Source organism: Mesoplodon mirus, assembly GCF_964341445.2.
Source record: "Mesoplodon mirus genome assembly, chromosome: 8".
NCBI classification, from domain to species: domain Eukaryota; kingdom Metazoa; phylum Chordata; class Mammalia; order Artiodactyla; family Ziphiidae; genus Mesoplodon; species Mesoplodon mirus.
Window position 1 is genome coordinate 35,137,978 of NC_138984.1, and position 144,179 is coordinate 35,282,156.

At 37.1% G+C, this 144,179-nt stretch overlaps 3 protein-coding genes, 1 long non-coding RNA gene and 1 pseudogene across 12 annotated transcripts in view; 2 read left to right on the plus strand and 3 right to left on the minus strand.

The window, feature by feature from the left end:
* Positions 1–7,637: 7,637 nt before the first annotated feature.
* Positions 7,638–18,001, minus strand: NDUFB3 (NADH:ubiquinone oxidoreductase subunit B3). The gene is made up of 4 exons (XM_082630239.1): positions 17,870–18,001; positions 12,331–12,414; positions 11,581–11,722; positions 7,638–7,927 (listed from the first exon to the last, which is right to left on the minus strand). Exons 3-4 carry the CDS (start codon positions 11,718–11,720, stop codon positions 7,771–7,773), a joined length of 297 nt encoding a protein of 98 aa, XP_082486365.1. The 5' UTR covers positions 11,721–11,722; positions 12,331–12,414; positions 17,870–18,001; the 3' UTR covers positions 7,638–7,770.
* A 3-nt stretch (positions 18,002–18,004) lies between these two features.
* HYCC2 (hyccin PI4KA lipid kinase complex subunit 2) lies at positions 18,005–87,386 on the plus strand. 6 transcript variants are annotated; one of them, XM_082630234.1, is made up of 15 exons: positions 18,262–18,325; positions 19,130–19,163; positions 29,215–29,318; positions 32,225–32,324; positions 40,500–40,580; positions 41,705–41,806; positions 47,599–47,778; positions 51,946–52,026; positions 53,325–53,440; positions 60,373–60,468; positions 63,370–63,486; positions 72,824–72,911; positions 74,481–74,640; positions 75,368–75,535; positions 79,679–87,386. In XM_082630234.1, exons 5-15 carry the CDS (start codon positions 40,530–40,532, stop codon positions 80,278–80,280), a joined length of 1,761 nt encoding a protein of 586 aa, XP_082486360.1. In that variant the 5' UTR covers positions 18,262–18,325; positions 19,130–19,163; positions 29,215–29,318; positions 32,225–32,324; positions 40,500–40,529; the 3' UTR covers positions 80,281–87,386. The 6 variants fall into 6 exon arrangements, with proteins under 6 accessions (XP_082486361.1, XP_082486360.1, XP_082486359.1 ...); XM_082630235.1 differs by lacking the exons at positions 18,262–18,325; positions 29,215–29,318 and adding an exon at positions 18,005–18,092; XM_082630233.1 differs by lacking the exon at positions 29,215–29,318.
* Positions 63,830–65,490, minus strand: LOC309809250 (RING finger protein 122-like; annotated as a pseudogene). The gene has a single exon. The product of its transcript is annotated as an RING finger protein 122-like (transcript).
* A 4,407-nt stretch (positions 87,387–91,793) lies between the features above and the next one.
* LOC309809257 lies at positions 91,794–97,294 on the minus strand. Its single transcript, XR_014294834.1, has 3 exons — positions 96,963–97,294; positions 94,169–94,229; positions 91,794–93,795 (listed from the first exon to the last, which is right to left on the minus strand). It is a non-coding gene; the product is annotated as an uncharacterized lncRNA (long non-coding RNA).
* A 127-nt stretch (positions 97,295–97,421) lies between these two features.
* ORC2 (origin recognition complex subunit 2) overlaps positions 97,422–144,179 on the plus strand; it is a 51,183-nt gene continuing 4,425 nt past the window's right edge. The window contains exons 1-16 of one of the 3 annotated variants that reach the window (XM_082630245.1): positions 97,422–97,651; positions 100,720–100,768; positions 101,704–101,807; positions 102,278–102,421; positions 113,726–113,815; positions 118,069–118,161; positions 119,048–119,079; positions 121,709–121,772; positions 124,181–124,374; positions 125,352–125,450; positions 133,913–134,022; positions 137,113–137,245; positions 138,291–138,387; positions 140,539–140,685; positions 141,290–141,461; positions 143,789–143,850. In XM_082630245.1, the coding sequence (XP_082486371.1) occupies positions 101,711–101,807; positions 102,278–102,421; positions 113,726–113,815; positions 118,069–118,161; positions 119,048–119,079; positions 121,709–121,772; positions 124,181–124,374; positions 125,352–125,450; positions 133,913–134,022; positions 137,113–137,245; positions 138,291–138,387; positions 140,539–140,685; positions 141,290–141,461; positions 143,789–143,850 (1,534 nt within the window). In that variant the 5' untranslated portion in view covers positions 97,422–97,651; positions 100,720–100,768; positions 101,704–101,710. Of the gene's footprint in view, positions 97,652–99,135; positions 99,187–100,719; positions 100,769–101,703; positions 101,808–102,277; positions 102,422–113,725; positions 113,816–118,068; positions 118,162–119,047; positions 119,080–121,708; positions 121,773–124,180; positions 124,375–125,351; positions 125,451–133,912; positions 134,023–137,112; positions 137,246–138,290; positions 138,388–140,538; positions 140,686–141,289; positions 141,462–143,788; positions 143,851–144,179 lie in introns of those variants that run through there. The other 2 variants (XM_082630246.1, XM_082630247.1) reach the window with 2 other exon arrangements.

Here is a 144,179-nt window from a genome sequence, read left to right on the forward strand (position 1 = left end):
GAGAAAACAAAACAAAAAATGACCAATGTATTGAATGAGAAATATTTATTGCATGCAACAGCCATAGGGTAATTGGTTGGTTGCATTTAGCAGAAATTAGTCTTGACCTCCGATGGTTAGTATTTTTATTACTAACTCATCAGCAAGTAGGGGAAGGTTACATAGCATGTGTCAGAAAGCTTAGGCATAGCTCAGTTCTAACATCCTCGCCAAGGGATTGGGGAAATGCCTTCCAGTCCTGGAATATGTGCCCAGGTTACCATCACAGGCCTTTTGTAAATGATCTGTTTTCTTGTAGGCAATTGGAACCAATGAAGCCTCTTAGACATTGGAAAACATGTGACCCTCTCCAATCCTTCATTCCCACTAACCCTTTATTGATTCATAGATAAGGTGTTAATCTGTGACTAATCATTTCTATTACCTCACTTGTATATTTAGATCTCTAATTTTGTTTCTTTAATATAAACTTTTAAAAATACATTTATTTATTTTATTCATTTATTTTTTACTGCGTTGGGTCTTCGTTGCTTTCTCTAGTTGCAGCGAGTGGGGCCTACTCTTTGGTGCGATGCGCGGGCTTCTCATTGTGGTGGCTTCTCTTGTTGCAGAGCACAGGCTCTAGGCACATTGGCTTCAGTAGTTATGGCGCGCAGGCTCAGTAGCTGTGGCCCATGGGCTCTAGAGCACAGGCTCAGTAGCTGTGGCGCACGGGCTTAGTTGCTCCCCGGCATGTGGGATCTTCCCGGACCAGGGCTGGAACCTGTGTCCCCTGAATTGGCAGGTGGATTCTTAACGACTGTGCCACCAGGGAAGCCCTAGATCTTTAATTTTGAATTCATTCATTCAACAGACGCTGCCTAAACACCTATCACAAAGGTACAGTCCCTGTCTTCAAGGAGGCCATAATCTAATGAGGGAGTCAGACACTGAGTGAATAATTAAGACGCATTATGATTAGTGCTAAAATAGAAATATGTTTAGGGTTTAAGGCTGTAAAAAATTTCTTTCATTTACTTATAAATGTATAAATTGATTTATTAGAATTATAATTGCTGATAAACCCAGGCCAAATATAAGGGAGCATTTATAAGCCATGAATGAAGGAATTAATACCTTGAGTTTAATCTCTGTATTGTTTTTTTAAAAAATATTTATTTATTTATTTATTATATTTATTTTGGCTGTGCCAGGTCTTAGTTGCAGCATGCGGGATCATCGTTGCGGCATGTTTAGTTGTGGCATGCGAGATCTTTAATTGCGGCACGCATGTGGGATCTAGTTCCCTGACCAGGGATTGAACCCGGGCCCCCTGCATTGGGAGTGCGGAGTCTTACCCACTGGACCACCAGGGAAGTCTCCCTGTATTGTTAAATACATGAATTGTGACATGTTTCCTTGTTGGAACTTATTTAGCATCTACAGATACGGTTTTAATTTTTAATTATGTTTCACTAGAAATCCTGGTCTAAATATAAGATCTAATTTTAAACTTTTCTATCTGTATTAAACCCTCATGTTACTATCACATGGGATTCCCAGGTCCAGGTGATACCACTGCCTGTGAACCTGATTCTTCCTCAGTAAGATGATTCCATCTGCGCTGATACAGGGACTCTTTATTTTTAGGACAGCTATTGCCATGGTTACTGTGAACCACAGAGTTGGCCTTCAGTACTATGTCCCTGAACAGTATTTCCCACAAAATTTTGTAGCAAGAGAATAAACGAAATAAAATATATCATACGTATAACACAAGAAGAGCTATAATCACAAAACATTCACTTAACTGTGTCATTCATTCAAATGTGTAATGCAAAGATTTTTTGAAAATCCCTTTGCTCTTCTACAATAAGTAAAAATGTCTGACCAATGTATTTAAAATAAGTACATTTAGAAAGATGTTTGGTTAATTATCAAGTCAGCAGGAAAAGGCAAGTTAAATGCTATTATTATTTCCAAATTCAGTTTGGGAACTGAGCAATTAAAATTAAAGTAGGTGGAACATTTGCATGGGGTATTAAATGCTTTATTTATAATGAGATTTAATTAATAATTTACAAATACTCTGGTAAAAATCTAAACGTAAAAGATTTCTTTCTAGTCATAATTTGCTTTGCAGGGCACTCTTTGGAACATTATTAAGAATTATTCTTTCAGTTTTAAAACACAAAATGAAAATATATGACTTTTCCAAATGGCACAAAATCTTCTGATTTACATCTTAAATATACTTAATGTTCTTATTTTGCAATGGATTTCCAGAAATATAAGTCTTTAGCAATCCTTTTTAGGTAGTTTTGTAACTTGGGGCCACATTTCAAGAGTTTTTTTTTTTTTAATGTGAGATTCAACAGAAAAATATACAGACCTTGAGACAAGGAATTTTGTTGTTGTCGTTTTTAAATAGCTAAAGCCAGTTTTAAATTGTTCTATGTGTCAAAGTTAACTCAATCTAATACAATATATTGCATTTAATAATTTAATGAGTTAAGCATTTTGAATATTATATTTATAATATATGATAAATGTAATACTATATAAAAATAAAGTATATAATATATATTTTATATATAACATAATGTGTTAAAATAACACTCTGCAATAGATCCTTTTTAATATAATTATTGGCAGGCAATGTAATTTCCATTGTGTGGTCTAGTTTCTGAGTTCCTGAAGCTGATTTTCTGACCCAAAACAAAAATAAAAACAAAAGCAAAAAAACCACCCCATTTCTCTCTGCTAACTGATATTGAGGTAAATTAGGACTCAAGTGGACGATTCTACTCTCAATAGTATAGCTGTTTAATTTGAATACCTTGAAATTCTAGAGATTCTGAGGACCCATGAGGATTATATCAAATTTTGAAACTCATGTTGCCAACTGAGTGAGAGGCCATCATGAAATAACATTTAATTTTTGTTGCTAAACTACCCGGGTTTTATATAATTAACTATACATTAAAAAAATAAAAACTTTAAAAATCTGATGAGTCCTCTGAATGCTATTTTTTAATGACAGCTGAATACTCTGAGGAGAAAGTACATTAAATCTCCGTCTTTGTCTTAACATTTTATATGTAATATGTAAATATTATCATCGACATTAAGAATACACAAATATAGAAATTAAGGGTAACACAAAGATTAAACACAATTTTTTAAAGTGTTTAATTCAGGGGTTATTATTATATTCACAGATATGTGTACCATCACTACAGTCAATTTTAGTAATTTTTTTGGCCTTACCGCACGGCATGTGGGATCGTAGTTCTCAGACCAGGGACGGAACCCAGACCCCCTGCAGTGGAAGCACAGAGCCTTAACAAGTGGACCGACCACCAGGGAAGTCCCCAATTTTAGTAATTTTTGTCAAACATAATTTTAAATGTTTTCCTAATCATAAAGACTACATGGGGACTTCCCTGGTGGTCCAGAGGTTAAGACTCTGCACTCCCAATGCAGGGGGCCCGGGTTCGATTCCTGGTCAGGGAACTAGATCCCACATGCCACAACCAAGAGCCAGCATGCCAGCAACTAAAGATTCCACATGCCACAAGTAAAGATCCTGCATGCTGCAACAAACATCCCACACGTGATAACGAAGATCCCGCGTGCCTCAGCTAAGACCCGAGTAGCCAAATAAATAAATATTTTTTAAAAAGGACTACATGCCATCATTAGTTAATATATCAGATTTATATACTCTTAGGGCAAGGTTTATTGTACTAACAGAGGGTCCAATCCATATTTTGATCTTTTTTTTTTTTGGTTGACTTTTTTTTCATGGTTAGCTCATTGTAATTTACCTGGTAATGTTGCTGATGAAGAGTTCATAACTTATTTTCTTCTTGTTTGCTTGTTCATGTATGTATATCACTATTAGCAGCTTCTTTGTAAAAAATCTTTTTAAGGCACTTACCCACTTCACGAAGTTTAGTTTAGTAAAACTAGTAGATAATAAATTCCAAGAACCAAGTACGTATAAAGTACAATCTGTAGCAATCCACTGAATAGTCCCTTTGTTCTCCCCTTTGGAGGGCAGAACTCCCACTTTCCCCTCAGGATACCTTAGTTACCAACAATTCTATGTGATCACTTGGTAGCCACCAAATAAGGGAAAACCCCACTGTCTGTACCTTAAACATTAGCAAAATTGAATTAATTTTTATTAAACATGAAAATAAATATGTTTAAATTTATTCTCTTTCTCACATCAATGCATAGTCTCGCACATCCCATGAGTTGTGTGTATCCCATTTGGGGAAACACCATGTTAGAAAATGTCTGTCTAGTCTCTGATACCCAAATTTTTAAAAAGAAAAATGACAAATATGATCAGTGATAGGAAAGAGAAAGAGAAGAATGAAGGGTAAGACTCAATTTATTTCTACTGGAATAGTTTTATCTAGTCCCTAACCAAGCAAGCCTTGCCAATGTCCTCTCTCTCCAAACTTAAATCCATGTTAATATGTAGACGGACTGTGTTAAAACCCAATGTAAAGTACCTTCCTTTTCACAGTATCATTAAGGTCTATATTTGATTGAAGCAGCGAGTGGATGATTGTAAATACATCCTATTGTGCACGTTCTGCTTGTCTCTGCTGCTTCCATCAGGTCCATAATCCTACAACCCCTTCTTTCCCTTTTTTATTTTCTTCTAATTTGTTTCTTCCATCATATTAATTGCCCACTTGGATAAATTCTTATTCTTTCCATGGTTTTGTCTTTGTACAGATTTTCTGTGCCAACTTGTCCCTCCAAAATCCTCATGTTACTTTAAAAAAAAGTCTAAATCTGTTTCATTAGGTGTATCAAAACAGAGTTCCCTTCAAAGTACAAGTATACAGTAAAATGACTGTATTCATTATTTTCTTTTTCATAAAATATTACATGCCATATTTTAGATTTTTTAAAATCCCAACTGTTTACTTCAAGCGTAATTAGAAAGTAGCGCTGAGAAAAGATCCCAAATGATAATTTTATGGCATCTTATAGTAGTTATCAGATACAACATGATAGGTAACATAATTTAGTGGTAACTATGGGCTGTGGAGTCCGACCTGGATTCAAATCTAACTCTAGAACTTACTAGCTATGCCATCTTAGGTTTTGTTACTTTACTATGAACTTGGCCAACATACAGGAAAGGGCTAATAACCCTTTTAATAATCATCTACAGTGCTTATTCATGAGGCTAGCAGACACATAATTAGCATTACTCTCAAATGTACTTTGGTTATTTTAAGAACGAGTATCACACTTAATTGGTTCTAATTCAAGTAATGGCAACAGCTAAGATGACAGTCGTTTGTATGCTTTGCAACTCCTAAGGTATTCAGGCAATAATTTTCAAATTAAGATATAAGGAAAACTTTACTTCTTGTTTCCAGCAAACATTGATGGATAAGAAAAATCAATTCTAAGATTTGAGAACAAAACTACTGTTATTCTCTACTATTAATGTATGAAGCACTGCACTTTCCATCTTTTTGTTACTTAACCCAGCAAATGAATTTACAATTAACCAGAGATTCAATTTCTTTAATATATATATGGCTATTCAGGTTATTTACTTTTTTTTTTTTTTTTTTTTTTTTTGCGGTACGCGGGCCTCTCACTGTTGTGGCCTCTCCCGTTGCGGAGCACAGGCTCCGGACGCGCAGGCTCAGTGGCCATGGCTCACGGGCCCAGCCGCTCCGCGGCATGTGGGATCTTCCCGGACCGGGGCACGAACCCCTGTCCCCTGCATCGGCAGGCGGACTCTCAACCACTGCGCCACCAGGGAAGCCCCAGGTTATTTACTTCTTTAGTGAGCTTTGGTAGTTTGTCTCATAAGGATGTAGTCAATTTCATCAAAGTTTATTTGCATAAAGTTGCCAATAAATATTATTGTTTCATTGTTGTTTTAATGTCTCTAAGGGATCTGTAACGATCTCTTCTTTCATTACTAGTATTCCTAATTTGTGTCTTTTTTCTCATCAGTCTAGCTAGAGATCAATCTTATTAGCTGCATGTCACAAATTTTGCTATTTGTGTTTTCATTTTATTCAGTTAAAGATATTTTCTAATATACCTAGACTTTTTTGGGCAGGGGTATTTACAAGTGTGCTGCCCAATTTCCAAATACTTGTAGATTTTTCAGATGTTATTTTTAGTATAATTTCTTCATGGTCTAAGAATATACTTTGTGTTGTTTCAATCCTCTTAAACATAGTTTTATGGCCCAGAATATAGTCTGTTGTGGTAAATGTTCCATGTTCATTTGAAAAGAATGCTCTACTGAGCCTGTGCTCTAGAGCCCGTGAGCCACAACTACTGAAGCCTGCGTGGCCACAACTACTGAAGCCCACGCGACTACAGCCTGTGCTCTGCAACGAGAAGCCACCGCAATAAGAAGCCCGTGCACTGCAACGAAGAGTAGCCCCCGCTCTCTGCAACTACAGAAAGCCCATGCACAGCAATGAAGACCCCATGCAGCCAAAAATAAATAAATAAATATTTTTTAAAAATCTGGGGACTTCCTTGGTGGTCCAGCCTTCCAATGCAGGGGATGCAGTTTCGATCCCTGGTCAGGGAACTAAAGATCCCACATGCCACGGGGCAACTAAGTTCGTGCACTGCAACTACTGAGCCTGTGCACTCTAGAGCACATGCACCACAACTAGAGAGCCCATGTGCCACAACTACTGAGCCCACACGCTCTGGAGTCTGAACACCACAACTAGAGAGAAGCCCACACACCGCAAGGAAAGATTCCACATGCTGCAATGAAGATCTCACGTGCTGCAACTAAGACCTGATACAGCCAAATAAATAAATAAATATTGTTTAAAATATTTAAAAAATTAAAAATAAAAATCTGGGGACTTCTTTGGTGGTCCAGTTGTTAAGACTCCATGCTTCCATGGCAGGGGGCACAGGTTCAATCCCTGACTGGGAAACTAAGATCCCACATGCCACAAGGTGCAGCCAAAAAAAAAAAAAATCTGTTAGAGTACACCTGTGTTCATAGCAGTATTATTCACACAGCTAAAATGTGGAAGTAACCCAAGTGTCCATCAATGAATGAATGGATAAGCAAAATGTGGTATGTACATAAAATGGAATATTATTCAGACTTAAAAAGAAAGGAAATTCTGACCCACGCAACACAGATGAACCTTGAGGACATTATGTGAAGTGAAATGAAATAAGCCAGTCACAAAAAGACAGATTCTGAATGATTCTACTTATATGAGGTACTTAGTCAAAAATCACAGAGACAGAAAGTAGAATGATGGTTGCCAGAGGCTGAGGGGAAGGCAGAATGAGGGGTTACTAATTAATGGGCATAGACTTTCAGTTTTAAAAGATGAAAAGAGTTATGGAGACGGATGGTGGTGGTGATGGTAGCACAACATTATTAATATATTTAATGTCACTGACTGTTCACTTAAAAACAAGATGGCAAATTTTATCACAATTTTAAAAATTAGAAAAAAACTATTAGAACATACCCATTTGTTCAAATATATGCTGGCTGTCTGCTATTTGCAGAATGTACTGCTGCCAGTCCTCAACCCCCCAGGTATTCCAAACCAAATCTGATATGGCTGGAGACACTTTTTTTTTAAAAGAATGACAAAGCAGACTGGTACATGTTCTCTTTATTAAATCTTACTAGTATTCTTTAAGGAACAAACACACAGATGAGTAGGCTACAGTGAAGAAATCTTCTTTTTATAAGAGAGTTAAGAAGACATTAAAAGATAATTCCAGGTATTATCTTCAGTGATGCTTCTTATCTTTTTTCTGGGACTCCAGGTAATATTCAGCCCCTACAGCTACCACAAATGCAGCAAATCCCCATTTGAATCCTTTTAATAATGCACCAACAAAGGAAACATTATTTGCAAAGCCACCCGTGTATCTCCAAGCTTCATTGCTAGAGGGAAAAAAAGGGGAAAATTATATTCACATATGACTTACATACATTCATTGAGTAAAATATATTTGATTTCATCTTTCTAACAGACTTAAATGCAACCTTCTATAAGATAATCTAAGTGGATCACAATAGGAAACTTTCTTTGACATAAGATAATTAGATCTATATGCCCACATTTCGTACATGAAATACAAGAAAAAACACTTGATGATTTCATATTTCACAGTCATCGTACTCAGGATTTTACAGAATTCTCAAATCCAAGGCTCACCTTGGCCTATCCATCACAGGTCAGTTGTGTAGCTTTGCTCATACTAGCCATTACAGCTTCATGGAAAGAGGAAGTTAAGAGACCTGGGTATTAATCTTTGCTCTGCCATACTAGATACACAACTTAGGCTCGGCAAGTTACTTAACCTGTTGGGGCCTGTTTCTTCTACTCAATAATGATTAATGGTTACTATTTACCTTACAGCGTTATCATAAAGATTAAACAGAGTAATGTATGATGTATTTTGGCACAGAGAGTACGTAACACTCGATAATACTATTACTATTCAAGAGGATCATTGATTTTCCCTGTCATAGAAGCCGGAACTTTAGTAGACTAATTTCGTGCTCTGGCAATCATTCTTTTGAGTATCCTGAACAGAGAAGGAAACAAATCAGAGCGCTCTAGTGAAAAGAAGTCTTCTCTCACAGGTAAGGATAAATGAGTGGAAAAAAATCATGCTTTAAAGAACAAAACCCATTTAACTCTAAAAATCTGACTTACGAAAGCTAATCAAATCTAATTTAAGACACCAAAACCAGGCAAAGACATTAGAAGGAAACTACAGATTAATATTCTTCATCAACATAGATGCAAATATTCTTAACAAAATTTTAGAAAATTGAATGCAGTAATATTTAAAAGGATAATATATCACGATGAAGTAGGGTTTACCTCAAAAGAATGCAAGATTGGTATAACATCTGAAAATGAATAAAATTAACTCACCATATTAACAGAATAAAAAAAGAGGTGAGCGTCTTAATAGATGTAGAAAAAGCATTTAACAAAATTCAATACCTATTAGTAACAATAACAATAATAATAGTAACTCATAGTAACCCAGGAAGAGAAGAGAAATTCCTCAACTTGATGAAAGGCATCTCTGAACATCCTACAACTAACATTACACTTAATGATGAAAGACTGAATGCTTTCCCCAATTAGGAATAAAGCTAGGATGTTCAAATACACCACTTTTATTCAACATTATACTAGCAGTGTTAGCCCATGCAATAATGCAAGAAAAAGAAATTAAAAGGTTATAGATTGAAAAAAAAAAGTAACGTTGTCTTTGTAGACGAAATGATCTTCTATGAAGTAAATTCTAAGGAATCTGTAAGAAACGCCTGCTAGAACTAAAAAGTTAGCAAGGTAACAAGATACAAATTCAATATATAAAAAGCAATTATATTTTTATATATTAGCAATGAACAACTGGAAACTGAAGTTTAAAAATACTGTTTACAATAGCATAAAAAATACGGAATAAGTCAGGATAAATTGAACAAAATATGTACAAGACTGTATGAACACTGCTGAGAAAATTAAAGAGGATCTAAACTGTCCATGGACTGGAAGACAATATTGTTAAGACAGCAGTTATCCTCAACTGAGCTAAAGATTCAAGGTGATCCCAATTAAATTCCAAGCAGGCTTTTTATAGAAACTAAAAAGCTCATTCTAAAATTTAAATATAAATACAAGAACTTGGAATAGCTAAAACAATTTTTTTTAAAGTTGGACATCTTAGTTTATACTACCTGATTTGAAGACAGTGTGATATTGACATAAAATAGATATATTGATCAGGGTAACAGAAAAGAATCCAGAAATAGACTGTACAGATATTGTCAACTGACTTCTGACAATGGTGTCAAAGTCAATTAATGGGGAAAGACAGTCTTTTAATATATGGTGCTAGAACAAGTGGAGGTCCATATGCAAAAACATTAACCTTCATCCTTACCTCATATGCATAAAAATTAACTCAAATGGATCATATGCCTCAATGTAAGAAAGAACACTATAAAAGCTTCCAGAAGAAGATTAGGAGAAAATCTTAGGATGCAAAAAGCACAAACCATAAAAGAAAAAAATGCTAAATTGGGACTTCAGCAAAATTTAAAACTCTTTTAAAGACATCATTTAAAAAATGAAAAGAGGAACTTCCCTGGTGAAACAGCAGTGAGAATTTGCCTGCCAATGCAGGGGACATGGGTTTGATCCCTGGTCCAGGAAGATCCCACATGCTGCAGAGCAACTAAGCCTGTGCGCCACAACTACTGAGCCTGTGCTCTAGAGCCTGCAAGCCACAACTATTGAGGCTGCGTGCCACAACTACTGAAGCCTGCGCACCTAGAGCCTGTGCTGTGCAACAAGAGAAGCCACCGAAATGAGAAGCCTGCGCACCGCAATGAAGAGTAGCCCCTGCTCACCGCAATTAGAGGAAGCCTGTGTGCAGCCATGAAGACCCAATGCAGCCAAAAATAAACAAACAAACAAACAAACAAATAAATAAATTTATTTTAAAAAAAGAAAATGAAAAGATAAGCCACACTCTGGGAAAAACATTTGCAAAACTTTTATCTGATAAAGAACTTATATTAAAAATATATAGACAACTCATAATTCAATAAAAGACAAACACTCTGATAAATAGAATGGGCAAAAGATCTGAATAAACATTGCACCAAAGAAAATAGACAAATAAGCATATGAAAAGAGTCTCGTGATCTTCATTCTTCATGGAAATGCAAATTAAAACCCAAAGAGATATTACTATCACATTCACTAGAATGGCTAAAATTAAAAGGCTGATAATACTAAGTACTGATGAGGACATTGAGCAATTGAAATTCTCATGCATTGTTGGTGGGAATGCAAAATGGTACAGCCACTTTGTAAAACAGTTTGGCAGTTTTTTATTTAAAAAAATACACTTTTCAAATGATTCAGAAATCCCACTGTTAGGTATTTACCCAAGAGAAATGAAAGCATATGTTCACATACACTTGTACTTGAATGTTTAAAGCAACTTTGCTCATAGTAGCCAAAAACTGGAAACAAGCCAGATGGTCATCAACTGCTGAACAGTAAACAAAATGAGGTATATGCATACATTGGAGTAGTACTCAGCAATAAAAAAGGAAGGAACTATGGATATAAGTTAACAATGTACATAAGTCTCAAAAGCACTATGATAAGTGAAAGTGGCCAGAACAAAAGACTACAGACTGTATGATTCTAATTGAAAAAGCAGATCAAGGGTTGCCAGGAACCAGGGGCAGGATAGCACTGACTGCAAAGGATCATCAGGGAACTTTTTGGTATTCTAGAAATATTCTGCACCATGATTGTGGTGGTAGTCATGTAACTGCACACGTAACTGCACACATCTGTCAAAACTCATGGAATGATACACTTAAAGTGGAGTGAATTTTACTATATATAAGTGGTATTTTAATAAAGCTGATTTTAAAACTTAAATGTAAAAGGCCATTTTCAATGATTTTTTAAAAAAGAGAATACATTGAAAAGGAACATAGATACTGCTTCTCTAGGATAAGTTCTATTTAAATTATTTAATTATTCTTACCGGCACCACGGATCCCTTAGCCCTCGTGCAGCCAGCTTCTTCTGGACAGTTTCTAATGGTGTCCCTTCTATACTCCATTGTTTATAATCTGGAAGTTCCATTTTACTATGACCATGTTCATGTCCATGTCCATGGGCCATGTCTACAGGAAAAGATTAATTTAAGGGAGAAATACATATATTGTGGATATCAAATACCCAAGTTTACTATTTATGTTTTAAGGTAAAAATTTAATGTTTTAAAAAGAAAAGCAATATAAATACTTGAAAATTCGAAGCTAAGAAATTTTATAAAACAGTGTCTCTTTACATAACTAGTACCTGTTCACAGTTTGGAAATATACATATGCAAAATATAAAAAAGAAAAATAATCAGTAATCCCATCACTAAGAGATAACCATTTACTATTTGGTTTCTTTCTTCATTATAATAATAGCAAATATTTATCATGCCCTATGTGCCAGGTGCACTATGATAAAGTGCTTTAACTGTCTTGACTCCACATTATTCCTAAAACAACTCTTTGAACTTAAATTACTATTATTATCCCCATTTTATAGATGAAGACAATGAGGCTCCAAGAAAATAAGTAACTTTCTGAAGGCAACAAAAATAGTTAATGGTACCATTGGGTTTTGAACATTGCAGTTTCATTTCAGAGCCCTTGCTCCTAACTTTTAAGCAATACTGTTTCCTTCTTTTCAGTCTTTCATAATGCATGAATATCTATTACAAAAATGTTGTACATACTGCTTTGTTACGTGCTTTCTTCAGATGATTCTTTAAAAATGCGGTGTTACTGTGGTTAATACATATGGATCACGTGAACTTTTTCTGTAAAGAGTCACATAGTAAATATTTTAGGCTTTGTTGGCCAAGAGGTAAAATCAAGGTTATTATGTAGGTACTTTATATAACAGGAGAAAAAACAAATTTCCATAAATATTTATTGATAAAATTCAAAATATAACAACTGAGTATAATTTTTTATAATACAAGTCTTCTGATGAAAAAATACAATTCCTTTTTTGGGGGATAACATTTTGCTTAACTGGGGCTCAAAGTTTAGTGTTCCTTAGTATCAAATTGATTACAAATGTTCATCTGTAAAAACCCTTCTTAACTCATTGGCCACATAAAAACAGGCAATGGGCTGAATTTGGCCAGCAGGCTGTAGTTTGTTAACTCTTTTTTTTTTTAAATAAATAAATTTATTTATTTATTTTTGGCTGCATTGGGTCTTCATTGCTGTGCGCGGGCTTTCTCTAGTTGCGGCGAGCAAGGGCTACTCTTTGTTGCAGTGCACGGGCTTCTCATTGCAGTGGCTTCTCTTTTTGCAGAGCACAGGCTCTAGGTGCATGGGCTTCAGTAGCTGTGGCTCACGGGCTCCAGAGCGCAGGCTCAGTAGTTGTGGCTCACAGGCTTAACTGCTCCGCGGCATGTGGGATCCTCCTGGACCAGGGCTCGAACCCATGTTCCCTGCATTAGCAGGCGGATTCTTAACCACTGCACCACCAGGGAAGTCCCTAGTTTGCTAACTTTTGACGTAGATCAACAGAGACTTTTTAAAAAAATTTTTATTGAAATATAGTTGATCTACAATGTTGTTAGTTTCATGTGTACAGCAAACTGATACAGATATACATATATTAAGTATTCTTTTTTTTAACATACTCTTCCATTAACATAGTCCTTAGGACCCCTTTTTAATCGATAAATTTGCTTTAATAAAATATACCCCAATGGGTATATAAAGATTCCAGTTTTCTAGTGTTACTTTTATAGATAATACAAAAATAAACTTGAGCTCAGTCCCCAGTTATATTGTTATGAATTTCAAATTAACAGGGTATGAATTAATAATGCTATACTGTAATTTGTATAAGGTTAGCAGTAGCAATTCTAGAATCACTGCTTTCCAGAAATAAAACCAAACCAAATAATTATTACCATTTTGTCTGCATTTACAACTATAAACAAGTCTAGTAATAAGGCAGGATTCTTACACTGAATTTTAGAAGACAGAGGTAATTATTAGATAGTGTATACTAAAGACACATTATGTGAAGTGCTCATTTCATTAAACAATAGTTCCCAGAATATGGGGGACAAAACTGTACATAGTAATTCTGACAAATTAGCCAACACTTAATATTTTTATTTATAGACATGTTAAGATATCAAAAAACATTATGTTGATGATTTTCACATTTAAAAGAGAATAAAAATGAACACCTACCAAACACAAGTTAAAACTACAACATTCACAACTTTGAATGAAACATTTAATCCATTATTTCATTATTATTTGGTGGATTCAATAATATAAAGGAAACAAATTATGGTTTCAGATTTCAGTCTGACTTTTGAGATTCAATACATTATCACAAAAGAAAGACTTCTAGAAGCATTTAATTATAATGATAAAGTGTTGTCTTCTTCTAACTATGTTTTCCAAAAAATATTTTTTAAAATAATGTTTCATTCCAAAAATCTTTAGATTACAAGAAAACCCTTATTTTGGCAAATGTCAATTCTAGAACATTAAACGTACTTGAGTATCAATGTACTTGGAAGAGAATACAAAACAAAGGTCAAAAATTTTTGATTAAATAGCTTGATTTTGAAAATGAAAATTGAAATATTACCATGGTATGAAAGCTATCTCAAAGTTACAATACTACTATGCTCAAAATATTAAGTAATTTGGAAGATATATCTTTGAAAAAAAAAACCATGAAAGTATACCTATACTCATTTCTCCTAAACAAATTTCCTTTAATAAATTCAATGTATTTTCTCTTCTATCTGATTAAAATATTTCAGTAAGAGTCCCTTCATAGGCATTTACTAAATATTTTAATGACTTTTCAAGAAGAACAAAAAGTTGAACAACACTAGTTTTAGGGAAGCTTCATTTTCTCTTAAAAATTATTTCTACTTCAGAATAGCCATAAATCAAACAATGATATCCTGATCACTTGAAGGAAGAGTTTGGAATCCTACTGAAGTGCAGACTTTGGTGCTGTACAGATCTGGCATCAAACCCTGAATGTACCATTAATAGCTGTAAAATCCTGTGCAAATCATTTAAATCTTGCTCAACTTCAGTTTCTTCATATAACATGAGGCTAAAACCTACCTTGCAAGATTGTGAAAATTGGGGAAAACACATTGTGATGATATGCCTTCCACTTTCACAACTAGGTGGTGAGAATGTGATTTAACAAAACCACTGTAAAAAACTGTTTGGTATGTCCTAGAAAAGTTAAACATTTGAATACCTTACGGCCTAGCAATTCCAGTCATAGGTACTGTATATATACTCTAGATCTGCACTGTCCAATATGGTAGACACTAGCTCCCTAAATGTGGCCTATGCAACTGAGGATCTAAAAATTTTTATTTAATTTTAACTAATTTAAATTTCAAAATGGATTTTCAAACCAGTTATTGGAAAATTTTAAAGTGTCTTTGGTACAAACTGGGCATGCAAAGCTGCTTTATCAACTGTAAATTTTATGAAATATAAATGCAGATCAAGTGTTTGCATTTATGGAAACAGCATATTCCGTAAGAGTAAAACATCACTTTTGAAGACAGCATGAAGAAAATGTAAAATATTCCATTAATAACTTTTAATACTGATTACACCTTAAAATTATAATATTTTGAATATATACACTCAGATAAAATCATTATTAAAATTAATTTTGGGGCCTCCCTGGTGGCGCAGTGGTTGAGAGTCCGCCTGCCGATGCAGGGGATACGGGTTCGTGCCCCGGTCTGGGAGGATCCCATATGCCGCGGAGCGGCTGGGCCCGTGAGCCATGGCCGCTGGGCCTGCGCGTCCGGAGCCTGTGCTCCGCAACGGGGGAGGCCACAACAGTGAGAGGCCCGCGTACCGAAAAAAAAAAAAAAAAAAAAAAAAATAAAATTAATTTTGTTTCTTTTTACCTTTTTAAAAATTTTTAAATTTAAAAAATTTTTTTGCATATGAATGTTTATTTATTTTTTCCAGCTTTATTGGAGTATAATTGCTTTACAATGGTATATTAGTTTCTGCTTTATAAAAAAGTGAATCAGTTATACATATACATCTGTTCCCATATCCCTTCCCTCTTGCGTCTCCCTCCTTTTTAATATGGCTACTAGAAATTTTTAAATAACATATTTGGTTTGTATTATATTTGCACTAGACAGCACTGCTCTAGAGAAACTCTTGCATCTGTATAACAGATATATTTTATAATCAACAGGCAGATAGATAGGGACTTCCCTGGTGGCGCAGTGGTTAAGAATCTGCCTGCCAGTGCAGGGGACATGGGTTTGAGCCCTGGTCAGGGAAGATCCCACATGCCGCGGAGCAACTAAGCCCGTGCACCACAACGAATGAGCCTGCGCTTTAGAGTCCGCATGCCACAACTACTGAAGCCTGTGTGCTGCAATTACTGAAGCCCATGCACCTAGAGCCCGCGCTCCACAATAAGAGAAGCCACCACAATGAGAAGCCCACACACAGCAACAAAGAGTAGCCCCGGCTCGCCACAACTGGGGAAAGCCTGCGTGCAGCAACGACGACACAACGCAGCCAAAAAAAAAAAAAAAAGCTAGAGAATCAGGCGGAAAAACTGTTAAAATAAAAATTCAACAAAAATGCCAAACACACAATGAAAAAAAAAATCTTTCTAGCCATATTATTTATGCTAGCCCCAAACTGTAAACAACTCAAATGTCCAACTATGGAATGGATTAATTATGGAATATTACACAGTGAAAAACAACATGCAAAAGTATGAATGAATTTCACAAATATAAGAATGAGCAAGGGGTGAGTTAGAAAAAAATACACACTTTGAATCCCATTTATATAAATGGAAAAACCTAACAATTCATTTTCTAGGAAAAAAGTTTAAGTGAAACAAGTAAATGATTATTACAAGTTAGGATGCTGGTTACCTCTTGCTGGAGGAGAAGGAAACACAGAAACTCATTCAGGGAGCTTCTAAGGCAGTGTTTTTCAACGTATTGTAATTACTGTATCCCAAAGGTGCTTTCTTAAGACCTTTTTTCCCCCTCATCATGTTCTCACCCTACCCCTCCACATGAAAATTTAATACCACAGTTTATGTACTATGGCTCTTTGGAAGGCCACAAACTATTGTATTATCTAAGGGCTTTTTTGCCCTCTCATCCCCACCCAACAAGAACCAGTTTTTACCTCCTTAAAAGGGAATCACCTCTGCTGAGAATGCATATTTAAGTTTTTGGCAATGCTTTATTTCCTAACCTGAGGGGTGGTGATCAAGTGTTTGCTTAATTATAATTCTTAAAAATGTACTTATGTTTTATACAGCCTTCTGTTATGTATACTTCACAATAAAAACTAAAATTAGATAAAGTGACTTAAATCGTGCCAAGGACTCAACAAGAGGTGATTATTTCCCTTTCAGAGCTTTTCAAACAAGAACAGCAAGGAAATAAGTTCAACAAGGAAAGAACATGTAATCATGAATTTTTTTTCATCTCCTTCTATCTACCTATGTTTGGAGTGAACCTACAAGTTTGTTGGATATCAACCTCCACTAACGGGAGCTGGCTCTAGTGCAGGAACAGTGTTGGCATACTTTCCCTAAGAAGGAAATAAAAGGGAAATGCCGCTTACACTATATGTAATTTCACAGTTTACCGAAGACTTTGAAGTATATATCCCAATTTCTCATTTAAAAAACTGTACCATAAGAACATTAGAAAATAAAAGACAAATTAACTGTTTTCCCCTTTAGTGTCCCTTCCAGTCCCTGTATCCGCGTATATGCAATTGAATAGTAATCACACGAAAAACTGATGTTACTTTGTACCCTTTTAACATTGTGTCATAAACTTTCATACCAGAAAAATCTTATTTAAAACTGTACTATACATGCTCGTGAGGTAGGCATTACAAGTATTCCTATTTTACAAATTTTCGATTTGAGTGCGGTTGTGCCTTCATTCGACTCAAAGATAAACCAAAAAACACGGGGCGGGGGGTGTTGCGGGTGACGCAGGAGGAAAAAAAGCATCTGGACTTAACCACCACAGTGATCCTCACAGCATCCTTCTACAACCACCCCTCACTACTCCAGGACTTCATAGTTCTCTCCTGCTAGTTCTTCGATCTCCTTCCCTCTTGAGCTACTCATTCTCATCATCCTTCTCTATTTAGTCTCTCCTTTTCGACAATCCCCGGAGTAGAGTCTCATTCTCATTCCCGATCAAGAGATCTACCACCAGCTCCCCTGTTTACCTGACAGCAATCTGACCTCTCAGGACACTCAAGATTCAACGCACCAGCCGGAGGCAACCGGAAACGGAAGTTGTCACCTCGAGTACCTTACGGCAGGAAAGCAGAGGAGAAATTTAACATTCTGGTCCTGGGTCACTGATTCCTGGACCAGGTGGAGGTGACATGAAGGAGGCTGGAAGTGGACATTTTCCCCGCACATCTGTGTATCCGGAGTCTGACCGAGGTAAGAGAAACCGTGGAGGACAGAGGGAGGGGAAGAAGCGACGTGGTCCTTCCTAGGAGACCGGAATCTTTAGACTCTGCACAGGGGGAGGGCCGCGGGCATACTGCTGCCAATCAGCGGTGCTGTTGTTGGAGCGTGGAATCACCCAATGGGAGGGCCGATTGTTGCGCTGCAGTTGGCAGGCTGCTGCGGGAGGCGGTGGCGGTAAGAAGCCGGAGGCAGAGGGGTGACAGGTAGGCGGCGGCGCTATCTCTGGGGGACGCGGAGTGCCAGATAGGGGGGATTTTCTTCTTCTCCGGCTACAGGAACTATAGAGGGGATCTGCCGAGGGTGGTCTGGGAAGGCGGTAGCCGGGGAGTTGGGTGTTGGTGGTTTCGGAACCTCTAGGAGACCAGCTAGCAGCTTGGGAGGGTCGTGAGGAGAAGGCAGCCGAGGCGGATGGAGGCTGAGCCCTGCGGGGCGACGTAGGGGCCTCAGGCGTGGGGGGCTGCGGTGGCGCCGGCGGAGACGGGAGAGAGGCCGGAGCAAGACGGCGTCGTGAGGGCTGGAAGAATTCCTTGCACGGAGCTCCGAGAGAGAAGAGGACGCGCGGCATTGCAGGCACCTGAGAGAAATCCTAGGGCTTGCTTCTTCTTAGGGCCGTTTCTCAGGGTGGGAACGGAGGAAGCGGAGAAGAAAGATATTTATTGGCGGCCAGATCCTTGAAAGTCTTCGTAGCTGTATATTATGTAATCCTTGGCCGTTATTTACCCAAACAATCAGGTTGCCCCTCCTGGAAGAGGAGGTCTTGCAATCTCTTGATGTGTGAGGATAGTTTTTTCGTTTGTTTGACTGTTTTGTACCCCGGCAGGCTCTGTGGTCGAAGAAGCATGAAGGATAGAGTAGTCACGAAGAGCTTATCCCAAATATGGACTTGGGTTGAGAGATGTGTTAGTCTGAGATGAACGTGGCCAGGTTCACGTTCTGTAGTTCGTGAATTTATTTGTTTTGAGGGTCAAGGCTAACTACAAATCTTTTTTTTTTCTTTTAATCTTCAGGAAAGTGGAGACCCTCAAAAATCTATAGTAGGAGGTAAGTGCAAGTTGGAAAATGACTAGAAGATTAGTTGGTAGATTTTTTTACCCCCTAAATATTGTGGGTGTTAGAGACTGTAAAAATTAGGTGGTGGTCTGATTTTGGTGGGGGGAGAGTCGTCTTTTTAAGCAATTTGCTCTATGAGTCTGAGAAACCAGTTTGAATTATTTATTTCTTAGGTTTAAAAAGTATGTTCTGTGAACCTCTCCGGTAGAGGTAAAATGTATTTACAGACATAATTAATTGTAGATTCTCCTGTTTTTTCTAAGTTTTTATAATTCATTATTTGCACAATGAAATACCGAATTAAAATAGGAATTCCATTCAGTGTGTATTATGGAATGACAGACTACGTTAAAAACTTGATTTTATAGCTCACTGGAAAGCAGTTTTAAAGGAAGTGTTACAAATTTCTAAAATGTGAGCTGATGGAAATGTTGCCTTTAGCTTAGAAGATAAAGACTCATGTAGTATTTATTAGCAAGTGTATCATTTTCCTGAGCTTATTTTAATACTGCATGTCAGAAAAACTTTCTAAAATGTGATTTTGTTTTCTATTATTGATAATTTATATTAGTGTATCCCAGAAACTAAATTGAAAAAAGTTTTTTTTCCACATGTCATTTGGTAAAGAGAGCTGGATCATTAGAGTTTGTTTTGAAATATTTAGCATACTGAGATATTTATCAGTGTTTCAGATAAAAATTTTGATACTTGGTGTTTCATTCTTGGTCGTTTTATCTTTTGGCAAGAATAATACTCTCAGTCCAAAGAACAGTTCTGCTTCTGTTTTAGGTGCAGTTCTGTAGTGTGAGTACCTGTGAACAAATCTCTGCTTTCATGCAGGGTATATGTGTCTCTGTGTGTGTATATATGTGTTTCTTCTTATTATGTAACCAGCCTACTAGAGTTGTCTTAGAGAACTAATGGCTGATTTTGAATGGCCAGTAGGTGTCCTTGTAGAATGCAATAAAGTTGAACATTGAGTAGGAAATTACCAAGTGATTTAAGGAATGCTAGTCCAAACTAGAATATAATAATAATTGGCTGATTATTTATACATCATTAGAAATTCTCTTTTCTGATACACTTCAGTATTGTTTATAAGGAATTTGAAACAATGACTGTAAAGAAGTATAAGTGTTTGCCCTAAAATGGGCTTTGGAAGCTTGTTTTTTAATCCAACTCTTAAGCTATCTTGACATGCGATATGGATTTAGGATTATTTGATTGTTTTTTAATACAGTTTTGTCATCTTATTGTAGTTTATTAGGTTCTAGAATGGTTAAGATTTTCAGCTTGACTGAATTTTGTAATAGAAAAATCAATGCTACATAATGAAAAACTAAAATGATAAAACATGGGCAGAAAGTCTCCAGACAAATTAACAGCTGCACAAAATAATACTTTGTTATTGTTTTTTTAATGCTTTGTTATGTTCTTTTAAAGAATAGAGGAATTTTTGTCTTTCTTTTTCTGTGGCTTAGTTTTTTTGATGTCCCAAATAGCTTCTTTTTACATTTTTATCTGACTGGTAGACAGTGTGCTTTTCTCGGGATGATGAACTGAACATTTGTCATTGTCTAAAATATATAATGGATTCTGGAGGGAGCTGGCACAGAAAGATTAGGGCTGCTATTAGTACAGCCCCTTACCTGCAGAGCTTTCTGCTGTGCTCTTATCACTGTGTAGCTCTGCTCGTTTTGCCTGCTGTAGATACATTGTTAAAAAATAGAGTTGGACCTAATTCAGGTATTCTCCATAAAAGTGAGTGACTCCAAGAGAGTTACATGTGTATCAGAATAATCTAGGAGTTAAAAAAAACAGGCACACGTGCATATCCGTTATATCATCTCCACTTCCCTGCAGAATCTTAGTGGTAGGGGGAATATGAAGGGAGGCAGATATATTTTGAAGGAAAAAAAATTCTCTGGATGATAAGGTTTATGACGGGCTTCTACTTGAGAATCATTGATCTAATTCAAGGCTCTCACACTGTGATGTGAACCAGAACAGTAGTTTTAGCTTGAGAAAAAGGGCTTCTAAATCTATCAATATATTATAGCTCAATAAATTTTCACCATTTAATGTCATAGCTGGGATGATGGATTTTCTAATCAGGAGCTAAAGTTGCCAGAAATAAAAATTGTGCTGAATGTTTTGGTTGGGATTACTTTTTACTTGGCACTTAGCTGCTTTACATAAACCAAGCTAATTTCTTTCATAATTCAGACCTGTGCTTTGCACAGATATTTACTTGTACCTGTTCTCTCAATGTCTCTGAAAGCTATCTAGTACTAAATTAAACTAGAATTGGAAGTTTTCTTGATAAAAGGGTTTTTTTGCAATATTGCTATGATATGATGAAGGTATACATTTATCTTTTTGTAAACAAATAATATATATTAAAAATTGAAATTGTGAATGTGTTGACTTTGACACAGGTCCTGTTTAGAAATTCATGGTATATTCTTATGAATCCTAGACTTTCTGTTTGGGTATTTGTCTGCCATGGAGACAATTACGAGAAAAAGTAAATGAATAGACTTTAATTTTGGAGAAAGGAGTAAAAAACTCAATTATGTAATATATTAAGGGTGTGACTTTGATTACTTATGGGATTATAGTTCTTTCTAAGTTTGAAATACAACTGCCAAAAATGTGGTCATAAAATATGGTAAGTGGCACTTAAATTGTTAAATGGCAAAGCATGGATTACATAATAGTTATTTTGTTCTGTTCCAAAAACTGAACTTCAAAAAAGGTTAGAATCAAACTTATCTATCACTTTTGTCATTATGAATCCTTGCCTTTTTTTCATTGAGGTGTAATTGACATTATCCGTTGACTCTTTTTTTTTCTTCAATTTTATTTATTTATTTGCATGGGTTTTCTCTAATTGCGGCGAGTGGGGGCTACTCTTCGTTGCGGTGCGCGGGCTTCTCGTTGCAGTGGCTTCTCGTTGTGGAGCACGGGCTCTAGGTGCACCGGCTTCAGTAGTTGTGGCACACAGTCTCAGTACTTGTGGCTTGCAGGCTCAGTAGTTGTGGCGCACGGGCTTAGTTGCTCCGTGGCATGTGGGATCTTCCCGGACCAGGGCTTGAATCTGTGTCCCCTTCATTGGCAGGCAAATTCTTAACCGCTGTGCCACCAGGGATGTCCCTATCCCTTGACTCTTGATATTGCTTGCTTCTTATTTAGCTACTAAGATTTGTCAGTTTACCTCCTTAAATTCCCCATTTTTTTTTTTTTTTTTTTTGCGGTACGCGGGCCTCTCACTGCTGCGGCCCCTCCCGCTGCAGAGCACAGGCTCCGGACACGCAGGCCCAGCGGCCACAGCTCACGGGCCCAGCCACTCCACGGCACGTGGGATCCTCCGGACCGGGGCACGAACCCGCGTCCCCCGCATCGGCAGGCAGACTGTCAACGACTGCGCCACCAGGGAAGCCCTCCCCATGCACTTTTTTGAAAAATGGGTGGAGGGAGTTGGATGCTGAGTGGGGAGTGAAACTTATGCTTTTTACATATTCTTTTGTACTGAGGCTTAATTGTTTTTGTTTGTTTGTTTACTGGACGTTTTAGAGCGGTTTTAGATTCACAGCAAAATTGAGTAGAAAGGACAGAGATTTCCCATAAACCCTCTCAAATATGCATAGACCCCCCCCATTATCAATATCTCCCACAGAGTAGTACATTTGTCACAATTGATGAGCCTACATTGACACATTATCACCCAAAGTTCATAGTTTACATTAGGGTTCAGTTTTGGTGTTGTACATTGTATGGGTTTGGTCAAATGTATAATGACGTATAATCACTATAGTATCATATGGAGTAGTATTAAGGTTTTTTAATCAGCAGGTATTCCTTTTGTAGTTCTTTCTTTTTAAATGAAAAAGGGAGTGGGGAGGGGAGCGTATATTACTCCCTTTATACTTTATACGTTATACTATGATTGTAAAACTCATATGGTAGACATGATGTGCTGTAATATCTAAAGTTAATATGAATTTGCAGTCTGTCACAGTACCTACTGTTTTATTGTTTGTGGGAAAAAACTAGAGGAAATGAATGTTTCTGTTCTTCATGGATCTGTTGTCACATCTCTTTGTCATTCTGTACCCTGTCCCTCTGATGTTATTTACTCAAATCAATCTCTAATCCAGAGCCTTTTCTTAATCTCTGGTTCCTATTCTATAAACCTAATTGCCTGCTAGTTGAGGATGACCTGCAGATACCTCAAATACAGTATATATAAAAGTGAATTTGTGGGCTTCCCTGGTGGTGCAGTGGTTGAGAGTCCACCTGCCGATGCAGGGGATACGGGTTCGTGCCCCAGTCTGGGAGGATCCCACATGCCGTGGAGCGGCTGGGCCCGTGAGCCAGGGCCGCTGAGCCTGCGCGTCCGGAGCCTGTGCTCCGCAATGGGAGAGGCTACAACAGTGAGAGGCCCGCGTACCGCAAAAAAAAAAAAAAAAAAAGTGAATTCATATTTTGTCATCTATCTAATGTGCTGAAGCTGGAACCTGGTGTTATCTTTGACACTTTATTCATATACCCCTCATCTGAGCAATGCTATATTCTGTTGACTCTGCCTTTTTATTTACTTCTCTCAATTTCTACAACCACTGGAAATAGTGTGAAGAGTTAGGACCTAGAGGCAGATTATCTAGATTAGAATCCCAACTCCACCATTTATAGCTTCAGTTTCTTTAAAAACAGTTGTACAGTCCAGCAGTTGCACTGTTGAGCATTTATTCCAGAGAAATTGAAACTTACATTCACACAAAAACCTGTACCTGAATGTTCATAGCAGTTTTATTCCTAATAGTCAAAAACTGGAAACAACCCAAATGTTCTTCAACAGGTGAATGGTTAAACAAACTGGCATGTTTATACTGTGCAGCAATAAAAAGAATGAGTTATTGATACATGCAACAACTAGGATGGATCTGAAGTGAAAAAAGCCACTCTCAAAAGGTTACATACTGTATGATTTCCTCTATATAGCGCTCTTGAAATATCAAAATTATAGAGATGAAGAGCAGAGTAGTGTTTGCCAGGGGTTAAGGATCAGGGAGAAGGGAGTGGGTGGCTACAAGGGAGCCTCTCGGTGATAGAACAGTTCTGAATCTTGATTGTGATGGTAGTTACACATATCTACATCTGTTGTAAAATTGTATAGAACTACACACATACACAGACAAATGAGTGCTTGTAAAACTGATGATATCTGAGTAACCCTCTGTGGACTATACCAATGTCAGTTTCCTGATCTTGATATTTTATTATAGTTATGCAAGATGTTACGATTGGGGGAAACTGGGCAAAGGATACATGGGACCTCCTGGCACGTAGTTTGGGAACTTCTTATGAGTCTGTAATTATTTCGAAATAAAAAATTTTTTAAAAGGGTTGTATTAAGGATTAAATGAGCAAACACATATGAGGTTCTAGTTATAGTACTTGCTTGGTTCATCATAAATACATAATACCTCTACTATATATAAAATAGATAACCAACAAGAACCTACTGTATAGCATAGGGAACTCTACTCAATATCTTGTAATAACATATAATAGAAAAAAATCTGAAAAAGAATATATATATATGTATATATACACACACATATATAAACTGAATAACTTTGCTGTATACCTGAAACTAACACAACTTTGTAAATCAACTATATTTCAATAAAGATAAAAATTAAAAACATGTCACCAAGGTGACATTCTATTAAAACAAATAAAATAAATATATAATGCAAATAATAGTAGCAGCAGCAGCAGTAGTAATGATAGTCTAGCCTTCTAACCTCTTACTAAGCCTCTCACTAGGACTGTTCCAGCAGTATTCATATTGGTCACTCTGCCCTCATAGGTCTTTCCTCCCTGTGGTCCACTCTACAGTGTAACCAGAGTTCTCTTTCTAAAGTGCCTATTACATATTACTCACTTCATACGAAAATGTTTAACGGCTCCCCATTGTATTTTCATACATTAATTTCTTTTTTTCAATCGTAGTGGAAAGAAGCATTGGAGTCGGCATGGCTTCCAGGGTGCTATAACATATGAATTAAAGATAAAAACAGAAAAATCTCAAGCGAGTGTTCTCACCTTCAAGAAGCTGTTATTTTAAGTGTTATCTTAAAGTTTATTTGATATTGCTGCCTGAAACACTACCGCAAAATTAAATGACTCAGGACAAAAAGATTTATTGTAATTTTTCATGATTCTGTAGGTTGGCTAAATTGTTCCTTTATTGGTCTCACTTGGCTGTCTCATGTAGCTGAATCCACCTGGAGGGTTGACTGAGTTAAAAGGTCCAAGATGTCTGCACCCACATGTTTGCACATGGTGCTGGCTGTCCATTAAGGTGCTTCAGTTCTTAGTGTGGTTTCTCATCCTCTGGTAGGCTAGTCTGGCATCCTTACATGGCATTCTCAGGGTAGCATTCTAAAAAAGGTGAAGGTGGAAGCTGTAAGGCTGCAAGACCTCTTTGAGGATTAGGCTTTGAAACTATATAACAGCCCTTCCACCATATTCTGATGATCAAAGCAACTCACCAAGCTAGACCAAATTCAAGGGAGTGGAGAAATGGAAAAGGACCTTTGCTGCAGACAATTCAGGCTGCTATAATAAAGTACCATAGACTGGGTGGTTTAAACAACAGACCTCTATTTCTCACAGTTCTTGAACTTGGGAAGTCCAAGATCAAGGTGCCAGAAAATTTTGTGTCAACTAGGGACCCACTTTCTATTTCCGAGATGGCTACATTCTCATTGTGTTATAACATGTGAGAGTGCTCTCTGGGGATCTCTTTTATAAGGACACTAATCCCATTCATGAGAGCACTACCCTCATGACCTAATCACCTCCCAAAGGCCCCACCTCCTAATACCATCACACTGGGAGTTAGCATTTCAGTATATTTGGGGGAGACCCAAAAATTCAGTCTATAACAATAGTCCACAGAGAGATCAGATTATTTTCTGTTTTCTTAATGTAAGAATGAACAACAGTCCAAAAAATGACACAGTCACTATAAGAATTTAAAATTTTTTGCTGGGATCTATCAAATAAAAGTAAAAACACAAGTACCAAAGACATTAAATAGCAAGCCAAGAAGGACAGATTCAAAATCTTCATGAAGTAGAATAATGTGCATAATATGTGGGAGATTCAGCCTTATCTAACTGTTGTGCTACAGTAGTGTTTCCTGAAACCTTGAAGGAGGTTAATCTGTAGAAAGTTCACTGGGTTTTTATTTGAACAGGTTTTAAACAGCTGATTTAACATCTCCATTAAACTGTTTATTTTTCCTAACCTCTCATTTTCATATAATTTGGTTTTGGCCAGTCACAGTAAGCCACATTACTTTTCTAGAACATAACTCCCAAGTGTTGGCAAGAAATTATAGTACTGCATTATGAAATCTTGTCAGTGTACTGAACTATTATAAACACCCCTCTGTCTGAACTGTAATGGTGGTGCACCTTCACAGAGTAGATTCATTCTTTGGTCAGTCTTGCTTCCTACACTCCCCACCACCCCAATTTCAGTGTAATATCCTAAACACTTTATTCTTAGCATTAAATTGAAGCATAACTGAGATGGCTTGTTGTCATCTTAGACCATAAATTTGTTCCTGCAGTCTCTTTCTTACCTTACCAGGTGGGAATTGTGTTTGGCTGCTAGAAACAGAGATAAGAAATAACCGTTGCTTAAATAAGATAGTAGTTCATTTCTTTGTCTTGTAAAAACAAATTCAGAAGTAGTCTAAGACTGGTACGGCAACTCCATAGTCTTGTCAAGGACCCAGTCTCCTTCTCTCTTTCCTTTGCCATCCTTAGCATGTGGTTTCTATTCTGAAGATCACAGAATGGTTGCTGGATATCCAACTATCACATCCATGATCTAGGCAGAAGGAAGGAAGAAAAAAGGCAGAGGACAAAAGGGACATACCTTCCATCTTTTAAGAAAACTTTCTAGGGACTTCCCTGGAAGTCCAGTGGTTAGGACTCCATGCTTTCACTGCCGTGGGCCCGAGTTCAATCCCTGGTTGGGGAATTAAGATCCTGCAAGCCACATGTGGCTGACAAAAAAAAAAAGGAAAGAAGCCTTTCTAGAATTCCCTACACAGTATTTCCTCTGATCTCATTGACCAGAACTTAGTCATTTGGCCATACTTAGCTATAAGTGAGGGTCAGAAATGGCTTTAGCTGATTGTATAGACTAGATCATTGGGGGTGGAGGTGTGCTTCTCTATCGGGTGGGAACTAGTAGTCTTTACCATACTTGCCGCCTGTCTCCTCTGCTGAGTCTGCAGCTGACTGACTGCTTGTTGCTGTTAGGCCCTTCACTCAATAGTCATGAACTAAGTGCTAACTGTGCTAAGCCCTGTCCCAGGAACTGGGAATACAGATACATCTGAGATGTCCTCCCTGTCCTGGAGAAGTTATAGATCTTACAGTTTTCCTGCCCTACCCCCCCACCAAGCAGTCACATCTCTCTCTAGGTATCGGGCGTAGGTATTGTTGATTTCTTCTGGTCTTTGGCTTGCCTTTTCACTCTCAGTTTCTTTTGATGACAGGTTTGATACAGTCCAATTTATCATTGTTGTTGTTATGGTTATGGTTAGTACTTTTTGTGTTTGCTTAAAACATATTTGCCTGCTTCAAGGACACAAAGATGTTTTGCTATGGTTTTTTGTTTGTTTACTTTCACATTTAGAGCTGCATTCTATTTGGAATTTACTTTTGTTGAGTTGTGTAAAGTTAGAGATCATGATACACTCATTATTTTCTATAGGGATATCCAGTTGACCTGGCGTCTTTTATTTAAAAGAATGTCTTTTCCCAACTGCACTGCAATTTGCCTTTGTCATAAATAAAGTAGTCTTATTTGTGTGTGACTTTCTAGGCTCTATTTTTTCATTGGTAAGTTTTAGTTACTATACTTGTACAGTTAATTACTATGGCTTTATAACAGGTCTTAATATTTTACAGTATAGTCCTCCAATTTTTGTTGTTTTTCAAGGTTGCTTTGACTATTCTTGGCTCCTTGTAGTTCCCTAGGGATTTCAGAATCAGCTTGTCAATTTCTCTTTAAAAGGAGAAGAGTGGGATTTTGATTATGATAGCTTTGAAACTAGAAATCAATTGGGAGAGAATTGACATTTTTACTATGAGTCTCCAACCTGTGAACATGGTATGTCCTTCAATTTATTTAGACCCTTAAATTCTCTCAGTGTTTTCTTGTTTTCAGTGTAGTGGTCTTGCACATCTTTTGTTAGATTTCTTTCTTTTTTTAAAAAAATGCTGTTGGAAGTTGTGTTTTTATTTTCTTTAATTTATTTATTTGATTATTTTATTTACTTATTGTTTTTGGCTGTGTTGGGTCTTCGCTGCTGTGTGCGGTCTTTCCTCTGGTTACGGTGAGCGGCAGCCACTCTTCGTTGTGGTGCGTGGGCTTCTCATTGTGGTGGCTTCTCTTGTTGCAGAGCACGGGCTCTAGGCGCGTGGGCTTCAGTAGTTGTGGCGTGTGGGCTCAGTAGTTGTGGCTCGTGGGCTCTAGAGCACAGACTCAGTAGTTGTGGTGCATGGGCTCAGTTGTGCCACGGCATATGAGATCTTCCCAGACCAGGGCTGGAACCCGTGTCCCCTGCATTGGCAGGCGAATTGTTAACCACTGTGCCACCAGGGAAGCCCAAAGTTGTGTTTTTAAAAAACACTAGTTTACAGAAATATAATTGATTGTTATATATTAGCCTTTTATCCAGAAACCTGGATAAATTCACTTATTAATTCTAATAATTATTCTGTAGAATCTTCTGAATTTTCTTGGTACATATTCATATTGTCTATTAATAATAATATCATCTCTAAATAATGACCTTTTTTCTTTTCTGGTTATTCTTATATCTTTTTCTTGACTTGCTGTAGTAGCTAGGCCCTCCAGCACAGTGTTGAATAGAAATGGTGATAATGGTTATCTCTTTCTTCTTTTTTTTTTTGGTATCACTCCGCGACATGCGGGATATTAGTTCCCTGACCAGGGATCACACCCACGCCCCCTGCAGTGGAAGTGTGGAGTCTTAACCACTGGACCTCTAGTGGAGTCCCTCTTTCTTGTTTTCAACCTCAGAAAGTAAGTTTTCAATATTTTATCGTTGACTGTGACACTTGTACAACCTTGGTGTTGTTTCCTCCTTAACTGTTTGGAAAAATCCACTGGTGAAACCATCTGCACTTGAGATTTTCTTTATGGAAAGATTTTTAATGATAGATTACATTTGTTTAATATCCATGACGCTGTATGGATATTCTATATCTTTCAGTGTTGGTTATTTGTATTTTTCAAGAAATGTGTTCATTTCATGCTAAGTGTAACATTTATTGGCATAAAGTTTGTCATAACTTCTTGTCTTTTTTTTTTTTTTTTTTTTTGGTGGTACACGGGCCTCTCACTGTTGTGGCCTCTCCCGTTGCGGAGCACAGGCTCCGGACGCGCAGGCTCAGCAGCCATGGCTCACGGGCCCAGCTGCTCCGCCGCATGTGGGATCTTCCCAGACCGGGGCATGAACCCGTGTCCCCTGCATCGGAAGGCGGACTCTCAACCTCTGCGCCACCAGGGAAGCCCAACTTCTTGTCTTTTTGATGTCTAAAAATTTCATAGTAATTTGTGTTTTCTCTAATAAGTATTACTAGGGGTTTGTCAATTTTATTAATCTTTTCAAAAAACCAACTTTAAAAAATATTTTATAATTTATTTGGCTACGTCAGGTCTTAGTTGCGGCATGCGGGGTCTTTGTTGCGGCATGCAGAATCTTCTGTTGCGGTGCACGCAGACTTCTCTCTGGTTGCAGCGCTTAGGCTCTAGAGCGCACAGGCTTAGTTGCCCTGTGGCCTGTGGGATCTTAGTTCCTTGACCAGGGATCGAACCCACATCTACTACATTGGAAGGCGGATTCTTAACCATTGGACCACCAGGGACGTTCCAAAGAACCAACTTTTGACTTTGTTGATTTTTTCCCTTTATTGTGTGCTTGTTTTCTGTTTCACTCATTTGCTATCCTCTCTGACCTCTAGAGATAGATATCTGTCAATAGATAAAACCACTGATTTTTTTTTTCAGCCTCTCTGCTAATATAGACAATCTTAGCTTTGCAAGGTACCAGGTTAACTGAAACTCCTAAATGCATATAGGAACTATGTCTTTGCTTAATACATGCAAAGTAAGAACTTTCTACATATGAAATAAGGCTACAGCTACATCCCACAAGCTTTAATATATCTTTCTTAGCACTGAGTTAGGCATTTTTACTAACTTTGGTTGTTTTTTGGGGTTTTTTGGCTGTGCTGTGCAGCATGTGGGATCTTAGTTTCCTGACCAGGGATCAGATCTGTGCCCCCTGCATTGGGAGTGTGAAGTCTTAACCACTGGACTGCCAGGGAAGTCCCTAATTTTGGTTTTAATATCTTCTTTGACCCATAGATTATTTAGAAGTATAATTTAAAATTTCTAGGTAGTTGGGGTTTTTTTAGGTTTTTATTTATTAATTGTTGTTAATGATCTCTAGGTTACTTTGGTTGTGGTTAAAGAACATGAATGGCTCAGTTTTCCTGTCATTTACCCTGTTGGGTTTTCTTGTTTTGTTTTGGCTTTTTCCTCAATTGAGAGCCTAGTATCTGTATCCTTAGCCATGAAAGACTGTCAGAGACAGTCTTCCCAGCATAGCTCTCAAGTCTGCCTGCCTGCACTGCTTCAAAATCTGGTGATTGTCTTGGTGGTTCCAAATTCCCAAGGTACAAAAAGACAGTCTCCTTGGCACCAGCTGCCCCTTCCCAGAGTGTTACCAATTTCCTGTGTATCTTTCCAGAGACTAACAGAAAACTTGCTAGTCCTTTTCAAGTTTTTTCCCCACTGCAGAACTTCTCATGAAATAAAAATCCCATGCGATAGCCCAGTATATACGAGATGGTTGGAGTAGGAGCTCCTGACACATTTTCAGTTTGGAAAACATGGGAGACTTTACAATGATAATGTCGTTTAACTCCAAGAGAATATTATTGCAGTATTCTTTGTATTAAAAAATGTTTTGTCAATGGACATATTTTTAAATGCTAATTTTCTTTTTGTGTTTTAGCTTTTAAAGTTGTGATAAGTTTTTTTTTTTTTTTTTTTTTTTTGTGGTATGTGGGCCTCTCACTGTTGTGGCCTCTCCCGTTGCGGAGCACAGGCTCCGGACGCGCAGGCTCAGCGGCCGTGGCTCACAGGCCCAGCCGCTCCGCGGCATGTGGGATACTCCCAGACCGGGGCACGAACCCATGTCCCCCGCATCGGCAGGCGGACTCTCAACCACTGCGCCACCAGGGAAGCCCTGTGATAAGTTTTGAATCAAAGAAGTAGAGTATAATGTGGTCAGCAACTACATGATATTAGTTACTAATTTATGAGAAAAGTATACTTTTATCAATTTGAAAATAATTTTTAATATTTTTTGTGCCAAAAGTTCAAGTAATAGCATTTTCTATGTTCTTTCTCAAAATGATAAAATTTTCAGTCTGTGAAACTTATCCGAAATTATAATGTAGCCATTGATACTTATTTAAGCTTGGTTTTATAGTACATATTAAAATTTTAATGATCGTTGCATGTGTGTGTGTGTATGTGTGTGTGAGATCACTGTAATATGTTTCAAAAGTTGGATTCATAGAAGTTTTGGCTGGAAAGTACTTATTTTTGTAGATTTTTCAGGTGAGGCTCCAGAATATTTAACTTACTCGAAGTCTTTACAGATATTTAATGGTAAATTTGAAACTAAAACTCAGACTTCTTTTTTCCAAATCTAATGTCTTCTAAAATAGGTTTGATAATGGTACATAAGTATAGCCTAGTTATTATAGAAAACTTAAAAATAATCCCAATTATTTTAAAAATTAGATAAACTATATTATAAATGCCTTTTCAGAATTGTTCTTTCTCCTTTATATTACATTCTTGAGGATATTCTCTCTCACTATTTCACAGTTTTTCGTTTTCATTTTTTATAGAGTTGGAAAACATTTAAGTCTCAACAAATGAATTCCACACTTGAACTCTGCCGCATTCCTGTGCCACCTCCTCCATTGGAACACTGATCTTAAAACAGAGGTAAAATTATAGAATTTAACTTTTTAAAGGGTAAAGAATGAAGTTCCCATAGTTAGACATGTTAGAATTTTTGGTAATTTTTGGTGGGTAGCTTCTATATATTAAGCAGTTTTACCTAGGAGAATAGTCACATCTTAATTATTGCCTTTGAATTTTACTTTTGAAAGTGTTTCCTTTTTCATAGTTGTGACTTCTGGGCTTCCCTGGTGGCGCAGTGGTTGAGAGTCCGCCTGCCGATGCAGGGGACACGGGTTCGTGCCCCGGTCCGGGAAGATCCCACATGCTGCGGAGCGGCTGGGCCCGAGAGCCATGGCCGCTGAGCCTGTGCGTCCGGAGCCTGTGCTCCGCAGCGGGAGAGGCCACAGCAATGAGAGGCCCGCGTACTGCAAAAAAAAAAAAAAAAAAATAGTTGTGACTTTTAATTTTTTTGTTACCTAAATTTTACAGCTCTTGAATTACTGAGTTTACTCAGCATAATTGTATTATCTAGCTACATCTAGATCAGTGCTGATCATAGAATTTCTTTGATAACATCTGTATTCTACATCTGTGCTGTCCAATATGGGAGACACCAGCCACATGTAGCTACTAAGTGCTTGAAATGTGGCTAGTGCAACTAAGGAATTGATTTTTTTTTTGATACAATGTTAGTTGTTTTTTTTTTTTTTTTTTTCAGTTTTTTTGGCTGTGCCACACAGCTTATGGGATCTTAGTTCCCCAACCAGGGATTGAACCCAGGCCCCCTGCAGTGGAAACGCAGTCTTAACCACTGGCCCACCAGGGAATTACCAGGAATTGATTTTTAAATTTTGTTTTTCTTTTAATTAATTAAAACTAACTGGACAGTGCAGCTCTAGTTTTTTCCTTAGGGAATTTGGTATTTACAATACAGTAATAGCACATGTTAAGTGCTTTGTTTCTGACTTATACCTTGAAATATCTAGATAGTTGTTGGCCTAGTTTGAAAATTTTCAGTAACATAGCCATTATTTTTACTGTCATATGTTGCCCTGATAATTGTATAGGTTTGTTTATACAATAATTTTGGTCCATTAGAAACCCTTGAGAGCAGTTATAATTTTGCTCACTGATGTGTTAATTTATTTAATCTTTAAAAAAAAAAAACTTTGACATAGGTACTTATATTATCCCCATTTTATAAATGAGGGATTTGAGGCCACAGGTTAGGTAAGTAACTTTCCCAAGGAAACACAACTTGTAGGTCATTGAGGTGGAATTTGAACTCAGGCAGTCTAGAGCAAGAGCCTGTCCTCTTTAACCATTAGGCCATACTGCCTGTTATATCCTGTTTCTCTCTAAGTTGACAATTCCTAAAAAAATATATGTGCTGACTATCAGCTAAGACACAATTTCTACCAGTGTTGTTAGTGGAGAACTTACTGTACTTGTGCAAGTAGTGTGAGTTTGCTTCCTGGCAAGTAGTTATTGACCTCTTTCAGATCATGTTCCAGCACTTTATTATTTTTTTCATTATGTTTTATTCAGGGCTTGCTAATAAAGGTTGCCATTACCATGGTCACCAAAAAGATAATCATTTTCTGTGATATCTTCTTTATTTTGCTTCATACTCTGGAAGTGAGGCAATATGGGCCTGAATTGATCTGCATGCTAGAATATCAGCTTGACTTTTGCTTTTAAATACAGCTTTTAAACTAAAAATAGAACTACCATATGACCCAGCAATCCCACTACTGGGCATATACCCTGAGAAAACAGTAATTCAAAAAGAGTCGTGTACCACAATATTCATTGCAGCTCTATTTACAATAGCCAGGACATGGAAGCAACCTAAGTGTCCATCAACAGATGAATGGATAAAGAAGATGTGGCACATATATACAGTGGAATATTACTCAGCCATAAAAAGAAACGAAATTGAGTTATTTGTAGTGAGGTGGATGGACCTAGAGACTGTCATACAGAGTGAAGTAAGTCAGAAAGAAAAACAAATACTGTATGCTAACACATATATATGGAATCTAAAAAAAAAATGGTTCTGAAGAACCTAGGAGCAGGACAGGAATAAAGACGCAGACGTAGAGAATGGACTTGAGGACATAGGGAGGGGGAAGGGTAAGCTGGGGTGAAGTGAGAGAGTGGCATGGACTTATATATGCTAACAAATGTAAAATAGATAGCTAGCAGGAAGCACCCGCATAGCACAGGGAGATCAGCTCTGTGCTTTATGACCACCTAGAGGGGTGGGATAGGGAGGGTGGGAGGGAGACGCAAGTGGGAGGAGATATGGGGATATATGTATATGTATAGCTGATTCACTTTGTTTTAAAGCAGAAACTAACACACCACTGTAAAACAATTATACTCCAATAAAGATGTTAAAATAAATAAACAAATAAAATAAATAAATATAGCCTTTATACATCAGATGATGGGATGGGTGTAACACAGTAGAAGAAATGATTTTCAGAATTCCATATTGTCTGTTTAAATAGAAAGAGGGCTTGCAGTATGTTTATAACTGTGTTCATAGCTACTTCTAAATACTAAAAGATGCTGATTCTAGTTAGAAAACATATATTTAAAAAATTTCTCTGTAACTAGTACTGTTCTGTTTTCCAAATGAAGGTACTAAAATATATTTATAGGATTTTAGATTTAGAAGGTAATTTATCATTGTAGTGACCTGAAGCCCAAAGGGTTTAAGCGATTTGTCCAAGGTCATATAAGCTATGTGGTTCATTGATTCAATGAATATACATTAATTACCTGTCATATGTCTAGATACCATAATATACTTGTTAGCATTGAGTCCATAGTGAGCCCTCAAATGCTAGCAGAACAGAAAAGGACCCTGTTCTCATGGAATTTGTGACTTGATGGGAAAGATAGACAATAAATAATAAGGTTTAATATACAAGGTATAAAATCCAAAGCCCTAGGAAGGAAATGAACCATATTTGTTTGAATGGAAAATACTGGAGAAGGGAGAAAGGGCTCCTATTTAGATAAAGTCAAGAAAGGCCTGCTGAGATTAACAGGATTGGAAGGAGCCAGTTATTCAAATAGCAATTGTAGGACAGCATTCCAGGCTGGAACAGCCCACCCAGAATCCCTGGGGTGAAGGTGTGCATGAAGCTCTAGAGAAACTGAATTGAGAATATGGCCAGAACATAGGAAGCTGTGGTGGGGGAGAACTATGAGCTATAAGAAAGGGACCACGTTACATTTTTCAACCATAGATTTTATTTTATTTATTTTTTTAAAGTAAGGGTTTTAAAAAATTTTTATTTTAATTAATTAATTTATTTATTTATTTATTTTTGGCTGCCTTGGGTCTTCGTTGCTGCGCACGGGCTTTCTCTGGTTACAAGGAGTGGGGGCTACTCTCCGTTGCCGTGCTCGGACTTCTCATTGCAGTGGCTTCTCTTGTTGCGGAGCACGGGCTCTAGGCGCGCAGGCTACAGTTGTGGCACGTGGGCTCAGTAGTTGTGGCATGCAGGCTCAGTAGTTGTGCTGCACGGGCTTAGTTGCTTGGTAGCATGTGGGATCTTCCCGGACCAGGTCGAACCCGGGTCCCCTGCATTGGCAGGTGGATTCTTAACCACTGTGCCAGCAGGGAAGCCCAAGGATAATTTTTTAAAGTCATATGTGATTATATGGATATGCTTATGCTCTTATCCTTTAAACATTTTGTTTCATTTTAATAAAGGATTGTGTCTTACTTCCTACTTTAATTTGTTAATAAATTACTGTCTTAAAATTAGTATCATAAAATTGGGGAAATATGTTAGTGTTTTGGTTATAATTATCATTAACACCACTATGTTCTTCTATCTAAAGTTAATTAACTTGCAGTCATTTAAAAAATGGTATTGGTTGAAACTAAAGTGATTTGATGTGCCAAATTTGTGGTTATAGGAGAGATCCTACAGGAATTTAAAATAAGAAATTTAACCTGGATGTGATACTTTTTTTTTTTTTAACTGAAGGGTGGTCATCAGGATTACTTGGGAAACTTTTTCAAAATATATATTCTGGGCCCTATATCAGATAGGGATTCTGATGCAGAATATATCACATTTAAAAATTTTGTGTTTCTTTCAAAAAATAATGTTTGGTTTTCTTTTTTATTTTAAGAGCTGTGCTGATGTTTTTTGTAAAGAATTTGAAAAACTTTTTTGGTTAATTGTACTTGCTTTTTCTTATCCCTTTCTATAACATAGTCAACATTGAAAAAATCTTCTAATCCATTGTAGCTAGTAAAAAGATAACTTATTAGTTTATAAATTTTTCCTAAAACACAGAAATCTTAATTTAAGCCATTTTCAGTATTTTAAATATTTATCTAAAAACTTGTTCATTTTGATTTTTTAAGAAAGTGTTTATTTTTATGTGTGTAACAACAGCTAGTTTGAAATAATGAAAAAGAATCACAGTCGCAGCAGGAAAATATAAACTTTTAACCCTTGAACAACACTGGTTTGAACTGTGAAGATACATTTATACTCAGATTTCTTTTCAATAAATATCAATACATGCAGTGCTACACAATGCATGGTTGGTTGAATCTGCTGATAGGGAGGGCCAGCTCTGGGACTTGAGTATTGTTGGATTTTGGTATCTGCAATGGGTCTGGAACCAGTTGTCCATAGAAGATTATACTTAGGAATCAACTTAATTTGAACATGTTGACCTATATGAAGAAAACACAAAATTTATACAGACATATAAAAGATTTTTCTTAAAAAAATTTATTTGGCTACGCCGGGTCTTCATTGCAACACATAGGATCTTTTAGTTGCAGTATGTGGGATCTAGTTCCCTGATCAGGAATCAAACCCGGGCCCGCTGCATTGGGAGGGTGGACTCTTAACCACTGGACCACCAGGGAATTCCTAAAAGAAGATTTTTAATAAAGAGTAGTGCCATGCTTCTGTATTGGATAACTCAATTATGTGAAGATGTCACTTGAAATTAATTTGTAAATTTAATTCCAATAAGGATGGAGTATGGGAAAGAAACTTATCATTAGAAGTCTAATATTCAACTGGAAGAATAAGCAGGCAATAATAATAAAATACATTTTTAGGAAAAAGAATTATTATGGGACTTGTACTATTATAAAGTGCATTATAAAGCCACAGTAATTAAAATATTATAGTCCCGGTACCAAATTAATGGGAAAAGTAGCTCAGAAATAGTTCCAGATATACGTGGGACTGTTAGTATATGATAAAAATAGCATTTCAAGTTAGAAAAAAATGGACATGGAAACAAGGTATTAGGACAACTGAGAAAACAGTTTTTATTGGGAGAAAACATTGTTAGATCTTAATCTCATACTGCATTCTAAAATAACTTTCAGGTTGTTTAAAGAGTAAACTATAGATGTGGTTTTTAACTTTAGGAGATTCAAGCCTTTACTAAACAGGCAGAGTGATTTTTAAAGTACAGTAAAATATATTGTGGTATCTTTTTTGCCGTGTCTCTTTCAAATACATTACAGCATTTGTGTATTAAATTTTGAATGTTTTGGTAACGAGTACTCACTCGAATGTTCTGATACCGATTTTTGTTGTCCTAGTTTTAAAAGTCATATACATCATATTAACAAATGTAGAAAAATTGAGGTATTTATATTTAGATTTTTTTTAGATTTCAGTGCTAAGTTAACTTTATAAATAGAGCAGGAAGAAATTATTTTGTATATGTAACAATCATATGCTCTTTAAAATTATATGATGGATTATGGTCTTGAGAATTTATTTGTATTTGCATATGCTATTAAAAATATTTATATCCTGTGACCTTAAAAATTCAAATTCAAGTTTTAGAGTTTATACTACAGAAGATAACAATACAAATACATAAGTATGTACAAGGATGTGTATTGCAACATTTTTTTGTAATATAAGGAAGTTGAAAACAGATTTATTAGTAAGTAATTAAATAAATTATGGGATTATACTTATAATTAATTACACCCATTAAAAAGAATGAGCTTGAACTATAGGTCTTTCATATATTTTTGACAATTGAAAAAGCAATTATAGAATACTATGTACAATGAACACAACTATATTTAAACTGTATACACACACATATACATATATGCATATACATAAAACATATATGTGAAGAAAAATACATACCAGCTGGTTAACTCTGTTTATCTTTGTGGGTGGGGGAGGTAGTTAGGTTAAGTTCATTTTTTAATAGACATACACTATTTATAATAACTATTTTAAAATTATTTAATAATTGAATATCAATTATTCATATTTATAGCTAAGGATATTTGTAAAATTAGAGGTAATAGTTGGGGTACAGAGGAAGAATAGCTTTTTAAGTTTCCAGTAAATAAAAAGCAAAAATCAATCATTATTAAAATTCAGCAGTGGAAATAAAGGAGTTTTGTGGGTTTTTTTAAAGTTCCTATTTTGTTTATTTTGGAAGATAAGTCCTTTCTGTCACCACTAGAATGAAATTGTGGTTTTCTTCTTTACATGGTAGTATATTTATTGAAAGTATTTACCTCCTTTTCTGGAGTACTTCTCAAAGAGGACGTAAAATTCAGTCTATTTTTCCTCAGTCTTGTGGCCCGTGCTCCGCAACGGGAGAGGCCATGGCAGTGAGAGGCCCGCGTACCGCAAAAAAAAAAAAAAAGTAACCTATAATAATTCCTTGAATTAGTATCATCCAGTATTAAGTAATAAGTCATACAATAAGTCACGTTTAACCTTTTCCAATTGTGTTATGCTCTTTTTTATTGTTTGAATCAGAGTCCAAATAAGATTCATACTTTGGTTCTTGATTTTTTTTAACATATCTTTTAATCTGCTGTCTCTTTTTTCCTCTTGCAATTTATTTGAATAAACCCACCAGTCCATCTTAAGAGCATTTGCTACTTGAGAATAAGGGACATTTCTTACTCCTTTTTGTACTCCTTGCTTATATAATACTTGGTATAGTGCATTATATATGGATATTTAGGGAATGGGAGGGGTTTAGAAAATCTGATTTCTTTTTTTTATTTTTTTTTTTTATTTTTTTTTATTTATTTATTTATTTTTTTTTTTGCTGTACGCGGGCCTCTCACTGCTGTGGCCTCTCCCGTTGCGGAGCACAGGCTCCGGACACACAGGCTCCGCGGCCATGGCTCGCGGGCCCAGCCGCTCCGCGGCATGTGGGATCTTCCGGGATCGGGGCACGAACCCGTGTCCCCTGCATCGGCAGGCGGACTCTCAACCACTGCGCCACCAGGGAAGCCCTGATTTCTTTTTTTTAGATAGAAATTTATTATGGAATATGACACATATTGTCTTTTTGATAAATATGTCTTTTTAATAAAGGAACTTTCATTTTAGTTGCTCTGGAGACATTTCCCTCCCTGCGCAAAAAATTCCTTTTTTCTTTTGGTTACCTTTTGAGCCTTAAATTTAAAACCAAAAACCTTCTGTTGTTTGTCTCACTTAAAAAATAATACATACCAATTTTTATTTTTTTTTATAATTCAAAGTTACATAATTAGAATATCCTCAGTAATCCTTCCCTCAGAGGCCAACACTTAATAGTTTAGTATATATATTTTTCCTCCCAGCTTTTTCACATTTATATAATTTTTAGTGGAATTATTATAGCTTATATACTGTTGTACAACTTGCTTTTTCTATCTGGCCGTTTTTCCATTTTAGAAAACATATAAATCTACCTCCTTCAAAGACCTTATTTCATATAATATATATATATGTTTATAATCAGTTTGCTGTACATATAACCCTTGATTTCTAATTTTTTTACCTTTGTAAAAATCTGTCCCAGTGTTCTATTATGTATAACTTTTTCCAGTTGTATGTGCCAGTTGTATATTTAGTAAAAGTTCTAGGCATAGACTGTGCATTTGTCTTGGGTAATGTGCAGTTTAATTTTACTTAGTAAACTTGTTTTTGCTACTTTGGAGTATAATTGGAAAATAGGAAAGCATTAGGAAAATAGATTTCAAATGTATCATTAAAAATAGAACTTATTTCTTATAAACAGTTCTGTTTTAATTGAACACTAGTCTAAAAGTAAGCTTCCTTATCTAAAATATACACTAGATGAGTTTCTCTTTTAGTGAAAGGCACACATCATTTACCTTTGATAGTTTCTGTAAGTAACACTGTCCTCAAGTTCAGTGCCTTTTTCTTTCAGAGAGAAAAGAGGAATAGAAGGTAGAAGAAGATGCTGGGATCTGAACGTGGCGTTGTGGAAGAATGGTTATCAGAATTCAAGGTAAATTGGATTGAGGATAAGAATGTGTCATATGATTCTATATATCAGTAATTCAGTTATACATTTTCATGGAAAAACTGAAACAAAAGTTATGAAGTAGGAATGGCAAAATATGAAGTAACATGTTTCTGTAGCTGCACCTCTTTAAAAAGGCACTAATGTGAATAATGGCTAGAAGGTAACGTAAAAATGAAGCTAGTAAACTTGTTTTTGCTACTTTGGAGTATAATTGATATGGATTGATATCAATGGATTGATAAGGTGATATATAAATTTTAAGATATATTCAATAAAAGAGGGGAAGCATCCAAGCTTTAATAAGGCACAGGAATGAGATTTGTGCCTTATATTTTTATTTCCTGTGATTAAAAAAATCACTCATTAATTTTATTGAAAACTATATAATTTATAAACACTATGAAAATAAGTGTTTTGTGAACATAAAATACAAGAATTGAAATATATCCCACACTCAGGGACATCCCTGGCGGTCCAGTGGTTAAGGCTTCGCCTTCCAGTGCAGGGGGTGTGGGTTTGATCCCTGGTCGGGGAGCTAAGATCCCACATGCCTCGCGGCCAAAAAACCAAAATGCAAAACTGAAGCAGTATTGTACCAAATTCAATAAAAAGACTTTAAAAAAATGTACACCTCATTAAAAACAAAAGAATATATTGCACACTAATTTTTTAGACTAGATTATAAGGTGACTCATTTCAGCAAATCTTTTTTTTTTTTTTTTTTTTACACAATTTTTTTTTTATTAGTTTCTGCTTTATAACAAAGTGAATCAGTCATACACATACATCTGTTCCCACATCCCTTCCCTCATGCATCTCCCTCCCTCCCACCCTCCCCATCCCACCCCTCCAGGCGGTCACAAATTTCAGCAAATCTTGGTGTAATGTGTGATTTATAATCATTTCTCATTGTTGAGTAGTTAGAAGAATTGTATAACATCCTAACTAATTTGTTTTATTAACTCTCATGGTTATTATATTAATTATTTTTACTTTTCTTAGTTGACTCAATTATAAATCTTTTCAAGAGGAACTCATATAAAATAAAGTTTCTAACTTCTCAAATATTAAGTTCACTTTTGGTTTCCTTTGATGTTTTCTTTTAGGCATTACCTGACACTCAGATCACCAATTATGCAGCAACTTTACATCGGAAAAAAACACTGGTACCAGCCCTGTATAAAGTTATTCAAGATTCAAATAATGAGGTAGGAGAGTTTATAAGAAAAGTAATTTTAATGTAGTACATAATGAAATATGTGCACTAAAACACATACATGTAAGTTTTGCAGTTTTCCTTCTTTTTTTAAAATCCTTCCAGTGGGACTGGAAAACTTTCTTTCTGCTATTTTTCATTCTGATAGTTGCTTTGGCTTTCCCCATGACCTCCCTCTCCATATTTTTAAATGTTTTGATTAAATTTGTTCCTGTTGAGGACAGTATGTTTTGATTCTTGATTTGAGTGACCACCATCTCAGTAGATTATTTATTTAATTTGAAACTTTTCTCTGTTTCCTGTTTTGGAATGTTTCCTTTCCTGGAGTCCAGATTTTAACCATATACTGATTGAGATTTATTAATTTTAAGTATTGTTTGCAGTCCTTTTATTGACAGTAAAGAACTATGTGTAATCACTCTAATTAGTGAATTCAGTCAAACTGGTAACATGAAATGATGCTGCTGTAAGTTTAGCTTGAAAATGATCAGAGAAAGCCTAAATAGTCAGGATCAGTAAACTTAGAATAACAGTTTCCTATTATTTAGCCTGTGCTAGAAGGGAAAAAAAAGTGCAGCTATTGGCTCTATGTGTTAACTTACGCAAAATACACACATTATCTTTCCATTAACACAGTAGTATGACATACAGTTTTATCACCACTGGATTCGTGTATGCTTTAAAATGAAATGAAAGGAACACACAGGAAAGTAGCTTCTTATCTTCCCAGATACAGCCTCCAAGAGTGCCTCTGCTGTGTACTGGAGTGAGTTTGAAGAAGTTCAGGTAATCATCTTCTAACCAGCAGCTTAACTTAAAGTGCATCTTCATTTTTGTACTATCACTAAAAGCTTGCTTATTGACCTCTTTCTTTCCTATCTCCTAAACTTGGATTGGCTCTCAGTTGGGCTTGCATCTGTTGCTATTTGTAGCAGCAACCGCAGGATTCATTTGCTTCTTTTTCTCTTGCTATGTATTTTTGAATGTTTTATAACTTAGGTATGGTAATGGACATATATGCATATCCTTCTTGGTCAGGAGTTTTCAAAATTCTGTGTGAATATGAATGTATGTATCCCTTGTTTTGCACTGTCTTAACATTAAGCTTTGCTTATTAAAATGCATTTGTTTTATGCTTTCTCTTTAAATTGTAAGCTCTTCATGGGCAGTGGTCGTATATTCTATATCTGTTAACATATATATCTGTTAATTCCCTAGAATCCAGTATTTTATCATGTGCATAATGAACACTTAATAAATATTGATTAGAAGAATAGTGAAATACATGGAATTCTCTGTCAGTCCACTGGTTGGAACTCCACGATTTCACTGCCAAGGGCACGGGTTCGGTCTCTGGTTGGGGAAGTGAGATCCTGCAAGCCACGCGGCCAAAAAAAAAAAAAAGAATCACCAGGGGAAAAAAAAGAATAGTAAAATACAAAATGAGATTCTAAAATGCTGTCATTTTCATTAGGACTCACAAGTATGTAAAATATATTGGCTTCCTTTTTTTCTTTTATGCTTTGGAAGCTGTGATATTGATATTATAAGAATTAACTCACTTTATATTGTCATACTTCATAATACTAATGTGTGAGACTTTGTCAAGGCTAGAAATAGAAAAATTACAACTTGCGAGACTCAAGCTTAAGACCCAGCAGTCATTATAATCAACCAGTTACTAGAACAGGTCTGTCTGTCCATCCTTTCTCCTGTCAGGTCATAAGATTCTAACCATGCATTCATACTTCAGAAAAACAGAGTGTTAAGTTCCGTAGAATCTCAAAGCAATTCTGGACTTCAGTTCTAGAAGGAGAACCCTTTTAGTCCTGATTTTGTTATATTCTGAAACATAAATGTATTATTTACTTAATAAGAAACAAATTTGCCTTAAATACCATGAAAGTTCTTAAGAAAGTATATTTCCTAGAAGTTCTTTTTTTGTTGTTTTGTTTTGTTTTGTTTTTTGGCCGTGCCACGTTGCACGGCTTGGGAGATCTTAGTTCCCCAACCCAGGATCGAACTTGGGCTACGGCAGTGAAAGCGCTGAGTCCTAACCACTGGACCGCAAGGGAATTCCCAAAGAAGTTTAATATTACATATCATGGCCAACCTGTACTACAGCTCAAGTTTTAATCTCTAGACCAACATGTTGCTTTATTTTTCTCCTTTCCCTCCTTCCAGATCCCTTAGTCACTCTAGCATTTCTTCCACTTCAAGGAGACCATTAACCCTATTGCTTTTTTACATTTGATTGTCCTTTTGCCTCCCTTCAAATGTCTCACTTCCTTCAAATGTCTCACTTGCCTCTTTTCTTAGCTAAATTTTCTTGATCCATCATTACAGTCATTCCCTTGCAAACATTCTGAGCTCCTTTGCCTCTCATTCCCTTAGGTCATATTCTTTGGGCAAAATCTCAACACTGGATAAAACCCAGCCATCCACTTCATGCCTGTACCTGAGCGGCTGAACATACCTGGAAAAAACACAATTTTGTTGACTTTTTCCATTTAAATGCAGGACTAAAAATCATAAATGAGCACATAATACTTCATTGGTACACTGTCCCAGTGTTCATTTTATACCTTCTCTTTCCTCACACTTACTGCCCTTCCTCCTCATTTTCAGTTTGCCTTCTGTGTCATTATAAAAGAAGAAAATAGTTGGAAACTCTATTCTCCCATTCAAATCTACCACTCTACCAGCATCTCTACCCGCACTCTCCTGCCGTTTCTGCTGTTCGATGGATGAAGTATCTCAGGTTGTATCAAAGGCCATCTCTTCCACTTAGGCCTGGATCCCATCTTCTCTAACTACCTCAAAGATTGCTACTGCAGTTATCCCCTCCCTTTCCTCTGTCACTGATTTCTTTTTTCTTAAAACAGCAGTGTTGTTTTTTAAAATTAAGTTATTTTATTTATTTATTTTTGGCTACGTTGGGTCTTCATTGCTGCGTGAGGGCTTTCTCTAGTTGTGGCGAGCAGGGGCTACTCTTTATTGTTGTGCACAGGCTTCTCATTGCGGTGGCTTCTCTTGTTGTGGAGCATGGGCTCTAGGCGTGCGGGCTTCAGTAGTTGTGGCACGCAGGCTCAGTAGTTGTGGCTCACAGGCTCTAGAGTGCAGGCTCAGTAGTTGTGACCCCCAGGCTTAGCTGCTCTGTGGCACGTGGGATCTTCCTGGACCAGGGCTCGAACCCATGTCCTCTGCATTGGCAGGTGGATTCTTAACCACTGTGCCACCAGGGAAGTCCCTGTCACTGATTTTTTTTTTCCTTTCTGATGAGAGGAATATGATAAACAACCATATTCTATTGTTTTAAAAACCTTCTTTGATTTGCCTCCTATTTTATTATCTACCCCATTTTTCTGTCCTTCTTCCCAATGAACTTTATAAAGTATTGCTTATTCATAGTCTCTGTCTACTTGTGCCCATTTCCTCACCTCATATTTTTTCTTTAACCCACTCATATTTGGGTTCAGTCTCCATTATTCCACCCAAACTGCTCTCAATGCGTCATCATGTGGCATGCCTCTTAGTAATTATCATGTCAAAACTATTTGCTAAGTTTGGGGAAGGTGTAAATTATTCTTAAGCTTTTATTTAACGAGAAGATAATGATTTTTAACACCTTTTGCTGTGGGTGATAGCACCATTTAGGGGAGGTCACTTCTGATACTGAGAAATTGAGAACACGATGGCATGATAACATATGCTTAGAATTAAAGATTTTAACAGAGCACATTGGCAAGTTTTTAACAGTCTTATTTTGCAGTTGAGTTGATGAAAATTTACTGGATTGCCAGCCACTCCTCCCTCCTTTTAAAAAAAAAGCAGAGTAATAATTTTGGTAACTCTGTATTTCTTTGCAATGCTTATTAAAATATAGTCTCTACATGCCAATGTACTTGCTGCTGAGGAAGGAAAATAAGGTCTTTATGACATAGACAAACTGTAATTGTACCATGGCCAGTGAAATTTAGAGAAGGCAATTTTAGAGTCTTCTACTAAAGAGGAAAGTAGATTTGAAACGTGGACATATATTTTTAAAACATAAATTTATGAGAGAAACAATGTTTAATTGTCCTAAGGAGCTGAATATTGTTGTCAGTACTTTACAAAGTTGCCAGCAGTTGACCATTTTCAAAAGTTTATTACTTCGTTATTAGCACTACATGGACTACACTATTTGTAATTAAACAACGCTCACCTCCTCCTCCACTTCCATCCTGGTATAAGAAATGCGGTATAGTGATAACATCAGCTTGGTGTCAGAAGATCTGAATTCTGGTGTCTTTCTCCACTACTAATTTCTGTAACCTTGGGCAAATTGTCTGACTGGTCTAGACTTCAGTGTAAGGGGAGACTTGGAATGTTTTTTAATATTTTAAATCCTATGAGAGTGATTTCATATAAAGAGCTTAGTAGTTACTAGACTAGGTGTGTAAATTTTTTTAGCTTTAGAGTTGTTAAGAGCTAAGCTTAAGTCATCTAAGTATATTAACTGTACAAGCAACATAGGATTTGTTGACTTTTAATTTACAGTTTTGAAAGTAATGACTTTATTCTGGAGTGTTAGATTATTATAGACATATATAACTACATTCAAGCAGATATACAAGTGTATATATATATTATTGTAATCATTCAGAATAGAAGTAAGCATATAAATTACTGAATCGTTCTTTTTTTTAAAAGCTAGTGTTACACTATTATATATAAAGTAGATAACTAATAAAGACCTACTGAATAGCACAGGGAACTCTACTCAATACTCTGTAATGACCTATATGGAAAAGAATCTAAAAAGAGTGATTATATGTATATGTATAACTGATTCACTGTGTTGTACACCTGAAATTAACACAACACTGTAAATCAACTATACTCCAATAAAAATTTTTAAAAAACAAAACAAAAAAAAGCTAGTGTTAAATTTTTTTATAGTTTCCTCTCAGTGTTTTATCTGCATTTTAAAATCATAGCCAGTTTTGTGTAGTCTGCAGTTATTCTAACAAAACCAGTCTAAATTAGCAGTACAAGTTTAGGGGAAAAGGGGAGGGTTGTTTAAACTGCTCATTTTCTTCAGTTTTTAAGATTATGAATTTCCTTATAAGTCATATTGTATGATATCATATGAAAAATTATCCAGTTAAAAATTGGAAAAGCTATTTCTGTATACTTCCTCCTTTTCAAAATCTTTCCAATAAATATAATTAGTAGAATTTGTCAGTCTTAAAACATAGAAGTAACCTGTTTTACTTGTATGTATTTAAAATATTAACTAGCATTTTGGATGTCCAAATATTATGTATTGCCAAGTCCCTTTATCTACTGAGTGGTATATAATTTGTTTAAATCATAGTCTTAAGTTGAGATTTAAAGTTTATTTCCAACAAGATTATTTGAAATTATTTTCTTCCAATAGAAACTTTTAAAAATGGAGGATAGTAAGGGTTGGTAATAACAGAAAAGGAAACTCAATATAAAGTAGTACATTGGTTAAAGAACTAATTATCTAATAAGTTTAATAGTACAGTGTATTGAAAGATATGTTGTTATTATCTGGGCACAAAGTACTTCTTGCAGTTACTGGATTGGTCAGTTTAATGTGTAGTCTCTGAGTATAAATAGAGATTGAGGTTTTGGTTGCATTGATTCAGAATAAGCAAAAATTAATGTTGAGAATTTATTTTAAAAATATTATACAAGTATACGTGCCTAAAAAAAAATTACAGTTACAGCCAAAAGAATGGAAATAACTGATGCACTTTATTTTCTTCTTAGCTCCTGGAGCCTGTCTGCCACCAGCTGTTTGAGCTCTACCGTAGCTCTGAAGTTCGACTTAAGAGGTTCACACTGCAGTTCTTGCCAGAATTGATGTGGGTTTATTTACGGCTTACAGTTAGCCGAGACAGACAGAGTAATGGTTGCATTGAAGCACTACTTTTAGGAATTTACAATTTGGTAAGTGGAAAATGATAGTTTGGGAAATTTTAAGTATTTTTTAAAGTCCTCTGAAGTAATACTTGAAGAGTATTTAGAGGAAAATAAATTTAAATGTCTCTTGAATAACTTATTTGAATTAATTAAATTGAGTACAGAGGTGTTTAATAAGTAATTGCTGGTAATGCATTTTATAAAGTAGGTGAAACTATTATAATTGATAGCATTACTAATATTTTATGGCTTATTTTTCTAATTATTTTATTTGGCTAATATTTATGAATGCCTTGCATTTAATTTTTTTAAATTTATTTTTAATCATTTGATAAAACATTATGTATTTGATACATTATTTATGAAACTTTTTTCTTCTAAGGAATTCTTAAGTACTTTAAATGTTATTATTCTGTTGTTTTTTTTTTCTTCCTCATGGTGCCCAGTTTAGAACATTGGTATTGAAATTCCTGCCCTTTGAATTCTTATATTCTGTGTATTCACTGTAAACAGACACTCCACATATTAAAGTTAAGTTTGTAGTTGAGAGGTACCTCAACCAAAGTACCTCACAAAACATTGAATCTCACAAAAAATAAGTATTCTTCTGCACCAGTGCTCATTCCTCTAAGTATTATCCCTTAAAAAATCATTAAAAATCATTTCCATTACTAGAATCTGAAGCATGGAGCCTGGCCTGTGGAATCACTTGTATTTTGTTTAAAATCAGCTCCTGTCACTTACTGCCTGTTTTAAATTTAAGCAAGTTACTTAATATCTTGACTTCAGTTGCCTCGTCCTGTAAAACAGAAATAAAACATTGTTAGTAGGATTAAAAGCAATTAGAAGAACCCAACATTTTTCCTGAGGTGTTTATCAAATGTTTACCACTATTATTATAAATAGTAGTAGTAATAGTTGTATCATAATTAAAGATGAGTTTTTTTAATGAAAAGGTGGTGTAGGTATAAAATTCTTTATTTTGCTACCTTGCCTGATTTTGTCTTTTAAAGAAGGAAATTTGTTTCACATATCACTGTGTTTCTAGTGCTTAGCAAGGCACTTAGTAAATGTTGATTTAATAATTGAGTTTAGTGTTTTAGATTATGTTTGACATTAAGCTATCATTTGTCTTGTTTAATGTAATAAAATTCAGTAGTGGGACAAGTGAAGCAAAAAATTTTGTATAGTGGGATGCCTGACAAGTTCTTGACAGTACTTGTTTGTGCTACGGTTTAATTATCTTTTGGTATCTCAAAAATAGTGTACTGTTTTAAAAATGCTCAATTAGGGCTTCCCTGGTGGCGCAGTGGTTGAGAGTCCGCCTGCCGATGCAGGGGACACGGGTTCGTGTCCCGGTCCGGGAGGATCCCACATGCTGCGGAGCGGTTGGGCCCGTGAGCCATGGCCGCTGGGCCTGCGCGTCCGGAGCCTGTGCTCCGCAACGGGGGAGGCCACAACAGTGAGAGGCCTGCGTACCGCAAAAAAAAAAAAAAAAAAAAAAAAAAAAAATGCTCAATTATATATCAGAAATGTAACCTCAGGTTTCTGTCTTCTTTTAATTCCCTTGATACCTGTGTTCTCTCTTCTCTGTGGTTCTCGATTTTTCTTACCACACTGGATTTCTTTTATATATTAATTTCTCTTTTTTCTTCTTTTCTCACTCCAGCATTTCTCCCTTGCTTCAGTAGCCCAAGAGAGAGTTTTATATTGCCCTCAACTTAAAAAAGTTTCATAACACCCTTCTCCACAGATATATACACAGATATAAATAAAAAGTATTTGGCTTAATTCGAAATTTAGGAATAAAAATTAAAATTTTATTGCCTAACTTAAATCAGGCCCATTCATCTTAGCATAGATGTTCTCTGAGTCACAGTGGCCCAGATGTGGTGGTAACTATTTTGCCTACAGAGTAGTTAAATGATCTTTCTAGGGATTTTTAAACCATTTTCATGCCAAAATTAGAGGTATGGCCATTGTTCACATGTAATTGATACTCTCCTATGACATATTAAACCCCAAAACTAGCCCTGTAGGGAAGTTCTTTTGGGTTTGTGTCTTGGTGATGATAGTTGTTTGTTTTTTTTTCCTGTTGTTTCTTCCTCTGATGCTGTGCAACTACTCAGTCTCTGTCTGACTACCTTCCTTCTAGGGCAGTCTTCTCTGTCTGGATTTTATGCCAGTTGTGTATACTAATATGAGTTTTAAAAGAAACAGACTAAAGACAGTAGAGAAAAGGAGTGATTCAGGAGGAGCATTTCACCCCTCTAATTGCTGGCGTCTGTAGGCAGTTTTTTTTTTTAAACATTATTAGATCTTTTATTATTTTTTAAATAGGTTCTCACAACTATTTTTTTGGGGGGGAGTGCTGCACTGGGTCTTCCTTGCTGCCCTCAGGCTTTCTCTAGTTGCGGCGAGCAGGGGCTACTCTTTGTTGGTGGTGTGCGGACTTCTCATTATGGTGACTTCTCTTGCTGTGGAGCACGGGCCCTAGGCATGTAGGCTTCAGTATTTGTGGCTCGTGGGCTCAGTAGTTGTGGCTCACGGGCTCTAGAGCGCAGGCTCAGTAGTTGTGGCGCACCGGCTTAGTTGCTCCGTGGCATGTGGGATCTTCCCGGACCTGGGCTCGAACCCGTGTCCCCTGCATTGGCAGGTGGATTCCCAACCATTGCACCACCAGGGAAGTCTGTAGGCAGATTTTTATTGATACCTGTAGAAGATTGGCGGTGCCAGAGACTGTAGAAATAGATGCTGTTGACCTTTTCAGTGAAAGATAAAGTGCTTTTAAAAATCACAGGAATGTTTTTGTAGTCAGTAAAAACCACTTAAGTATGAACTTATGATTAATCACTTGGACTACTATTAATCATGTTAATATGTAGCTTATTTCAGGTCATTAATTTATTGCTGAATAATTGTAAGATTTTCTTTTAGTTAAGATTCATCCTGTGTTACAACAGTGTTTTTCTTTTTTTTTTCTATGAATTTATTTATTTTATTTTTGCTACATGCAGGCTTTTTCTAATTGCAGTGAGCGGGGGCTACTCTTTGTTGAGGTGTGCGGGCTTCACATTGCGGTGGCTTCTCCTGTTGCGGAGCACAGGCTCTAGGTGCACAGGCTTCAGTAGTTGTGGCTCATGGGCTTAATTGCTCCGTGACATGTGGGGTCTTCCCTGACCAGGGCTCGAACCTGTCTCCCCTGCATTGGCAGGCAGATTCTTAACCACTGTGCCACCAGGGAAGCCCTGTGTTTCATATTTTAATAAGTGTGGATTTTTTGGCTAAAACCTTTAATTTTAATTTTTTATGTGGTGATTCTACCTTTAGCTTTCTGAGGAACCTCCATACTGTTTTCCATGGTGGCTATACCAACTTACACTCCCACCAACAGTGTAGGAGGGTTCCCTTTTCTCCACACCCTCTCCAGCATTTGTTATTTATAGACTTTTTAATGATGGCCATTCTGACCAGTGTGAGGTGGTATCTCGTAGTTTTGATTTGCATTTCTCTAATAATTAATGATGTTGAGCATCTTTTCATGTGCCCACTGGCCATCTGTACATCTTCTTTGGAGAAATGTCTATTAAGGTCTTCTACACGTTTTTCGATTGGGTTGATTGTTTTTTTGTTATTGTTGAGTTGTATGAGCTGTTTGTATGTTTTGGAGATTAAGCCCTTGTCTGTCTCATCATTTGCAAATATTTTCTCCCATTCCAAAAATACGGAACACTTCACGAATTTGCATGTCATCTGTGTGCAGGGGCCATGCTGATCTTCTCTGTATCATTACAATTTTAGTATATGTGCTGCCGAAGCGAGCAGTGATTTTAATCTTTTAAACTCAGTCATGTTTCAACTAAAAGATCTGATCACTTATAATCTCCCTAGCCTGTATGTAAATTTATCATGAAATTTTGTGTGCCTACTTCATGTCTTTGTTGTCATGGTGTATTTGATTGATTGTAGTAGTAATCTTTAAGTGTTTCTCAAAGGATAACTCAACTACCAAAGTGTACAAATCTGCTTAATAGGTTAGAAAAGATACACTAGGGTAATAATATTTTTATATATTACTATTTCTAAACATTCTCCTCAATTGCCAGTGATATATTTGTTAAGAAAGTAATTATTATTTCTTTTAATATAGTCCTATGATTATTTCATTATCTCTGCTTTTTTTTTTAACCATAGGAAATTGCTGATAAAGATGGGAACAATAAAGTTCTGTCTTTTACTATCCCTTCCTTATCCAAGCCTTCAATATACCATGAGGTAAGTAAGACTGGAAAGGTAGAATTTTTAAAAATTATGTTGAGTAAAAGTCAATTTCTTACTAGAGATAAATATTCCTAACACATCTTTACTGATTTGTTTCTTAATGGAGATGTTTGTTATTAGTGATATAAAGCTGAGCTATTGTCAAGGGAGAGAGAATGTAATTAATGGAAAATTTTCCTCTAGTTCTGGTTTATTTCTTTTTCATTCTTCTACCAGTATCATTTTTGGTCTTTTTTTTCAAAAATACTTTCAAAAATATTCTTTTTTTTGTCTTCCATATTAATTAGAAATCATCTATGTTAGATTGATTTATTTTCATTATTTTTTAGGAAAATAATTACACTTCTGATTTTTGCTTATATTTATTTGGTTGAAGATTGTGAGAACACTGATAATTATATAAGTAGATGACTCCTGTTGAGCTGAACTCCTTCTGCCTGCTCTCTTTAAGGACATAGACTTTGAATCAAGCTTCTTGTCTGTAGTGGCCTTCAGTGCATAAACTTGTGAGGAAAGTGCTTAAAGAAACTTTACCAGTAGTCTAAAAATTAAAATCCATTTTCTTACCAACAAACAGTATCCAGTTGCCTCATAGCTCTATGCAACTATTTATTTTCTCAATTAATTCCCCTGGGACTTTGTTTTGTGTTGAAAATAGAATGCCTCCTATTTAACCAGGGCTGATTTTAGCATAGAACATTTCTGAGTAATAGATTTTGCCTGTGTGTTACAAAATAAAATGGAGGGTAGTGAAGAGTGTCCAAATGGATGGTTCTTCTAACTTTAGAAACATGAAATCAATTATGTCACTATTAAAGAGACATTTGATCCTAGTATTCTTGTTTGTGTTCCATAATTATAACTCTCTGCACCTTGCTTTCTTCAGTGTGGAATGAGATTAATGAGAGCAGCAACCTTCCTGAAGTTAGAAAGACCTCCAGGTTTGAATGCATAGTCCCCAAGAGTGCTCTGCGTTCTGGAAACAAACAACTTAAAGTTGATTCATTTGTAGCCTTTATTCTGTTCAATGACTTTTCTTATTCTGTCCTAAATATAGATTCACTCCATAATATTTCAAAAAACAAAGCAGTGTATTTTTAGTTTTATATATTATATAAATATTTTTTAAAAGGAGCTGTAGAATGTATATAATAGAAAAGTGGAAGAGGTTTTGAAACGGAAGAAATGGTCTGAAACTGTCTTTTGTTGAGACAGAATTAAATATCCTCACATGATATAGATTTTTACTTCATTTTAGAGACACAGTCTCATACTTTACCTTGTTTTTGTAGCCCTCAACAATTGGATCCATGGCTTTGACAGAAGGGGCATTGTGTCAGCATGATCTCATCAGGGTTGTTTACAGTGATCTTCATCCGCAGAGGGAAACATTCACTGCACAAAACCGGTAATGGTCAAAACTGTAGACAGTAAAAATTGTTAATTTATGCTTAAGTTATCTATAATTACTTTGGTTCAGGTTTGGTGTGAGAAAAGACAAAAGTTAAATATGTCATACTAGTGAAATACATCATAGCAGTGAAATACTCATCCGTAAACGTAGCAGCTCTTTGTTGGTCAATAGAGAGTTGTTCACAGGGCCCCATCTAGGTGATAGATAGAATCTGGCAGATTGTCAGGTGGTGCCAAAGTTGGCCCTAGGGAAAAAGAGGTTTCCTGCCTCCCTGCTTATGAGTACTATAAGTACTTCTTTCCATTCCCTTGGTAGCATGTTTCTGCACAAACCATTTACACCTTATTATGGAACTCTTCTGGCACTTATAATGGGACTCTTCTGGCACTTATTATGGAACTCTTCTGGTGTTTTTCTGACATTACCCAGGATATTATGGGTATTTCAGATTTCAGGATTATTTTGTGTTTCAGTCATGGGGGCAGTCTCACTTCGTACCCATTGGTAAGCATGTTGTCTCTCAAATGGAAATTTTCTGGTCCCAAATCCCAGAAGTTGTTGCTAGGTGGCACTTACTGGCTTCTGCCATAAGCTCAAGTCTGTATTCCACACAGGGCTATTGTTCAGCAAATTAATGACCTTGTAAGCTTGGGCAATCTTATTGATCCCAGTTGAGCATGTTCAATTAATATTAGAGGAAGGATGGATGGATTTACATGCCTTCTGTTTTACAATACTAGATAGGGGAAGTGTTCCTCAGACACAGACACAGTATCTGTTCCCATAATGCATTCAGGTAAATGAGACACAGTCACTTCACATAAAGTTCACCCAAACTTTCACCTTAATCCTGTCAATCATCGCAGTCTTAGAGCCTTTCAGTCTAGCCGTTACCAACAAAGAGAGCCTGTGTCACCAGCCCCCACTCTAAACAACTTATCAGGTATGACATAGGTTACTTCCCAGAAGCTGAGGGCAAAGGCTAAAACTTTCTTTGGGCATGGCCAAATTTTTTACCATACATTGCCCTGCATGGTTATTGTGAGAAGTAAATGAGATGATGCTTAAAACATGCTTAGAACAGTGCCTGGAACATAATATATGTTAGTGATACTATTATTATTATTCTTTTTTACAAAATGTTTATTTATTTATTTACTTGGCTGTACCGAGTCTTAGTTGCAGTCTATGGGATCTTCGTCGCGGCATGCGGGGATCTTTAGTTGCGGCATGTGAACTCTTAGTTGCGGCATGTGGGATTAGTTCCCTGACTAAGGATCAAACCCAGACCCCCTGCTTTGGGAGTGCGGAGTCTCAGCCACTGGACCACCGAGCAAGTCCCGATACTACTATTTGTTATATAATATTTTATGTTCATAGTAAAATAGTACTCTTATCTTATTGGTTATAATATTAGAGTTATGGAAGGACTATAGGATCAAGCAGATTTCTCAATTATTGACCTTTGATCAAGTGCTTCAGTCTGGAATTCCAGTTCTTCTTAAGGGTCTTTCCAATATTACACATATGATAGAAAACACAGTGGCTTCCCTTGTTTCCTAACATATTGGAATTCAGCTTTAGTGATTGTTCTTTATTAGCCAGCAGGGTGCTGTATAACACCTGGAGAAGGCCTTATCCCAACTTAAAGTAACAACTTAATTTTTTTCTATACAGTTATGTTGGGGTACTCAAATCATTTAATAATAGAAAATGTATATTAGAATAGTGGTTCATAAGTACTGTTTGCAGACTAGTTTGCATTAAAATCATCTGGTTACCTGATTCCTTTTTTGTTTTCTCATTTTAATTTTTTAAAGTATAACAATATATACTTGTGGTACATTTAAAATAGAACAGAGTATAAAGTAAAAATAGGCAAGAGTACAATGAGAAAAGTATATGTCCTCTTCCCTCTAACCACCCATTTCTACTCTCAGTAGTTAAATTATTAGCAGTTTTTTATGTGTCCTTCCAGAAAATTTTCATGCATGCAAAAGCATATATTCAACCTTAAACACTTGCAGACCCATACACACTGGATTCATTTGTACATGTTGTTGTACAACTTGCTTTTTTTTTTTTTTTGGCCACGCCATGTGGCATGTGAGATTTTAGTTTCCCCACCAGGGATTGAGCCCACACCCCCTGCAGTGGAAGTGCGGAGTCTTAACCACTGGGCCACCAGGGAAGTGCCCATACTATCAGTTTTTAACCACTCTCATTCTGACTAAAATTTAGATTTTTTCCAGTTTTTTTAAACAATCTTATAAGGAACACAATATTTTTTGTATAAATATTTGCATGGGAGCACCAAAGTATCTGTAAAGTAAATTCCTAACAGTGAAATTGCCGTGCTAAAGAATGTCTGCTTTTTCAGTTTGAGTTAGTATTGCCAAATTACCCTCCCCAAAACTGATGGACTAATTGAATCTCCTATGAGTAGTTTGAGAGTGCCTCTTTCCTCATACTAACCCCCAGTACTGGATATTTTCAAATTTTTTAATCTTTGCCAATCTGAACATTAAAAATTGATGTCACATTATTTTACTTAGCATTCCTTTAATTATGACTAGGCTTGAATGCTTTTAATATGTTAATTCATTAAGTATTTTTCTTGACCTGTGAACTGCATATTCGTGTCCTATGTCCATATTTCTTATTGAATTGTGTATTTTTTTTCTAGTGATTGGCAAGGGTTTTATTTGTTTATTTATTTATTTATTTATTTTGTTTGTTTGCACCGAGAGGCTTGCGGGATCTTAGTTCCCCAGCCAGGGATTGAACCCATGCCCTCTGTAGTGGAAGCACGGAAATTTAACCACCGGACCTCCAGGGAATTCCCCGAGAGTTTTTTAAGTATTGAGGAAACTGCACTGTGTTTTATATTTGCACATTTTAAGTTAATTACTGACTTTTAAATTTATTTTAAATTAAGATATAATTCACATCCCATAAAATTCACCCCTTTAAAGTATACAATTCAGTGATATTTAGTGTATTCACAAGCTTGTGCATCCACTACCACTAGCTAATTCCAGGATGTTTTCATCACACTGAAAAGAAACTCCCCTTTCCTTTCTCCCCAGCCCCTGGCCACCATGTATCTCACTTTCTACCTCTATGGTTTTGTCTATTTTAGACGTTTCATATAAGTGGAATTATATAGTATGTGGCCTTTTGTTGTGTCTGGTTTCTTTTACTTAACATGTTTTCAAGTTTCGTTTATGTGGTAGTGTGTAGTTCCTTTGTATGACTGAATAATATTCCATTATGACAATATACATTTTGTTTATCTATCCATCCATCAATTGATGGATATTTGGGTTATTTCCAGTTTTGGAATATTTATGAATACTACTGCTGTCAACATTTGTTTACAAGTTTTTGTGTAAAGATTTTCAGTTCTTTTGAGCATATACCTAGTAGAATTGCTGGGTTATACAGTATTTATTTCATTTTATTTTACTTTATTTTATTTTTATTTTATTTTTATTCCACCACATGGCATGAGGAACTTCCCTGACCAGGGATCGAACCCGTGCCCCCTTCAGTGGAAGTGCGGTGTTTTAACCACTGGACCACCAGGGAAGTCCCTATATGGTATTTAACTTAATACTTAACTTTCTGAGGAACTGTCATATTGTTTTCCAGAGTGGTGTACCATTTTGCATTCCCACCAGCAGTGTATGATAGTTCCAGTTTCTCAACATCCTCACCAATACTTATTTTCCATCTTTTTGATTATATCCATCCTAGTGGGTATGACAATTGGTATCTCATTATTGTGCTATTGTTTTGTCTTTGCTGTATATGTTACTTTTTTGTATAGCCGACTGTATCAGTAATACACACACATACACACACACACACACACACACCCTTTTTTTTTCAATTAAATATGCATTAGTCCTACAGAGCTTATTAAGAAGGACTGCAATCTCCAGATCCCTCTCCCTTCCACTTCTCCCTTCCCAGATGTAACAACTTTTAACCAGTGGTTTTCAGCCAGGGCACTTCTGCCCCCCAGGGAACATTTGGCAATGTCTGGAGACTTGTTTGTTTGTCACAACTGAGTGGGAGGGAGGACTGCTACAGGCATCTCAAGTGTAAAGGTCAGGGATGTTGCTCAACATCCTACCATGCCTGGGCCAGCCCCCCACAGCAAACACTTATCTAGCCCAAAATGCTGATAGTGCTGAGGCTGAGAAATCTTGCTTTTAATATTTACCTCCACTTCTTTGATTAATTTACTGCTTTTTAATTTTTCACTTTGGGCCATTATCTAATAACTTATCTCCAGGAAAGATAAAAATTTAGGTTGTTACCTCTCTCATTGTCCTATCTTATGTTGTAATTCTGGGGAACTCATTATTTAGATTTCTCATTATGAATGATCATTGTTCATCAGAGCTATTCAGGCTGAGCTTTGTGATTAGTTTATTACTTTTCCTTTCCTGCATATCTTTTTGTTTTCCTTGAAGTTCATCGTTAGCCTTTTGTTTTCTTTGTTTACTATGTGCTTTGTAATTCAACCCTGCAAATTTTCTGTCAGTTTTCTACATAGCCTTCCAAGACTTCATTTACACCAGTTATTTTCTCAGTTTTATCTCAGAACCTTTTGACTTATTCCAGTCTGGACTGTGTTGCCCTCTTTGCCTGGTGTACACATTATGTTGGGATCTCCCCTCACTCTTATCCTGGGAATTCTCTTTGTCTTTTTCCTGTGTGGGTGGATCCACTGTTTCCTGCACCCTATATCCTCATTCTTTGTTCCTAGTATTCTGAAATTCCTTTGTGGTATTTCTTGGTGTGGGTTTATTTCCTCCTTTGTGCTGAGCACTATGTGGACCTTTTCTATTTGGAAACTCATGTCCTTCAGACTGGGAATTTTCTTGAATTATTTTTGTTAATTAGTTTAGGCTCCCCAATTTATCTGGTCTTTTACTATTTGTCTTTTATCTATCTCGTCTTTTATTATCTTTCTTCTGGAGCTTTTATTATTTGAATGTGGGAACTCCTGTTGTGGTCCTCTTTCCTCTTCCATTCGCCATATGTTTTTCCTTTTACTTCACTTTCTGTGGTATTTCCTCAATTTCATCCACCAATCCTTTTCTTGAGTTTTTAATTTCTGTCATCATATTTTGTGTATCTAAAAGGTGTTCTTGTTTTCTGAGTGGTCTTTTAAAATAGATCCTTTTTGGTGTTTTTGGTTTTTTTATTTTTTGAAACAACATCTCATCTTTTAGAATATTAATGATAATTTGCTTTATTTTTTCCTCTTCTATGTTCTCTGTGTCCTCCAAATTGTGCCCCCGCCACCCCCCATTTCTTTATTTTGATCTCATTTTCATGTTAGTGAAGTTCCTCAGGTGTCTGGTAATCCTTTTTTCCCACTTATGTTTAAAAGTAGGGGAATAAAAAAAATGAGAAGCTATAGCCATGTTGGTAGGGCTAGTTGATGGTGAACTTCACAACTTCTCACTGGGCCATCCAGCTGGGGAACTTCCCAAGTCTATATCTTTAAGTCTTTCCTCTTAGGGTGGTCAAATTCCCCAAAGAAAACTCTTCCAGTCTCTTAACCAGAGGGCTTGCTGCTAGCATTCTGATGACCACATGGGGAAGGAGGACTTGAGGTCTCAATATCCAATAAGACCCATTTCACTTAAGTTTTCTATTTTCAGTATCTTCCCTTCCTCCCCCACCCCCCGCCCTGACCCCAAATCATAATTGTGCCTGGTGGTTCCCAGGTAGAAATTTCTCTTTTATCCTTTCAGAAAATAAATCTTCAATTTCAGAAAATAAATCTTCAATAAACCTAGCAGCATAGAGAAGGAGAAAGGATCTGAAGATGTGCCTGCTTCCACGTCAGACTTTCAACTCACTTTTTACCTTTTCATTTTGAAATAATTTCTGGCTTACAAAAAATGTTTCAAAAATAGTACAGTGAGTTTCCATATACTCTTCACCACCTATGGGAAGCTTTTTAGACAAACAACGTTCCTGGGTCCTGCCCTCAGAGATTCTAATTGGGTCATTCTGGGTTGAGACACAGGAATACATTATTCCAAAATGTCCTTAAATAACTATAATGTGCATCCAGGCTTAGGAGCCACTTTCTTAGTGATCATAAAGATTAGGAGAGCATTCATTTATTCATTCAATAAAAATTAATTGAGCAGTAATAATGTATTAAACACTATGCTGGACACTAGAGTTAGAGATGAATAAATCAAGGTCTGTGTCCTAAAGTTGCTTATTACTAAATAGATAAAACAGAGGTAAAGACAGAGTTGATTTAGTGGGATAAATGCTGTATTAGAGCTACACAGATAAAGGGAACAGTGTTTGTTTGTTTTAGTTAGAAGAATTAAGAATGGCTTTATGTCTGAGATTAAAGTTTGAGCCAGAATTTGAAACCTTAGCAGGAGTTTCCCAAGTGAGAAGTATGTTCTAATAAGAAAGGGTAGCATCCATAAAAGCAAGGAATTTTGAAAGGTTATGGCATATTCATGGAATGGTATAAGATTGATGTAGTGTTGTGTATGTGGTAGACAGTAGAGGGAAGTAGGGTTGGAGAGGTAGGTTGAGGGTGGGTTTTAAAGGACTTTGTATGCCATGATGAGTTTGGGCTTTATCATGCAGTCAATAGGAATAGTGGATTAATGTAGCATAGAGGAGTCATCTGTTCAAGCATGTTGGGGGTTTTTCTGAGGAAGAAAATATAGATGGCAGCAAGAGCTGTGACCTTTAATAAGGCAAATGGAAATAGAGAAATTATTGAGGTGGATATTACAGTACTCTGAGAAATTATGAAGGTCAATATTAAGGCATTGTTGTTATAACCGTCAAACGAAGAAATCATTTACTACAGTCTCTAAGTAGAAATAATTGTAATCCTTTTTCCTTGTTTTTGTTTTTTCTAGGTTTGAAGTCCTGAGTTTCCTCATGTTATGTTATAATTCTGCTATTGTGTATATGCCTGCTTCATCTTACCAGTCTCTTTGCCGAATGGGCTCCAGGTAAGAAGAATAATTATCATTAACCTTCACACATATTTATTGAGCACATTCTCTCTGGTAGGCACTGTTCTAATTTCTGGTGATACAGCAGTAAACAAAACTCAGGGAACTTACATTCCTATAGGAATCCTTATCCCTCATGCATCATGATTTCTTGAAAATATTTCAGTTATTAAAAGAAGCATTTTCTAGCTCAACATTGAGCTAAGCCAAGATGTTTTAGGTTTAGGGTGGTTTAGTGATATACCTAGTCACTGCCTGGATGCCAATTTTTATAAATCACTTTGAGTGATTTGAATAAATAGTCCTCTACGTAGAGAAAGTCATAAGAAACATGAACTTTTTCCTTTATATATCTCACAAATAACTGTCTGCTTTGGATAAGATTAGCAGTGACATCAATTATGTGTATGTCTTATTTGTATTTGTATATTCTAATCTTTACTAAAGCAGAATTTCTAATAATTTGGACAGACCTGAGCTGAAATTTTAAATTTCCACTGTTGAAAAAAAATTAAGTAATATAAATGAGATTGGAGACAGAGGAGCAGAATTTTGATTATAGAAGGAACACTCAGTTTATCCTGCCCAGTTGATTTTTATTTGAGGAAACTAAGCCCCCACAGAAGTTAAATGCTATTTTAGTTTTTCTATTGCCTCATAACAAATTACACCATGAATTTAGTAGCTTAAAATAGCATGCATTTATTATTTCAGTTTCTTGGGGTTAGAAGTCTAGGTATCATTTAGGTGGGCCCTCTGCTTAGGGTATTACAAGCTGCAGTTAAGATGTTGGCTAGAGTTGCGGTCTTATCTGAGGTTCATTTGAGGAATTATACACTTCTCTTGGCAAAATTCAGTTCCTATAGTTGTAGGACGGGCTTCATTTTCTTGTTGACTGTCTGCTGAAGGCCAGTGGTCAGTTCCTCTTACATAATATAATCACATAACGTGTACGTGTACGCATGCGAATCCTATCACCTTTGCCTTGTTATAAGCAAATCACAGGTTCCAACCACACTCAAGAGGAGAGGATAACACAGGGTGTGAATACCAGGAAGGAGGGATCATAGGAATCAGGGCCCCTGACCCCACCCCTCAAAGAGTCTGCCCACTGCAAATGCTTTGTACGCGTTCATGCTGTTGTATTATTGGGAAGAGACCAAAACTCAGTTTTGCTAAATGGAGGAAGGCCGATCTAAGTTAGCTGTGAGATTGATTTATATATTATCTTAAGGTTCACTTGCCTATAATAACATGATTAATGACTAACAAAATTCTTGTCTCGGGCTTCCCTGGTGGAGCAGTGGTTGAGAGTCCGCCTGCCGATGCAGGGGACGCGGGTTCGTGCCCCGGTCCGGGAAGATCCCACGTGCCACGGAGCGGCTAGGCCCGTGAGCCATGGCCACTGAGCCTGCGCGTCCGGAGCCTGTGCTCTGCAACGGGAGAGGCCACAACAGTGAGAGGCCTGCGTACTGCAAAAAAAAAAAATTCTTGTCTCTAACCTAGATACTGTTATCAAGAGAGTATATTGTTTAAGCACTTGCTGCCTATCTACAGATAAATTTATTTATAAATGACTATTTTTTGGCTCATTAAAACAAATCTGCCATATCTCTAATTGGTAACATTACTGTGGCATGATATAGAGTTTCTTTTTTTTTTTTTTTTTTTTTTTTTTTTTTTTTGCTGTACGCGGGCCTCTCACTGCTGTGGCCTCTCCCGTTGCGGAGCACAGGCTCCGGACACACAGGCTCCGCGGCCATGGCTCGCGGGCCCAGCCGCTCCGCGGCATGTGGGATCTTCCGGGATCGGGGCACGAACCCGTGTCCCCTGCATCGGCAGGCGGACTCTCAACCACTGCGCCTCCAGGGAAGCCCGATATAGAGTTTCTTAATAACAAAAGTGATGATAGAGTTTAGTAGTCCTCAGACTTTTATTCACATATCCCCTAAGGAATTTCGAAAAACTGTGTAGCCTTTGTACACTTTTAAGTTAACATTTAAATTTTTTATTCTGTTTTAAATAGTTGTAAATTATATGATTTCCAGTAGGTAAATATTGACATAATAAAACAACAATTGTTGATCACTATTTTAAATGTATATAATGTAAATACACAGTGATCTGATTGATAACCACCATCATCCCATGTATGGAATAAATGAGCAAGCTTTTCTTTAATAGTCTAACATTCTTTTTCTCCTTAAAATTGAATTTCTGTTCCACCTTATCCACATAATTTTATCCTAATATCGTGCCATATTATACTTACAAATCTTTTATTGATCACCTAATTATACATCTCTGCTACCAAAAAAATGTGTAAATTAAAAATTAAAAAAATATTTCCTGACCATAATGCACGAAACACTAAAAAATTTCTTCTGGACTCACCATTACAATTATTCTAATAAATTAATTTCTTAAAATAATAGAAGTACATAACAGTTTTTGATAATTATTAAGGGTAACTTTTCTGGAAGCATCTCTTAATGAGATGGAAAACAGAGAATTGTTTTTGATACTTTGGTTATTTGTTTTGAGATTTCTGTATCTTCCACTCATTCCATCCTGATTCAGTTTGGGATGTGTGAAAGTTATGCATTTCTTTTGTGAAGAGGGAGAAGGATGATTATGAAAGAGATGCCTATTTGAGAAAAGTTATTACTTGTATTGATATAGTCCACTAGAATGTACGTTTTATGAGGGCACAGATTTTATTTTTATCTTTTTGCCTGTTTACAACTGTATGCATGGGCCCAGGATAGTGACTGACACATAGCAAGTACTCAAAAAATATTTGAGAAATGAGTCATTGAATAAGTGAATTTATGGAAACAAAAATGTTTTATTTAATGTATCAGGAAATCACATGTGATAAATAATGTATTTTCCTAGGGTTTGTGTGAGTGGGTTTCCACGGCAACATGAAAAACACTGGAAAGAACTCTGTGGTCGAATAGTATTGGATCCCGAATTTATGGTGCAACTTCTCACAGGAGTTTATTATGCCATGTAAGTAGGTGTACTGTGAAATTGGGTGAATTCTTTCTAGTGTTTGGAAACTTATGTTTCTCTTTTTTCCTTATTAGTTGCACAACACTGAATTTTTTGTTCCATTATGGACCCATTATCTTGTTTTTCTAATATGAATTTCCTTTAGTACTTTTTTTTTTAGAGAAACTTGTTATTAAATTTAATTTTCTTTAAATACATACATTTTTCCCACCCTCACCCACTTGGGGGAGGAACGGAAAACCCCTACCCCTTCCATTTGGGGGATTCCATGTATAAAGCCTGAGATGGTGAGGGTGAAGTATAAAAATACTATTTACAAAGGGGAAGAGGGTGTCCACTGCGACCTTAATATTCAGACACCCCCATTCCCAGGCCCCTTTTTGCTCCTTTAGAAAAAACCCTGGGAATCCATTTGGGTGTAGACCAAGCCCTTCCTCTGGGGCAGTGGATACTCAAACCCCAACATGGAATAGGAAGCTCTGAGCTCAACCAAAGAACAGGGAACAGACAGCACCTCAGATCTAGGAGGGGGAGGGGGCTGCCCTCTACCCCCCTGTAGTCAGCAGGCCGGCCAGACAGCCTTTGTTTCCATAGGTCCCATGTAAACATTGACTTTTCTTCTGTTCATCCCTGCTCTTGCCAATTTCCTACAGAGCCTCCCTTGCTTCCACTGGAGGCACTTGGTTCCTCTGTCTTTCCTTCCTTCCCTTCTAACCTTCCTCTGGAAGGAGTGGGGAGGGGGCGGGGAGGTCACAGGTGGGGCAGAGCCCATCTCATCCCTTCTTCTAGGTCAGGGCAGCTTGTCCTCCTCAGCGGAACCCTCATGGGAGTGTGCTCTAAGTTCTTTGGCAAATAGGAATGGATTTCTTTTCCCAGAGCAGGGACAAGGCAGGCAGATAGTCCAGTACCAGGATACAGTGGTCCTGATGGGCAAGTCCATCAAAACTGAGTAGCAGGGAAGAAGGTTTCAGGAAGCAGAGAGGTGGGCAAGTCTAGTCTCACCCTGATGCGGGAAGACCAGCCCTGCACCGCCGCCCCTCCAGGTGAGCATGCCCATCACCACCCAACAGTCTTGTTCACCACCTCTTTGTGGAAGGACCAGGCACCCATGAGGCTAGAGGTCTTCTCCAGGCCTTGGTATGGAGGCAGCACTCACACCAGCTCATCCAGTAGGATCCCGAGGCTCTGGGTGGCCTCTGAGGGACCAGCAATGGGCTTGTTACACATGGGGCAGACACAGCACACTTCCAGCCACTTCACCAGACACTTGTGGTGAATGGCATGTTGGCATGAGAGCACACCCTGCTCATCCTTCCCCTTGGAGTCTTCCAGACAGACTGCACAGGTCTGCCCATATAACTAACTTCTTGGCATCACCTTTAAGCACCACCACTTTATATCCATATCGTTTGCTCTAAGCCTGGTTCCAGAGTTTGCTGATAAAATAGCAGCAGAAGATGAGGCTGAGCATGAACACAAAGATGCCCATGCTGAAGATGACCATGTAGATGTTGAGGGGAAGGTCTTGGAAACTGATGGGTGGCATCGAGCAGGACTTGTTGGGGCTCACCAGTCCTAGGCCGCAGAAACACCCATTACACCACTGGAATGGGTGCATAAGTGAACTCCCGGTTGGCTTCCTCAGGCGAACGAACGCAGGTGGCGGGTCGGGCAGGCGGGCTGGGCGCACTGGCTTGTGGGGTTGCAGGAGGGGTGGATGCGGAGCGCGGCAGCCGCCTTCGTCTGCAAGTCGAACTCTCTTTTTTAGTACCTTTTTTTTTTTTTTTTACATCTTTATTGGAGTATAATTGCTTTACAATGGTGTGTTAGTTTCTGCTTTATAACAAAGTGAATCAGTTATACATATACATATGTTCCCATATCTCTTCCCTCTTGCATCTCCCTCCCTCCCACCCTCCCTATCCCACCCCTCTAGGTGGTCACAAAGCACCGAGCTGATCTCCCTGTGCTATGCGGCTGCTTCCCACTAGCTATCTATTTTACGTTTGGTAGTGTATATATGTCCATGCCACTCTCTCACTTTGTCACAGCTTACCCTTCCCCCTCCCCATATCCTTAAGTCCATTCTCTAGTAGGTCTGTGTCTTTATTCCTGTCTTACCCCTAGGTTCTTCATGACATTTTTTTTTCTTAGACTCCATATATATGTGTTAGTATACGGTATTTGTCTTTCTCTTTCTGACTTACTTCACTCTGTATGACAGACTCTCGGTTCATCCACCTCATTACAAATAGCTCAATTTCATTTCTTTTATGGCTGAGTAATATTCCATTGTATATATATGCCACATATTCTTTATCCTCTCATCCGATGATGGACACTTAGGTTGTTTCCATCTCCTGGGTATTATAAATAGAGCTGCAATGAACATTTTGCTACATGACTCTTTTCAAATTATGGTTTTCTCAGGGTATATGCCCAGTAGTGGGATTGCTGGGTCATATGGTAGTTCTATTTGTAGTTTTTTAAGGAACCTCCATACTGTTCTCCATAGTGGCTGTACCAATTCACATTCCCACCAGCAGTGCAAGAGTGTTCCCTTTTCTCCACACCCTCTCCAGCATTTATTGTTTCTAGATTTTTTGATGGCCATTCTGACTGGTGTGAGATGATATCTCATTGTAGTTTTGATTTGCATTTCTCTAATGATTAATGATGTTGAGCATTCTTTCATGTGTTTGTTGGCAGTCTGTATATCTTCTTTGGAGAAATGTCTATTTAGGTCTTCTGCCCATTTTTGAATTGGGTTGTTTGTTTTTTTGTTATTGAGCAGCATGAGCTGCTTGTAAATTTTGGAGATTAATCCTTTGTCAGTTGCTTCATTTGCAAGTATTTTCTCCCATTCTGAGGGTTGTCTTTTGGTCTTGTTTATGGTTTCCTTTGCTGTGCAAAAGCTTTGCAGTTTCATTAGGTCCCATTTGTTTATTTTTGTTTTTATTTCCATTTCTCTAGGAGGTGGGTCAAAAAGGATCTTGCTGTGATTTATGTCATAGAGTGTTCTGCCTGTGTTTTCCTCTAAGAGTTTGATAGTTTCTGGCCTTACATTTAGGTCTTTAATCCATTTTGAGCTTATTTTTGTGTATGGTGTTAGGGAGTGATCTAATCTCATACTTTTACATGTACCTGTCCAGTTTTCCCAGCACCACTTATTGAAGAGGCTGTCCTTTCTCCACTGTACATTCCTGCCTCCTTTATCAAATATAAGGTGACCGGGGCTTCCCTGGTGGCGCAGTGGTTGAGAGTCTGCCTGCTGATGCAGGGGACACGGGTTCATGCCCCAGTCCAGGAAGATCCCACATGCCGCAGAGTGGCTGGGCCCGTCAGCCATGGCAACTGAGCCTGCGCGTCCGGAGCCTGTGCTCCGCAACGGGAGAGGCCACAACAATGAGAGGCCCGCGTACCGCAAAAAAAAAAAAAAAAAAGGTGACCATATGTGCGTGGGTTTGTCTCTGGGCTTTCTATCCTGTTCCATTGATCTATCTTTCTGTTTTTGTGCCAGTACCATACTGTCTTGATTACTGTAGCTTTGTAGTGTAGTCTGAAGTCAGGGAGCCTGATTCCTCCAGCTCCATTTTCTGTTCTCAGGATTGCTTTGGCTATTCGGGGTCTTTTGTGTTTCCATACAAATTGTGAAATTTTTTGTTCTAGTTCTGTGAAAAATGCCAGTGGTAGTTTGATAGGGATTGCATTGAATCTGTAAATTGCTTTGGGTAGTAGAGTCATTTTCACAATGTTGAGTCTTCCAATCCAAGAACATGGTATATCTCTCCATCTATTTGTATCATCTTTAATTTCTTTCATCAGTGTCTTATAATTTTCTACATACAGGTCTTTTGTCTCCTTAGGTAGGTTTATTCCTAGGTATTTTATTCTTTTTGTTGCAATGTAAATGGGAGTGTTTTTTTAATTTCACTTTCAGATTTTTCATCATTAGTGTATAGGAATGCCAGAGATTTCTGTGCATTAATTTTGTATCCTGCTACTTTACTGAATTCATTGATTAGCTCTAGTGGTTTTCTGGTAGCATCTTTAGGATTCTCTATGTATAGTATCATGTCATCTGCAAACAGTGATGGCTTTACTTCTTCTTTTCCGATTTGGATTCCTTTTATTTCCTTCCTTCTCTGATTGCTGTGGCTAAAACTTCCAAAACTATGTTGAATAAGAGTGGTGAGAGTGGGCAACGTTGTCTTGTTCCTGATCTTAGTGGAAATGCTTTCAGTTTTTCACCATTGAGGACAGTGTTGGCTGTGGGTTTGTCATATATGGCCTGTATTATGTTGAGGAAAGTTCCCTCTATGCCTACTTTCTGGAGGGTTTTTATCATAAATGGGTGTTGAATTTTGTCGAAAGCTTTCTCTGCATCTGTTGAGATGACTATATGGTTTTTCTCCTTCAATTTGTTAATATGGTGTATCACATTGATTGATTTGCGTATATTGAAGAATCCTTGCATTCCTGGGATAAACCCCACTTGATCATGGTGTATGATCCTTTAATGTGCTGTTGGATTCTGTTTGCTAGTATTCTGTTGAGGATTTTTACATCTATGTTCATCAGTGACATTGGCCTGGAGTTTTCTTTTTTTGTGACGTCTTTGTCTGGTTTTGGCATTAAGGTGTTGGTGGCCTCGTAGAATGAGTTTGGGAGTGTTCCTCCCTCTGCTATATTTTGGAAGAGTTTGAGAAGGATTGGTGTTAGCTCTTTTCTAAATGTTTGATAGAATGTGCCTGTGAAGCCATCTGGTCCTGGGCTTTTGTTTGTTGGAAGATTTGTAATCCCAGTTTCAATTTCAGTGCTTGTGATTGGTCTGTTTATACTTTCTATTTCTTCCTGGTTCAGTCTTGGAAGGTTGTGCTTTTCTAAGAATTTGTCCATTTCTTCCAGGTTGTCCATTTTATTGACATATAGTTGCTTGTAGTAATCTCTCATGATCCTTTGTATTTCTGCAGTGTCAGTTGTTACTTCTCCTTTTCCATTTCTAATTCTGTTGATTTGAGGCTTCTCCCTCTTTTTCTTGATGAGTCTGGCTAATGGTTTATCAATTTTGTTTATCTTCTCAAAGAACCAGCTTTTAGTTTTATTGATCCTTGCAATTGTTTCCTTCATTTCTTTTTCATTTATTTCTCCTCTGATCCATATGATTTCTCTCCTTCTGCTAACTTTGGGTTTGTTCTTCTTTCTCTCGTTGTTTTAGGTGTAAGGTTAGGTTGTTTATTTGAGATTTTTCTTTTTTCTTGAGGTAGGATTGTATTGCTATGAACTTCCCTCTTAGAACTGCTTTTGGTTTTGGGTCGTCATGTTTTCATTGTCATTTGTTTCTAGGTATTTTTTTATTTCCTCTTTGATTTCTTCAGTGATCTCTTGGTTATTTCGTGGCATATTGTTTAGCCTCCATGTGTTTGTATTTTTTACAGTTTTTTCCCCTGTAATTGATATCTAGTCTTATAGCGTTGTGGTCGGAAAAGATACTTGATACAATTTCAATTTTCTTAAATTTACCAAGGCTTGATTTGTGACCCAAGATATGGTCTGTGGGCTTCCTTGGTTGTGCAGTGGTTAAGAGTCCACCTGCTGATGCAGGGGACACGGATTCGTGCCCTGGTCTGGGAGGATCCCACATGCTGTGGAGCGGCTGGGCCCGTGTGCCATGGCTGCTGAGCCTGCACGTCCGGAGCCTGTGATCCGCAGCAGGAGAGGCCACAGCAGTGAGAGGCCCGCCTACTGAAAAAAAAAAAAAAAAAAAAATTAAAGATATGATCTATCCTGGTGAATGTTTCATGAGTACTTGAGAAGAAAATGTATTCTGTTGTTTTTGGATGGAATGTCCTATAAATATCAATTAAGTCCATCTTGTTTAATATATCATTTAAAGCTTGTGTTTCCTTATTTAGTTTCATTTTGGATGATCTGTCCATTGGTGAAAGTGGGGTGTTAAAGTCCCCTACTATGATTGTGTTACTGTCGATTTCCCCTTTTATGGCTGTTAGCATTTGCCTTATGTATTGAGGTGCTCCTATGTTGGGTGCATAAATATTTACAGTTGTTACATCTTCTTCTTGGTTTGATCCCTTGATCATATGTAGTGTCCTTCTTTGTCTCTTGTAATAGTCTATTTTAAAGTCTATTTTATGTGATATGAGAATTGCTACTCCAGCTTTCTTTTGATTTCCATTTGCATGCAATATCTTTTTCTATCCCCTCACTTTCAGTCTGTATGTGTCCCTAGGTCTGAAGTGTGTCTCTTGTAGACAGCATATATATGGGTCTTGTTTTTGTATCCATTCAGCCAGTTTATGACTTTCGGTTGGAGCATTTAATCCATTTACATTTAAGGTAATTATCATTATGTATGTTCCTATTACCATTTTCTTAATTGTTGTGGGTTTATTTTTGTAGGTCTTTTCCTTTTCTTGTGTTTCCTGCCTAGAGAAGTTCCTTTAGCATTTGTTGTAAAGCTGGTTTGGTGGCCCAGCACCATTTAGTAAAGACACTATCCATTCCCTATTTTATATTCTCATATTTGTTTAAATTAATTGATTATATATGCATATGTTTATTTCTCAGCTCTCCATTCTGTTCCATTGATCTCTGTGTTTTTAGGCCTAAAACTTTGTGATACAGTTTGAAATTAGTAAGTATCATGCCTCCAGGTTTGTTGTTTCTCAAGATTGCTTTGGCTATTCAGGGTCCTTTGTGGTTCCGTATAAATTCTAGGGTTGTTTGCTCTGTTTCTATGAAAAATGTCACTAGAATTTTGATAGGCATTACACTGAATTTGTAGATTGCTTTGGGTAGTATGGACATTTTAACAATATTAGTTCTTTCAGTCCTTGAGCGTGGAATATCCTTCTGTTTATTTGTGTCTTCTTCAGTTTCTTTCATTGAGGTATTATATGAAAATCATAAGTGTACAATGCTCAGGTCTTTCACCTCCTGAGTTAAATTTATTACTAGGTATTTTTAAATTTAATTGTTAATGGGATTGTTTTCTTAATTTCCCTTTCTGATAGTTTGTTATTAGTGTATAGAAAGCAGATTTTTTTTTTTTTTTTTTTTTTGGCCACGCAGTGTGGCTTGTGGGATCTTAGTTCCATGACCGGGGATTGAACCCACGCCCTCAGTATTGAAAGGGTAGTTTTAACCAATGGACCACTGGGGAATTCCCCCCCTTTTTTTTTTTTAAAGAAATGCAGTAGATTTTTGTCATTGCTTTTATACCTACAAGTTTACCAAATTTCTTTATTCTAACAGTTTTTTGGTGTAGTTTTAAGAGTTTTCTACAGTTGACTCTTGAACAGCAAAAGAGTTAGGGGTGCCAGTTGCACAGTTGAAAATCTGAGTATAACTTTAAAGTCAGCCTTCCATATCTACGCTTCAACCAACCACAGATTGTGTATTACTGTAGTTGGTATTTATTGAAAAGCATCCACGTATAAGTGGTCTTGTGCAGTTCAAGCCCGTGTTGTTCATGGATCAGCTGTATTATATATCATGTCATCTGCAAATAGAGACAGTTTCACTTCTTTTTTTCTGATTTGCTAGAACTTCCAGTACTATGTTGTATAAAAGTTGCAAGAGTGGACATCCTTGTCTTGTTCTTGATCTTAGAGGAAAAGCTTTCCATTTTTCACTGTTGAGTTTGTTGTTGACTGTGGGCTTATCATGTATGGCCTTCATTATGTTGAGCTACATGCCCTCTGTACCCACTTTTTTGAGAGTTTTTTAATCATGAATGGATTTCAGATTTTGTCACGTGCTTTTTCTACATCTATTGATATGATTGTGTGATTTTTATCCTTCATTTTGTTAATATGGTATATCATGATTGATTAAATTGTAGACGTTGAACCATCCTTGCATCCCAGGGATAAACCCCACTTGACCATGGTGTATGATCCTTTTAGTGAATTGTTGAATTTAGTTTGCTAATATTTTGTTGAGGATTTTTGCATTTATGCTACGTTCATCAGGCATATTGGCTTGTAATTTTCTTATAGTATCCTTGTCTGATTTTTGTATAAGGGGGATGCTGGCCTCGTGATATGAATATGGAAGTGCTCACTCTTGGAAGAATTTGAAGATTGGTATTATTTCTTTAAATGTTTGGTAGAATTCACCCATGAAGCCATCTGGTCCCAGACTTTTGCTTATTGGGAGGGGTTTTTTTGTTTTTTTTGTTTTTTTGCGTGGTATGCGGGCCTCTCACTGTTGTGGTCTCTTCCGTTGTGGAGCACAGGCTCTGGACGTGCAGGCTCAGCGGCCATGGCTCACGGGCCTAGCCGCTCCGCGGCATGTGGGATCTTCCCGGACCGGGGCACGAACCCGTGTCCCCTGCATCAGCAGGCGGACTCTCGACCACTGCGCCACCAGGGAAGCCCTATTGGGAGGTTTTTGATTACCGATTCAATCTCCTGTGGGTACAGTGATGGGTCTGTTCAGATTTTTATTTCTTCATGATTCAGTCGTGGTAGGTTGTATATTTCTAGGAATTTATCCATTTTCTAGGTTGTCCAGTTTGTTGATGTATAATTGTTCATAGTCCTTTCAGTACTTTTAAAATAGCCAAAATATAAGTAATCATTAAATTGAAGACTAGAAACTGTCAGGTTTTCTGTATGGAACTCTATGTCTTTCTACGTAGTTCATAACCCAGGTTTTCATGAATGCATTAAATAGATCACCCTAAATATCAACACATGATAAAAAGCAATTAATATGTAGAGACTTCTGTAAAATATTTTATTTTTAGAAAGTTTCATGACTTTCTTTTTTTAAAATTAATTAATGAATTTATTTATTTATGGCTGTGTTGAGTCTTCATTGCTGTGCATGGGCTTTTCTCTAGTTGTGGCGAGTGGGGGCTACTCTTCATTGCAGCGGACTTCTCATTGCAGTGGCTCCCCTTGTTGCGGGGCACGTGCTCTAGGCACGTGGGCTTCAGTAGTTGTGGCATGCGGCTTCAGTGGTTGTGGCTTGTGGACTCTAGAGCGCAGGCTCAGTGGTTGTGGCATATGGGCTTTGTTGCTCTGTGGCATGTGGGATCTTCCTGGACCAGGGCTCAAACCCATGTCCCCTGCATTGGCAGGTGGATTCTTAACCACTGAGCCTCCAGGGAAGTCCTGTAAAATATTTTAAATGTTAGTATTGAAATCTTCATTTTGTTCTTGTAACCAAGAAATGAAATGGTGCAAAAAGTAACGTGAAAATCTTGTTACAGAACCAAAATAATAGGACTTGGAAGAATAGAAAAGATGGTTGTTGAATATTAGATATATTTGCTAAAGATAGTAAATAATCTGCTTCTCCATAGGTATAATGGACAATGGGACCTTGGCCAGGAAGTCCTTGATGACATCATTTATAGAGCTCAGCTAGAACTCTTTTCTCAACCGCTATTGGTAAGTTGTTATATTTAGTTTTTATTAAACATTCCTGTGCCTGAAAAGGGCACTAGTAGGTTTAAAATTCAATATGTAATATATGAGGCATTTTAAATCATTGAGGGAAAAAGATTTATTCCATAGTAACAATTGGAGAGAAAACAAAATTGGTTTAGATCCTGTCCTCTTACAACATATCAAAATAAAGTTCAGATAAATTAAAGAATTAAATGTCTTTAAATCCTTTAAGAAAAGAAAGAAGAAAAGTTATAAATATTTACTCAAATTTCTAGAGAAGGAAGGACTTTCTAAGCTTTAGTGATGGTGACACATCACCAAAAAAGGTTGATTTTTTTTTTTCCTACATAAACATCTAAATTCTAAACCATCAGTTTTTGTTTGTTTGTTTTGTTGGCTGCACTGTGCAGCATCTGGGATTTTAGTTCCCTGACCAGGGATCAAACCCATGCCCCCTGCAATGGAAGTGCAGAGTCTTAACCACTAGACCACCGGATAGTCCCTAAACCATCAGTTTTTTAAAACCAAAATTAATATGTGGTATACAAATTGAGAAAAATATTATCAACAGGCATGACAAAAAAGCCAATTAATATTTTGTTCTATATAAAAATTTCATACTCTTCCACAAAATAAATATGTCTCCAAAGGGTAAATGATCAATCAAAAAATAAATGTGAACATCCAGTAGCAGAGTAAGGAAGGCATTCTCTATGTTACCAGTAACAGTATGACACAACTCTGATCATCCCTTTGCAGTAGCAGTTTGGTAATGTGTGCGTATTTTCTTTGACCTACTATCCCATGTGTAGCAACATTTCCCAAGAAACTACTTAAAGTTTTTTTTAAAGTATTGTGGACACTAGATCAATATTAGTTTAATTGCAAAGGAATCAGAACCCTAAACGTTTTACAGCAGAGAATGATTAAGTTATGTTATTTACTTGATGAAGTTATATGTTTGAAAATTCATATTAAAGGAACATGCTAGCTGTGTTAAGTGGTAAAGCAGTATACAACTATTTTTAAAATCTAGACAGGACAAAGGAAACAAAACAATGTTATAATGGTGATTACTCTCCAGGCACATATCTCACTCTCCTCCACGGAGGGCAGAAAGTGGTGGAACAAAATGCCAGACGTGTTTAGGGAAAATTTCTCCTCATGGAAACAAAGCTAATTTTTTAATTAAATTTTATTAGATTAAATTTTGCATGTTATTTATCATCTGAATAATCAGAAACTCATTCTAAACTTTCCTATATCAGGGTTCAAATGTTAAAAACACTTTTTCTTTCTTTGGAATGTTTTTTCTCTTTGAAAGTCAACAACTTCAAGGAATCGATGGGGGTGTGTGACTCACATTATTTTAAATGAATTCTCATTTTAAAGCCTGCCTAAAAGAATATAGACCAGTGGAGATACAGACATTTCTGACACATTATGCTTGTATATTTTATAATAGATGTTTTAAGTACATATTTTAAAAAGTAGGGGAACATGAAGTGTAAAATAAGCATAAATTGTATATTGGGTGTAAATATATAGAGACTTACATTATCATTTTAGGTTGCCAATGCCATGAAAAACTCATTACCATTTGATGCTCCTGATTCTTCACAAGAAGGCCAGAAGGTACTTAAAGTCGAAGTCACTCCAACAGTGCCGAGGATTTCTCGGACTGCGATTACAACAGCTTCAATCCGTCGCCATAGATGGAGGAGAGAAGGTGAGTACGAAATCCCTACAGCCCACTCACGGATTAAAGTAAGTTTTTACAGACTATATTAGCACATGATATTATAGTACTTTATGTAATTACAGTAAAATTGTTTAGTTGTTAAAAATAGCACTAGAAATATGGTTTAAATACCTGAATTCATTTTAATATGTATATATATTTTATAAAGCAGAAAGATGTTATTTAGACTGCTCTATGAATGTTAAAACAGAAAATAAGATCAAGTTAATTTTTGTCTTTTTTTGAACTAGTAATAACAATAGGAAAGAAATTTCTGTAAGCCTGTTACCATACTGGGAAAAAAGGTGCCTGTATGAGAATTGTGGGAGAAAACTATTTAACTGGCCAAACTAATGGTATAATACAGCTATCCATAAAAGAATTGATTTTTATCTTTCTTTTTCTTTTCATATAAGTGCTGAGTCCAGCAGTATTTCATAGGCGTATGGTACTTGAATAGTCAAGCTGTCTTGCCTAAGAGATATTAATTGCCGTTTTAATGATCTCTATTTTTCTCTCCTGTTCATTTGCAAACCTCACATTATTCATCTGCTGCCTTATGTGTGTGCATGCTGTGCACACACATGTAACTATATAAATAATATTTGCGTTTATATCATATCCATATATACATTCTCTTATCTGCCTGGGTCAAAATGCTCAGAAAAGAATAGAACAGCACAAAAACACTAAAATTTTATATGTTGAATCCCAGATGGCTTTGACTTCTCAAACGAGGCTGACTCGAGTATTCCTGGCTCCCCGATCCAACACGGCTCCACTGACCTAGGGATCAAACGTGTGCAAGAGGGGGAGGTGCTGGTGCGCAGGACTCCTGAGCACGGCTCACCGGAGCCCAACTCAGCAGCAGCCACAACAGAGGGTAGGACAGAGATGAGGAGGCAAAAGTCAGTGAGGCAGTTGCTGGAGAAGGATCCTGGCTCTCTATCCCCAAGCAGAACATCTTTCCATTCTAGTGTGTGTTTCCACTACCCCAGGGTATATTAGCTCCTCCTTGCAAAGTGCACCCCCCCATATGGCTAGCACCAGGTCAGGTACAATCTTTAGTTACCATTTGTGCTGGCCTGGAGTCTGCATCCCTGTGTAATTAAAGAACAGCTTGGCATGGCTACTAACAAGGGAGAGGCCTGTCTCCAAAAGGTCTGCAAATGCTTGGGATTTTTTCATTACTGAGCATGTTTATTCTAACATCAGGAAAGGAAAAATGCACCCAATGGACCTGAGCCTTATTAGTCACTATGCATCAATTTCATTTATATAGTAATGTATTCTTTTGAAAATATGTGAGGAGAGTTGTAAAGCATTAACACATTATCTTTGAGAAACTGGACTAAAGTGGAGCCGGCTAATTTGTCTCTAGTCCCAGGGTGGTCAATTAACAAGAATTTCTTATCTCTTTGACAGAATAAACAAGTATTGATTGGCTTTTTATAATCGTCGAGTCAGGTTGCCTGGGTCTAACTAGTGAACTACTGACATCTTTCCTCTATAAATGTGCTGTCCTGGTGCACACTACATTTTATCATTTATTGTAAATAATGATTGCCTTATAAAGCTCCCAAACAGAATTGAAATGTATTATTTAGAGGTTATAAATCCTAGCAGATCCTTGTTTCTACAGTGTGGGTATCTCAAATGAGAATTTTTTTTACCCCTCCCCTGCCACCACACCCACGACCACTATCTGGAAAAGAATACTTCTCTCTGATAGGAAAGTATTATTTGTAGTTTTACATGTGATGCCATAGAAGCTGGTTTTGTGAAAGAGGAAACTGTGGCCTAATAGTTTTTCATTATTTAATATATTGCTGCTGTGGAAGCTATACACTAATTTATGAAATATAGCAAGAAAAGAAGTTTTAGAATAGGTTACATATTTTTACTTATTTTAAAGACCAAACATACATGAAGCAGTTACCTTCTACCTTAGGGAAATCTCTTGCTTTTTGGTGCATTAGAAATTTGAGCATGCTCAGTAAGAATCTAAATCTACCCTCTGTTCCCTTGCCCATTTGCCCAGATTGACCTTACTTCATTTAACATTGTTGCATGTGCATGATCTAGGGACACAAAGAAGTTGGTGCTATGAAGAGAATCGTGTGAAAGACGCAGCCTTCCCTTTTTGTTCTTCTGTATCTCTTTATGTTATCCCTGGGAGTCAGTCTTATCTTGTATAATCCATAAAAATAAGTATATGAATAGATGTCGAATTCAGAGTTGGCCTAAATTGAACAACAGTCTGTTTCTCCACATTCTTGATGCCTAAATGAGACACTTGAAGTGTATCTACTACCATTGTTAGAATATTGGAGTATTTGTGCTAAACGGAAGTACATTAACACTTGATGAAATTCTAAAAAGTATGGGATTAGATAGAAACATTTCTTCCTGTTAATCATAAGTCATACTCTTTGAAAAAGAAATCAAAATAGAATTCCTTTAAAATATCCTATTAAATGTTAAAACATTCTATTTTAATATTTCCTATTACTGGTAAAATTTCACTTTGTGAGGGTGGGGTGTAGCCACAAAGAAAGAGGAATGAGTCCCTTTGGTGTGTTTGAAATTTCTCAAATGATTTTCCCTTTTAATCTAGCTTAATTGTAGCTTTAAATCAATATTAGTAAAAGCTAATTTATAAGGAAAGGCAGACATAAATAGAAAAGTTCATTAAAAATCCTTTTTGGTTGCCTCATCTTTGGATCATGAATAGTATTACCACCCAGGGAGAAAACTAGAAAGGAAAAAAGTTGTTATACACAATTGCCTTTTTATTCTTTGAGGCTTTTTAAACAGAAATATGGAAATTGCTAAAACCTATGAAAAGTTTTGGTAATTCTGAAGTCTTCTGGAGCTTTTGGATTAGCATCAATAATTGGTCTTCTAAAAGAAAAAGAAGGGAATTCCCTGGTGGTCCAGTGGTTAGGACTCTGTGCTCTCACTGCCGAGGGCCCAGTTTCAATCCCTGGACAGGGAATTAAAATCCTACAAGCCGTGTGGCGCAGCCAAAAAAAGAAAGAAAGAAAAAAAGAAAAAGAAAACATGTTTTCTAATGGTTTTAAATAGTTTTATAGTTAAAGTTTTATTTATTATATGTTGAAATTGAAGGGAGAATATGAGCCCATCACCTACCTTTATCCCGATTGTGAAGTAACATTTTATTTGTGACTTTTAAAAGCTGGATTTAAAGTTATTACTAAACTGAGGACAATGCTTGTGATTAAAGTATATTCAGTGTTCCACTATACTGAAATAGCATTTCTTAGTATATAAAATATCAGTAGATTCTTTTGCATGGTGGTTTTTATGTTATCATCATCTCTTTATGGCCATATTGCTTGGGCATCAGATCTGCATGTGGCAAGATTCAGAAGCTAGCACTAAGTCTCTCAGTCTCCTTTCCTAACCATTGTATATACCCAATGATACATTTCTCTTCACTCCTAGTTTTATATTACTGATATTAATTCTGAACCAGTAACTATCTTTTCTTGGGCATTGTGGAGTTCTTTAGAGTAATTGTAAATAAATTGCTAAGATGATGTCATATAAATATAATTTAAAGTTTTTGTTTTGCTGTACATTATTTTGCTGTTCTTTTGAAGAAGGGGGTTGAGAGAAGTGGTGTCAGCTGCATTTTCATATGGCTTTGCATGATGAATAAAGATTGTTAAACTGCTGGATATAACAAGATGCCTTTTGCTTTAAGGATAGCCTAGTTCATTCTTCTTTTGAAGGAAAGAAATAACTAATCCATGTGAGAAAACATTTTTATTTTTTTCAGGTACTGTGTTAAATAAAGATTGTGTTTAAGTATTTCATGTATATTTTACTTAGGTAACTTGTATCTCAAAGTAATGTTTTTTCAGATTTCTTTCCTAACATTTTACCTTAACTATAATATTGATATCTGTATGTAGATTCAGATTTAACTTTCTTACAGTCTGGTAAACATATTTTAAAGGTAGCAAACTGCTATCAGTTTTTGAAAGAAACAAATGTTCTACTTTCTAGAGAATGTTGATCATACTTTCAGTAAGAGAATTGGGCTTTCTGGAAACCCCAAGCTAAATATATTATATATGCTTCCTTTCTTACAAAATCCCAAGATAAGGATTCTTTCATTAACTGCAGTTTCTGCATGAAACGTAATGAGACACTATAGTATTTTGTGATCCCGACAATAATATATCTCAGTACTAAAAATATTACAGAAATACATCATATAAAAATTATTGTATATATTATTTATATATTATAAAATAGTAAAAATTCTTCCTCAGTATCCCTGCTGGTTCCCTACCCTTGCTCTCTGATAATCAAATATTTTCACATTAATCGATGAAGAAGATACGGAAACCAGTGAGTAGAGATTTTCATAAGACAAAATGTGAATATGAAGTTACTGGAAGCAATCTAGAGTTTTTAGTTTAGAGTTAGAAAATGTACTAGTTCCATGTTAAAGGTTTTAAAGCCATTTAGAAGCACTTAGCTGTTGAATAAATATAAAATTTCATTGTAGTTAAAAAGGGTTTGGGGATGAGTTTTTGACATTATTCTGGGTGACTGAAATTAGAAGGGGGTCTCATTTGTAAGTTCTATTTCATGATGGGTTAAGGAAGATATGAGGAAAAATTTTTGTTTTTTTAAGTAGATATGGTCACCTCAAATTGACAAGGTGTATCATAAAGATTTATGTAACAAAATACTGTATTTTACCTTAAGTTGTTTTGTGTGTCTAAATATTGATAGTATGCTAGGTTTGTTTGTGGATAGTTTTACAAAAGCTAGCCTAATTAAAGCTAAATGAATAGAATGAATAACATTAGAATTCTGTATAGATTAAGGTTTCTTCCCCTAAATTATTTAGGGGAAGTGTTGATAGCAAGGGCCATTGCTGACCTATAGCAAACATTACCTAGGAGATAAGGTCAGTTGAGTTGTTATTCACAGTTGCTTCTTATTTAATTTAGCTATTGCTGAGTCTGTCTGATTTGTTTTTTAGGTGCTGAGGGTGTAAATGGAGGAGAGGAGTCGGTAAACCTGAATGATGCAGATGAAGGATTTTCATCAGGGGCTTCCCTCAGCAGCCAGCCAGTTGGCACCAAACCATCCTCCTCTTCTCAGAGGGGAAACTTAAGGAAAGTAGCAACTGGGCGTTCAGCCAAGGACAAAGAAACAACTTCTGCTATCAAATCCAGTGAGAGCCCTCGAGATTCAGTAGTTCGCAGGCAGTATGTACAGCAACCAACTGATCTTAGTGTAGATTCAATTGAGCTGACGCCGATGAAGAAACACCTGAGCCTGCCTGCTGGCCAGGTGGTGCCAAAAACTAATAGTATAAGTCTAATTCGGACAGCCAGTGCTTCCTCAAGTAAATCGTTTGACTATGTAAATGGCAGTCAAGCAAGTACCAGCATTGGGGTTGGCACTGAGGGTGTTACTAATTTAGCAGCTAACAATGCTAATCGATATTCAACTGTCAGTCTGCAGGAAGACCGGCTAGGTCAAGCTGGAGAAGGTAAAGAGCTCCTCAGCCCAGGAGCTCCGTTAACCAAGCAGTCTCGATCCCCAAGTTTCAATATGCAGCTAATATCCCAGGTGTAGTCTTGACATCCTCTCTCATCTTTCTGCTTACCTTCTAAACTGAACATTTCATGTGCAAGAAGACACTTCATCCCACTTGTGAAAATATTGGTCATCATAAACAGATTTGATTTAGTTTAGGTATCTTCATACTGTATTTTGTATGGAAACAGCAATAAGGTTTTCTTTTCCCTCCTTCCTATGTCTTCTCTTCACCTATTCCTTGTTAATGTGTTTGTGAAGCAGTAGAAAATGTTTGTGTTTTCCACACCTTCCTTTCTCCTTGGGTGAAGTGCAATCCATCGTAGGCTGATCGGTCCCATTTCAACACTGTGAGACTGAGGTTATGTTAGAGGAAATGGTGTATATGATCCCTATGAATGATTCTTCAGCTTTTGTTTAAAAAAAAACGGGTTTGTTCTCATAATCTATGAAGATTACTGGGTCATATTTTTCTCTCTTAACCAGGAGTGCCTCAGAGATTCTGCTATGACTTTGGACTTCTCTGAGTCTGTGCAATTATTTTCTTGAGAAGCATGGGGAAAGGTGGTAGACTGCTGCACTTTTTCATTAAAACGAGGGTGGCTCTTTTTTCCCCCATCTCCTTTATCTCGAGGACACAATGTTCAATTACTGAGGCATTTAAATCAAGTTGTGGCCGCCTCTGTTGGAGGACAGGGCTCTAAGTTGATTGTGTAATAGATAATGCACTTTCTCAATGGCTCTATAGTCATTATTAACATGTCTTCCCTCCTCCCCACAAGGACATAAGGTCATTTCTGTCCTTAAAGTTTGAACAGCTAATAAATCAGAGAATCCAAGGGGCATGTTCTATTTCCCAGGAATGATTGACACTTTGGTGCTGGGGTTTTATGGGGGGAGGGGGTAGTTTTTGTTTAGCTTGTGTGGGATTGTGTGTGAGGAGAAGTTTTGATTGTTTTTTTTTCTTTTCCTTTGTGAGCTGTTGACGACTGAAGTAGAATAGGTACGTCTTCAGGTAAAGAGAGGGATTTCTCAACCCACTTTCTGTGATGTCAGACTATTGGAGAAACCCTTTCAGCTGCTTTCTAGATGTACCTAAATTCAGTCAGATATTTTGGATTAAGAAACCTGAAGTCCTGATAGATCATATACTCCAAGGAAATACATCAGGGACAGATAATTGGCTGAAAACACTGACGCTTCAATGTGACACATTTTTATAGAACATTTCTACCAGGGGGTACTGACTTGATTTCTCCTACAAGGACCACACTGCCTTTGTGTTTAATGTAATGCAATTTGTGTACCTTCTAATCATATATCTGCAAAAGTTTCTCATTTTTATAAAATATCATGCCAGTAAGCTAGATGTTGAATGTATGTAAGTAGCATTTGGTAACTGTGCTAAGAGGCTACAAAAGTGCATTATTGGTTTAAAAAAAAATATTTTTTAGTTCTGATTTGGTTGGATAAGGTTTCTTTATGACCTCTTCTGGGTCTCAGGCTCTAATCCTTGATTGAAATAGAAGAAGATATATTGGTTTTTGAAAATCAGTGTATTGTGACTTGAACTGCTATACATTCTTCCACACAGTATGTCAGAGTGATTAGTGCTTTGTACATTTAGACATTTTAATTTTATTGTTGTGAAAGAAAAATATACTGAATTTATAGAAAGCAAGTATTCTCCTAATTAACAAAGTTTAAAATATTATCTCTACTGATTAAAATTACAATAGATTTTGATAAATAAAATAACCAGAAAAATGCCTCTTGTTTTTTTCACACCTAAAAATCTACCCATCCCCCCCCCACCTTTTATTGTAAGAGGTTTTTGTAAGGGACTTTCTGTTAGAATCTTTATAAGAACAGTGAGATGCTTGTTTGAATTTGGTGGTGTGTAATATTTTTCAGCTCACATGAAAATGGAAAACTAGAACCTGAACTATTACCTACAACATTGCCAAAGTCCGGGGGAAAGCTAAAAGTTGATAAACAGAGATTTGTTGATTTGTGTATATATGTATGTTTGTGTGTGTGTGTATAGTGTGTATATGTATAAATCACAAAGAATATTTTAGATATCCCTTCTTTTCATTGAACTAAGGGATGTCAGATAAATGAATTAAAAGCAACGAAATAAATGAGGTATAAAGGTCTATAACATACAGAGTTTCAGGTGTGAAAGGAAAAGAGCATTGTACTTACTAGGGGGTGAGATCTTGGCCGTGGCTGGAGATCAGTCACTTTATGGCAGAAATGTCTGGTTGATTTAAGAGACTGAAGGGTTGTTTTTAATTCAACACATTGTGCATTTATTGGCATCTAAATCTAGCATGATTTTAGTTAAAGCACAAAAAAATACCAAATAATACCAAATTACAACAAAGGCTATAATAAATATAATAAGCTCTCCCTCTGGTTTGTTAGAAATCTTATGTTATACCTGAAAAGTTGGTTCTGAAAAACTTTCACCGTAGAGAATTTCATTTATTTCTATGTGTATTCGTATATATTTTGTACATATACATAGCTGTTAATATTTCATGACCCTCTAACATTTGTGTTCCATTCTTTTAAGTGATATAATTTGGCCCCAAAGAAGAAACATTTCATTTAGTTCAAATTTTGCATTCGGGGTCTTAGAACAGATTTTCTGTGCAAGATATAGTTAAAATGGAATGAGTCAGTCATAAACCATAGTCAGATTTTCTAAGAGATTTTTGATATTCATTTGCATTATTTATTGGCATTTAATGTAAAATAGTTTTCAGATATACAGCTGTTACAAATATATGCCAGCAATATTCACGCTTTATCCTTTAACAACCTTTTGTTTCTATACTTCCTAATTTCCATTTTAAAAAGTTCTTCCATTTATGGACAAGCTAGTTAGGGAGAAAATACTTGTTTTCTATAACAAAACAATTTGATTGATGCCATCTGTGCCAGGTTTGATTAAAAAATACAAAGAAATATCTGAAAGCTTTGGGAACTCTCCTCTATGACATTAATTTGAAATCATGTTACTAGAACATTTACGTGTTCTAGAACAAACCAAGTGTAAAGTGAAAGCTACCTACCTTGGAAGTAAGATTTTTAAATATAAAAATATTTTGAGAATCTGGAGGGGGATGATGGTTGTAATTTGAATTCCTGACCCCTACCACCACTCTTACCCTCTTGATGACTCTCCTGTGCCTGTTTATTATAGAATCAGAATTTTTGTGCTAAAGAGACCGTAGAGATAATCTAGCCAGTCTCCCAGCACCCACCCCTCCATATCCATCCTCAGGAAACTGAGGCTCAGAAAGGTTGTAATGTGATCAAAGTCACATAACTAAGAAGCAGAACCAGAATTAAACTCCTGTCTCCCGTTGAATGCGTATTAACACCCCACTGCCTCCTTTTACCCGTCCTATGGTAAATGTAACACTCTCCACTTCTGTAGCTTCTTTACAGTTCTGGTCTAGTAGTTGGTGAATACAGCATGTGAAGAAAGGTATTAAATCCAGAAAAAAATGTAGAGTAGTAAACATAGATGAGGAAGTGTTGGAAATGTAGGTATCTATACCACAGATATAAGGATAGATACATTTTTCTTATTCTAATTTATGCCTTACTATTTTCTGCCACATAGCAGTTGAATGCTGCCATTTTATAGTTGATTATATTTCTGGGGATTCATTTAAATGCAAAAATAAACCCAATGAAATGACTTTGATCAGTGTTTCTAGCTATCTTAAGTAATAGCTTTCACAGTCACCTAGATGGCAAGCTAATTGTATTGCACAGTGGGGTATTGCAAAGTAAAGATTAAATAAATTTGATTCCACAATTTCTAATGTAAAGAGACTGGACCTTATTTGTGCCCAGAGCAGATAGATAACAGCAATATTTCCTTATGTGATTGAAAAAGATATATAGTGTGAAGCTTACGGTTCCATAACAGAATGGTGACCATGTCATTTAAAGTGTATGTACAGTATAAAATATCTTAGTTACAGTAGTCTCAGCTATATAAGCTCAATATTTCCAACCTACATTCTCAAACTCCACTTAGTAGTTTTAAAGTAATTATAATTATTTATTAGACACTGGAATACTGAGAATAGCTTCTTTCAAATTGTTTTGTTTGCACTATTTTTGTGACTTTTAATGAAGTGGGGTGTTTTTGCTACCTCACTTGGATAGGTTAGTATGGGTCCATTTTTTGAGTACTTTAGTTGTTGACAATCAGTTGTCTCATTTCTCTGCATGTTCATTTGTAAATAAAAACACTAGTATCTGTCTTTAGTGGGTAGTACACTATACAAACACTGGCAAGGAAGATCTCTCTATTTCTGATCTTAAATTACAAAGTGAGGTTTATGGTTTTGTTTTTTTTAATCAGTATTCATTTACATACTTGTTTTTCAGTTTAAAAATGTTTAAAGGCCATGCCAGCGGTCAGAAAATCTACAAGAATTTCAGAGCAACTTTTCTATACTATGGCTATGTTAAACAGTCTGAACCTGAGACTTTTTATCTTTCAAGTTGAATGATTATTGTCATGTTTCAAACCATGAAGTCGGTTGAGACACTTGTTTGTAATACTTTAATTTTTTTAAAGTGCTTTTTAGAAACAAATTGTTTGAGAACCAATTAGAAATATTTGATAGCTTAAACTCTAAATATTAGAATATTTGCCAGATTATAAGAAGATGAAATGCAGTGTAAAACTGTTAACATGCTAAAAAAAAATCATGAGTCACCAGATTGGTACAACTTTCCATTGCCAAGGTGGTCATGTTGATAAATATAAGACATAAATTTTAGTATTACCTGCGTTGTGTACCTAATGGGTATATCATATTGGCACTGAACATACATAGGAAATACTATTCATAGAGTCAACCAATGTGCACTTAAACTATATTAGATTTTTGGCGGTGCCAGAAATTTGTGTGGTGATATCAACCCATTAGAATTAGAGGAGTCATATCATCCAACCTTCCCCTGCCCATGTAGGTACATTCCTTCTGAACCTGACCACACAACCACAACATTTTGGTTAACTTCAATCTCTTCAGTATTTTTGTAGTCTTTGCCATTAGTCACATGAGAAATACACACAAGAGCAAACAGTTCAGGATAGACATTAGTAGAAAGCTGGGACTGATGTGAAATAACTGGCAGCATAGTACAGATATGTAAGTTATATGTTTTGTTCCTGGATTTTAAGAAATTGTTTACAAATTAAGTCACATTCGGATGTCTGCTATTATGCTATTCTGTTTAATATAGATTTTACCCCCAAAATTAGAATTAGGTGTAGCTTAAAGTATAAATGAGTCTTTTTTTCATAATTGCATACCTGGAGGTAGGTTTAATAAAGAAAGTCTTTTGTTTTCAAAGAAAATGAACTTAATTGGACAATCCATCCCCAGCTACAGAATTGATATCAATCTGGTTTGCTGTATTTGAGTGTCAAAAGTGCCGTGTTAATTATATCAGAGGAAGTTCTTCACATCTTCATAAATTACAAAATTTACCAAAGAAAATGTATTAACCAAATATAAATTTTGGAGTACCTGTTAAGGAATGAGGCTCCTTTAACATAAAGGATTGATTTCTAGCCCTGGGGGAAATGTTCTTCCATCTGGAACAGATATACAGTACTTACAAGATTCCATTTGAGGTTTTCTTATCATGTTGGTAAAATGTCAACATTTATACTTCCAGCAAAAGTACCAGTGAAAGATTAAGTCCAAATATTATTTCTTACGGCACATTTTCATGTCTCCTTAACTCAGATTGAGGATTCTACTCATCAGTATTAAATAAAAGGGGGAGGGAGGAATTCCTAAAATTGGCATATTGTATGATATTGTGACTTTTTAAAAATAAAATTGGGTAAATTATGGAAATGTATCTTTTTAAATGGGCAATGTCAATTATATCTAGTAAATATGATATTGGCTAAAACAGTATGTTTACATATTTATGTACATGATCACTCTGGGTATTGGTTTTTTTTGTAGAAAAACAGGATTGGGTTCAGAAAGCTGAAATACTCATTTTTAAATGTATAGCTTAATAAGAACTAATGGATTTACTTAAACTATTAAATAATGATTTTTTTGGAAAATATAAAACTGTATATTAACTGATGTTCCAAACAGGCTATATGTATTGTTTTTTCATATCAGTTGGTAGTTAAAAAGTAATGAATGTGTTGATCAGCTACCTTAGAAAAGAAGATTGGCTTTCTAACAATTACTAATGTAGGTTTTTGTGGGTTTTTTAAAGTTTTATCATCCAAACTGAATTGAGAGATATGTTCAATGTTCTTTGTTGGTTTTAAAATATTTGTAATAAGTTCATTAACTACAGTGGATTCTTATTCTAAAAATTATGCTGGCTTTACATTCAGTTTAACTGGTTAAGTGAAACCGTTTTTATGGTGCAGATTATTTTTCCACTTTCTCATAATAATTTGGCTTTCCTGAGCTACAATTTCTGAAAAGTTTTTACTGCTGTAACATTAGGTAGTCTGATCTCTGTCACAATGGACAAGTATACAGGAAATATCCCACTTTCACATGTTTGCTTCATAAAAGGATATAGATTGTATAGGTCAGCTCTTGCGTTTTTGTTTGTCTTTTCACCAGCATCAACCTATTGCTTGGTGTAAACTTCCCAAGTATTCAGAGAATAGTGCTGGTTAAAATTTAAATAGGCTAGGCATGAAGAAAATATGATCTCTATTGACTGACGTCCTTTCAAACTAGGACTAGTGAAAACATTCATTTTTTTTCAGAAGTGAAGAAAAAAAAACGTACATTTAAGATCATATTTATTGGTGCATGTAAGCCATTATCTTAACTGTCTTACTGAACTGGTTAATGCTGTTGATTGTTGCAATGTGAAATGTAGTCACTGTTGACCTTGTAAATATCTGCCAGAGATGAAAAAATATTTTAAGTTATTGTAAATAAAGATGTATAAAATTCATTAACAGTCTGCAATGCAGAAACATATCTAAGATGTTAAATATTGTGTTTCTTGAGAGATGTGTAATTTTTCCCTAGATGTATCTAGATATATTAAGAATGTAAATTTTCTTTTGTACAGTATAAAATACAGCTTTATTTGGCTTTTGACTGGATTTCCCGGAGTTAATTTTATATCTACCTAAGTTTCATATATTAAAATGGTCCTTCATTGCATTTTTCAAAGCATGCAATTTTATTTATGCATGTCTGAACTTTTTACTTTTTAATTTTTCTAATACAGCAGGTTCTTATTAGTTATCTATTTTATACATATTAGTGTATATGTGTCTCCCAATACCAGTCTCTCAATTCATCCCACCCCCACCCCACCCCCACTTTCCCCCCTTGGTGTCCATACGTTTGTTCTCTACATCTCTGTCTCTATTTCTGCCTTGCAAACTGGTTCATCTGTATCATTTTTCTGGATTCCACATATATGCGTTAATATACGATATTTGTTTTTCTCTTTCTGACTTACTTCACTCTGTATGACAGTCTCTAGGTCCATCCACATCTCTGCAAATGACCCAATTACGTTCCTTTTTATGGCTGAGTAATGTTCCATTGTATATATGTACCACATCTTCTTTATCCATTCGTCTGTCGATGGGCATTTAGGTTGCTTCCATGACCAGGCTATTGTAAATAGCGCAGCAGTGAACATTGGGTTACATGTGTCTTTTTCAATTATGGTTTTCTCAGGGTATACGCCCAGTAGTGGGATTGCTGGGTCATGTCATATGTAGTTCTATTCTTAGTTTTTTAAGGAGCCTCCATACTGTTCTCCATAGTGGCTGTATCAATTTACATTCCCACCAGCAGTGCAAGAGGGTTCCCTTTTCTCCACACCCTCTCCAGCACACCCATTCTAACTGGTGTGAGGTGATGCCTCATTGTAGTTTTGATTTGCATTTCTCTAATAATTAGTGATGTTGAGCAGCTTTTCATGTGCTTCTTGGCCACCTGTATGTCTTCTTTGGAGAAATGTCTATTTAGGTCTTCTGCCCATTTTTGGATTGGGTTGTTTGTTTTTTTAATATTGAGCTGCATGAGCTGTTTATATATTTTGTAGATTAATCCTTTGTTGATTCATTTGCAAATATTTTCTGCCATTCTTGGGTTGTTTTTTGTCTTGTTTATACTTTGCTGTGCAAAAGCTTTTAAGTTTCATTAGATCCCGTTTGTTTATTTTTGCTTTTATTTCCGTTACTCTAGAAGGTGGGTCAAAAGAGATCATGCTGTGGCTTATGTCAAAGAGTGTTCTTCCTATGTTTCCCTCTAAGAGTTTTATATGTCTGGTCTTTAATCCATTTTAAGTTTATTTTTGTGTTAGGGACTGTTCTAATTTCATTATTTTACATGTAGCTGTCCAGTTTTCTCAGCACCACTTATTGAAGAAAATTAATTTTCTCCATTGTATATCCTTGCCTCCTTTGTCATTGATCACAGGTGTGTGGATTTATCTCTGAGCTTCCTATCCTGTTCCATTGATCTATATTTCTGTTTTTGTGCCAGTACCATATTGTCTTGATTACTGTAGCTTTGTAGTATAGTCTGAAGTCTGATTCCTCCAGCTTCGGTTTTTTTTTTTTTTTTTTGCGGTACGTGGGCCTCTCACTGCTGTGGCCTCTCCCATTGCGGAGCACAGGCTCTGGACGCGCAGGCTCATCGGCCATGGCTCACAGGCCCAGCCACTCCGCAGCACGTGGGATCCTCCTGGACTGGGGCACGAACCCGTGTTCCCTGCATCGGCAGGTGGACCCTCAACCACTGCGCCACCAGGGAAGCCCCAGCTTCGTTTTTTTCCCTCAAGATTGCTTTGGCTATTCGGGGTCTTTTGTGTCTCCATACAAATTTTAAGATTTTTTGTTCTAGTTCTTTAAAAAAATGCCATTGGTGATTTGATAGGGATTGCATTGACTCTGTAGATTGCTTTGGGCAGTATAGTCACTTTCACAGTTCTGATTCTTCCAATCCAAGGCCGTGGTGTATCTCTCCATCTGTTTGTGTCATCTTTGATTTCTTTCATCAGTGTCTTAGTTTTCTGAGTACAGGTCTTTTACCTCCTTAGGTAGGTTTATTCCTAGGTATTTTATTCTTTTTGTTGCAATGGTAATAAATGGGATTATTTCCTTAATTTCTCTTTTTCTCCTCCCTTTACATGCACTCCCTAGAAAAATCTCTTCTATACCTGTTCCTTATGGCTATTATTCCTTATTGATGGACCAAAACTTTGTTTTCTCTTTTATATCTTGTTATGCCTTAATCGAAAGTTGCTGGTGTAGATTAGCAGTTCCAGAAGAGTGGCTTAAGGCAACTCATCAAGCCTGTTTTTCTTTTTCTCCTCGACTCTAGTTCTGCATTAGTTAGGAAGAATGAGCTTTACCAGTTGACAGTTTCAATTTTCCTTTTATTAAAAATGTATTACTTGGGGCTTCCCTGGCATTCCCATGGTTAAGACTCCACGCTTCCACTGCTGGAGGCATGGGTTTGATCCCTGGTCAGGGAAGTAAGATCTCGCATGCCATGCAGTGCAGCCAAAAAAAGAAAGTATTACTTGCTCATTTTGAAAACCTTAGAAAATACAGAGAAAATACAAAGGGGAAAGTCACTTTAAGGTACTGTAATAAAATAGTGAATATTAATAAGATAATGGAGGCACTATCCCTCCACACACATACAAGTCTGGTCCAGGTCACAATACTTTATGGTCCAAAGATGTATTAAGCAAAAACAACATTTATTCAGTGCTAGGATGTGCCAGGCACTGTTCTAAACACTTTGATGAAAGTGCCACAATTCAATATTCAGTTTATACAAGTGTCTGATAAGTAGTTATTCTTCCTTTATAAGAAAAGGAAAGTTCATCTGTCCAAGGTCACAGAGCTAGTAAATGGTAGAGCTGAGATTGAACCCAGACACTCAGGCTCACAGACTTATGCACTTAACTATCAAGATACTGCATCATACAATGTTGATTGTTCTCAGCTATTAGTACACTTGCCTTATCCCCACAAGGCCAAGGCCCCTGTGGGAGTTGGGAAGGAAAGGGAGATTTGACCTCAGTAGAGCTAGATAACTAGCAGGGAAATTAAATCCATGAAAGAATTGAGTCCTAATACACTAGGTATCCATAGTTATAAATTAAGTTTTCTCCTACATATATACAATGGTTCTAATTGTGTACTATCCTTAATTATGTACCATTCTCTGGAGAAATGAGAAAATAGTCTTTCTGTGGTTCATATGAGGAACCTCAATTGAGAAAAGCTGGTTTAGACCATAATAAAGTAGAAGAGGCTGCCAAAATACAGAACTTAAAAATATTTTAGTTCCTTCCTCCCAACCACCGTGGAAAAAAGTGGCCAGGTAACTTAGGAAGAAATCAGTATTTTGTTAGACTTACTTGAAATTATTTTATGATTTAATGTTATTTTAAACTACATGGGAGAGGGTAGAAATAAAAGTCTTTTGTGTTTAGGGCCTCTAAAGGTCTGTGGCCCTAGGTCATAATCCAAATAGGATGGATACAATCTGTGGTAACAGCCTTAGTTTTGTTCAAGATGTTATATCAGAAAGGGGTGGTACTGACTTTTAAAACTTGAAGGGCCAATCACTTTTGGCACTTTGTCTTAGGGAACAATGTTTAGTACACATTGAAGGACGAAAACTTTTTTTTTTTTTTTTGTGGTACGTGGGCCTCTCACTGCTGTGGCCTCTCCCGTTGCGGAGCACAGGCTCCGGACGCGCAGGCTCAGTGGCCATAGCTCACGGGCCCAGCCGCTCCACGGCATGTGGGATCTTCCCAGACCGGGGCACGAACCCATGTCCTCTGCATCGGCAGGCGGACTCTCAACCACTGCGCCACCAGGGAAGCCCCAAAAACTTTTTTTTATGGCAGATTATGTTAACCAGTACAAACTTAGGTTCTGAATCACTGTATAATTTAACTAAAAAGCACTATTACATTCAAAAAGATTAATCACGGGATTTTAAGAAATCTATAGACATTAATTTATTATCAACTGCTATAAATAATGGTGTTACGCACACTGTAAAATTATTTCTGAAGATTATAGTCTATATCTAGTTTCCCAGAACTTGAATTACTGTGTACACATTTTTTAGGGCTTACTCTGCCAAATCTTTCACTGCTAATTTGTGTGTGATTTATGAAGGCCTCATTATCCCTGGTTCAAGAAAATCCTGCAGATAAAATAGCTTCTGGTTACCATATTTTATTCCTAGACACTATGAGGTAATCACTTTTGTTTCCTGAGCATGATTAAAATCAATTGATATCTTTAAATATCTCTCAGTAGAAATTACTTGCTGAGGCATCTGCCACTGACATTCTAGACCTACTGTACCCTTATCAAGTGTGTGTTTAATGCATAGCATCTAGGTCATTTCATATCTGACAAAAATTTATTGCCAGTTTTCATTTTCCCTAGCTCAGTGGTTTTCACCCCTAGCTGAACATTAAAATCATCTGGGAATCTTTTTTTTTTTTTTGGCTGCGCCGGGTCTTCGTTGCAGCACACGTTGTGGCCTGCAGGGTTGCGGCATGCATGATCTAGTTCCCTGACCAGGAATCAAACTCAGGAGCCCTGCATTGGGAGCTCAGAGTCTTACCCACTGGACCACCAGGGAAGTCCCTGGGAATTTCTTTTTTAAATTCTGATGAACAGGCCACATTCAGACCCTCTGGAATTGGGATATGGCATCAGTAGTTTGTTTTTTTTTTAAAGTAAATTTATTTTATTTCATTTTTGACTGTGTTGGGTCTTCATTGCTGCATGCAGGCTTTCTCTAGTTGTGGCGAGCAGGCGCTACTCTTTGTTGCAGTGCGTGGGCTTCTCATTGAGGTGGCTTCTCTTGTTGTGGAGCATGGGCTGTAGGCGTGTGGGCTTCAGTCATTGTGGTTCGTGGGCTTAGTAGTTGTGGCTCACGGGCTCTAGAGTGCAGGCTCAGTAATTGTGGTGCACTGGCTTCGTTGCTCCACAACATGTGGGATCTTCCCAGACCAGGGCTCGAACCTGTGTCCCCTGCATTGGCAGGTGGATTCTTAACCACTGCGCCACCAAGGAAGCCCAGCATCAGTAGTTTTAAAAGCACCCCAGGTAATTCTCATGTGCAGTCATCATTGAAGACTCTCTTTAATCCTATGACAATCTTCTGGCATTCATACCTAAACTTTCCTTCTTCCATCCAGAACCACTGACTCAGTAAGAATGTTTTCCTAAAGAAATATATTAAACAGTAACGACAATATAAGAAAGGCAGTAATCCATTCCATAAAAAAAATATTCATTCATATCAATGTTGCAATTTGCCTTCTCTAATACCTTAATCAGGCCATTGAACACTATGGGCATCAATACAATTTCATTGGCCCCAAACTTAAGCCCCCAACACTTTGAGGCCCTTGTACTTCTTGGCCTGCCCTAGTTCTATTCCTTTCAGTTTCTGTTCCAAAGCTTTATCACTTTAAGTATCACTTTCTCAGCAGCCTCAACTCTTGCTTCCTCCATAAAATGGAGGTCATCAAGCTAGAACACTCTTAATTTCCTCTTCTCACCTACCACTTCAAAGAACAACTATATCTGCAACTATCCTCATCCCCTCGCTGCCTGCCTCAGAAGATGAAGTATCTCACTTAATTTCTTATTGTACTCAACATCTCTGGGGAATTCTTAATTTTCCCCCTTTGGATTTAATCTATACGCTAATGACCCCTAGATCTCTCTCTCGAGGCCTTGACCTCTTGAATGAATTTCAAACTCATATCCAACTGTTGGCAGGATGTTTGAATATCCCTCAGGCACTTCAAAGTCAAGATGCCTCAAGCTAAACTCAATTCTTCTACTCCTTCCCTCTATTTGTAATCTCTCTTTCATAGCACAATTGGGAACTTATACCCAAGCAACCAAACCAGAAACCTGGGAATTATATCTTTCCTCTCCCTTACCTCTATAACCAGTCTCCAAATCTTGCTGACTTTGCCTATTTTTTTTTTTTTTTTTGCAAATCCATCATTTCCTCTCAACTTTTACTACTACAGCTCGAATTCATGTCTTACTTTATATCCACACTGCTTTGATAGCCTCCTAACTAGACCCCGTGCTCCTCTCAAATTTATCTTCCTTTAGTGATTAATATAAAACTCCTATCAATTATTCAATGGTTCCATCACAGAGGATAAATTCTATGTTCTTTAGCCTGGCCTTTACTTCTCCCATCCCATCTCCTATCATTCTTTTTTTTTTAAAGATTTATTTATTTAATTTATTTTTGGCTGTGTTAGGTCTTAGCTGCGGCATGCAGGATCTTCGTTGAGGCATGCAGGATCTTTCATTGCAGTGCGCAGGCTCTTCGACATGGTGCTCAGGCTTCTCTCTAGTTGTGACGTGCAGGCTCCGGGGCACGTGGGCTCTGTAGTTTGCGGCATGCGAGTTTAGTTGCCCCATGGCATGTGGGATCTTAGTTTCTTGACCAGGGATTGAATCTGCATCCCCTGCATTGTAAGGCGAATTCTTTACCTCTGGACAACCAGGGAAGTCCCTCTCCTATCATTCTTACTTACACTTAAGATTTAAGTAACACCAAACTTTGTATTACCACACCCAGTTTGTATTACCATACTTTCTTCCTGAAATTCCTTCTATACACCACTCCCCACCCCCACCCCACCCCCGTTCTCTACCGTTTAAAGTTGGAATGGCCTTTACTCTGCTATCCCACCCTCTTACTGACTTACCCACCAGGCTGAGCTAAATGGTATTTGTCCTAGCAGTTCTCAGTAAATTCTATCTTTGCACTTAACACCTTAGTATTGAAATTATCTGATTCCTTCTACCCAACTAGAATCTTAAGGGTAAGGGACATACCTGGGCGCTATGTTCCTGGTACAGGTAGGGGCTCAGAGTTCATTGAATAAACCGAACAGTTCTAAAAAGAAGACCCAAAGACAAAATGGATTTTTTCAAACAGCAAAAGTATCAATATAAAGCTTTTCATAAGACTGGCAATAAAAACAAAAGTTAATTGAGTTTCCCAAATTTAGGAACAAATGCAAATATCTCTTAACTTGTCCGCAAGAACTACCTGGTCCTGGTTGATTAACCTAGATCTTTCACTGACATCTGTGCAGCCATTTAAGTTATATTTCAATTTGCAACATAGGAACTGGTATTCTTGAATTTGATCTTCTAAATGGGTAAAAACTCGTTTGAATATAAAAATAATTAAACTTGAAAAAATGATTTCACATTTTTAAACTCAGTCATCTTCCTGAGGAAGAAATACATAAAGACATTCTGATCTGTTGTGCTGACAAATGAGATCATTGGTGAAAAAAAATGTGCAGCTGATATCTTGATGCTGCAGTCTACTGTTTAAAAATTAAAACTTTTTTCTTTAGAAATCTAAACTTGATGACCCACATTCTTTTTTATATTCCTTCTTTTATAAAGTCTTTATCTCTGAGGTATTTTTAATTACAGTTCAGAATAAATTTTCTTCTGGTTCCTACATAGTCTTTTTGCTCCTGGTCTATTTGTTTTGCCTCTTTCAGAGTTGAGGCTTTATTCAAGTTTGGTGAAGCAAAAATTGACTGGAAAGTCTGCCTGCAGGGGCAGGGATTATCAGCTAACAGGTTTCAATGTGGATCAACAGATCAACTGGCTTTTCCCATTGGGGCCTCCTCATCTTCTGATTAGTCTTCTGAAGAATAAGTGTTTAAATAAATGACTAGTTGCCAGTGCTCTGGGAGCCAAACAAGAGAAAATTCCTAGTCTCCCACATAATCTTCCAGTTCCACCCCCACCCCCAAACTCAGTATGACTTCTCATTTCTACTCTGTTGAGTCTCAATCCTCTGGTTCACCTTGTGAACGCCTGCTATTATGCTAAGTATGACAAGAGATCAAGGATCTAATTGTTCCTTGTTTCAGACTTTGACCATTTCTCCAGTTCTCAGTCCCATTCTCCTCTTCTGACTTCAGAGGTTCCTGTACACTAATTCCTGAGACTAACTGGAGTTCTGGGACAGGAACAGACTTATTGTCGTTATTCTTTGCTGGCCTGGGTTTCAGCTTACTGTGCTTTGCCTGATCACTATACATCTTCCAAAATTTTATGAACTTATCTCACTTCCTTTCCCGTTCTTTTGTGTGTATGTTTATACTTCAAAAAATTTTTTTGACTCTGTTATTTTAGTGGCATTTCAAGACAGTGTTCAATTCACCATGTTTAATCAGATTCTATTAGAGACTTTTAAAGCCTGGTCCTAAATTTCAAACTATAACCCAATTAACTGCTGGCATCTCTACCCCCTTAAGATATACACAAAATTGACTTGGTCCTCTCTTTCTCTTGGAAAAATCTAGTGTTCTACACAAAATGTGTGTGAATACATGCGGGAGTTGCCATTTTATGATCACCTCTATCTTCAACTTCCTACCACTTCTGAATTCTGGATCTCCATTCTGAATGGTATAGCTCTTTGTTTTTATCTAGCCTAGTATCAATCTAGAAGGGAAACTCAGCTCCTTCCATTTTCCACACATATACCATTAAAAACAAAAACAAAACCCACTGCTCACACCAAGTCCTCTGAGTTTGCAGAAGAGTTTAGTGAAGATTTGAGGGGGAGATGGAAGAGAGTTTACATCATAGAAACATAAAGAACATATTAGTTGAATATTAAATATTCCCAGATCTTCACATTTTTAAGAACTTTTCAAGCACTTCACTGTTAACTGTTGGCTATGTTTTCTTTCATCTTCTCTCTACTCAGCCCCCCAAATTCTTTATCTCCAATGTAGAGAAAATTACCTTTCTCTTTTGTTTTCTTAAATCCTGCTAACCAAAATGGAATACTGAGCTATCCAGGCTACACCCATTTCCATTTCCCAATCTGATGTCCTAAACAGCTTCCAAAATGGTGTGACTCCATCTGTCTCTTCCTTCCCTCTGCTCCCACTTTTCACCTCCTTTATCCAGAGTGATCTTTCAATACAAATCTGACTAGTGCCCTAAGGGCCAAACTAGCCCTTCATAACAACAGATCCAACTTTGGCACTTGTGGCACTTGCCTCTTGGCCCTTTATACACCCACTATATTGATTTGGGCCTTCTACCTGGAAAACTTTACCCCTCCTCTTTTTCTGGCTTAAAGCTACTCAGTCCTCAGGTTTCAGTTTAAATATCTCTTCCTCCAAGAAAATTGTTCCTGAATCCTGCTGTACTTTAATTAGATATTCCTGCCAGTGGTTCGATAAACACTGGACTTCCCAAATCGTAGCATTTTTCTCTATATTGTCTATTCAGTATCTTCCCCTATAGGATCTACTGTGAGGGCAGAGACCGTGCTCAGCTCGCTCAAAAGTGTAACGTTATTATCTTGTACGTAGGTTTTGTTTTGAGTGAATCAATGAATCCAAATAAAATCGTATTATTAGTGGTGACACTGTTACTCCAGCAGGTTCATTCCTTTTCTTCCTCATTATCTTTTTCCTCAGCTTTCTCCGCGTCTATTCCTTCTATTTTCCCTGTCTTTTCATCCTATTAGCAGTCTGATTCCCATCTCCACATTCAGTGACCCAGCCGAAATTCTCTTCTTACCAGAGAGCATTGCTCCCCGCCTCCCCACCCCAAACCCCTGAGATGCACTTGATCCTACCTTTCACGCCAAATGAGGTAAAGTTATAAATAAATAAATAACTAAATAAACAAACAAATAAATCAATAAGTAAACTCAAATTCATTCCCATTATCTTTTTCCTCAAAAGAAGGTATAAAGAGAAACCAATGAACACTTTCAAGATTGCGTCAAGACAGAGAGCCCACTCAGCCCACTACAACTCCTCCAGTTTCCTCAGATCTAACCAACACTTCTTTCTCCCTTCACCGGAAACGGAAAGAGGAAAAGCAAAGCCCAGAACCCACCGCTTAGGGATTCATTTTCTTCGGGTTTCTTGTGGGCGAGGCCATCAGACTGGCGCCGACTGGCGGGCAGAGCCGTCGCTCTCAGGCAACTCCACTTCCTATTGGCTCCCTGGGGCTCCGCCTCCTGAGCAGGGCGGGAGATTCGGTGTGCAGCTGGGAGGCTGCCCTTCCCCCCCACCCCCCGCCGGCCTGCGGAATGCCCCTGCTCGACCCTGCGACCCCGCGACCCTGCTTCTGCACTGCCTAAAAGAATTTGGCCTTTCCCGCTGGGGCCGAAGCCGCCTTTCCAGCGGCGACCATTCAGCGGGGTAGCGTCCGGCAGGCACGAGGCGGCCGCAGGCGCGCCACCCGGAGACCTGGCGGTGCGTGGTTGGGCGGCGGGGCAGCTTGCCTCCCTCTCCTGCTTAGCTCGGGGCTTGTGAGGTGAGTCCAGGCGCGCCCAGTCCCCGGCCTTCACCTCGGCACTCCGGGCAGCGTCGCTGCGCCTCCCTCTCTGCCCTCCCCAGGCTGCCCCCGGCCCCGCCGGCCTGAGGACCCTCGGCTGGCCGAGAACGGCCAGCTGGTCATTTGCGCGAGGCCCAGACCGAAGTCAGTAAATACTTGTTGGGGTGAGAGGCTCCCTCTTTAAAGACCGTTCCTCTGTCCAGCAGTGATGGGCCTTCTGTGCAAGGGATGTCTGTTACCAACGTATGTTTCCCGGCGCGATGAGCCTTCCGCGTGCAGAGGGAGAACTGTAAAAATCCATACCGAAAGTAGTAAGGTGTCCTGGGAGAGGAACAGGTACAATGAGGGCTGAGGAGGAAGAGATCTTGTCCCAGAACTACCACTGGAGCGAGAGCCCTTTGATGTCATCCCAGCCTGGAACCACCAAATGAATCCTCCTAACTGAACACAGTCACCCTGGGACAGTGCTTGGTTGTAAAATGTTGATAAACCAGGCTCCTTTGGTAGAGCTTTTTAAGTTAAAACAAGTTGATGCAGTACTTTTTCGCTTTACAGCTGAAATCCTCATAGAACCACTACACCTTCCCCTAGTTAAATTGCAATCTGAAGAAAAATAGCATGGCCCTACACCTTTGTGTGATGGCACTGCACATTAAATGGGCATCATTCATTCAACGTTTATTGAGCACTTTTTCTGTTAGCTGTGCTAACGAAAATTGATCAGTAGTCGATCTAAGAAAGAAGTGGAAAATTTTATTTGAGCCAAACAGGGTTATAACTCCGAGAACAGCCTCTCAGAAAGCTCTAAGAACTGTTCCGTTTGTTAGAAGGCAAAGCACTGTTAGATGTTTTTGAGACTGTGGGCTGTACATTAAATGGCATATTATTGACAGTTTACACAATCCAAATCTACACATACAAAGCAAAGAGTGGGTCATGGGTCATCCTGGCCCCTTACAAGATAAGAAGGAAGTTATCTCCTAAAGAGGTCTGGTTAATGCAGATGCGCAATACACACTAAAGTGGAGGGAGGAGGCCCAGGTAGGCAAAGAAAAATTTTATGTTTATGTTTAAATATGTTTAAATCGTCTTGCCATAAAATATGAATTTTATTTCGTCAGACATTAGTTGGGATATGGAGTTGTACAAGAGATCTGCATGGTTAAGTTGAAATTTAAAGTAAAAATACCCGTAGTAAAGAACCTAGTTAGCATTTTCATAGGCCAAGCACATGGTTTCATTTAATCGTCACAACTTTGTCCAAAGTCACACAGTTGTAAGTGTGGAGTTAAGATCGGAACCCAGGTTTATCTGATATTAAAATTGGTGCATAGCCACTAAACTATACCACCTTCTTTTTTTAAAGGATTATTTTTTAATTTTAGCAAATCTTTTATTTGCTCTCAAAGGGGAGAGTGTATTGTGTTAACGCTCATTTGGTGCTGCTGTATTACCCTGTTAACTCCTTGAAAAGAGTCTACTTAAAAGTAAACACCAAGACAGTGCATTGAAGAGTAAGTGGTCACTAAATATTTTCATTTTATTATGCGATTGTACTGGGGTTGTTTTGTTTTTGTTTTCAGAAAATGTTGGAGAAGAAGGAAGGAAAGGCTTCTTTCAAGGTTTTTGTAGAAATTTCAGTTTTTTGATTCTGTACTGTATAATAAGATGCCTTAAAATCTAGAAAAGGAAATTACGTATAAATGCATTTGGCTACAAACAAGACTAAGTTAGGCTGCCTCTGTGCAGACAATTCTTACATAAAATACCATACGGAAATTGCCTAGGACAATATTAAGTTGTCTAGAATATTTGTTTTTAAATTTTCCTTGAAAATCTTCTTTCTCCCCCGAAGGGACTACTAAACTTTTGCTAATAAGAGGTAATGTAACTGACCTTTACTCCTTTTGATTGCCAGGAAGCTAAGAGCCCAAATTCTTTGTATGATTTTATTTTCTGCCTTTCTTTATATTTTCCCTCATCCAGATTTCCTATTAGTGTGTATAGTTTATCATTTGCTGTATTGCACTGCTTATTGTCATTGCTTCAAATCCTTTGTAGAACACAGCAGTATATAGGTTTAAATAATGTAGCCTATGCTGCTCTTAAAAGTATGCTTGATAGAACTAGTGATGTTTAACCTAATGAACTAGAAACCTAGAGGAACTGTAGAAGTTCTTGGATATTTGAACCACTGTGTGGGAGAATGACTAAACATATTATGAATAGTTTCCAGAGGTCAAGACAAGCATTTAGGATAACAGATTTGTGTTTAATGGCAGGAGAAGTGTGTCATTTAATAAAATGATCAGGGTCTTTGGAATTAGTCAAACTTGGGTTTCAGCCCTAACACACTTTCTAATTGTGTGAATTAGAGTGAGTAATTTAATCTTTAACCTCAGTTTACTCATCTGTAAATTGGGGGAATTAAATACATTTTAACCATCTCAGAGAATCTGAGGATTTATTGATCTGGTATACATAAAAGTGCCTAACACAGTGCCTGACAAACAGCCCCTTAAAAAACTTTATTTTATACAGATAGAAAGAAATTGTGTTTTTTAATTTTGTATAAATGTCACATAGATGCATTAAACTTCTTCTCTAATACACCCAGTTCCCCATAATAAGAAGCAACCTTCATGACTAGAAGGTTGGTCCAAATGGATATGTTCTACTGGCAGTGGCCATGTAAATTATAGATGAAGTATAATCTTTGTACACAAAGTATAAACCTAATGGAATTGTTGTGAGGATTAAATGAGAATACATATAGAATATTGAGAAGAGTGTCTAGCACATAGTAAGTGCTCACATTTTGGCCTCCCTCCACCTACTTGCCCCCACAAGTTAGATCTTCTCAGTCTCTAAGGCTCCCTGGCCAAAATGGTAATGGTCATTTTGCCTTTTACTGTGCCATCATAACAACTTTGGCTTTCTAAGATCTGCCTTTATCTACTCATCTTGTTTGTTAAAACTCATGAACTTCTTTGGTTGCTTTCGTTTTCCTGTTAGCTGGCCCGACTGAGTTCTTTTTCCAATTACAGGTGACTCTACTTGAATTTCCCAGCTGCAGAATATGTAGTACCTTTAAAGGTAAATGAAAACTGAGACAAATCATTTAAGTGTGCTAGTTACAGAAGAAAACTTGGCAACATTTAGTAAGTTATCTGCATGCAGATAACTGACTCATGGGGGACTCAATCTGTAGATCCTCTTGTCAGGGGAAAAGGCATAAATAGGATTTATGAGAGAGTGAAGAGAGAAAAAAATTCATTTTTTGAGTAAACTGATTAGCTGACAACTAGTTGGAATCGTTTATTTGTTTCAGGCATTAGCATTATAAGTTCTGAAACTAAATTTTGTCAGCGGAGCCAGAGTTGATCAAACTTTTGCTTGCCAAATCCGAAATTTGTTCAGTGAAGAACTGACTCTAAAGTACTGGAAAGATTCATGCTTACTCTTTAGTTACCAGGATACCTAGAAAGCCATATCCATGATTGTCAAGTTGTTTGGTGAGCATGCAGTTTAATAGTAAAGGGAGATGCTTGAAAATTATTTGATCCAGTCTTGGTACACCAAGTGAAGCACACAGACTTCCCCCAGTGGACTATATCTTTCTAGTGAACAGATATGACAATCCACCAAACCATTATTCTTTGTTTGGCTGGCCCTTTTCTAAACTCTCATGTATTAACCACCCCCTTTCTAATAATGTTGTTATTCTGTATATTGGTTAGAGCTTTCTTTACAGGCAGAATTATTTTCTTGTCATTATATTTTAGTTGCCTTGATTGGATTTGGCTTTTTCCTAATCTCAGTCACTTCTTCCTCTCTTCCATTTTTCAGATAAAGAATTGAGTTACTTATTATCAAAAACACAATATTGATACAATAATGATAATGTATTTTTTCATACTTAAAGACTTTTAAAACTTTTATGCAAATACATGTATTCATTATGTGAATGTTTATTTGGCTGTTGATACGAATTTTTCATCACTTCTGAGTGCTTTATTGCTTTTGTTTAGGTTGGCAATGATGAGCAAGCTGGAATCAAAGGAAGACAAGATGCTGGAGGTTCAGTTTGTGGGAGATGATGATGTTCTTAATCACATTCTTGATAGAGAAGGAGGTACTGAATGATTATACAATTGAAGGGATGCTTATATAATGGTTATGTATTATTTCACTTTTAAAAATAATTTAATCTTCTATTTTGAAAATACAGCACAGAATATTTGATCTAGTAAGACTGCAAATAAACCTTAATTTTTAGTTTAATCCATTCAAAATGTATTGAAAATTAAAAATAATAAAGCCTCATCTAATGTGAAGTGCTCAGTAGTGGTGGTAAGTGATAACCACCCATTGTAATTAAAATGTATAGTCATTTTGACCCCCCAAAATATATAATTTAAAGGTTTTGTTTTTTTAACTTATAAACTTTGGAAGAGAGATCTGTACCTGAATCAAAGAGAAAACACTGAATTTTTTTCCAGCTTTTAAGTAATGACAATATTATAGTATAGTTTATTTATTTAACTGTAGTGTTTAGAAAGAACTTATACCTGTCATGTTCTGATTCTTTGGATGTTCTTATAGGAGCTAAAATAAAAAAGGAGAGGGCCCAGCTTTTGGTCAACACAAAAAAAATAATAAAGAAGCCAGAATATGATTTGGAGGAAGATGACCAGGAAGTTTTAAAAGATCAGAACTATGTGGAAGTATTAGGACACCATGTTCAAGGTATTTGTGGAGTGAGGGGGGTGGTCGTTGTTGGGGTTGGGAGTGTACGCTCATATTTCTGTGAGTGGCTGAAATTGCTTTGCAGGATACATAAAAGTAGTCTGGTAGGTTAGGCAACATTGTGCTACAATTTTTTTTTTTTAATTTATTTTGGCTGCACGAGGTCTTAGTTGTGGCATGCAGGATCTTCGTTGTGGCATGTGGGCTCTTAGTTGCAGCATGCAGACTTCTTAGTTGTAGCATGTGGACTCTTAGTTGTGGCATGTGGGATCTAGTTCCCTGACTAGGGATCGAACCCGGGCCCCCTGTACTGGGAGCACACAGTCTTACCCAGTGGACCACCAGGGAAGTCCCTTTCCCAATTTTTTAAATTGTAAGATACCCATAACATAAAATTTACCATCTTTACCATTTTTAAGTGTACAGTCCAGTTATATTAAATACATTCATAATGTTGTGCTACCATCACTATCATCCACCTCCAAAACTTTTTATGTGGTGTGCTATAATATTTTATTTCTCATCAGAAGAGCATTACTTTAGGGCTTCCCTGGTGGCGCAGTGGTTAAGAATCCACCTGCCAATGCAGGGGACACGGGTTCGAGCCCTGGTCCAGGAAGATCCCACATGCTGTGGAGCAACTAAGCCCATGCGCCACAACTACTGAGCCTGCGCTCTAGAGCCCATGAGCCACAGCTACTGAGCCCGTGCACCTAGAGCCCATGCTCCACAACAAGAGAAGCCACCGCAATGAGAAGCCCGCGCACCGCAACCAAGACTAGCCCCTACTCACTGCAACTAGAGAAAGCCCGTGCCCAGCAATGAAGATCCAACACAGCCAAAAATAAATAAATAAAATAAAATAATTTTTTAAAAAAAGAAGAAGAGCATTGCTTCAGATTTTTTCTCTATAGTTGGAAAGGTAGGAAGCACTGAGTTTCTACTGTACGTTTTTTAATCTATACATAGTTCTTTTTTTTAAAAAAACCAGTCTGGTGCTTAAATATTTTTAGAAAGATAGTCTACAGACCAAGCACTCTAAAGTTGTTTTTTTAAGATATCTATACTTTTAACTAATTTGAAATAATTTCATAAAGCAAGTCACTTTATTATTAACTTGATATTCTTTACAAGAATAGTTAGAAGGAAGATTCCAAGAAGTAATGTGTTCCAACCTAGGTATGCTGGTGTTATGTTTTTTTACACCTAAGCCAGATTCCTGCCAGACGGTGCTTAAAAAATCTTAGTCTTGAATTATAATTTACTTAACTTAGGGCTCAAAGAGCACAGATTTATATCAGGGTGCAAGGAGCATAGACCTACTTAAGTTGACTTAAAAAAATAAAGATCAAGGAACAAAATCAGTATTGTTGGGCACTAGGGGCATTGGAGCTGGGAGCATGTTACGAAATGAGGTACTTTGCTTTCACGTATCTCCCGGTCTCCCTCAAGTCTTCTCTGTGCATCAGTTCTGTTCTCTCTGCCACCTGTCTCCCTCATGTACATGTCTTTTACTCTCTGATATTTGACTTATAAATGGCCACTGTGACTACTCCCAACCTTTTTGTCACCTCTTGAGTGATACTGCTTCTGGATTTGTTCCCAGTGTTAAATGATATGATATAAAAAACAACCATTGTCCCTCAGTAGGCTTACTGGGCAGGGCATATTCTTGTTATTTATTTACTTGTTTGTTTGTTTATTTATTTATTTATTATTTTTGGTTGTGTTGGGTCTTCGTTGCTGCACGCAGGCTTTCTCTAGTTGTGACGAGCGGGGGCTACTCTTTGTTGCCGTGCGCGGGCTTCTCACTGTGGTGGCTTCTCTTGTTGCGGAGCATGGGCTATAGGTGTGTGGGCTTCAGTAGTTGTGGCATGTGGGCTCAGTAGTTGTGGCTCGCAGGCTCTAGAGCACAGGCTCAGTAGTTGTGGCACACGGGCTTAGTTGCTCCGCGGCATGTGGGATCTTCCTGGACCAAGGCTCGAACCCATGTCCCCTGCATTGGCAGGTGGATTCTTAACCACGGGCACTACCAGGGAAGCCCTTAGGGCATATTCTGAATAGAACTTTGGATTCTTGACTCTTGTGTTAGACCTAAGAACAGATTGAAAACAATATTTTTTCTAAGTGTTTTTTAAAAATAGTTTCTTATTGTAATGGTAATATGTATCTGTAGTAGAAACTCAGTGCTTTCTTGTAACAGCACCCACAGCAAATGATATTTGGAGGCACACTGAAATAAAGAGGAAAATTTGGGATTTCCCTGGCGGTTCAGTTGTTAGGACTTGGTGCTTTTACTGCTGTGGTCCAGGTTCAATCCCTGGTGCAGCCAAAGAAAAAGAAAGAAACAAGAAAAGAGGAAAATGCTCCAGACCAGGGATAAATGCCTTGGGCTTCTGACCCCTGTTCCCACCCCCTCTGCAGGCCCTGACTGCATCCTCAGAGGCCTGAGAGGATCAATACTCAGCACACCTGTAACCCATGTCTTTAATTTCTGCACACTGGTTGGGGAACTTTGCTTTAAAGCTGTATTTCTCAAGCTTTTAAAAATTATTATCCCCTAAGGAACCTTTCTAGACTTTTTCTCCTTATCACCCCCCACCCATGAAATTTAATACTACATATATGCTGTATATCTCTTATGTACTAAGATTCTTTGGAGGGCAACAGACCATTGCAATATCTAAGATGTTTTCCACACTCCCCCTCCTCCCACCAAGAGCCATTTCCGTTGCATCAGGAGCAGTATTATTCCTGTTGAGAATGCATGCTTTAAGAACATGGACCTGGGACTTACCTGGTGGCGCAGTGGTTAAGAATCTGCCTGCCATTTAGCTATCAGGAACAATGTTGCTATGAATATACATCTATCCTGCTATACATATGTACTAGTTTTTCTGGAATATATCCCAAGTAGTGGAATTTCAGGGTCATAAGATACGGGTATCTTCAACTTTACTGGATAAGGCCAAGCTGTTTTTGTGGTTGTTTAACCTGTGATCTCTTAAAAGTTCATAGAGTCTGTCATACAGAGTGAAGTAAGTCAGAAAGAGAAAAACAAATACCGTATAGTAACGCATATATGTGGAATCTAGAAAAATGGTACAGATGAACCTATTTGCAGGGCAGGAATAGAGACGCAGACGTAGAGAACGGACATGTAGACATAGAGGGGAAGGGGAGGGTGGGATGAATTGGGAGATTAGGATTGACATATATACACTACCACGCATAAAATAGATAGTTAGTGGGAACCTGCTGTATAGCACAGGGACTCAGCTCAGTGCTCTGTGATGACCTAGATGGGTGGGATTGGGGGCATGGGGGTGGGAGGGAGGTCCAAGAGAGAGGGGATATATGTATACATAGAGCTGATCCACTTCGTTGTACAGCAGAAACTGACACAACATTGTAAAGCAATTATACTCCATCCAAAAAAAAAGTAAACTGAAAAAAAAAGAATCTGCCTGCTAATGCAGGGGACACGGGTTTGAGCCCGATCCAGGAAGATCCCACATGCCGTGGAGCAACTAAACCCATGCGCCACAACTACTGAGCCTGCGCTCTAGAGCCCGAGAGCCACAACTACTGAGCCCGTGCACCACAACTACTGAAGCCCGCGTGCCTAGAGCCCGTGCTCTGCAACAAGAGAAGCCACAACAGTGAGAAGCCCACTCACTGCAAGGAGGAGTAGCCCCTGCTCGCCGCAACTAGAGAAAGCCCACGTGCAGCAACGAAGGCCCAATGCAGCCAAAAATAAATAAATTAATTAATTAAAAAAAAGAACATGGACCTGTTGACAGTTTGTTGTGTATCTGTCTGCATATACATGCACACACATAAGTTTGTCTGAGTACAGGAAATGGGGCTGTTCATTTATTTGGTTATGGGCATGTACGACAGAGGAGCCCGTAACTTACAGTTAAGTCTTGCAAACGTGACTTTTCCTGTTTTGCTTTGTTTTTTCTTCTTTGCGAAAATGTGTATAGGGGTGGAGAGTGGTGTTTCAGATAAGGTGTAGGAAGGAGAGTTTTCTTAGTTTTCTTTTAATGTTTTCTTTAGGGAAGAAAAGGTGACATCTTTTACCATCTTGCTTAACTTTATTTGAGATACTGAACAATAAGCTTCTGCCTAATCCTTAATTACAAACAGAAGGCAGTAAGGATTTTTTTTCTTTTTTGGCCACACATCTTACTTAGTTCTCCAACCAGGGAACGAACCTGTGTCCCCTGCAGTGGAAGCACTGAATCTTAACCACTGGAACACCAGGGAAGTCCTGATAAGCATTACTTTTAAAACACAGACATTTCACAAAGAATCTTAAGGAATATTTAAAAGGAAAAAACTTTTCAACAAGGGCCTTTAAATACTTTATTAATCAATCCCTTTACTTACTATTGAAGTATAAGCTGCTTCTTATAAGCAACACATATCTTGACATACCTGGCATAACTCTTATGTTCTATTAATCCATCCACTCTGGTGAAAAATCATTGCATGGAGGTGCTAGGTGGTCTCAGGCATTAAACAGAATGTTTTCTGAAAGATCTCCCCCAAACAATCAGACAGGTGTCCTCAAGAGCAATTTGCCTTATTGATGCTTCTCTTAAACGATTTGTTTTTTAATTTTATGAACAGAATAATTCTTTAATTGATTATAAGTTGGCTGTTCGAAAATTCTGAGACAAATATGTGGTCCATCCATAGTATTTTTAAAATTTTTTTATTTATTTATTTATTTTTGGCTGCGTTGGGTCTTCGTTGCTGTGTGCGGGCTTTCTCTAGTTGCGGCGAGCAGGGGCTACTCTTCCTTGTGGTGCGCGGGCTTGTCATTGCGGTGGCTTCTCTTTTTACGGAGCACGGGCTCTAGGCATGCGGGCTTCAGTAGTTGTGGCTCATGGGCTCTAGAGCACAGGCTCAGTAGTTGTGGCCCACAGGCTTAGTTGCTTTGCGGCATGTGGGATCGTCCCAGACTAGTGCTCGAACCTGTGTCCCCTGCATTGGCAGGAGGATTTTTAACCACTGTGCCACCAGGAAAGTCCCAATCCATAGTATTTTTAATTTAGCCTTATTCAGAGTTCCATTTTTGAACTTAAGGATGATGTCAGATTTTTAATTGTGGTTAAATTAAAAATCTATTTTTTAAAATTGTAAAAAATATTGTGGTAAGATACACATTAATATACAATTTACCATCTTAACCATTTTTAAGTATATAGTTCAGTATTAAGTATATTCACATTATTTTACAACCTATCTCTAGAACTCTTTTCATCTTACAAAACTGAAGTTCTGTACTTAATTAAACAACTACCCAGTCCCCCCTCCACCCAGCCCCTGGAAGCCACCATTCTACTTCCTTTGACTCTATGAATTTGACTACTCTAGGTACCTCATATAAGTGGAATTGTACACTATTTGTCTTTTTGTGTTTGCCTTATTTCACTTAGCATAATGTCCTCAAGGTTCATACATGTTTAGCAAGTGTCAGTTTCCTTCCTTTTTTTTTTTTTTGAGTTTCCTTTTCAAGGCTGAGTAATATTGCATTGTATGTATATACCACATTTTGTTTATCTATTTATTGGGTGATGGACATTTGGCTTGCTTCAGCCTTTTGGCTATTGTGAATAATGCTACTAGGATGATCTTATTTGCAAAGCAGAAATAGAGACACAGATGTAGAGAACAAACATGGATACCAAGGGGGAAAGTGGGGGGGATGGGATGAATTGGGAGATTGAGATTGACATATATACACTATTGATACTATGTATAAAATAGATAACTAATGAGAGCATACTGTATAGCAGATGGAACTCTACTCAGTGCTCTGTGGTGACCTAAATGGGAAGGAAATCCAAAAAAGAGGGGCTATATGTATATGTATAGCTGATTCACTTTGCTGTACAATGTAATAATGCTACTAGAACATGGGTATAGAAATATCTCTGTGAGATCTTGATTTGAATTCTTTTGGGAATATTCCCAGAAGTGGAATTGCTGGATCATATGGTAATTCTATTTTTAATTTTTTTGAGGAACCACCATACTGTTTTCCATAGCAACTACATCATTTTGCATTTCCACCAACAATGCACAAGGGTTCCAGTTTCTCCACATTCTCACCAACACATGGTGTTTTCTGTTGTTTTTTTTTTAATAATAGCCATCCCAATGCATGTGAAGTAGTAGTGTTATTTCTTTCTAAATTTAACATATTGTTAAATTCTTAGAGATTATTCTCTGAACAAAAAAACCTCTAATAACTGAATAATAATATATTCTAACCTATAAATAATACATAGTTTCCCCTGTTAGACTTCTGAATTATTTCTAAGTTTTTATTATTATAACTAATGCAGTAGTGATTACCCTTGAACATAAATCTTTGTTCAGATGTCTTATTTTTTTTATCAGAGATTCCTCAAATAGAATTACTGGTGAAAGTATATGAACTTAATTTAAAAAATAGTATATGAACTTTATAAGGCTTACATATTGCTAACTTACTTTCTAGGAAGATTGTATCAACTAGTATTAAGATCCCTCATCAGCATTAAACATTTTTTCTTTATTAGCCATTTTAACTTCTGTGAATTGTATGTTCATAGTTACTTTGGTATTGTCTATTTTGAGTAATTTTAAAACTTAAAAAGTTTTATTTATATATTATACTAAATCCCTGTTGGCCAGTGTGATTAGAGCCATTGTTAATTGGTCAATTTATCAAAATATCAGAACAAGGAAATCATAAAAATAATTATATACTCTACACATTTTGTTTTACATATAAACATATGTAGATATTTATGTATAATTGTCTTTTCTTTAAATATAAATTTGCCAGTCAGCTGGTTGAAGAACAGCAGCACCTTTCAGTTTTGGTTTTGGGTTTTTTTAGATAGCATATCCATAATCTATTATCTAGGATTTCAAGTTTTATTTCCTTCCATTAGATTGATCATTTAAAGACACTTTGATGCAGTCTGACCATAGTGTGCTTTTATGTTTTTCAATTTTTTTCTTAAATCTTTTATGGTTTCTCATCCATACCTAATTTGAAATCAGTTGTTTTAGTTAATAACTTTTATCGTCTTTCTAAAGCATTTAATTTAGTTTACATAGAAACTACTTTTATTTTTTATTCATATTTTGTCTGTGTGCCAAACATTTAATTTACATAATTACAGTAACAAGTTCTCCATAAACAGACTTATCCATATGTGCATATTATAGATATATGATAGAGGTAGCATTGGAGATCACTAGGCTAAGGATGAACTGGTCAATAAATGGTGTTGGAACAATTGAGTATCCTTATGAAAAAAGAAATTGGGGGCTTCCCTGGTGGCGCAGTGGTTGAGAGTCCACCTGCCGATGCAGGGGACACGCCGGTCCACGAAGATCCCACATGCTGCGGAGCGGCTAGGCCCGTGAGCCATGGTCACTGAGCCTGCACATCCGGAGCCTTGCTCCACAATGGGAGAGGCCACGACAGTGAGAGGCCCGCGTACTGCAAAAAAGAAAAAGAAAAAAAAGAAATTGGATTCCTAACTGCCATCATAAACAACTTAATTACCTTAATTAAAGATTTACACATGAAAAGCAAATTATAAATGCTTTTACAAGAAAATATAGGAGAATATGGCTTTGGTCTTAATTATAGAAGAATTTCTTTAAAAATGTGTAATCAAAAGAAAAGATTGAGGGCTTCCCTGGTGGCGCAATGGTTGAGAGTCCACCTGCCCATGCAGGGGACACGGGTTCGTGCCCCGGTCCGGGAAGATCCCACATGCCGCAGAGCGGCTAGGCCCGTGAGCCATGGCTGCTGAGCCTGCGCGTCTGGAGCCTGTGCTCCGCAACGGGAGAGGCCACAACAGTGAGAGGCCCACATACCGCAAAAAAACAAAAAAAAAAAAAAAAGAAAAGAAAAGATTGACAAATTAATTAAAATTGAGAACTTCTCAAAGACAAACCACAGCTAGGAGAAAATATAGCAAAAGACATATCTATTAAAGAACTGTTACCCAAAATATACAAAGAGCTCTTAGAACTCAACAATAAGAAAATGAACAACCTGATTAAAAAATGGGCAAAGGACCTGGACATTTCACCAAAGATACCCAGATGGCAGATAAGCATATGAAAAGATGTTCAACATTATATGTCATTAAGGAATTGCAAATTCAGACAACAGTAGGATACCACTACACCTCTGTTAGAATGGCCAAAATCCAGGACTTCCCTGGTGGTCTAGTGGCTAAGACTTCACCTTCCAATGTGGGGGGTACAGGTTCAATCCCTGGTCGGGGAGCTAAGATCCCACATGGCTCACAGCCAGAAAACCAAAACAGAAAACAGAAGCAATATTGTAACAAATTCAATAAAGACTAAAAAAAGTGGTCCACATGAAAAAAAAAAATCTTAAAAAAAAAAAAAGAATGGCCAAAATCCAAAATATTGACAACACCAAATGCTGGCAGAGATGTGGAGTAACAGGGACCCATTTACTACTAGTTGGAATGCAAAATGGTACAGCTCCTTGGAAGACAGTTTGGCAGTTTATTACAAACTAAACATATTCTTACCATGTGACCTAGCAGTTGTGTTCCTTCATATTTACTCAAATGAGTTGAACTCTTTTGTCCACCCAAAAACCTGCACACACAGATGTTTGTAGCAGCTTTGTTCATAATTGCCAAGGCTTAGAAACAACCAAGAAGTCAACCAAGGATAAATAAACTGATACATCCATGCAGTGAGATATTATTCAATGCTAAAAAAAATAATACGTTATCAATCTATGAAAAGACATGGAGGTGCCTTAAATGCATATTGCTAAATGAAAGAAGTCAATCTGAAAAGGCTACATACTGTATGATTCCAACTCTGTTGACATTCTGGAAAAGGCAAAACTATACAGACAGTAAAAGAAGACATTGGTTGCCAAGGGTCAGGGATAAGGAAGGGATGAATAGATGGAGTACAGAGAATCTTTAAGGCAGTGAATCCATTCTGTATGATACTATAATGATGGATACATGTCATCATACTTCTGTCAAAACCTATAGAATGTACAATAGCAAGAGTAAACCGTAATGTAAACTATGGACTCTGGGTGATAATGAAGTGTCAACAGAGGTTCATCGATTCTAACAAATGTACCACTCTGTTTTTTTTGTTTTTGTTTTTTAATTTTAATTATTTATTCATTTTGTTTTTTTACGAATGTACCATTTGGTGTCAGATACTGATAATGGGGGGAGGCTGTGGATATGTAGGGCAGGAGGTACATGGGAAATCTCTGTACCTTCCACTTGAGTTGGTTGTGAACCTAAAACTGCTCTAAAAAATAAAGTCTGTTTTTTAAAAATCCAGTACTTCTCTTCATCAAATGACATTATCAAGAAGTGAAAAGACAAGACACAGGATAGAGAACATATTTCTTCTTTGGAAATAAGAAACCCTTAAAATGGTGTTAAGCTTCATTAGTGACTAGGGAAAGAAAATTAAAATGCCTTTCCCCATGAGATTCATTTTGTACCCACTAGATTGGCAAAGACTAAGGAGTTTAGGTAATACCAAGTGTTCGTGCATATACACACCAATGGGAACTCTTAAGCAATAAAGGGAGCAAACACTGACTTCGGAAAAGTTTGGCACTTTAATAAACTCATTAAAGGTTTGGGGACTTCCTGGCATCACAGTGGTTAAGAATCTGCCTGCCAGTGCAGGGGACGCAGGTTTGATCCCTCGTCTGGGAAGATCCCACATGCCACGGGTTAACTAAGCCTGTGCGTCATAACTGCTGAGCCTGTGCTCTAGAGCCCATAAGCCACAATTACTGAGCCTGCATGCCACAACTACTGAAGCCCACACGCTCTAGGGCCTGTGTGCCCCAACTACTGGGCCCACGTGCTGCAACTGCTGAAGCCCACATGCCTAGAGCCCATGCTCTGCTACAAAGAGAAGCCACCACAATGAGAAAACTGCGCACCGCAGCGAAGAGTACCCTCTGCTCACCGCAACTACAGAAAGCCCGCTGGCAGCAATGAAGACCCAGTGCAGCCAAAAAAATTAAAAGAAAAAGTTTGGCACAATAATAAACCCATTACATGTTAACATAAATTACATGTATTTTGATGAAAAATATCTATTTCAAAAAATTATTGAAGAGGGCATAGTTTTATATTTTTGCAAATCTCTTTACTGTCTGACTTAATAGAAAACAGCTGGATTTTCACATCTTTTCATGCATTCCGTTAGCTGACAGGGTGGTGACATCACCACACATCATGTAGTTTCTGGATTACCTCAACATACACTCATGATTGAGGGTCAGAAAGTCAGATCTTGTCTTAGTGTTACTATGAAACAGTTTCAGCCTCAGGGGCCTCAGAGACACCCTACCCGCCACTCCGTAACAGACTACATTTTGAGAATCACTGTGATAGCAAGTAGACTACTAGCCATGAGTGTCCGGTATGTTGTAGGTAGCAGTTGTTACTTAAAGGGAGAATTAAAGAATGAAATTAAGTCAGGGTCTTAGTTGAGAGTAAGAGAACTTCTATCATATAACAACTGTTTAAATCTCAACCTCAGGGCTTCCCTGGTTGTGCAGTGGTTAAGAATCCGCCTGCCAATGCAGGGGACATGGGTTCGAGCCCTGGTGCGGGAAGATCCCACATGCCGTGAAGCAACTAAGCCCATGCGCCACAACTACTGAGCCTGTGCTCTGGAGCCCACGAGCCACAAATACTGAGCCCGCACTCCTAGAGCACATGCTCCGCAACAAGAAAAGCCACTGCAATGAGAAGCCCACACACCACAACGAAGAGTAGCCCCCGCTCGCCACAACTAGAGAAAGCCTGCATGCAGCAATGAAGACCCAACGCAGCCAAAAATAAAATAAATGAAATAAATAAATTTATAAAAAAAAAAAGAAAGAAGCATAACTAATAAAGTCCCTTTTGTCCTCCCTCCTCAGGCAACTTCTATCATGAATTGAATGCATATCCCTCTAGTCTGGAGTGTTTTTTAGTGGGCTTTTTATTGTTGTTGTGTTTGTTTATATATTGTTGTGTATCTGTGAATAACATGTTTTCTGTGTTTTAAAATTTATGTAAACAGTATCATAGTTTCTGTGTATTTTTAATATCTTATTTATAAATATGTATTGTTAAACATTTGTGCAAGACAGTGAGGGGTACAAATCCTAAGTTTTTATTAAAATTCTGTCTTTTTCTTTTCCTGTTAATTAACCTCACCCATTTTTCCTAAATGTATATTGCATTTTTCTTTCAGAATCCTTGAAAAACGGCTCTGCTACACATGGTGGGAATAAAGTTTATTCTTTTCAGAATAGAAAACACCCTGAAAAGATGGCTAAATTAGGTATGTTGCTTTTCTGACTTCTGTAGTCACTATTCACCTTTTCTAAGGTGTATTTAACCACATTTCCCACTGTTATCACCCCACTGCATTCACTAAAAGAATGAATGAGGGATGTTATTTTATTTTCAACCATACTTAAAGTCAATAGTTTTTTTCATGCTCAGATGTCTTCTGTTCTCAGCTAGTTTCTAAGGTTATAGTAGAGACCCTGTCTTAAGAGTCCTTCCCACAACATCTAGCATAGGCTCTTAACAAATTTTTGTTACGTAAACGAGTGACTTAAGTCACACAGAGATATTCTGAATTTATTGAATAAGAGTTTTACACTGTATGTAGAAGAAAAGAGTTCGTATTATAGAAAATTATTTATGTAAAATTGTTAGGAATGGGCTGTTCTAACATTTTTCTTACCCAGGTTACCACTTATACTAATTACACGTGAATTACTGATTTTCAGAGAACTAGACTTAAGTAAATTATATATAGCATTAAAATTAAACTGGCAATTTAATTCTTTTTAAAAATTCAGGTGGCACTATTCTTGGATCCTGTGGCATGAGGGGTCATCAGTTTTGAAAGCTTTGAGGAAAGGAAATAACATGTGAAAGCACTTTAAAATTAAGGAGGTCCATAAGTTTATGGAAGTTTGGGAATACCAAAAAGTTAAGAGCAAGGGAATAATAATTAACTACCTGGCAAAATGTAGTCGTTGTATAAGAGGACTTATAATCTATAATTATAGAACATCTATATATGTGTCTTAAGTGGTGTATTTTTATGCAGTCATTATAGTCAGTGATCATTTAAACATTCAAAGTCAAATGAATGTCACACTTGTTGAGTGTTGACACTGATGAGGGACATATAAGAAGTAATTATAAGACCTGTGTTTCTGAACATAATACAATTTAAGCATTTGCAAAATTCAGTTTTTCTGAGAGATATAATATTATATGCATCATTAATTTTGAACCTAACATGGTACATACAATAATTTACACTAATTGATGTGTTTCTTAGAGTTTATTATCTACATAAAGAAATCTAAAAAGTTTTTGATACAAATGAACTTATTTACAAAACAGAAATAGACTCACAGACCTAGAAAACACACTTACGGTTACCAAAGGGGAAAGTGGGAGGAGGTTTAAATTAGGAGTCTGGGATTAACAGATACACACTACTATATAGAAAATAGATAAACAGCAAGGACCTACTTACTGTATAGCACAGGGAACTATACTTGATATTTTGTAATAACCTATATGGGAAAAGAATCTGAAAAAAACGGAATCACTTTGCTGTACACCTGGAACTAACACAATGCTTTAAATCAACTATACTTCAGTAAAAAATAAATTAATTTAAAAAAAGAAATTAAAAAATTTTGATCTGTAAAAATGACTGAATTCTGTGTAGGATCTCTGGGACACCAGAGGAAAATGCTAATATAATTACTAGAGGAAAGATCAGATAGACACCAAGGCCAAAGTGAAACCCTAATGACAATGAAGCATTGGAGAAAGAGAACTAATAGTGAAAAGAAAAATGGAACCTCACTGGAGTAATCAAGTAGAAGTTCCCTGAGTGGATAGTCAACATGCACATAACTGCAATGATACATGTCTCATATCTATATGTGCTGTGAGGAACTTAAGTATTGTTATGATGGGCATTTCTGTCATCACATCTGAAAGAAATATAGTCATGAAAAGATAGTTTTCTGGATAGTTTAAGACTGATCATACTTTCCAAAATCTGTGTTTAGTTAGGACCTGTGTTTAGTTATGTCACTCTTTGACTTATTAAGTATTTTTGCTAATTGTGTTTACATCTAAATATATCAATAAAATAGAATGCCTTAATTTTTTAAAATAAGGTATGATCTGTCAGAAAATCATATATTACTCTGAGTATAAAAGATGATTAAATATAATTGGACTAACCAAGATATAGGGCTAGAAATAGAGCAAGAGGTAGATTGGAAGGCTTTGTAAAACACAGAGAACACGTCCAGGATGAGTAAGTAAATGCAAAGAAAAAGCAAAGGTAGAATTACCACATGGAAAGGACAAGGACAGTAAGGAGTTTGACCAGCTTGGAGAAAGATGAATTTAAGGAAATTGAAACTAGATTGGATAGATAGGAGCAGATAATAACCTGATGCGAAGTTATTATTAGGCAAAGAGGAGTTTTATTTTAAAATTTCTAATATGTTGCAGACCAGTTGTTGTGTGAAATATAATACAAGTGAATTAGAAAATTAAATAAAATATTTGCCCCAATTTTTTATTATTGAAATTAATATCCATACATGGATGACTGTCTCTTGTTTCCTTTCCTCTTCAATTCTTCCTTTTTCTTCCTTTCTCCTTTTGTAGTTTAAAGTTATTTAAAAGCAGAGAATTTTTATGTTTCAATATAAAACCAAAATGATCTCAGCTAAGTTACTTTGTACTTTTGTGGCTTTTTGTTGATGTGAAGGTTTTTTTCCTATCCTGTGGATCAACAGCCTTTAATCCAAACATGGCATATTTTTCTGGTGTAAAGAGAAGGCCAACGCCTGAGCTTTAGGTACTTGCAGGTTAGAATGCTTAGGAGGATGAGGGCAGTGAAGTAGAGATGGAATAACTACCAACAGTAGCCAGGGACCAGGCTAATACCATGGAACCCAGATGGAGGAATAATTTCAAAGAAAGATATAAAAAACTGTAATGAATGATACAGAGGATCAAGGAGGTTAAGAAAAAAGAAGAAGCCAGTGCATTTGTAGGGACTGTCATGAATATCTTGGGTCAGTTCCAAGATTGGATAAAGCTGTGTGACATAGGTTTAAAAGAGTTTGAGTCAGTGAAGTGGCTTAATTTACACAAATTCAACTATACTTTCTCTTTAAAAAAAAAAGATGGAAGAGAATTTAAATAGTGTTCTCAGTGAACAATGTTCTTAGTGTATGAAATGTAAATCTATTCCTTCAGTTAGACTCAATTCCCATATGCCTATCATAGTGTGAGAACGTGAGCATCTTTAAAGATAAACATTGTATTTTTCATTTTAAATGGGCCCCTTTTAAAAATATTTATTTATTTATTTATTTATTTATTTATTTATGGCTGTGTTGGGTCTGTGTTGCGTCTGTGTTGCTGCGCACAGGCTTTCTCTAGTTGCGGCGACCGGGGGCTACTCTTTGTTGCAGTTCGCGGACTTCTCATTTCAGAGCTTCTCTTGAGGAGCATGGGCTCTAGGTGCGTGGGCTTCAGTAGTTATGGCATGCAGCCTCAGTAGTTATGGCATGCAGGCTCAGTAGTTGTGGCTCACGGGCTCTAGGGCACAGGCTCAGCAGTTGTGGTACATGGGCTTAGTTGCTCTGTGGCATGTGGGATCTTCCCGTACCAGGGCTCAAACCCATGTCCCCTGCATTGGCAGGCAGATTCTTAACCACTGCGCCACCAGGGAAGTCCTGGCCCCTTCTATTCAGAAGCCAACTATTTCATCTGATGCTCAGTTGAAGAAGTGCCATCTGGGACTTCCCTGTCCAGTGGCTAAGACTCCACGCTCCCAATGCAGGGGGCCTGGGTTCAATTCCTGGTCAGGGAACTAGATCCCATGTGCATGCCGCAACTAAGAGTTCGCATGCCACAGCTAAAGATCCCCCATGCCACAACTAAGACCCGGCACAGCCAAATAAATGAATAAATAAATATTAATAAAAAAAGAAATGTCATCTGTTCAGTGCTATATCATATTTTATACATTATTAATATGTGTTAGAGTTTTAGACACAAGTAATAAACCACATTTTATGGGAGACTTAAGAGCTTTAAAAGTATAATTTTAAATATACACAGTTTTCAGTTGATTTTAGATCCCACTTTCTGGCCATTCTTTCTTAAGTGTTAGCAAAGATGTGCCTCAAATATATATGGTAAAGAAATGGAAGGAGTATAAACCTGTCAATGGAGAAGAGAGGGAGAGTGTGTGATAATTGGAGAAACCAGCAAGGTCAAAGTTAGCTCTTTATTTGTATTTTTTTGCGAGACTTGTGGATAACTGAAGGAAGACTTGGAAGACAGCGAGTAAAGGTGAAAGCAGTAGTACTTTTAATATGGCTAGGTTTATTTATCTTTCTGATATTAGTAACAGCAGGTTTCTTTTTTTTTAATTTATGTAAGTGAAATAAGGCTATTTCCCCTCTTAATCTACTGTTGTCCATTAAAAGTTTTTTTTTATATATTTCTTTTGTCTGTTTACAGCTTCAGAACTAGCAAATACACCAGGAAAAAGTGTTTCATCCAATTTGAAGAGTGATCCTGAAATTACCATAGACATTCCTCAATGTAGCAAGGGTAAGATTTTACTTCACTTCTTTAAAGAGAGTTTTCATAGTTGCTTCAAAGTTATAGTATGTTACTTTTCTTTGTCTAAGTGCAGTTTTATATATTTTCTTCTTTTCTGTTCTGGAAATTCATTCAGTAAATGCAGTTAATACCCCAACCTGTGTGCTTTAGTATACCCGTATTTAGCTATCAATAAAAGGGGAAAAGATCTGTGTGGGGTGAAGTTGTACAGATTGACAGGGCCAACTAGAAACAGTCTTAAATCCTGTTGTCATTTGCTTGAGTTAGCCAAATGTTCGTGGAAGATTTGCTTTGGCAAATACTATTTGAAATAAGGTTTTGGGGATTTGGAAGTCTTTTTTTTTTTTTTTTTTTGCGGTACGCAGGCCTCTCACTGTTGTGGCCTCTCCCATTGCGGAGCACAGGCTCTGGACGCGCAGGCTCGGCAGCCACAGCTCACGGGCCCAGCCGCTCCGCGGCATGTGGGATCTTCCCGGACCGGGGCACGAACCTATGTCCCCTGCATCGGCAGGCAGACTCTCAACCACTGCGCCACCAGGGAAGCCCTGGAAGTCTTATAGTTTGGAGAATTGTGGAGCAGTTGTTTTTGAATGACCCATTCTAACTAGATTAAATAGTGTACTTTTAAAATATTGAACAATGAAAAGGACTCCATTTTTTCTTGTTACATGAGTGCTACAGAAATGTCATTAATGGGAGAAATCATAAAATTAATAGTGACAGTTCAGCCTCTAGTGGAGATGCAAATAATTGAGAATTCAATAATATGTAGTGGCTTCTGGGTAGAACCTGCACCTTTGCTTTTAATGAAACTAGGCTATTATGGAAAATGAAGTATTTGTAGTAAGTAATGGCTTTTTGTTTCATTCTTTAGGGCATTCTGCTTCAGACGAAGTTCAGTTGAAGGTAAGCAATTGAGTAAAAGCAAGGAAAACCCTTAGTGTTACAAAGTTAAGACATGATGAAAAATATCCATTTCATCTCTTAATTTAGATAATACTTTTATCATTTATAGGTATTTGCCAATTAAATACCTAACTTACAGATAAAGAATCTGAGGCTCAGAGAGGTGAAGTGACTTGTTCTGAGTTCACCAAACTAGGAAGGAGAAAAGCTGGAAAATGAAGCTAGGTCTTCTGGACCCACCTGTTGTGCCTTTTCTGTGTCAGAACTATCCTTGGGTGTTTTGTTTGTTTGTTTGTTTTTAATTTAATTTAATTTGTTTACTTTTGGCTGTGTTGGGTCTTCTGGCATTCTTTTTCAAGTTGTGGATCACAACACATTAGTGGATCTTGTTGATTCCCTAAGAGACCATCAGAAAACCTGTTGATCAGTGGTATTATATTTACATACCACAATAAAAGAGAACATCAGTCTGCGAGTCTTAGTGCACTGTCTTAGAAGGGGGAGCTCAGGAGAGAATATGTATAGGGCTTGGGGATCTGGACTCGAGGGGTTTAAGGCACATCTATCAAGATGGGGAACTGATCTGTATTAGACAGAATTCATGGCATAGTATTTTAGGAGTAGTGGACACAGTGAGGAGAGGGTCTTGAATTGAGTTTTTGTTTTTTTTTTCCCTGCGTTACGCGGGCCTCTCACTGCTGTGGCCTCCCCCGCCGCGGAGCACAGGCTCCGGACGCGCAGGCTCAGCGGCCATGGCTCACGGGCCCAGCCGCTCCGCAGCACGTGGGATCCTCCCGGACCAGGGCACGAACCCGCGTCCCCTGCATCCGCAGGCGGACTCCCAACCACTGCGCCACCAGGGAGGCCCTTGAATTGAGTTTTGATAAGTAGACCAATGTTTGATAAGCTAGCTGTTTGCCCTGGTAAGTAGTCTGTTGTCCTGATGGGAAAACAGGTTGCCCAAATGAGCAAACTGTCAAGATAAATTAGTTTGCAGAAATTTCTGTAGCAAACAGTGAAGTTATTTAATAGTTTATAGCCTTATCTTTTTGAGCAAGAATTTTCTGAAATGGTTATTTTGACACAAATATTCTCAGACCTGATAATTAAGCTATATGGATATAGGTTGTCTCAACTCTCACTCTTGAAATCAGTTTAGTAGGGCATGATCTACAGTTTAAAAAAATGAAATAGAATAAGTTAGATAATTTCTATTTTATAAGTATTATTTAATTATAATTTGGTCAAGTTATATATGCACATGTGTACTGGATCAAGGTGGCAAAACGTTAAAAAAAATTGTAAGGATCTGGACCAAAGAAGTTTGAAATATACTGTGATATACTTTATAAACCCAATAGGTGATCAGATCACCTATTATAATAGTATTCTTAATATCCCAAATAAAAATTTAGTTATAATATTTGTAACTGGCACCAACAACTTATCACAAGATAACAGACTTAAATTTTTTGTCATATTTTCATGTTGCCAAAAAAACACAGGGTACTTTATCTTTTTATCAGTACTGTTAAGTTATCATGTATACACCAGTAGGCATTTTACTGTGCTAGAAATTGAATGGTGTTAAAGTATTCTGTAAGGAAAAGAAAAACGTGCGTTATACTTCTGTAAAATGTTTAAAAAATTAAAAATACAGAAGTAAAAAGTAGAAATCTTTTTTCTCTCCTTCTCACAGACTACTTTAACACCAGTAAATTTGTCGTACATGCAAAGGCCCACTGCAGTAAGTATAGGAGTCCCATATCCTTGCTTACTCATCATCTCTGGACAGTATTACCTTTTTTTAGAAAAAATATCCTGCTAATCTGATGGGTGAAGAATAATTCAAAGGCTGATAAGCTTTTTCTTTACATAATAATAGAAGTGCATCCTTTGCAGGTGTCTGGACTACAACTTCTAGAACCACCCTAGGAATCCTTCGGAATTCGTTGTATCGTTTTTGTTGTCATACTCTCCCCCCGCAACAAATTCATATATTGTTGTCTTCCAGGTCTAGGAAAGAGCTCATCTGGTTCTAATGTCTATTGAAAACAAAATATTTTTCTTCCTTTCTAGCCTTTCTTTCACTCAGAGACATCATTAATTTCATGTCATCATTATTATTTTTTTTTACATCTTTATTGGAGTGTAATTGCTTTACAATGGTATGCTAGTTTCTGCTTCATAACAAAGTGAATCAGTCACACACACACATATGTTCCCATATCCCTTCCCCCTCGAGTCTCCCTCCCTCCCACCCTCCCTATCCCACCCCTCTAGGTGGTCACAGAGCACCAAGCTGATCTCCCTGTGCTATGTGGCTGCTTCCCACTAGCTCTCTATTTTACGTTTGGTAGTGTATATATGTTCATGCCACTCTCTCACTTTGTCACAGCTTACCCTTCCCCCTCCCCATATCCTCAAGTCCATTCTCTAGTAGGTCTGTGTCTTTATTCCTGTCTTACCCCTGGGTTCTTCATGACATTTTTTTTTCTTCGATTCCATATATATGTGTTAGCATACGGTATTTGTCTTTCTCTTTCTGACTTACTTCACTCTGTATGACAGTCATGTCATCATTATTATTTGACTATTTAAACTATATTGCTTTTTTATTTTTAAACAGAACAATGATAAAAGTGAATTTCTGTCAACAGCACCTCCTCGTGGGCTAAGGAAAAGACTAATAGGTGTGTATTTCTTTTTACACTGAGTTTTTATAAAAAGAAGCATCTAAACGAGGCAATAATCGTTAAATATACAGGTTCTAGTCTTAGAATGCTTACTTTTTATCTTTGGGCTGCCACTTACAGGGACCTCTCTATGCCTCAATTTTTTTCATTTGCGAAATAGGGATAATAATGGTACCAGCCTCCGAGTTATTTTGAGATTAATTGAAATAAAGGATGTCAAAGTGCTTAGCGTAGTGCTTGACCTTGGTATGTGCTTAACAGGTGTTGGCTATTATTACCTTTTATTATTATAACTACTTATTGCTATTTCTTTTCATGAAAGAGAGGATATGTTCATGTCTTCAATTAAGCTGTAGATTCCTTAAGGGCAAGGACTATATCTTATATTTTAACTCATAACACTTAACACTATGTCTTTACATTATAGTCAGTGGATATTGAGGTTAGTTAAAATTCTTCAATAAAATAACATGCCTTTTAGTTTATTTGTCTGAGACAGTTTTAGAAATAGTTCTATTGATTTATTTAGAAGTTTTATCAATATATTGAAACAATTTAAAATATTTACTTACAGTTTACTGAATACTATACAAAGCCAAGTAAACAGACATGGTTCCCACCTTTGGGGAAATTAAAAATGGCTTTGGGTTTTTTTTATGTTTTGGGGGGTTTTTTTGGCCACACCACATGGCTCACGGGATCTTAGTTCCCCAGCCCAGGGTTGAACCCGGGCCACGGCAGCGAAAGCGCTGAGTCCTAAACACTGGACTGCCAGGGAGCTCTCTGGTTTGGGGTTTAAATATTTAATTCTGGGGCAAATGACTTTTTGACCTTTATATTTCTGAAAGATGTCAACTCCTTTCTTGGGGTTGACCCCTTGATAATGATATTAGCTAACACTGTTAAATCTATGCCCTGTAGCCCTTCTTTTTTCAAGGTATAGAGTTAATAATACATTTTTAATCAACATAAAAATTATAACACTAAATTATTGGATATCTGAAGCAATAAAAGATGATATATGCAATTGATTATTATTATTTTATGTCGAATACATCCCACATCTTAAGTTTCCTCCTTACCCCACAGAAGAATCCTTTTTAGAGAGAAGGTGAACTTCCTTCTCCTTCTCAATCACCACCAAACAAATATATCAACATGTGTGATGTAAATAGGGTAAAGACATTGTCTGGTACCTCCTACCACTTCTAACCCTTGCATCTACCATGGGCAGCAATCAGTGCAAATCTGAATCTGCTAAGCTATGTATGCCCACAAAATCAAGCCTTTTTTTTTTCTTTTTCAGTATCTATATTTGTTATTTGCTGACTCTGGATATCCTGAAATAACGCTCTTCAAAATGAAGAGTGATTTGCTTAAAATTATTTCATTCATATTTTGGAAGTTAACCTTTTATGATAGTTTTATACTTATTTTGTTGAGTGTAGGTTTTATCCTTTATGATTATAAAACTAGCTTTATTATTTCTGGAGAGTGGTGGGGGTGGCTACAGTTTGTTTAAAACTATAATTCTTACATCTACTCTGGGACGGATTGTGCGTCTGTATTAGTAGTACTTAAAGTAGTAGCTGTCATTTATTGAGTGCTCTCTCAGTTAGGATGGCATTTTCAGTAGGCAGCAATGGAAAATTCTATAACAGTGGCTTAAGCCATGGACACTGAAGTATCTCACATCATAAGAAGTCTAGGGATACACAGTTCACGGTTGATGTAGTGACTTAACAGTGTCATGAAGGGTACAGGTTCTTCCTGTCTTTTCGCTTTGCCGCTGGCATTTTTCTTTAGTTTTGATATTTTATATTGCAAAATGGCTTCCATAGCTTTAAGCTATGGGTATAAGTAAGGGGCTTTCCTTCCATAAGTGAGGAAAATCTTTCCCAGAAGCTTCCAGCAAATTTCCCCTCAAGTTTCATTGGTTAAAGGTTTACATAGCCAACTCTAGTTGCAAAGGAGGCTGAGAGAGCACGTATCTGGCGAAGGAAAAGAGAATTAAATTACTGTGATTATTTTCCCTTAGGGTGGAGCACATTGCCACATTTTACAATGAATTCTGTTAGCAAGGAAGAAGGAAAGAGAATGGTATTAGGTACGACTGACAATTTCTGCCACATTTCCTATGTGTTAGGCATTGTTAGTTGCTTTACATGCATTTCAATGTAATCTTCACAATGCTTTATTAAATGAGGCACTGGTAGCCTCATTTGATAAGTGAGGAAACTGGTGCTCAGAAAACTTACATAACTAGCTCTGGTGAAATCATCAGCAAGTAATGACAAAACCAGAAGTCACAATCTCTTACTTCAAAGCCCACACTCTTCCTAACACCCCACAATGCCTCTCTTGTCAAACTGTCCAATTTTCCCAATTGCTTCCTCCCCACACAGTTCCAAAGTTTCATTCTGACAGTGAAAGTGAATATTCTGCTTCCAACTCGGAGGACGACGAAGGGGTTGCACAGGAACATGAAGAGGACACTAATGAAGTCATATTGAGCGAACAGATTCAAGCTCAGAATAGAGTAGTTTCGGCTCCTGTTTGCAAAGAAACGCCTTCTAAGAAAATGAAAAGAGATAAAACAGTAAGTGAAGAGAGAGACTTTAAAGAAAAATCAGTAATATCTCAAAGATAAGCTACCTAAGAGAGAACATAATTTTTTTTCTTCACTTTTCTACATTTTCTCAGCCTTTCACATAAATTCCCACATATATTTGTGTCTATTTCTGCACTTCGTATCCTGGCCTCTCTGTATCCATATTCATGTATCAGTACCATAGTATATGCTAAAGGTGACAATTCAGTTGAATTAAAAAGAGCTTTTAAATAAATATTAATTGGATAATTGGAGGCAAGACTTCTCAGTATATACCTTTTTATATTGTTTCATTTTTGTAACATTGCTGATGTAAAGTCAGTGTAAGTAATAAATGATGTGACTGTGGACCTATGTTGCGTTGTTTGGAGAACACTGCACATATTATGGCCTGAGAAAAGGGTAATTATCCCAGCGTGCTCTGTAAAGACTCAGAGCAGACTAGGAAACCTCCTGCTTGAATGACTTTCCATTCCTTCCTTACCACCACGGAGCTCAGTCCTACCCCAAATCAGTAGACCACGTGGTGAGTCATTTTATTGGAATAGTAGGCAAGTCTTTTTTTACCTTGCTGTTGATGTCTTTCTCATTTCCACAGTCCTTCAACTGTACTAATTAAAGGATTTGCTAGGAGTGTGTGAGGCAAAACAAAGGTCCTGACGTGTAAAACCCCTTTTTTTTCCCCAGTCTAAATGGGAATTATATGTTGGAATTTAGGAATCGTTTTTGGGCCAACTACTTCAATCTAGTCATTTTCTTCAACTTTTATGATCCTAAGAGTTACTCAGTTTTATTACTGGAATTAAATTTGCTTGGTCCTTAGTCTGTGTTGTTGCTTCAAAAAGAAAATACTGACTGCCAAGTAAAGAATTTCACATATCCTGTTTATGCTAATTTTACTGTCTAGTCCTCATGTAAAACAAATATCTGAAACTAAGAACTCACTTTGCTTTGTCCACTTTCAGAGTGACTTAGTAGAAGAATATTTCGAAGCCCACAGCAGTTCAAAAGTTTTAACCTCTGATAGAACACTGCAGAAACTAAAGAGGGCTAAACTGGATCAGGTATGTTGCAAGGAGTGTTACTTGTAAATTGTTCTTATTGTGAGCTGAAAAATATGGTACATAAGCAGCAAATCTGAAGAATAAGTGTACATAGCAGAATACTATCCTGATCAAATGAAACACAAATTAGTGTGACATCACTATTGCATATTTTATTATGTAAATGGTAACTGGTTCACTGGATTAGAATTGTTTGACAGACTCTAATTATACATATATAATTGCATATTTTATTTTGTAAATGGTAACTGGTTCACTGGATTAGAATTGTTTGACAGACTCTAATTATACATATATAATTACATATTTTTCTCTTATTTATCGTTTCTTCAGGATCTACAATAATCATCAGGGTCATAGTTTCTTTTTTTAATTTATTGAAGTATAGTTTATTTACAATGTTGTATTAATTTCTACTGTACAGCAAAGTGATTCAGTTATACCCGTATATATATATTTTTCATATTCTTTTCCATTATGGTTTATCACAGGATTTTCTTTTTTTAACATCTTTATTAGAGTATAATTGCTTTACAATGGTGTGTCAATTTCTGCTTTATAACAAAGTGAATCAGTTATACATATACATATGTCCCCATATCTCTTCCCTCTTGCATCTCCCTCCCTCCCACCCTCCCTATCCCACCCCTCTAGGTGTTCATAAAGCACCGAGCTGATCTCCCTGTGCTATTTGGCTGCTTCCCACTAGCTAGCTGTTTTACATTTGGTAGTGTATATATGTCCATGCCACTCTCTCACTTTGTCCCAGCTTACCCTTCCCCTCCCTGTATCCTCAAGTCCATTCTCTAGTAGGTCTGCATCTTTATTCCTGTCTTGCCCCTAGGTTCTTCTGACCATTTTCTTTTTTTTTTCTTTTCTTTTTTTTTTAGATTCCATATATATGTGTTAGCATACGGTATTTGTTTTTCTCTTTCTGACTTACTTCATTCTGTATGACAGTCTCTAGGTCCATCCACCTCACGACAAATAACTCAGTTTCGTTCCTTTTTATGGCTGAGTAATATTCCATTGTATATATGTATCACAGGATTTTGAATATAGTTCCCTGTGCACGGTCATAGTTTCTTTGATATCCATATACCATTAATCTCTGTTATCAATTTAACCCACATATTCATTGAACCTCACACTGGTCATAAATCGAAGACTGACCTGACTCTCAGTTGAAAACCTTGCAAAAAGCAGAGGATATTCTGCTTCTTGCTATTATGGAAAGCCTGCCCATTGCAGTAAGGTAACAAGGTTGCTATATACTCTGGTTCCAGTGTCTCATTTTATAAAAAAAATAGCATACAGTTAGACTCAGGGCTTTGACAGATACCTCACTAAGAGAGGACAAAGAACCATCTGAATAAGAAAATCTTTCATTAGCAAGTGGGCTTGAGGGACTTCCCTGGCAATCCTTGGTTAGGACTCCGTGCTTCCACTGCAGGGGGCATGGGTTCAATCCCTGGTCAGGGAACTAAGATCCCACAAACCACGCAGCCAAAAAAAAAAAAAAAAAAAAGGAAATGGGCTTCATAATTTAAGTCAAGAAGAGATTGTTATTGACTCAGAATCAAGATTTTATTATTTTCTAAAATAGGAATTCAGTGCAATTTCCTAAGGTATACAGGGCTTTTGACAGAGTTTCCAAGCTATAGAAAAGAGAGAAGAGAGGTTTACCATAGGGTAAACCTATATGGCTTGGATGACGTGGTGCTGTGTGGTTGGGGGTTTTTGGTTTTTTCTGTTTTGTTTGTTTGTTTCCACCTGTCTCATAGGTATTGCAACTCAGATCAGAGACTAGCTGAAAACGTGTCAAGAAACCAAGCTGTTCAAGGAAGAGATGGCACTAACATCTGCATAGTGCATGTATTTTTTTTTTTTTAATACATCAGGTTCTTACTAAGTCATCAGTTGTACACACATCAGTGTGTACATGTCAATCCCAATCTCCCAGTTCATCCCACCACACCCATACCCACCTGCCACCACTTTCCCCCTTGGTGTCCATATGTTTGTTCTCTACATCTGTGTCTCTATTTCTGCACTGCAAACCAGTTCATCGGTACCATTTTTCTAGGTTCTACATATATGTGTTAATATATGATATTTATTTTTCTCTTTCTGACTTACTTTACTCTGTATGACAGTCTCTGGATTCATCCACGTCTCTACAGATGACCCAATTTGGTTCCTTTTTATGGCTGAGTAATATTCCATTGTATATATGTACCACATCTTCTTTATCCATTTGTCTGTTGATGGGCATTTAGGTGGCTTCCATGACCTGGCTATTGTAAATAGTGCTGCAGTGAATACTGGGGTGCATGTGTCTTTTTGAATTATGGTTTTCTCTGGGTATATGCCCAGTAGTCAGATTGCTGGGTCATATGGTAATTCTACTTTTAGTTTTGTTTTTTTTTTTGCGGTACATGGGCCTCTCACTGTTGTGGCCTCTCCCGTTGTGGAGCACAGGCTCTGGATGCACAGGCTCAGTGGCCATGGCTCACGGGCCTAGCCGCTCTGTGGCATATGGAATCTTCCCGGACTGGGGCATGAACCCATGTCCCCTGCATCGGCAGGTGGACTCTCAACCGCTGTGCCACCAGGGAAGCCCTCGTCTAAGAGTTTTAGAGTGTCCGGTCTTACATTTAGGTCTTTAATCCATTTTGAAGAGGCTGTCTTTTCTCCACTGTATATCCTTGCCTCCTTTGTCATAGATGAGTTAACCATAGGTGCGTTGGTTTATCTCTGGGCTTTCTATCCTGTTCCACTGATCTATATTTCTGTTTTTGTGCCAGTACCATATTGTCTTGATGACTGTAGCTTTGTAGTATAGTCTGAAGTCAGGGAGTCTGATTCCTCCAGCTCCGTTTTTTTCCCTCAAGACTGCTTTGGCTATTCAGGGTCTTTTGTGTCTCCATACAAATTTTAAGATTTTTTGCTCTAGTTCTGTAAAAAATGCCACTGGTAATTTGATAGGGATTGCATTGAATCTGTAGATTGCTTTGGGTAGTATAGTCATTTTCACAATATTGATTCTTCCAATCCAAGAACATGGTATATCTCTCCACCTGTTGGTATTATCTTTAATTTCTTTCAACAGTGTCTTATAGTTTTCTGCATACAGGTCTCTTGTCTCCCTAGGTAGGTTTATTCCTAGGTATTTATTCTTTTTGTTGCAATGGTAAATGGGAGTGTTTCCTTAGTTTCTCTTTCAGATTTTTCATCATTAGTGTATAGGAATGCAAGAGATTTCTGTGCATTAATTTAGTTTCCTGCAACTTTACCAAATTCATTGATCAGCTCTAGTAGTTTTCTGGTGGCATCTTTAGGATTCTCTGTATATAGTATCATGTCATCTGCAAACAGTGACAGTTTTACTTCTTTTCCAATTTATATTCCTTTTCTTTTTTCTTCTCTGATTGCCATGGCTCAGACTTCCAAAACTGTGTTGAATAATAAGGGCGAGAGTGGACATCCTTGTCTTGTTCCTGATCTTAGAGGAAATGCTTTCAGTTTTTCACCATTGAGAATGATGTTTGCTGTGGGTTTGTCATATATGGCATTTATTATGTTGAGGTAGGTTCCCTCTCTGCCCACTTTCTGGGGAGTTTTTATCATAAATGGGTGTTGAATTTTGTTAAGTTCAACAAATTCAAATTTTGTCAAATTTTGTCAAAAGCTTTTGCTGCATCAACCTAAATGCCCATCTATTGAGATGATCATATGGTTTTCTTCAATTTGTTAGTGTGGTGTATCACGTCGATTGATTTGCTTATACTGAAGAATCCTTGCATCCCTGGGATAAATCCCACTTGATCATGGTGTATGATCCTTTTAATGTGTTGTTGGATTCTGTTTGCTAGTATTTTGTTCAGGATTTTTGCATCTATATTCATCAGTGATATTGGTCTGTAATTTTCTTTTTTTGTAGTATCTTTGTCTGGTTTTGGTATCAGGGTGATGGTGGCCTGGTAGAATGAGTTTGGGAGTGTTCCTTCCTCTGCAATTTTTTGGAAGAGTTTGAGAAGGATGGGTGTTAGCTCTTCTCTAAATGTTTGATAGAATTCACCTGTGAAGCCATCTGGTTCTGGACTTTTGTTTGTTGGAAGATTTTTAATCACAGTTTTTATTTCATTACTTGTGATTGGTCTGTTCATATTTTCTATTTCTTCCTGGTTCACTCTTGGAAGGGTATATCTTTCTAAGAATTTGTCCATTTCTTCCCGATTATCCATTTTATTGGCATAGAGTTGATTGTAGTAGTCTCTTAGGATGCTTTGTATTTCTGCGGTGTCTGTTGTAACTTCTCCTTTTTCATTTCTAATTTTACTGATTTGAGTCCTCTCCCTCTTTTTCTTGATGAGTCTGGCTAATGGTTTATCAATTTTGTTTATCTTCTCAAAGAACCAGCTTTTAGTTTTATTGATGTTTGCTGTTGCTTTCTTTGTTTCTGTTTCATTTATTTCTGCTCTGATCTTTATGATTTCTTTCCTTCTGCTAACTTTGGGTTTTGTTTGTTCTTCTTTCTCTAGTTCCTTTAGGTGTAAGGTTAGATTGTTTATTTGAGATTTTTCTTGTTTCTTGAGGTAGGCTTGTGTAGCTATAAACTTCCCTCTTAGAACTGCTTTTGCTGCATCCCATAGGTTTTGGGTCTTCGTGTTTTCATTCTCATTTGTCTCTAGGTACTTTTTAAAAAAAATAAATTTACTTATTTTATTTATTTATCTTTGGCTGCATTGGATTTTCGTTGCTGCGCGTGGGCTTTCTCTAGTTGTGGCAAGTGGGGACTACTGTTCGTTGTGGTGTGTGGGCTTCTCATTGTGGTGGCTTCTCTTGTTGCAGAGCATGGACTCCAGGCATGCAGGCTTCAGTAGTTGTGGCTCACGGGCTTAATTGCTCTGCGGCATGTGGGATCTTCCCCGACCAGGGCTCGAACCCATGTTACCTGCATAGGCAGGCAGATTCTTAACCACTGTGCCACCAGGGAAGCCCTGTCTCTAGGTGCTTTTTTATTTCCTCTTTGATTTCTTCAGTGATCTCTTGCTTATTTAGTAATGTATTGTTTAGCCTCCATGTATATGTGCTTGTTTTTTTTCCCCGTAATTGATTTCTATTCTCATAATGTTGTTGTCAGAAAAGATGCTTGCTATGATTTCAATTTTCTTAAATTTACTGTGGCTTGATTTGTGACCCAAGATGTGATCTATCCTGGAGAATGTTCCATGTGCACTTGAGAAGAAAGTGTATTCTGCTACTTTTAGGTGGAATGTTCTATAAATATCAATTAAATTTACCTGGTCTGTTGTGTCATTTAAAGCTTGTGTTTCCTTATTTATTTTCTGTTTGGATGATCTGTCCATTGGTCTAAGTGGGGTGTTAAAGTCCCCTACTATTATTGTGTTAATGTTGATTTCTCCTTTCATGATTGTTAGCATTTGCCTTATGTATTGAGGTTCTCCTGTGTTGGGTGCATAAACATTTATAATTTTTATATCTTCTTTTTGTATTGATCCTTTGATCATTAGGTAGTGTCCATCCTTATCTCTTGTAACAGTCTTTATTTTAAAGTCTATTTTATCAGATACGAGTATTGCTACTCCAGCTTTCTTTTGATTTCCATTTTCATGGAATATCTTTTTCCATCCCCTCACTTTCAGTCTGAATGTGTCCCTAGGTCTGAAGTGGGTTTCTTGCAGACAGCATATATATGGGTCTTGTTTTGTATCCATTCATCAAGCCTGTGTCTTTTGGTTGGAGCATTTAATCCATTCATGTTTAAGGTAATTATCTATATGTATGTTCCTATTACCATTTTGGGTTTGTTTTTATAGGTCCTTTTCTTCTGTTGTGTTTCCCACTTAGAGAAGTTCCTTTAGCATTTGTCGCAGAGCTGGTTTGGTGGTGCTGAATTCTCTTAGCTTTTGCTTGTCTGTAAAGCTTTTGATTTCTCCGTTGAATCTGAATGAGATCCTTGCTGGGTACGGTAATGTTGGTTGTAGGTTCTTCCCTTTCATCACTTTAAGTATATCATGCCACTCCCTTCTGGCTTGTAGAGTTTCTGCTGAGAGATCAGCTGTTAACCTTGTGGGATTTCCCTTGTATGTTATTTGTCGTTTTTCCCTTGCTGCTTTCAATAATTTTTCTTTGTCTTTAATTTTTGCCAGTTTGATTACTGTGTGTCTCAGCGTGTTTCTCCTTGGGTTTATCCTGTATGGGACTCTCTGTGCTTCCTGGACTTGGGTGGCTCTTTCCTTTCCCATGTTAGGGAAGTTTTCGAGTATAATCTCTTCAGATGTTTTCTCGGATCCTTTCTCTCTTCTCTCTCTTCTCCTTCTGGGACCCCTATAATGCGAATGTTGTTGCATTTTATGTTGTCCCAGAGGTCTCTTAGGCTGTCTTCATTTCTTTTCATTCTTTTTCTTTATTCTGTTCCACAGCAGTGAATTCCACCATTCTGTCTTCCAGGTCACTTATCCGTTCTTCTGCCTCAGTTATTCTGCTATTGATTCCTTCTAGTGTATTTTTCATTTCAGTTATTGTATTGTTCATCTCTGTTTGTTTGTTCTTTAATTCTTCTAGATCTTTGTTAAACATTTCTTGCATCTTCTCGATCTTTGCCTCCATTCTTTTTCCGAGGTCCTGGATCATCTTCACTATCATTATTCTGAATTCTTTTTCTGGACGATTGCCTGTCTCCTCTTCATTTAGTTGTTTTTCTGGGGTTTTATCTTGTTCCTTCATCTGGTGCATAGCCCTCTGGCTTTTCATCTTGTCTGTCTTTCTGCGAATGTGGTTTTTGTTCCACAGGCTGCAGGATTGTAGTTCCTCTTGCTTCTTCCTTAGTGCATGTATTTATATATAAGCAACATCGGGGAAGGAGAAGTGGATCCAGGGTCAAAGTAGGACTTCATAGGACTTAGAGACAGACAGACCTGTTGGAGGATGAAAGAAACACCTGTTACTGATAGTGAAGAAAGGAAGGTCTTTCATTAATCGTGGACATAGCTGACAGATACAGTCATAGGAACGTGTCAATGAGCATTTATTTCTCATGTCTGCGGGTCACCTGGGAGTTGGCTGATGTAGGATTTGCTCCACGTGTCTGTCTTCCTTGTTGGACCTCCTTGGAAAGCTAGCAGACGCATGTTCTTTTCATAACAATGTCAGAGACAGAAGAAGTAGAAAAACAAAAGACCTCTTAAAGCCTGGGCTCAAACTGTCTCAGTGTCACTTCTGCCTCATTCTAGTGGCCACAGTAAATCACGTGGCTGAAAACAAAGTCACAGAACAGGGGACGGGGACTAGAATCCACCCGTTTAGTGGGAGGGATTGCAAAGTCACATGGCAGAGGGTACGGATAGGAGGAGAGGCAAGTGTCAGGGCTAATAATGTAATTCTGCACAGATACTAAAGTTTGAAATGAAGGTGAATAGGTGACATAACATTTCAGAGTTCACATTAAGTGTGAGTATGCTCTGATAATACAGTATAAATAACTACTGAAAATGACACTAGTGCTTTATCTGCTTTTCAGGGCTCTAGACGTTAGGAAAAACAACATCAGATGGAGAGAGAAATTTTTGAAATGTATTACTTTACAGTTTTACTTAGAATTTGTCCTATTTCTCTTTAAGTATAGGGATGAATAAAAACTGTATAGACTAGAGTGCCTGGAATCTTGGCTGCTGCTTTAGTCTTCAGTATTAGAGAAATATTTTACTTAAAGGATAAAATCATGAAAACACAGTCATGCCAGGGTAAAAATGCATATACAGCTTTTTACTAGAGTTTTCATTTCAAGAAGAGAGCTGTGTTTGAGTCACTAGCGTGAATTTCCAAGTTTGGGGTACAGAGCAATGTATCTTCCTCAGTTTATTTTTACATTATTGTTTTAAAAACTTTGCCATACTTACCAAAGATAAACGATTTGTTAGAAACAGCTTTTAAAGAGGAGCAGTGAATTTTACTAATGATAATGGTAAATTATAAAGAAACTTGACTGTTTTCTGAGAATTAATATTGAATTGTTACCTTAAGCTTTTACAGTTTTTCAAATCCATAGGTTTTTAAAAGAGTGTCTGGATTTGTTGTCAAAGCTGGGAGGCAGGTTTAATCGTCTCCTTATGGTAACAATTTTTTTAGAAATTAAAGACTTATATTGATATTTGGAATTTATAGTCATGTAAATGGTTCTAGAGAAAACGTAGCAAATTCTTTACTGTTTTACATATTTGTACTTAAAGAATGTGTAAAACATTTTAAGAAAGAAATATTGAAATATTATGTGTATTCTCAGTAGAGGCACTCATTACCAAACCTGATTAAAGTAATATTTCCACTGATGGCCTCTTCTAACCTCTGCCTGTAAGGAAATATTTTTAGTGTGGATTGATGTGATGTATGTGGATTGAGAGTGATTTTCTTCCCTCCCTCTTTCTTTTTTTTTATAGCAAACTTTGCATAACTTATTGAGCAAGGTTTCTCCTTCCTTTTCTGCTGAACTTAAACAACTAAATCAACAGTATGAACGGTTATTTCATAAATGGATGTTGCAGTTACAGTAAGTACTATTATCATTGTAAACCTTTGTAAAATAAAGAATAATATATATTTACATGTCTATGTTAAAATCAAAGCACTTTGACATTTAATTTTCTTTTTGCAATGAACTTGATGTGTATTTTTATTTATATGTAAAAATTTCAAAAAACAGGTGTTTTCCCAATTTTATGACCCAAATGTAGATATGACTCTTCTCAGAAATTCCAATTTTCAAGAAATTTGTCTTTTCTAAGTTTTTTTTTTTTTTTTTTTTTTGTGGTACGTGGGCCTCTCACTGTTGTGGCCTCTCCCATTGCGGAGCACAGGCTCCGGATGCGCAGGCTTAGCGGCCATGGCTCACGGGCCTAGCCGCTCCGCAGCATGTGGGATCTTCCCGGACCGGGGCACGAACCCGTGTCCCCTGCATCGGCAGACAGACTCTCAACCACTGCGCCACCAGGGAAGCCCTGTCTTTTCTAAGTTTAATCAGACTTGAAAGCTATTATGTAAAATAGCCTTTCTTAGAATTATGAATTATTACTTATAAAAATATTTGAAAATATAATTTGTCAAGATTGATAAATATATCAGTTAGATTTTAATTCAGTTTTTTTTTTTTTTTTTTTGCGGTATGCGGGCCTCTCGCTGTTGTGGCCTCTCCCGTTGCGGAGCACAGGCTCCGGACGCGCAGGGTCAGCGGCCACGGCTCACGGACCCAGCCGCTCCGCGGCATGTGGGATCCTCCCAGACCGGGGCACGAACCCATGTCCCCTGCATCCGCAGGCGGACCCTCAACCACTGCGCCACCAGGGAAGCCCTGTCTTTTCTAAGTTTAATCAGACTTGAAAGCTATTATGTAAAATAGCCTTTCTTAGAATTATGAATTATTACTTATAAAAATATTTGAAAATATAATTTGTCAAGATTGATAAATATATCAGTTAGATTTTAATTCAGTTTTTTTAATTCAGAGTTTCTAAAATGAAATAATATATATTTTTCTTTCAATCTCATTCTGTTTACATGTACTGTAGACCTTCAGAATTTCATGAGATCTGTTCTCTAAACATTATTTTACCATTTTAAAATTGTTTCTTAGAATATTTTTTTAACTTTATCATTTTTCAAACACCTCAGGTTAAATTTAAATTTCCATTAAAACATCTAGAAGAATGATAAAGATTAAAACCTAGTAATTTTTTTCTATAATTACTTTTATATTCGTATTTAAAAGGACCTTAGTATAAAGAAGTGCTTGAAGTGTATGCTAAAATGTGAATGGTGCAGTAAGAACATAAAAATTGCTAGAATTTTCCCCAATTGATCCTGGTTTTCTTTGCCAATAATAAATCAAAGGAGTATGCTAGTAAGAAAATGATTATCTTCCCTGTTAGGACCTCACCTTCTCTCAATAACTATTTATGGGTCTGTTCATTTTGAATTTATAAGGCAGATCTTCACTCTGATCCCATCCCCCAGTCCACCAATTCTTCTTTCTTCCCATATGTCAACTTTGATAACTTGATTTGCCTTGCTTCCCAGCATAGACCTCATAGTCAGCTACTTCAGAATTGCTAGCTCTCTGAACTCCCTTGCTTCTTTTTTCTGCTGCTTCTGTTTTGCTAATCTCTGCCTTTGGGGGTTATCTCTTTTCTTTTCTATTTCCAGGCTATCCTGCATTGCTGCAGAGCATCACATAAATACTGTTTCTGATTGACCTCTGTAAAAATCATGGAGTTGAACTTTAGCCTCACCCCTAGTGCTTGGTGTTCTGGGTTGTCTCATTTACTCTCTTGGCTTCAGTTGCTTTTTGTATGTGAATAACTGCCATAACTATATCTCTAGCCCAGCGAGATCTCACTCCTCAGCAGCAGATGTGAATGTATATTGGAAGTGTCCATGTGGATGTCCTGTAAATAATTCAATATACATAAAATTTAACTTATCTTAAATCCCTGAATCCCACCTGCCCCAGCTACCTCGCATAGTGGATGCACCCCATTCATGTAATCTATGCCAAAAAACTGAGCTATTCTTTTTTTTTTTCTTTTTGCGGTATGCGGGCCTCTCACTGCTGTGGCCTCTCCCGTTGCGGAGCACAGGCTCCGGACGCGCAGGCTCAGCGGCCATGGCTCACGGGCCCAGCCGCTCCGCGGCATATGGGATCCTCCCAGACCGGGGCACGAACCCGTATCCCCTGCATCGGCAGGCGGACTCTCAACCACTGTGCCACCAGGGAGGCCCCTGAGCTATTCTTAATAGTCCCTTTCACTTAACCTTCCATGTCTAATCACTCTCCAAATCCAAGCAATTTAACCTGTAAAGCTCTTGACACATTTGTCCCCATGACACCTAATTCAAGTCCATAGTCTTTGGTGGTTTTACCCTCCTTCCTATCCATTCCCCCACTCAGTCAATGTAATCTTCTAAAAAGATCATGTTACTTTCCTATTAAAACCTTTCACTTAACACCTGACTATTTACCTTTTTTTTTTTTTTTTTTTGTAGTACGTGGGCCTCTCACTGTTGTGGCCTCTTCCGTTGCGGAGCGGAGCACAGGCTCCGGACGTGCAGGCTCAGCGGCCATGGCCCACGCGCCCAGCCGCTCTGCGGCATGCGGGATCAGGGCACGAACCTGTGTCCCCTGCATCGGCAGGCGGACTCTAAACCACTGCGCCACCAGGGAAGCCCCTGACTATTTACTTTTAAATGCTCATGTTCCTTGGAATAAAATCCAATTAATGTCTTAGTTGATTTAACAACACTTTTGTGACCTGGCCCCTGATTACTTTTCCAGTTTAATCTATCAGTTAAAACTCTGCTTCAGCCTATAAGACTTTTTAGTGTCTTGTACCTAGTGCCATGTTCTCCCTTGCCTCTTATTACTTGAAAGGTAGTAGGAGTTTGAGAGAAAGTTGGAACTGCAAGCTTGGTGTACAGTTAATGAAACTGTGCTTTTTGCTTTATATAAGTTGGGAATCAATATAGTTATTTAGCCATGCCATTTCTTCCTGTATTCTTTATAAGCTTAAATTAAGGAAACTGGTTGATTATAAAATTGGCAATAAGAAGTACTGAACTTTAATTTCAAGTGCTGTTTTTCTTACAGCCTGGGGTTCAACATTGTGCTTTATGGTTTGGGTTCTAAGAGAGATTTACTGGAAAGATTTCGAACCACCATGCTGCAAGATTGCATTCATGTTGTCATCAATGGCTTCTTTCCTGGAATCAGTGTGAAATCAGTAAGTTTTAAAAATGTTGAAGGGAACAACATCATATCCCCTGCCAATCCATATCCCCATGTTAATGAGGATGCTATTTCATATTCTGGAGCATTCAGTTTTTGTTTTTATTGTAATAGTTTTCACACTAGTAGGATTGCACAGTGCTTAAGATCATGTGTTTGGACTCAGAGGGTTCTAGCTTTGAATCTCCATCCTTGAATTTCCTATTTGGTAACTGATAATGTATTAAATCTTAGGGAAATGTTAGCTGTGTTTACTACATTGAATACCAACAGTACTTCTCTCAAGGATAGGATTATGGGGGACTTCAATTTTATTATGCTTTTATGTCACTTTAGTGCTCTAAAAATAATAAAAATATAAGAATGGTTTATAGTTCTTTGATCATTTTTACTCCAGATGCTCATATCTCTTCATCATTTGAAAATTAATTTAAACCTTTTGAGTTCTGGATATTAACCAATGTAATATTCCTTTTTAAAAGTGTCCTTAATGTTTGGGTCCTCTTTCATTTGATAAATCTATAGTTTTCTAATACTTCTCATATTGTTAGTTTTTTGTTTTGTTTTGTTTTTACTACCTGCTTATGTTATCTTTACACCTTTGCTATTCTTCCCTGTTTCCTTTTAGCGATAACTTATGCAAAGAAATGAATTAGATGTACTTAAGTACCAGTAGAATTTTTTTTTTTTTTTTGCGGTACGCGGGCCTCTCACTGTCGTGGCCTCTCACGTTGCGGAGCACAGGCTCCAGACGCGCAGGCTCAGCGGCCATGGCTCACGGGCCCAGCCGCTCCGCAGCATGTGGGATCTTCCTGGACCAGGGCACGAACCCATGTCCCCTGCATCGGCAGGTGGACTCTCAACCACTGCGCCACCAGGGAAGCCCTCCAGTAGAATTTTTGAAGTGATTTTTCAGACTTAGTGGGAAATCCAAATTTATTTTTAATTTATTAAAAAAAAGGATGGGTTTGCTAGTTGTATTTATCCTACATGACAGAATAAGTTATAACTGATGTACCTCTTGCACTTTTATGACATAGATCCTGAATTCTATAACAGAAGAAGTCCTTAATCATATGGGTACTTTCCGCAGTGTGCTGGATCAGCTAGACTGGATAATAAACAAATTTAAAGAAGGTAACGTGAAGGAGATGCTCTATAGTTTTAGGGTGAAGCTAAGCGTACTTATTTGTGTACTAGTGTACGTAAAATTGAGGATTGTTTTAATAATGATACTTTTCTCAATGCTGATTTAGATTTTGATTTCTTTAAAATCTTTTTCTGTGAACTTTTTCTGTGAACTTCAACTTACCTAACAGGAAAGAATTACTCCTGCTACCTTGAATTTATATAGCCAAAGCCTCTTTTTTTTCCCCCCAAAACCTTTTATTTCAGGATAATTTTCAAGTTTTGTTTGGCCAGTGTAAAGTGTTTCCAGTTAATTGGTACCTCTATGTCTGATAGTTTTATATTGTTTAATATGTTTATAAAGCATTCTTATCTTTATCCTGAGTAAATATCAATGCATTTGAATAATTTCATATACTAAAGTCTGAGAAATGGGGAAAAAACATTTGTTGTTCTTTTGGTGTGAATGTTTTTGTTATATGAGCATTTCAGAAAATTAAAAATAAAATTATTTAGGGTCGAACAATTGTCATTTAGTCATTGCTTAACAATTAAATGGAGTAATTGGTTATGCTTAATGATTTAATGGATGATTTTGATATTGTTTGTACGCTCAGTAAAATAGGTGCCTGAATCATTTATTATATATATTTATATGTAGTTACTCTATTATATATAATCTGTATTATAATAAATATATATTATATAATCAGTATTATCTAAATATAATTTATATTTATATTAAATAATTTATAATTATATAAATCATGTAAATGTTTTACATAGATATAATATAGATGTTATATAATTATGAATTATATAAATTATAATTGTATATTACATATGTAATATAATTATATGTTTGTTTACATATAATTTAAATACTGACTATGGTGACTTCTAGAATTTGAGGAACTTTGGACTTTCAAAAATGTGTCATCTCAGAATCTTTGTCACTATATTGTCTGTGTTGTCCCTCCATCCCCAGTGGAAGAGAAATGTACTTATTCTCTTTAAAAGGCCATCTTTTGTCATAAATGCCAATGTCCCATTTCTTACCAGCTCCTGAGGGACTTAGCAATGGCTTTTAAACATGTATAGAACTTCTTCCATCTTAAGAAAAATATTTACCTGATTCTACTGCCCTTTCACTCTATTTTATTTCCCTATTTCAATATGATTTGAGAGTTTTTGAAGACATGTCCTGCCTTCTACTTTTTACTTGTTTCCTTCTTAATATCTTGCCTCTGTGCTACCTGAATTGTATGCTTGAAGATCATCTGTAATTTTCTTCATACTAAAAATACTGACCTTGGGCTTCCCTGGTGGCGCAGTGGTTGAGAGTCCGCCTGCCGATGCAGGGGACACAGGTTCGTGCCCTGGTCCAGGAAGATCCCACATGCCACGGAGCGGCTGGGCCCATGAGCCATGGCCGCTGAGCCTGCGCATCCGGAGCCTGTGCTCCACAACGGGAGAGGCCACAACAGTGAGAGGCCTGTGTACCACAAAAAAAGGAAAAAAAAAAAAAAAAAACCACTGACCTTGCCTCACCCTTTGTTTATCTTGATCTCTCCAGTATTTGATGGTGTTGACATCTCCATCATCCAACTTCTTTCTTCACTGACTTTTATGATATTTTACTTCTCTGACCTTCCTCATGCTTTGGGCAATATCCTAAGCCTCTCCCCTTCTTTTGTCTCTTGGCTTTTGTGATAACCAGGGTTTTCTATATTCTCCTTTAATGCTTAATGAGAACTCTTTTTTTTTGGAGGAGGGGACGACTCCCTCCTTTATCCCACCTTGCAATTCAACATGCACAGATTCACCTCCAATCCAATATGTATCTTGCCTTATTTCCTATGCCGTATTAAAACTGGTTTCTTCATGGTCTGATTCAAGTGTTAACCATTCCAGTTAAGTCTCTAACTGCTCCAGTGTCTACTGATTTCCAGTGAATTTCTTTTTTTAAAAAAAACTATAATAATGTCTTGCCTGTTTTATGAGTGACTGACATAGCTTCTCAAATAAATTGCATACCCCTAAGCAATAGTTCTTTTGTCCTGTGCTACTTTGATATATTCTTTAATACAGTCCTTGCATGTGGTAGGGGGCTTCACAAGTACTCACTGAAAATAATAATTGCATCCTCTTTCCTTTTAGAGTCTTCTTTAGAACTCTTTCTTCTTATCCACAATTTGGATAGCCAAATGTTGAGAGGAGACAAAAGCCAGCAGATTATCGGACAGTTGGCATCTTTACGTAATATATACCTTATAGCATCTATTGATCACCTCAATGCTCCTCTCAGTAAGTTAAATATTACTATTTTTCCTTCTTGAGATATCAGTCTTTGAAAATTAATTTTCTTAATGTTGTCACAACATTTTTATTGTTTTTAAGTATGCTTTTCCTTTGTTGTGTGTTTAAAGACATAGTTGCCAAAAATATAGGTGTCCTCAATCTGATTGAGAACATAATTCTTGGAAATAAAAATTTAGATAGTAAAGGGTGTGTTTTACAGCTAAAGTTTCATGAAGGAGAGGAGACCCAACTATTATTTTGGTTTCTTTCTACTCTCCTTTGTGGAATTGCAACATTTATTTTATGCATTTAATTCAGACTTCGTGATAATCCTATAAAATAATGTTAAATTTTAAAAATTTTTAAAAGAATGCCTTGGTAGTGCTAATATATTTTAACTTGTATTTAATATACAAATAAATATTCAGATGTTGATTGACAGTGAAATTAGATTGTGAGGTACTGATTTAGATGGGGAAATAGCAAAAATGAAAATTTTCAGGATTCACTTTTTATTTAATGCTTTCTGTTCTTTCCTAGAGTGGAATCTAGTAACAAGACAATATGAAAATAATTAGTAATTCTTGTTTTCTTTGATCATGTACTCTAGTGTGGGATCATGCAAAGCAGAGTCTTTATAACTGGCTTTGGTATGAAACTACTACATATAGTCATTATACTGAAGAAACCTCCTATGAGAATTCTCTTCTGGTTAAACAATCTGGATCACTACCACTCAGTTCGCTAACCTATGTCTTACGAAGCCTTACCCCTAACGCAAGGTAAGAATGAAAACTATAGTTTCTTTTTCAAAAAACGCTATATATTTTAAGATATGGCATACTAGGTTTTAATGGCGATCCTAAAGTCCTTACTTAGTTTGCAGGATTGAGAGAAATGGTAGTAATAATAGTTGCCAGTACTGGGTTATGCATTAGGTAGACTACTCAGTAGTAATAATAAATAATAATAATAAATATAATAATAAAGCAGGAGTACCAGCATTTTTGTTTTTAATAGATTTTTATGTTTCTGAGTAAGAGCATCTCAGTGTTCATCATAGAGGAAAAAGTAGAATTTTGATGGATTTTACTTAAATTTGATAGTTATTTTTAATTACATATTGAACATTATGATTCAAACACAGGGCCCTTTACATGAAATAGCTCATTTGAACCTCACAGCTCCTCTAAGGTAGATAGTAAAGGGCACAGAGATTTTGATCCAAACCTGCATGGTTCCAAAGCTCATGCTCTTAAATCTTGAACATCTTTGTATAGTGTCTCCAGTGAAGCCCTTCAGCAGCCTAACCAAGAGGCATATCTGAATTAATAAAAGCAATTAATAAAGGTTAAGGAAAGTTGTATACAACATAAGCCAGCAAAAAATAAATTGCATAATTAACCTGTTGAAAAAAGGCGTTTAGTAGCCTCACAGGAGGCCACAGAGAAACGTAAGAGGCAAGTCCTGAGCATTCCTTTCCCAACCACCCCCCTGCCAGTATCTCATACCACAGTGCAGTGCGAAAACTAGGAGACTGACATTGGCATAATCCAGAGAGCTTATTCAGATTTCACCGTTGATATGTGCACCCATTTGTGCATGTGTGTGTGTTTAGGTCTGTGCAGTTTTGTCACGTGTAGCCTTGTGTAACTACCACAATCAAGATACGCAGCTTTATCATCACAAGACTCCCTTGTGATGTTAACCCTCAAATGCTAATTTCAGTGAATTTTATTACTCTATAAAGCTGTTTTTGTACACTTGAAGATTATCATTGCAGTAATAGTGAAATATGTATTAAATGAATATCTAATCAAAATTTTTGATGGAATTGGGAATAGAAAAAGTGTTCATTTAATTTTACTATTATGCTTACTCCTAATGGACTATTGCAAGTTATTACATATAAACTTGGGAATCTATGCAATGTAAATGCTCTAATGCAATTATTTTTTAGTTGGGCATACCTAAATGTCTGTGTGCTAGTCTCCAATGCTTTTTTGGTTCATTCTGTACACTCCAATATAATTTAGTCTTTACTTGGTATGAATGTGATTGATCAAAAAAATCTTCAGCAAAATTCAGCAATGTAGTCAGTGGTAGTACTTAGTTATAAAGTGGTCATTAAGATGATCCAAAATATGCTTATAGAAATTATCTTCTAGACTGTCATAAAAATGAAAATGCAAAAGGTTTTAAATTTTTGCCAAATCCAGGGACTTCTGGGGAACTTAGTTTGTGTAACACTGCTTCCAACCCAATAATTCTACTTGGTACACACTCCTACAGAAACAATCCAAAATATGAAAGAGTATTTATTTACAATTGTATTTAATTTAATAAATTAATATTTTTTATTAATTAAAATTGGACGTAATGTGAACATCCAAAACCAGTAGGGAAATGGTCAGTTTGTGGTACAATAGATGAGCAGAAATTAAAAACTTTAGGAAGAATTTTTAAAGACATGGGAAAATCAATAAGTGAAAAAGAGAGGTATAAAATGGTGTATACCATATGTAAATGCATGAATTTATGTTTTCACACTGCCTTGTTCCACAAAGACTTGAGAAAGCAGCATATGCACGTATGATCTCCACATCAAATATTAGTGGCTGTTATTTTAAGGCTATGGGGTTAATATTTTCCTCTTTAGTTTTATTATATATTCCAAGTTTTCTATAGTGGACCAACCTGTAGTCTAAAAAGAACAAGTTGACCCTGAACAACATGGGGGTCAATCCGTGCCTAACTTACAGTCAGCCCTCCATATCCGCAGTTCCTCTGCATCCGCAGGTTGAACTAACCGGGGGCTGTGTGGTACTGTAGTGTTTACTGTTGAAAAATATCCACGCATAAGTAGACCCATGCAGTTCAAACCCGTGCTGTTCAAGGGTCAGCTGTACTCCTAGATCTTCTTTAAAAGGAAATAAAAAAGCTTCTCCTTTTTAAGTAGACCAGGATATGATGTTCCTTGAGAAAGGAACAGAAGGTAATACAGACAGGCCAGGTGTTTCACACTCTTTGTGTATTTTACTATTAGCTGTTATCTTTGTATGTTAACATTGTGGATTTGAATTCCTGTTTTGTTTTGTTTTTTCCCTAGGGGGATTTTCAGGCTACTAATAAAGTATCAGCTGGATAACCAGGATAACCCTTCTTACATTGGTATCCAATATATATTTTTTAATTTATTTATTTTATTTATTTTATTTTTGGCTGCGTTGGGTCTTTGTTGCTGCGCACAGGTTTTCTCTGGTTGCGGCGAGCGGGGGCTGCTCTTCTATGTGGTGTGCAGGCTTCTCATTGCGGTGGCTTCTCTTGTTGGGAGCACAGGCTCTAGGCGTGTGGGCTTCAGTAGTTATGGCACGTGGGCTCAGTAGTTATGGCTCGTGGGCTCTAGAGTGCAGGCTCAGTAGTTGAGCCGCACGGGCTTAGTTGCTCTGCGGCATGTGGGATCTTCCTGGACCAGGGCTCGAACCCGTGTCCCCTGCATT

What these genes read in the sequence shown, in the direction of transcription:
- NDUFB3 (XM_082630239.1), bottom strand. Translation starts at nt 11,720, where the DNA reads ATGGCCCATGGACATGGACATGAACATGGTCATAGTAAAATGGAACTT. An exon ending in CTAAGGGATCCGTGGTGCCG is followed by an intron (nt 7,928 to 11,580) that starts GTAAGAATAATT and finishes TTTTCCCTCTAG; the next exon opens with CAATGAAGCTTGGAGATACA.
- HYCC2 (XM_082630235.1), top strand. Translation starts at nt 40,530, where the DNA reads ATGCTGGGATCTGAACGTGGCGTTGTGGAAGAATGGTTATCAGAATTC. An exon ending in CTTTGCCGAATGGGCTCCAG is followed by an intron (nt 60,469 to 63,369) that starts GTAAGAAGAATA and finishes GTATTTTCCTAG; the next exon opens with GGTTTGTGTGAGTGGGTTTC. An exon ending in AGCAGCAGCCACAACAGAGG is followed by an intron (nt 75,536 to 79,678) that starts GTAGGACAGAGA and finishes TTTGTTTTTTAG; the next exon opens with GTGCTGAGGGTGTAAATGGA.